At 45.4% G+C, this 144,179-nt stretch overlaps 4 protein-coding genes, 1 long non-coding RNA gene and 1 pseudogene across 5 annotated transcripts; 4 read left to right on the top strand and 2 right to left on the bottom strand.

Annotated features, from left to right (window-relative positions):
- The first annotated feature begins 48,758 nt into the window (after positions 1–48,758).
- On the top strand, positions 48,759–54,662 carry LOC120655553 (annotated as a pseudogene).
- A 33,639-nt stretch (positions 54,663–88,301) lies between these two features.
- Positions 88,302–88,721, top strand: LOC120653434 (protein FAR1-RELATED SEQUENCE 5-like). The gene has a single exon (XM_039931185.1). The coding sequence runs from the start codon at positions 88,302–88,304 to the stop codon at positions 88,719–88,721; it is 420 nt and encodes a 139-aa protein (XP_039787119.1).
- Positions 88,722–94,429: 5,708 nt separating this feature from the next.
- LOC120654027 lies at positions 94,430–99,189 on the bottom strand. The gene is made up of 3 exons (XM_039931640.1): positions 99,053–99,189; positions 94,869–94,957; positions 94,430–94,768 (listed from the first exon to the last, which is right to left on the bottom strand). The coding sequence occupies exons 1-3, from the start codon at positions 99,123–99,125 to the stop codon at positions 94,448–94,450; spliced, it is 483 nt and encodes a 160-aa protein (XP_039787574.1). The 5' UTR covers positions 99,126–99,189; the 3' UTR covers positions 94,430–94,447.
- Positions 95,941–96,941, bottom strand: LOC120654026. Its single transcript, XM_039931639.1, has 2 exons — positions 96,749–96,941; positions 95,941–96,619 (listed from the first exon to the last, which is right to left on the bottom strand). The coding sequence occupies exons 1-2, from the start codon at positions 96,794–96,796 to the stop codon at positions 96,206–96,208; spliced, it is 462 nt and encodes a 153-aa protein (XP_039787573.1). The 5' UTR covers positions 96,797–96,941; the 3' UTR covers positions 95,941–96,205.
- Positions 99,190–101,002: 1,813 nt separating the features above from the next.
- LOC120655552 (structural maintenance of chromosomes flexible hinge domain-containing protein GMI1-like) lies at positions 101,003–137,034 on the top strand. Its single transcript, XM_039933418.1, has 38 exons — positions 101,003–101,199; positions 101,907–102,261; positions 102,374–102,406; positions 102,693–102,779; positions 102,878–102,933; positions 103,855–103,938; positions 104,450–104,522; positions 105,157–105,212; positions 105,294–105,408; positions 105,526–105,594; positions 106,148–106,231; positions 107,074–107,124; positions 109,017–109,131; positions 109,212–109,264; positions 109,335–109,463; positions 121,204–121,294; positions 122,637–122,671; positions 127,038–127,113; positions 127,233–127,421; positions 127,531–127,713; positions 127,818–127,839; positions 127,919–128,036; positions 128,104–128,220; positions 128,349–128,663; positions 128,747–128,871; positions 129,433–129,610; positions 129,710–129,818; positions 129,967–130,064; positions 131,336–131,434; positions 133,168–133,234; positions 133,314–133,396; positions 133,494–133,757; positions 133,834–134,001; positions 134,119–134,233; positions 134,669–134,849; positions 134,986–135,177; positions 135,768–136,085; positions 136,487–137,034. Exons 2-38 carry the CDS (start codon positions 101,920–101,922, stop codon positions 136,776–136,778), a joined length of 4,782 nt encoding a protein of 1,593 aa, XP_039789352.1. The 5' UTR covers positions 101,003–101,199; positions 101,907–101,919; the 3' UTR covers positions 136,779–137,034.
- Positions 137,035–142,022: 4,988 nt separating this feature from the next.
- LOC120654025 lies at positions 142,023–142,766 on the top strand. The gene is made up of 2 exons (XR_005666944.1): positions 142,023–142,162; positions 142,482–142,766. It is a non-coding gene; the product is annotated as an uncharacterized LOC120654025 (long non-coding RNA).
- The last annotated feature ends 1,413 nt before the right edge of the window (positions 142,767–144,179 follow it).

The following is a 144,179-nucleotide window of genomic DNA, read 5'->3' as shown; positions in this document are numbered from 1 at the left end:
CGCTTCCTGTGCACGCTCCACCGCCGTCGACCGACGCCATGGACCCCAAGGGGAAGCGAAAGGCAAGCATCCTGTCGGCAAGCTCCCCTCTTCGCTCCTCATCATCGGTAAGCTTTTGGCAAAAAAAAAACCCTGCTGTTAATCTTGATTGGTGAGATCGATTTGGATTTTGTGTTCTTGATTTCTGTCCATTGCATGTTGCAGTCATGCGGTGGTTCTGACGCGCCGCCAGTGTCGTCTATTCGGCACAGCGGGTATCCCTCACCGCCGGCGAAGCAGCATTGCCCTGGCATCGACCCGGCAGCCTCGGCGGTTCCTCCGCCGCCGCCACCGCCACCGCAGGGTTCGGTGGCGATGGCCCCAGCCGTCGGGCTCCCTCGCCGCTGCCAGCACAGGGACATGCCGAGGAGCCCCTGCGGTTCTCTGAAAGGACCACGGCCCGCGGCAAGGTGTGGTCCCGATGCCCGTTCTGCCCCGACGCCATGGAGACGGACAACATTTGTCGCCTGATCGAGCATGCCCTCAACTTCAACCCGGATGACCTCCTCGCCGAGCAGCATCGTAGGCTTGCTCGCCAACACCTTCATGGTGATGAGGAGGAGGCTGCTGAAGCTGAGTACGATGATTTCTCTGATGATACTAGCGAGGAGGGCGACGGCTGATGTTGTTTGGGGTCGTTTCTTCCTCTTTTGGAAATGTTTGAATCTTTTGCTACTCTTTCCTTTGCCACACCAGGCAACAAGAAAGGGTTTGGTTTATGAACTCCTACTTTGGTTTATGTTGTATTGCAGTGAATGTTTATGTTTCAGAATAGCATCCAATTTCCTATGTATATGTATGAACTACTACTTTGGATAGCATCAAACACGCCGCCAGCGTCGTCCGTCTGGCTGTTCTTTATGTTTTGAGTGGGTTGGGACAGTCCTCCTGAGAATTAAATCCCCTTATGTCCCTGACGTGTGGACCCATCCACGTCTTGGCTCACACATGGCCCACAAATTAGTATACATACGTTGGGCAATGGTCAAGCCTTAACGAAAATTTGACAGCCGGACTAAGGTTTTCATTATTGGAAATAAAAATTGATCAGAGGTCATAGATAAATAGGATAAACAAGATACATTGGAAATATCAGACCAAATTCAAAAAAAATAAAATTATTTCATAAAATTTTGTAGAATTTGATTTGAAACTATTACTAAGCTATTAAACATCACTTATTCATATATAAAAATAAGAATATAATATTATAAGTGCGGATCATTACGCGGCTGAATTTGTGTGGTCACCCTACAACCACATTCATGAACAAAATTTAAAAAATTTGTAGACTCTCTATGAGGACGCCAAACAAATTAAATGGCTCATTGTCTCTTGAGACGCCAAACAAAATCGTGCAAGTATCAAATAAAAAAGTCATTATCTTGGCCTTGTACTGCAGAAGCAACTGGTGCAACAACTCCATCATCAATGTACGTGTCATCTACATCATCTTCATCATCAACATCAAAGACCGCATCGTCTGGTTCATCAACTACTTGGGCCTGCACCTGAGTAATAACTGAGACATCCCCGGTTGTGCCTTCCTTGTCCGATCTTGTCCAATTCGTCAAATCCTGCTGTCCACCGAGTAAATTAATGCCTTCGACACCCACATCAATTGAGTCCTCAAGTTCTAATTCAGACATGGCAAACAAGTCCCTTGGTTTCAACGCAATAACACTGCTCCAACCAGGTTTGTTTACCAGATTCACATAAAACACCAGTTCTGCCTGTGCCGCCGAAATATAGGGTTCATCCTTATACCTGTATCAAGTAGTATCGATATCAATAACCCCAAATTGATCCTTATTGTATCCTCTGCCTTGGTAGTGGCAGCAGGCACATCAAACCAGTCACACTGGAACAAAATAACTTCTTTTTGTCCAGGAAATTCTAGTGAGATCATTCTTTTAATCACCCCATACCAGTTCATGTTGCCACTAGTACCGTCGCCCTTGACAAGCACACCACTGTTTTGTGTTACGAGGCTTTTCTCAATGTCAGCGGTTCGAAACAGCCAATTATTGATATGACATCTATGCAATGTATGAGCTTGACTGTCCGGTCCTTGAGCAAGTGCAAACATCTCTGAACTTACTTCCCCTTTCGCATATAGATCTCTGATCTTGCCTTCGAACCATCTTACAAATTGATCCTCGTGTCGCTTATTAAGATTTCATGATCCATATTTCTTCAGTTCTTCCAAATGCGCACTGCATAGAAATGAATATTACTATTAGTTTAAAATATAAAATTTAAAAGTAATGATGTTGAGTAACGTATCTTACTCGATCCATGGTCTAGCTTCATCACAATTTGAAATTATTTAGTGCCTCATCTTCAGCATCTCATATGCATCCATGATCTCGATAGTCTGTCCTCTCCTCTTGTAATCCATTTCAGCAAATATGCTCAAACTAGATGGTGGCTCATTCACAGCAATTCTTTCATGTCGATCAACACGATTCAGTTTGGTGTCCACGTCCAAGAATTTTGAGCAGAATGTCACTCCTCGAGTATGTATCCCTCGGCTATTGAACCTTTAGGGTACGTCTTGTTCCTCACATATCCTTTCGCAGTATGCAGGTACCACACCACTGGATACATCCATCTATAACACACGGGCCCGCCAAGTTTAGCTTCTTCAGCTAGATGAACAGGCAAATGCATCATAATATCAAAAAATGAAGGTGGGAATAGCATCTCAAGTCGACAAATAGCATCATGCTAAGTCTGTTCAAGTCTGCTTCCACCAGCTCCTTGGAACATAGTGCATCGAAGAAATTACTAAGCTGAATCAATGTGATGACAACAGCTTTTGGCAAAATCCTACGCACCACTAAGGGTAACAGTTTCTGTAGAATTAGATGGTAATCATGAGTTTTCAAGCCAGGCACCTTACATGACTTTACGTCAACACATCTTCTTATATTGGAGGAAACCCCATCAGGCATCTTCACTCCATATAGAAATGCACACAAACTTTCCTTATCCTCCTTATCTAACTTGTACAAGGACGGTGGCAAGGTATACTCATCATTATTAATCACAGGATGCTGATCTGGTCGTATCCGTAGATGCTCCATGTCAAGCCGGGCCTTCTCCCCGTCCTTACATTTACCTTCCAATTCAAGCAGAGTGCCTAATATGCTCTCGCATATATTTTTCTCAATGTGGATGACGTCCAAATTATGCCTACTGAGCAAAGAAGACTAGTAAGGGAGCTCAAAAAAATACTCTTATTCCTCCAGTTGTGCCATCTTTTGTCTTTGTTGCGCTTCCTTTTTTGATGCTGTCGTCTTTCCAAATTTCACTTGTTCAAAACTTTCAAACAGCTCAAGTACCTGTGCACCAGTCAGTGGTACTGGTGCCTCCCTGGTTTCGACCTTGTTGTTGAAGCTGACCTTGTTGTTGCGCCATGGATGGTCCGGGGGCAAGAAACGTCGATGTCCCATGTAGCAGTGCTTCCTCCCATGTTTCAACCACAAATACTCAATATCTTTGTGGCAGTATGGACATGCAAACTTTCCTTTTGTGCTCCAACCAGAAAGCATAGCATAAGTTGGGAAGTCATTAATTGTCCAAAGAAGAAGAGCATGCAATTTAAAATTCTTCCTAGTCCCTGCATCCCATGTTGTAACACCCTTTTCCCAAAGCTCCTTGAGCTCCAATATAAGGGGCCTCAAATATACATCAATATCCATTCCAGGAGATTTTGGACCAGGTATCAACATTGACAACAACCAGTTAGATTGTTTCTGACACAACCATGGAGGCAAATTGTAAGGTAAGAGGATAATAGGCCATATGGAGTATGTAACATTTTGCATCCCAAAGGGATTGAAGCCATCAGAAGCAAGACCCAGCCTAATATTATGACCTTCCTCTGCAAACCAGCTATATTCTTTATCCACGTGCTTCCATGCCAATGAGTCAGCAGGGTGACACATTTTTCCATGTTGACCAATTCTTTCTTGTGCCACTACAATTCCTCTGATGTGTGCTTCGACATATACATTCTCTGCAGCCGAGGAATAAGAGAAAAGTAGCGTAGGATCTTAACGGGTAACCGCTTCTTAACAGTAGTAGCACCACCTGCACTATCATTATCACAGGTTTTCTCTACAACACTCCACCTTGACTCCTTACAAATGGGACATGTCTCCAGACTTGTGTATTCCTCAAAAAATAACACACAATCATTCTTACATGCGTGTATCTTGACATAGTCCAAGCCTAGGTCTCGAACCACCCTTTGCACTTTATCCAACGAGTCTGGAAGACAATGGCCTTCAGGGAGAATCTTTGAAAACGGATTAAGTATGGCCTCCAACACTGCGTTACTAATTCCATACAAGCACTTTATCTGAAAAAGTTCCACGATAAAAGAGACCTTAATTGCATTTTTGCATCTTGGATACAATTCCTTCTTTGCCTGCTCTAATAGTTTCAAAAATATCTCTGCATTCTTATTTGGCTCCTCAGCATCTATGATTTGTCCATGTATAGAGCCACTGATAATGTTTCTAATCAGAGTATTAGTGGCAGCACCGTCATCACATGCGCCTTCTCCAAAATAAGGTGTTGTATCAGCTGTAGATTGTGCATCTTCAAGTTCAGCATTTTTGAGATCAGGACTGACATCATGATTCACACGACCCTCAGCTGATGAACTAGTTTGGCTTTCGATTTCATTATTGATGAAACAATCAGCAAACCCTCTATTCACTAAATGAAGTTGAATCTCAAACACGTTATGATATCTGATCATGCATTGACACGTAGTACATGGGCACGCAACAGATGTAAGACCTCGCGATGATGTGCCAGAGGTTTCAATAAAAGATCGGAAATTCCTCTTCCACACCTCTGAATGTCGAGGCAAGCGCATCCAACTCCTATCTTCGTGTGATGCCATTAATCTGCATGCATGTTTGAAACGAGCTAGAGATCATGATCTAGCAATATGCATATATATATGCAGGGGAGATATATAGATCAAGACAACCATACCGGTGGCACCGCAGATGTTGATTGATGTCCTGGAGATCTAGACGTCATGGAGATCTAGACGTCGTGGAGATCTAGATGGAGATCTAGACGTCGTGGAGGACCTGAGCTGCCCCCGATGGAGATAAAAGACTCGGAATTAGATAGGGTCCCGATCAAGGATGAGTCCCGATCTGATCATTGCTCTCCTGTATAGTAGGAACAAAAAACGTGACGATAGACAAATTTAAGTGCAACCAAGAAAGACCTCGTTGCCAAAAGTCTGATACAGTTGCAACGACTACGACAACTAGTGCAACCACTAAATTTCGTTGCAATACGTACATGCTATTGCATCTTGAGGCAAGAAAGGAAGCAATAGCCCCCCATGTATTGCAACAACGCACCAAGAAATTTGCAACCCAAATCACATGTTACTATATTGCCATTCAGAAGCAACCAACGCTAGTATGGTCGCCATAGCACCTTTCTATTGCAACACACGACATGCTAATGCAACTCAAAAATGATGTAAAAGTATTCCCAACCAATTGCAACACAAAATCTAAAAATGGCTGCATTAGCGTCACCCTGTTGCAACACAAAAAATAAATATCGCAACACAATTTATGTGTAGTAATAGGCACGCATATTGCAACCGAATCACTGTTTTGGTGCCATAGAACCCCCCTGTTGCACCCAAATTAGTGGTGATGCCTAAACGTTTCGTGGCTATAGGGGGAAAACCACGTAGTGCTCATTGGAATATGCAAGGACATGATGTCCAAAATGGATCCAATGAGAGCATGGGAGTGGCAGGATGAGGTAGCAGGGACTTCTCTTGTCACTCGCAAGTTCTCTTCTAGCATCTTTTGTTGGAAAGAACTACATAAACTTCAGGAGGACGAGAGCAAGAACACCAAATGCAATCCATGACTTCTAAACGATGGTGCTTCTGGCAAAGGCCTCTCTCCCTTCTTTTATAGCCACAAGGGATGTTACTGGAGGACAACCCGTGACGCTACAGTGGCAGCATTCACGAACGCATTCAAGGATGCAATAATGCAGATTCTCCATACAATAACATCCCACGTGAGCATACAGTAAAGAGTCGTACATCCCGGGATTTATTTCTGAAGTTATTTCGGGTGCAATTAGTGTGGCGTATCCAATTGTATCATTTTTCTAGGATTTTTTACCTGAAAAAGAGGTCTTTTCGGATACCGGATCTGATGAATCCTGCAAATATTCTGACGAATAAAATATGATGCCACATCTTAAATCCTTAATTCTAAATCTTTGCTCGGGGGCTACCCGCAATTTAAGGGATTTTGATTTAAGGTTGGGGGGCTGCGGGGTATGTGCATCAGAGATTTATTTTTCAATTTTTTTGGAAAATAATAAAGGAAAAAGACTGAAGTGACCCTCTGAAAGGATCTCGGATGTTGCCTAGACGGAGGGTGAATAGGCGTTCTAAAATGTCTGCAAAATTCAACTCTTAAAAGCACTGTCAGCACACAGACCGGTCAGACCAGTCAAGCAGACCGGTAAGACCGGTCCAAGACTTAACCGCAGAAAACAGAAAGCCCACAATCAGACCGGTTGTGTAGAACGGTCAGACCGGTCCTGTGCAGAACCTGCCCATAATCAGAGTTTTGCCCCTCTTTAACTCTAGCACAAATGTAACTTGGTGTAGTGTCTTTGTAGATGATATCAAGTATATTTCTAGTCCCTGCACACACAAAAATAACACCACCAAGTAGATCGAAGCGGAAGCACAAAGTAATAGCTAGAGAAATGAGTAGTGAGGCAAACCACAAGGAGACACAAGGATTTGTTTCCCGAAGTTCAGATTCACCAATGTGAATCCTACGTCTCCGTTGAGGAACTCGTTGGGCTTGAGTCTCTTGCAACTCGATCCCTTGAGTTGGGTCTTTTTCAACCACTCCTCATTTCCACTATCTTGATCCTTTCCACCAAGGGGGCAAGATCACGCCCGCACAAACTTGCCACTGCTCACCGCACCGTCGGGAGCTAGCCGGCGAACATAGCCGTCTAGGAGGCTCACCTCCAAGAGTAACAAATGCAAATCGAATCTTTGATGGAACCAAGAGTGCTCAAGCTATGGATGCTCTCAACTGCTCGAAATGCAGCTCTCACAATGGTCACTTTGCTCACACACACTCAATCTCTCAACCCAATCCAAGGATATGTAATCTAGTTAGCACAACTCACAAAGAGTGTTGGGGAGAGCTAACAGGTCAAGAAAATGCTTTGGGAAGCTCTAGAATGCCAAGGAACCAGCAGCCCTCAAAGGAGAGGGCTAAGGGGTATAAATACCCCACTTCCAAAAACTAGCCGTTGCTCTGTCAGTACAGACCAGTCCCCCAGACCGGTCAGACCGATTTGTTCTCATAAACTAGCCTTTGGACCTTAGACCGGTCAGACCAGCCCCCCAGACCGGTCAGGGCCAGAGAACTCCAAACCCCTGTTTATAAGACTCTACTTGATCCATCAAGTCAAGACTTGATCATTCAAGTATTTCTAAGTTAGCTCTCAGAGGTTTTCTCTCAGGATCCTCTCATGGGTTATCTATGAGGACTTTTGACCGAGTCAAATAATCAATGTTGCATCCCTCTTGATAGTACGGCATACCTATTCTCAAGATTAAATTGAAAACACATTTCATCCACTTGAGTCTTGAATCACTTCATATTTGCCATACTTTGATTTTCTCGAACTTGGGATTCCAACATTGCACAATCTTCTCTTTTGAGCAAATCCATACTTGAGCTAGTGACTTAGAGTGCCAATACCTTTGCAAATCTATCCTTGGATCCTCAAGTCACTTCAATAAGATATTTGATGCATTGCATCGCTTCTCACAACAAGGCTTGGATATGATTCTTCGAACACCCCACGGATACTAGCACTTCACCTTTGCAATTCGCACACATGGTGAGCCGTCGCTCCACCAAAGCTTGCTTAGTCCCTCATACTAGTCATCTCGGTTGGTTTCTTCATCACTTACCCTTGCTATATTGAGTTAAGCTTTGCACACCAACAATGAATTCCATATTCCATTCTCATATCTTCATTTCTTTGTCTTGCGTTGTAATCATGAATGATAACCATTTTTCACGCATTGCAAGCTTCCATAAATAAGACCAATATATCTAGCTCACAAGTGTATGTCTCTTTTTATTTTTATTAAACCATGAAGTCTTCCAATAATGCTTTCAACAATTTGTACTTCAAATGTGACAAGCCATAAATAGAGACCAATTGATAATATTTCATGAATACTTGTCTCTTGCTTTCCTTCACAATAAGCTTGACTTTCAACAACAAGTTTCTCTTTCATTTGATTCTTTTTTTACATGAGTCAATGCATAAATGATATACAAACAAATCTCTGCTCATGATATATCAAATAAAGTGTTAGTCCTTGAATCATGTTTGTCAATCAATTCATCAAAACCCATTAGGGGCCTAGATGCACTTTCAATCTCCCCCTTTTTGGTGATTGATGACAACCTTGATTAAAGCTTACAAATGAATCAAATAAAAGCTTTTAAATTCTTAGATATATCATGAGCTCCCCCTAAATATGTGCTTTGAATTGAATAGAACAATTAAGGCCTCAAATGCCAATTTGCACATATTTAAACAAATAGGAGCTCCCCCTATATCTCAGAATTCATGGGGGTGTAACAGTGTATATGTGTCTACAGAAGATACATGTGATGCATATGACAAGAAAATTCACTTCATTTCAAAAGAAAAGGAATTCTGGTTCTGTCAGGGCTGACCGGTCAGACCGGTCCACCAGACCGGTCAGACTGGTCTGTCCTGGCAGACACCAAAAACAACAATTCATCAATTCAAAATGCATCACACTAGCACAAATTCACTTAGATAATTTTAAAAGGTTCATAGCGCAGAGTAGCACTCATTACAAGCCCCAAGTCCACAAATGAAATTAAAGTATGAATTATTACAGTTCCAGAGTATGGAAATATGATGACTGGTCAGATCGGTCCAACAGACTAACAAACTCTGGAAAGGATATCTGATATCTCTCTTCCTTTGTCATCCATAACATAGTCCTCTCACCATCATGGTGTCCAAAGAGACTGTGGCATAGAACTGAGCAATGATTTCTGTGTTCCAACTGTGCTTGAAACCCAAGAGTGCATTTATCCTCTTGTTTGCACACTCGGCCATCACTTCATTGAATATGGCATTGTTCTTCCTGGCCATATACTCCCAATCTACATATTGTGCCTCATGAGTGATTTTGGACTTCTTTAGAATAACAGTAGTATAGAAGCCCTGCTGAAATGTGCCAGGCCATAAATAGAAACCAATTGATAATATTTCATGAATACATGTCTCTTGCTTTCCTTCACAATAAGCTTGACTTTCAACAACAAGCTTCTCTTTCATTTGATTCTTTTTTTACATGAGTCAATGCGTAAATGATATACAAACAAATCCCTGCTCATGATATCTCAAATAAAGCATTAGTCTTTGAATCATGTTTGTCAATCAATTCTCCAGAACCCATTAGGGGCCTAGATGCACTTTCACCCTCAGCCCGATTCTGCGATTCAACCTAAGGCTCGGGGGCTACTCCATATGGAGCACGAGTACTTTGCGCACCATATATGACCAAGATTTTGGGGCTTGAGCACCTCACAGCCTCGGAGCAACTGGAAGTACTTGGAGGACTACTCGACATATCTGAAGGAAGGCCTAGAAGCAACTAGAAGGATGTTCTGGCTACTTAAAGTACTCAAAGACGCCCAGCCAAGTACTCGACGCCTGTAGGACTCGGCTACGAAGAGCTCGGGGGCTTGTCAGACCCGAGGCAGCAGGACTGCTTATAGGCATAGAATGTTCTAGAGTAAGGGATAGCTCATGGATGTATCTTACCTCTCTTGTAACTACCCGAATAGGTGTAGAACTAGATATAGTGCAAAGGAAACTACCCGATTGTGTTGTAGTAGGGTTCCAACTGTACTCGGCTAGGACTTTCCATGTAACCCTGTCCCCCTGGGTATATAAGGGCGGGTAGGGACCCCCTCAAAACAATCAACACCTAAGGCAATACAAACAACCACACAGGACGTAGGGTGTTACACAACTCGCGGCCCGAACCAATCTAAATCTTTGTGTTCCTTGCACCATCGAGTTCCAGAGCTGTCGATTCCTACCTACAAACCTTACTACTAAGGGTATCCCTGAGCAGGTTTGGCGGTAAACACCGATAGCTGGCGCGCCAGGTAGGGGATTCGGCCAATTTATCGGCGAATTCGATGGCCGGATCAAGCGACGCCAACAATGTGCCCGAGGGCACGACCCTTGTTTTCGGTTCCTGGGCATACATGGCTGACGGATCGGGCGGCTTCTCTAGCCACCTTGTCATGCCCAACTCGCCTAAACCGAAAATCACTCCCCAACCCATCGACATCCGCAAAAATTCAGATCACGACTCGAAAAGAGTTCTTCTCGAACTCGGTTCGGATAACGCAGAGAACGTGTCGACTCCAACTCGAGTTCTCGAGTTAGACGAGTCCAATATAAACTCTGATCCCGAAAAGCCTCACTTTTCTGAAACTCTCGAAAAATACTTGACTTGTCTCAAGATGATCGAACGCCCAAGGATCAATAACTCGGAACTACTCAACGGAGTAAATCGAGTTTCGCGATCAGTTAAGGGCTGCATCAAACTTGCAGAATCCACATTTGGCTCATCTGCATCACGGCAGAACCCAGAAGCGTTGAACCCACCAAAGGAACGGTCGGGTGATATACTCTCAGGGATCGATCGAGTAGATTCCAAGCTCACCAACTGCATTAAGATGGCTGAAGGCACTCTACAAAACTTGAAGCAGAAACCGGGAGAGGAATCTGCGGGGGATCTGGTGAGACAAACCCCCGGCTTGTTCGAATGGGACCATCTATCTCCAGGAAACCTCAGAACCCTTCAACGGAACCTGCTCACACTCAGATTCCTAAAACAACTGGAACCTCCAAGTCCTCTTTCGATCAGGACTTTGATCAGTTCATGAACGGTCTCGACAACTTTGAACCATTCGATGATCTCGAAGACTGGTCCGACAACATCGACTTGTTCATGGATGCCATGGCCAATCTGCCCCAGCATGTTGACGCCCTCTGGGAACTGGCCAAACTCAAAAAGGGAAAAGCCAAAGCTCCAGAACAATCCAGCAAGTCAATTTTCGACAAACCTTGGATCAAGGAGCATAAAGGGTTGACTCCCACACAATCATAGCTGCATTGGATGAATGAGAACGCCCTCCGAGTAGAGATGGGCATCCCGATTCTTGCTCACCCAAAGCACACCTACTCTAAGATCGGTGGACTAACCGATTCCGACTCCGAGTACTCTTCCAACTCGGAGGATGAGCTGGATGACCTAATCCAGTACAGCAAACAAGTTGAGTCCAACTCGTCTAGGAATCCCAAATCCGATCAGGACTCCCTACCAAACTTGGTCATATATGCAACACCGCAAGGACGGACAGTGCGCCTGAAGAAGACACAAGATCCTAACGCCTCTGGCTCTCAGCCAACGGATCTACCCTTCCAACAGAGCACTCCACTAGGCCCGCCCTCAAGCAAACAAGACTGTTGACGGCTCTTAAGTACCAAATCTAGGCCGTCAACTCCTGCATAAATACATAAAATGTAAACATCAACATAGTGGTAGGGGTTTATTACTGATCATTTCCACAAGTGTTGGTAAATATTTGTATGTAGGTGAAATAAGGGTGAAAACACACTTCATGAGCAGGGAAACACACTCCTTGGTTCAAGGCAAAATGCGCAACTACATACAAGGATCAAATGGCCCACTACATAGCCTCACATGAGAAGGAATGCAGTCCACAAGCAAGGTGACACGTCATCAATCCGTGACAACACCCTCTCAATGAATCAGACGCATTCACGAGGATCCACGGGCCCACCAGAGCATCTAAACCACCTTAAGAAGGGCCCACACCCCTAGGTATGACATGGGGGCCCACCTAGTAGCCTCCAGACCAAGTTTGAGGTGGTACGGCCACCTTTTCCGGTCGGCCAACCAACTAGGTTGCCCGACCTAAGGTCGGTTCGCCTCGGCCTCATCTTCCACGTGGAGATCCCTCATTCGATGCCAAAGGTGGTGCAAGGAGGCACCGGCTAAATCCTATAGCCGAGGAGGCCGTGGCTCCCTCCTATATATATGAGGGGAGGGGCTCCATTTCAAGACACACCACCAAGTGGAGTTTGACATCCACCAAGTGCTCAACTTCAAGCCTCCTCTTGTGTTTAGAGTTGTGTAAGCTTAGGCAGAGGGTAGAGGTACTTAGGAGGGGCGCCGGACTTCGGCGATCTTCTCCATTGTTGTACCTCTACGAGAGTGAGGGAGTAGTTCGGGAGAAGTGCCGGGTGTCGGCTCTCTGCTCCCAGCTTGTACCTCTACGGATGCTACTACATTCTTCGGTATTTAGTAAGTATTCGTGGTTCCAATCTATAGCATTTTACTTGGTATAGTAGATGCTAGTAGTGCTTGTAGTTGAGTGAGATCAGTTCTCTTACTCGCGGGTTCGTCGTTCTGTATTTGTGCAGAGTGCTGTAGTTTGCTATGGCTCGAGATACGTAGTTAGACTCCAGTAGTAATCGATAGCGTAGATGTGGTGTCTAGGCTAGGGGTTATCCTTCGTTTGCCTTATATCCCACGGTTTGTTAGAGTTAGGCCGTAGGTGGTGACAGCCCTATTGGTCCTTCGTAATCCTCCACGTTCGGATATAGCGTAGAGCTGTTGGCCGGAGTCGACTGGCAGACCAGTTGTAAGCCGGTGCCCGAAGCGAGTATTGTGCCCGAGAGATCGACCTTTAACTCAGCATTAGCACTATCTTAGGAATCCTCTCTACCCTTCTACCTATCTTTGTGTGTCCTTGGACCGATTAGAATAGAAGAGAGTGCACACACGTTCCCTGTGGATTCGATAACCCTTGGAATACTCTGAGGTGAAAGCTACAATGGTATCCATGCGCTTGCGGATTTATTCTTGACGCTAAAATACCCAACAAGCTTTCTGGTGCCGTTGCTGGGGAAACGGTCGATGTATCTTTCTTCGAACCTAGTCATCCTCGTATCCTTTGCTTTCCTTTTCTTCTACCTTGACCCCCGCTACCCATAGATGAGCTATCCTTTAAAAGCTTCTCTACCCTATGGGATTTATCCCGTATCATCTTTAGTTTTCTTCCTACTATCTTTACCCCCACTACCCATGGAGAAGCCATCCTTTTAGAGCCTCTCTACCCCAAGGGGCGAGTTCAATGATCCACTATCCTCTTCCACATACGGCTATGAACCTTGTCCCGACCTTATCACTATGGTTCGGGAGCTTTCCTTCTCTGGGTTAAGTAGCGAGAACCCAGACCACCATATGCAGGAGTTCGAGCAGCTTTGTTCACGCTTTGCCTCTGCAATCAAGAAACAAGATGACCTCCGGTGGATGTTGTTTCCCTTCTCTCCTAAAGGGAGGGCAGAGCAATGGTACACGTCCTATACATATACTGGAAAGGGCAGCTGGGACTCCCTAAAGAAGACATTCACTATCATATTCTTCCAGCAGAATGAGAAGGAAACTTTAGGCGACATTGGCCAGATTTTTGCTTTTAGTGAAATCCGACCCTACCATGTCGACACTCAATCCTTTAGTCCTTTGGAAATTTAAGAAGAGTCTCGATAAGGATTCCGCCGATTATCTCAACTCCATCACTGGAGGAGTACCCCTCCAAAGGTTTCCAGCTGAGGTTAATAAAATCCTAGATTATATTGCCGAGTACACCTCCTTGTCAGCCGAGTATGATCCTCTCCAAGAGGAGTGTGAGTTGACCCAAGAGGATTTATTAGCAGCTGAACCCAATCCTTCATCTTCAATATCTCTAGATTCAGCCATAGAGTCCTCACCCGAACTAGGAACATCGGAGGGAGAAGAACTTCACCCCCCCGAAGTTCTCTATGAGATTCGAGGATGAATCATTGGGAAACCATAGAAACACTTCGAATCTCATAGATACCCGATTTGGGAAGGAACCTTCTTCTATCCACGCTGACCAATTTGGAGATCCCTTGACAGAACCTTCCCTTAGGCCTACGGTACCCCCTACTCCTCCTAATCCTCATAATGAAGCATCCCTCGGGGAAGCCATAGAGAACGAGTGGTCAGATGGAGAGAAACGCTTTTCCAAAGTAATTTGGATTAGTTCTACCTCCACGATCACTCCCTGCTCTTTAAGGGGAACTACCGTAGAAGCCCATATTAACCCCATCATGGAGGTTAATGTGTTGCCATGGCACTTAGCGTACAATCTTCTGGGCAATGTTACGCTAAGACCATCCGACACACTTTTAAAGAGTTGTCCCTCGGGAAACATCCTTGAATGTCGGGGGGTCGCAAGTGCCGTGCCACTCATAATAGACAAAATTGAGGTCAACTTAGATTTCCATATCTTTGATATCCTCGATTTTGATCTTCTACTAGGATCCCCGTTTGAAAAACTTCTCGTACATCAAGGGAGTCTAGACGAAATGCTTAGGAAAGCCGCTTCTGCCACTACTACGTCTTGCTTAGAAAATCCTATGGCAAAGCATCTTCCCAAGCCAAACCTTCTCAAGGAGATGGTGTATGAATCTCTGTTTATTTTATCCGAACCCGTTCTCTTTGAGATGGTAGGAACTGCCATCTCTAAAGAGTATGACTTGAATGAAACCCTTCACTTTTGTGAAGATGAACGATCATCATCCCCCTTGAGCATGATTGAGCCTCTTCCCTCTGGCCCAGAATACATTGTTCTCGACCATGATCGAGATACAAATATGACCTTACACGATGCATCTCTTGATATGGAGAATCAATGGGCCATGGAATTTTATGAGGCACCGACTCTGGAGTACAAAGAAAAGGATTCCTTAGATGAGCATGGGAGTTTCATCCTTGAAATACCACAAGAACCATGCTCGTTTAATGCTCTCCAGAGTCAGTCACGCTTTGTGCCCCGAGCATACATGAGGAATACAACTGCCTTAAGGTCCTCTCATGCAAAACCTTTAGAAGGCCAGTTGTAGATGCATATGTTTATCGTAAACATTGCAGATTTCGTGGGTGCACGACAACACTAACCTTGCAGTAAAAACTTCTTGATACATCAACAATTGGTGGTGAAAGGGGGAACACATCACCAACTATAGCTGCAAGAGGATGTTCCCATGGTCGCGCTTATGACCATAAAAACAAAACACTGCCGAGAGATAGCCCGGATTATTATTTATTTATTTACTTTTTTTATTTCCCTTCAATAAAAGCAAGAGCATGTTCTAGGATGTAATTTTCCTTCGGGTATTTTTAGTCGCTAACCTTTCCAGGGGGAAATCAAGAAGAATGACGGATAAGCAACACCTACGAATATGAGAGTTACACCAACTACAACCCCTCGATATGCCTTGATGAAGGAACAACTACAGAAAGAGACTTGAACTCCATACACTTGCAGTTTTACAAACTCCAAGTGTGGGGAAGGTATGTGAGTACCCCGAAGTAAGTTCTTTCTCAATCCATATCTTGTCTTCGAATTGGTGTTAGTTCCTGCATCTTGCTCTCTATAAGAAAAAAAAGAAAAAATGAGAGGAATTGCCATGGTGACAACATTGAGTCTTCATCAACAAGACACCATGGTAAGTGCTCTCAATGTCCTGCTTTTGACATTAAACAAAGCCCTGCCGGGAGGTCCCCCGAGGATCACCAGGTACGTGCTCATGCTTATCTCTGTTTGAATAAAGCTCAATCATGCTTCATGTTTTCTTTGTCTGTTCTTGTATGCTCTAGTTTGAATGTGTGTCTGCAACATACATTCATAGGCGTTTTAAATTAAGCATGGTGCTTAGGTTAAAATGTCCTTTCAGTCAAACTAGACTTTGTGTTAAGTTTGATTGACGTTCTAGAGTTAATACTTGTATAGATATTGGTTGCATTTGTGCACTAACCCCTGCAGAAATCCTCAAATACAATCGGGTGAGTCATTGAGCTGAATTCAAATGGAAAGGAAAGACAAGGTTTTGGATTAATGTTGCACAACATACTCATGTTGATGCAATCTTAGTCCAGCCTTGCTTGAGTAAATATCTTGGTGAGATTAAATTTTTGTTCAAATAAATTTTAGGAGCTCCCTGGTTCTTAAAACTAGCAGAGCCATTGGTTTGTTTCCATATTTCTTTGTTTTTGAATGCAGTACCAGGTACAAGTTCAAGTGTGGGGGAGATCTCTCAAGACCATCATTGCCATACATACTCGAGATCTCCCACATATGTATCGCACAACATTGTCTGCACCAACATGACAAGGGACAAGGCAACGACACAAAATTCAGCCAGCCACCCGTGGTTTGGCTGAGTCACCACTGCCTTGATCCCCATCCTCTTCAAGAACGATGGTTTGTGCATCCTATATCTCTCAACTCTATTTGATTCAAGAGTTTGAATGAACCTTAATTCTAAATCATTAAAATCAAACTCAAAATGAATCAATGTGTTCCACTCGCTCTACATGTTTCCTATGGTTGGCTTGCATATGTTCTATTCCATGCTTATCACCTTGTTGCTTGTGAATGAAAATTTTTAGGAAAACATGCTTATCTAAGTAGTTGATTTTTGAGATATGGTTTGAATAATATGATCTTCACTCTTGATGTTTAAGTGCTTGGGAAATTTATTTGAAAATTTGGAAAATCCTTTGCAAAGATCCTCTTTGATATGCCAAAGTCCTACCAAAGCCATATGACGATACTTCTTGAAAACCATATACACTTATGCTACTTGTTTTTGCATTGAGGTTTGCCAAATTGTTGTGACCCTTGAGATAATTCTTTTCATGCTTTCATGATCAAGATTCACGTGCACACCATATACCCCCTTGCTATGCTTCTTCGAGAAGTTAGCATTGTACCATCCACTCATTCCACAAAATAAATGCTCCACTATATGTGTTGGTCTCTCTCTCCAGTTTTTGTAAATAAAAAAAAAAGAAGAGAGGCATGGGCTATCGAGAAAAAAAATATGGACACATGAAGGTCCAAGTATTGAAAAAAAAAGAAAGAAAGAAAATGTGGGCACATGAAGGTCCACGGGAAAAAAAAAGAAAAAAAAAGATAGCCATGCTCTCAAAAGAATTTATAAAGGGAGAGAGATCATACAAAAGGAGTTTCCATTCCATCCATCACAATCCATGCACGTTGTAACACCCCAGTGTTAATCACGATGCTAATCATGTGCTTAACCACTAATCATGGACTTAAGTTCGTCATTAGCGCTAATCAAGTTCGTATAGTAAACATCCACTTAGCCGTTTCGATCTCGTTTTTCTCATTGATCCAAGCCTCAAATCAACTTTCGCCCAAAAGCAAAGTTGTAGATCTTCTCTTCCTCTTCAACTCCTATTTTGGCCAAAATTCGAGTGCCAATATAAAATTTGGAGTTTTATCTGGTCAAAATTTAGTCAATCCATTCAAACCTTGATCTACTGCTCCCTTGCTCGCCACCGTTCCCATGCGTTGTCGCACCGGCGACTATACGCGTCGCGCGCCGGCGAGTCTCGTCACCGCTTAAGCTGTCCGTCGAGGCAAACTTCGTTTTTGCCTCTCTCCTCTCGCCTTCACCCCGAGCCCAACCTCCCCAGCCCTGCTCGTGCGCCAGAGGCGCCGCCGCTCGCCGCATCGGCCACCCTCTCGTTGCCCCGCTCCGTTTTCTCGCGCCAAAGCCTCCCTAGCCTCGCCCCGGACCTCCTCCACCTCTCCACGAGCTCGATTAAGCCGCTCCTCGGCTAAAATCGAGCCGCCATCCCTAGCCACCATTGCTGCCTCACCGGAGCTCCGCCTCCCTCGTCGATCTCTCCTCTCCAACCACCCTCCGCCCAAACCGAGCCCGCGGTGAGCTTCCTCGCGAGCCCCTCATCCTCCCCGACCTCTTTCCCCTTCGTTCCCAGCGCCGCCGCCGCCGGAACATCGCCGCGTCGTCGCTGTCGCCGTGCCGCCGCGGGCCGCCCTTGTGCGGCCTCGCGCAGCGGCGCCGCGCGCCCCGGCCTTGCCGGGATGCCCTAGTGGCAGGCGCGCCCCGCCCCTCCATCGGCCGGCCTCACCACCGGCGGGAGCGCCGCGCCGTCGCGGGCGCCCCTACGCCGCCCCGCGCGAGCCCCTGTGCCACCCCCACGCGCGTGAGCCCCTGGTCCCCGACTGCCCTGGCCGCGGTCCAGCCAGGCCGTGCCACCGGCCGGCTACCACTGGCGGGGGCCAGCGCCGCACCGCCGCGAGCCCGCCTGGCCGCTCGCCGGCCATGGCCACGGCAGGGCAGAGCGGGCAAAACAGGGGAGGGGGGACTGGGAGTTGGGCTCCCACTTACATGTGGGGCCCGGCTGTCAGCCCCCTTTAATGTTTTCTTCATTGTTTTTTGGCTGAAAACTTTAAAAATATGTAGAAAATATCAAAAAATGAGAAAAATGCAAAATAAATTTTGTTGGGTTGCTTAAATCGAGATCTTCAGAGGAAAAATACCTATGCATGTTAAATGTTAGTTTTGCCCCTATTAGATTTTGTTTTGTGCTCAAGCTTAATTAATTTATTCCTTCTGTTTCGTTGTTCTAAAAATCATGAAATTTATGCAGTAGCCTAATCTTTGTATGTGTAATCCACTATAAAAATTTCATGTGCTGGTGCTGCGCACTTTTGTGTAAATCTATTTATGTTTAGTTTAACTTGCTAGAGTTAAAATAAATGTTTTCGGTTAGCAATAAAGGTTGGAAAAATTGTGTGGCATGATTTATTAAAATCATGTTATTATGATAAATTCTTGTGGCTTGATCATATCTGCAAGTTAGGTACTTGCTTTTAATTTGTTCCTAGCTATGCTCTTTTCTTGTATAATTGTTGTAATTAATTCTTTCATGCATGTGTTTTTGCAACAAAACAAGCCCCTGGTTTATTTTGATCCATGTTGTTCTAGGGTTATATTTAATCCTTGGAAGTGAGTTTAGTAACTTTTGCTTGATAGGAAACACTTCAGGCTATAAGACATTAGAACCAAAGCCTGTACATCAGTTCTAAACCATTTCCGTCGTAACCCTAGTTGTGAGGTTGCTCCGTAGATGCTTTTGGAGTTGGTCCATGCCTTTCATTGTGTGTAGTGCATTGCATCATTTCATGAGTCTCATGCATGGCATATTTTATTCGTATAGACGCTGAAATTGAAGTCGCGTACGAGCTGATCAATGTTATTATCCAGGAGCTCATCCAGGAGCCTTCCACAGGAGAACCGCAGCCAGGAGAAGTCGTTGATCAAGCTCCCGGAGAAGTCACTAACCCTGCTGACCTGCAAGGCAAGCCTCAGAGCATAACCCCTACTTTCAGTATTCAATGTTATTATTTAAGTATTGTGCATTAAGTTTTCTAGGAGTTGAATGAAACCCTAGTATGCATGTCTCTCCCTAGGTACCTATGAGTCTCTACTAGTATACAAGTATCGTTAGAAATGCTGTGCTAAGTAGGAACCCGATAGAAGTCGAGTGATTTCTGTCACTTGTGAGATATAGGTCCTTGTTACTTATGAAAGGGTTACTAGAGAATGAATCTTTGGGAAAGAAAGGAAAAATGGAGACTGGGTGGAGATGAATTTGGTTATGGATATGGAAGGTATGGAAAGTGAGTCTCGCCTGTGTCGATTGAGGACCGTACCGTTGTTGGCACTACTGATCGAGGATTGAACAGTACTAACCACATGCCAGAAGTAGGAGGTAGTCGAAACCGGTAAGCTGTGTACCGCTTTACAAAGATACTTTGAATCCCTACCTGCTACGCTGGGCGTGGGAGTTGGCGGGTGTTGGATGGATGCCACCTTCGGGTTCTCTGGGAGTTCACCGTGTGGGGCCCAACACCTGGGTTTTAGCAGGCGCGATTCAGAAGTCGTGGAAACGATGGAAACAGTTGATGTGTGTGGCCCGACGGGGTTTACATGTGTCATGTTGGTTAGGTCTACCTTGCAAGGTTAAATCGAATCGATTCGCCGTGACTCGCGGATATGAGAACCTTGATCTCTCTATCACATCGTAGTAAATGATGGAATTGGGAATGGAAAGTTGAGAATATGAGATATGGCTGTGGTACTCTGAAAGGATAATGTGATCAACCATGCGTGCTCTAGATGTTCAGGCAAATCTAGTCGGTATTTGTGTAATAAACTTGAGCTAAAATACTGAAAGTAAGGATCCACTATTAGTAGCTTTTCAGCAAAATAACTCCAGAGCCAAACAGCTTTGTATGTCTAGGAGTTGGCTAAGTATATACCATAGTTGGGTAAGACTTGCTGAGTATTAGTATACTCAGGGTTATTGTTGTAACCACTTTGAGCAGGTTGTGTCTCTGTTGACTTCGAGGAGGTCTGTGCGTCCTGGATTGGACAAACACTTCCTCCTGGGTGGACTGTCGAGTGGGTCTCGTCTTCTCCGTGAAGGTCGGGCAGATCGGCATCACATCGGCGGGCAGGATGTGGAGTTCACCTTGTATCGTCGTTTGCTTCTACCATATTCTATTTGAAACCCCGTTTTAAACTTCCGCTGTACGTTTAAAAACACCGTATTTGATATATCGAACTTATCTGTAAAACTCAGTGTTGTAAATTAATTTGGTTTTGTTGTATGCTTGTATCACCTGTGCTCGTCTTCGTACGGGTCTACTAGTGCAATTGTGATCCTGGAGTACAGTAGTTTAATCAGGATTTACCCGACAGCCTGTCAGATTACACCATTTTAAGTGCACAGTAACTTGATTAAGTATTAAGATGATGGTTAGTGCACTTAAGCCGGTTTAATTTAGACGGTGCTGCTACACACATGCACATCTTGATCTGATTGTATGACTTATTTTTTTCTTTGGATCCGGTCTTTGACTTTGCAATATATGTAATACAAGTATGCCTTATCCTTCATACCCTACCTTGAGCTCCACATATAGCCATCACTAGAAGCAGGATGAAGAAAAGGCAAGTCAAATGCCTTGGTGAGGACAGATACACATTGAGTGATCTGAGAGAATCAAATGAGGAGCTAAGCAAGGTTTATTTTGGAAACTTATTGAAAAATCCCGAGCTACTTGACATGAGGAGCAGAAGTGATTTGATTCAAGACCATTCCATTCCTCAACTACCCAAGATGGCATGATAGACACTTCAAAGTTCATAAGTGCAAGGTATGGTTTGGAATATCTCTTATGCTCGCTTCACACCTTTGGAATTCATGTTTCACCTTAGTCCTTTCTGCTTTACTCGAGGACGAGCAAAGGCTAAGTGTGGGGGAGTTGTTGACGGCTCTTAAGTACCAAATCTAGGCCATCAACTCCTGCATAAATACATAAAATGTAAACATCAACATAGTGGTAGGGGTTTATTACTGACCATTTCCACAAGTGTTGGTAAATATTTGTATGCAGGTGAAATAAGGGTGAAAACACACTTCATGAGCAAGGAAACACACTCCTCAGTTCAAGGCAAAATGTGCAACTACGTACAAGGATCAAATGGCCCACTACATAGCCTCACATGAGAAACAATGAAGCCCACAAGCAAGGTGACACATCATCAATCCGTGACAACACCCTCTCAACGAATCAGACGCATTCACAAGGATCCACGGGCCCACCAGAGCATCTAAACCACCTTAAGAGGGGCCCACACCCCTGGGTATGACATGGGGGTCCACCTAGCAGCCTCCAGACCAAGTTTGAGGCGGTTCGGCCACCTTTTCTGGTCGGCCGACCAACCAGGTCGCCCGACCTAAGGTCGGTTCGCCTCGGTCTCATCTTCCACGTGGAGATCCCTCATTCGATGCCAAAGGTGGTGCAAGGAGGCACCGGCTAAATCCTGCAACCGAGGAGGCCGTGGCTCCCTCCTATATATATGAGGGGAGGGGCTCCATTTCAAGACACACCACCAAGTGGAGTTTGACATCCACCAAGTGCTCAACTTCAAGCCTCCTCTTGTGTTTAGAGTTGTGTAAGCTTAGGCAGAGGGTAGAGGTACTTAGGAGGGGCGCCGGACTTCGGCGATCTTCTCCATTGTTGTACCTCTACGAGAGTGAGGGAGTAGTTCGGGAGAAGTGCCGGGTGTCGGCTCTCTGCTCCCAGCTTGTACCTCTACGGATGCTGCTACATTCTTCGGTATTTAGTAAGTATTCGTGGTTCCAATCTATAGCATTTTACTTGGTATAGTAGATGCTAGTAGTGCTTGTAGTTGAGTGAGATCAGTTCTCTTACTCGCGGGTTCGTCGCTCTGTATTCGTACAGAGTGCTGTAGTTTGCTACGGCTCGAGATACGTAGTTAGCCTGCAGTAGTAATCGATAGCGTAGACGTGGTGTCTAGGCTAGGGGTTATCCTTCGTTTGCCTTATATCCCAAGGTTTGTTAAAGGTGGGCCGTAGGTGGTGACAGCCCTATTGGTCCTTCATAATCCTCCACGTTCGGATATAGCGTAGAGCTGTTGGCCGGAGTCGACTGGCAGGCCGGTTGTAAGCCGGTGCCCGAAGCGAGTATTGTGCCAGAGAGATCGACCTTTAACTCAGCAGTAGCACTATCTTAGGAATCCTCGCTACCCTTCTACCTATCTTGGTTTGTCCTTGGACCGATTAGAATAGAAGAGAGTGCACACACATTCCCTGTGGATTCGATAACCCTTGGAATACTCTGAGGTGAAAGCTACAATGGTATCCGTGCACTTGCGAATTTATTCGTGACGCTAAAATACCCAACAAAGACCAAGAAGTTCAAGATCTCTGCCGTGAAATCCTCATGGTTCGCATCTCCGAAGTCCAGGATGACTCCACGGAGCGTCTCAACCTCGACGACTGCAATTCTGATGATTTCGACGAGTACCTTTCCGATAACATGGAAACTACTCCCCCCGCAATCACAGAACCCCAAGCTACTACCAAACAAGATCCGCCTGCACCGCCTCCAGCAGTGAAAGTTACTGTGTAACTGGAAGAGCAGCACCCAGTAGAAGATCTTTATGAGCGTCGTCACCTGCTTAACCAGAAGAGGGCGTTCAGGCGCCAACGTCTCGCCAATAGCTAGCAGGAACAACAAGGCGACAATTACGACTACTCCAATTGCGACCTCCGCAATGTGATCAACGTTGGTCGCGATGCGCGCAACGTCATCATCTCAAGGAGAAAGGAGCACGAGAAAATAGAGGCTTACAACCCTTCTTCCAACTACAGCATCCCAGCAAAGGCTGCTGCAGCCTTCAAGAAGCACAAGCCGGCAAGTACCCGTCCCCAGGGTAAACCGCACACCCCACATCATGGAGAAACATCTCAGGGTGGAGACAAGATCAACAAGATGCTCCTATGCAAGTGCTTCATGCACTCTAAGAGCTCTCATATGATCTTCGAGTGCAACTCACTCTGCAAGGCCCTTGGAGCACCACTCCTAAAGGAGACCTTACTGTTGTATCGACTAAGTTTATCCCCTGAACAATTTTATTCAGTTATGTAAACCATTGCTCACATTTACGAGCAAGGGGTAGGTCTTAAGAGTCAAAGTCTGTCATTTTACAATTCCTGTAATCTCGACAAGTTTCCAATAAAGTTGATTCCCTCATAAATCGACTACTTGGCTCTCGCTCACCTAGCCAATACCCCATTATAAACACTACTCTGAAAGCCATGCTCAGCACTGGAGCGGCACTCGAGTAGTTTTTATGGTTTACTTTGACTGTTCTTACGAAATTTTCATCTTGGGTAACCCGACGGGGTTCATCCTAACAGACTTGTCCTAAGAATTACTCGTCCTCGGTTGAGGACACCTTACTCGCCTCGCTCGAGTAAGTTTTAGATACTCTTTTGACATTTTTGTCTTGGATAACCCGATGGGGTTCATACCTAACAGACTTGTCCTAAGAGTTACTCCAGTCCTGGGTAGGACACTCTACTCACTTGCTCGAGTTGGTTTTGGATATCCTTTCGACATTTTCATCTTGGATAACTCGACGGGGTTCATACCTAACAGACTTGTCTTAAGGATTACTCTAGTCCTTGGTTTAAGGACACCCTACTCGCTGGCTCGAGTAGGTTTTGGATACTCTTTCGACATTTTCGTCTTGGATAACCCGACAGGGTTCATACCTAACAGACTTGTCCTAAGAGTTACTCCAGTCCTGGGGTAGGACACCCTACTCGCTCGCTCGAGTAGGTTTTGGATATCCTTTCAACATTTTCGTCTTGGATAACCCGACGGGGTTCATACCTAACAGATTTGTCCTAAGGATTACTCCAGTTCTTGGTTTAAGGGCACCCTACTCGCTGGCTCGAGTAGGTTTTTGATACTCTTTCAACATTTTCATCCTGGATAACTCGACGGGGTTCATACCTAACAGACTTGCCTTAATAATTACTCCAGTCCTGGGTTAGGACACCCTACTCGCTGGCTCGAGTAGGTTTTGGGAATTTTTTTGGCATTTTCGTCTTGGGTAACTTGACGAGGTTCATCCTAACAGACCTGTCGTTAAAATTACTCCAGTCCTTGGGTAGGACACCTTACTCGCCTAGCTCGAGTAAGCTTGGGATATTTCTAAAATATTTACGTCTTGGTTAACTCGATGGAGTTCATCCTAACAGTTCTATTTTAGAAATCAATACAGTCCTGGTATAGGACATGCTATGTGGCAGAACCACCTGAATTATCCGGCTCAAGTGCGCTGGCCATCATTATAAGGCAATACCGGCTCAAACGCACTTCAAACGGAACAATTCTTGGTCTGTCGGGTAACGTCCTGATACAACCACCGGTTCTCGGATCGAACAAGTATACCCCGCACGAAGGCGAGTCCAGAGATGTTACAACCACAAAATTCTACAACACAGGCATAATAATGATTACAAACTAGTTCAAACCATTATTACAAAACCAACTTTGGTAAAACAGTTATACAAACCATAACTATAAGTTCAGAGTTTAGACAGCGGAAGATAAAACACGACGGCTACAACACGTCGCAAAAGGACACCAGGCTAGCCCAAGCACAGTATCACTCATCATAGTCATTGCCGGTCAAAGATGTATCCCACTCTACGGACCAGCCAGGAGGCAAAGAGTAGGGATAGGTCAAGCTAGCGATCTGCTCCTCAAAACTCAAACCTGAAAAGATTTCCAACAGCAAGGCTGAGTATTCTAATACTCAGCAAGACTTAACCGTCAACGGGTATACTAAACCCACTTTAGCTAGACTATGCAGGGTTTGTGAGGCTCTGGTTTTCCTTTTGCTGAAAAGCAATAAAGAGTAGGTCCTTATTTTCAAGTTTTAGCTTTCCATATTCTAGTTGATTAACCATTCTATGTAAGCAACTACTATACAACCATGGTAGATCTTTAAGCAAACATCAAAATTAATCATAATAATGTTGCTCTTGTTACTCTGTGTGGCAAAGAGATCAAGCAGTCCCAAACTGTGAGAAGCAGACGATTCGAATCGAATTTCTTAACCTGGCCAGGCAAACCTAACACACACGTCTGGAACACCGTCGGGTCGTTTCCAAACAACCGTTTGCCTTTCTTTCCGGCTTGTGGATAGGGTCACTCTCCCCGACTATAGGGCACCAACTCGTCCCACAGGGCACTTCTCTCGTCTCATAGGGCACTCTATACCTCGTCCCTCATAGTCGTGGTGTTGCGCAACATAAAATAAAACCTATCCCTAAGAGAGAGTGAAAGGTATATCCACTCCCCGGTCCAATCGGTTACTAGGCTTACCGCGTACCATATTTACGGCATGTGGCTAGTATGTTCAAAAACTTAACCAGCACTACCACGCACCGCGAGCTTAGCAAGTTCATCAATACAGATGGGGTCTCACCAAAGGTCATGATATTGAACACGACCCCGTCCGTCGTCCTTATATTAATAACAGAAAGTAAACAAGCAATTCCTATAAAGCTCGCGAGTGACAGGCAATCACTCGACTTTTACCGGTCCTATAAGCTTAGCAAGTAGTCGAACTCAGGTCTAGTGTTCACTACATAGGTTCATAGGATCATGCATCTAGGGTTTCAATTCAAATCCTAAGAACTGTAAATGCACAAGTAAATAATAACAGTAAATGATAATAATTTGAAATATAGGTTATGTCCGGGGCTTGCCTTCTCGGTAGTTGCTAACTATTTCAGCCCTAGGCTCTTCCGAACTTTGGTCTGGGGCTTCAGTTAGTTCAGCAGTGTTTACTTGAGCTTCGAGATCACCTTCGTCAGACTCCGGGATCAGCTCGTACGTCCCGTCCGACAAAACAGTCGTATCTATATGTAATGCAAGAACAGTATTATAAACACATACACGATGTGGTGAAGCTAAGCAAACAAAATTAATACACACATGGGCAATCGTTTATAGAGTAGTAACTCAACAAATTTGACTACACAAGGCATCAAGATCAACAGCACAAGAAAGCTATACTAATACCATAAAGTGAGTGGTGGTTGATTCCTATAGTAATTAAATCAAGGTTTGCTAATAAATAAACAACGCAAAGCACAAACAGAAATAAATTTAGAAAAAATTACCCTAGACAGAACATGGACATATTAAGCTACCTTGTAAAAGTCATGCCAAAACATGTAGCCAATTATACATAACAAATGAACCATTCAGATCACACCTAGAACAAGCTTGAATTATACAGGTCAAACTATAGCAAAGTAGAAGCTCAAAATTTAACAGAAGACCTAAACAGAGATTAGTTAGCTACTGTGAATTTTCCATGATTTTATCTACAAATAATTAATTCTGAGAAAATAAACAAAACATACATCGGTTTAGCAAGATTTATTTTTAGATCCTGTTATATTCATGAACTGATTCTCAAACTTCATGTACAATCTAAACTATCCAAAAAGGTCACTCAGAAATATTTTCATGATTTATCATCAAAAGAAACTATTTACCATAATTAAAGTATACTAAAAAAACATTAAATCAAAGAAATAGCTACACATGAGAACTGAGCACGAAATTTTTATAGAAACACTATATTCATATGAGTAATTCACCATAAAAATTTAATTGTAAGATAAGGTTTCAAACAGTAGTTATGAAAAAGATAAAAACAACTAATATTTATGCACTAGTAACACAAATCAAATTCTACAGCAAAAACTTGCAACTAATGCCTAACATATTATGATTCTACTGCATAGATCTCTTCAAGAGGATTCCAAAACATCAAGATTTGCTATTTTACGAATTTTTTATGAATTGATATTGAATTTCAAAGTTCACAGCAAATCATAACAAACAAGTCCCTATGGCACTATTCCACTGAGTCTTGGGGTTTGCAGACAGCCCCCTGGGCTTCTTCGAATTCCAACCCGAGGTCCTTGGCTGTGGAAGGAAAACAGAGAAGACACGGCGCTGCAGATCCCGGCGAGGTCTGGCCCTGGGAGCGAGGGGGAGGTTAGGGAAAAGAAAGAGGAGGTCCTTGCGAACCTTTTGGTGGTCTGGGATCGATGGGAGATGGTGGAGAGGGTTGCCGTTGGCGGCGAGGGGCGGAGTTCGAGTTCGGTGACCGCCGGCGAGGTGGTTCTGGTGGCTCAGGGTGGCGATTCTTGGGTCCTTGAGCACTACCAGTCAACAAGGAACACGAGGAAGGGGTCGGGGAAGGCAATTCGGGGAGGTGGAGGCGGCTCCACAGCGAGCAGGCGGCGGCGGTGCTCGGGCTACGGCGGCGGGGTGTTCCATTGAGGATTGGGCGAGGAGGAGAGGTGGGTGAGCTTTGCGGGCCCAAGGCGGAGCTGCTGGTGTGGTCAGCGCGGGCGGAGGTGGTCGGAAAAGGTAGGGCGACGGCGAGCTTGAGGCTCGCCGGCGTTCACGGTGGAGCGGCGGCGGCGTTCCGGGGTGTCTGAGTGGGGAGCAACCGAAAGGGCGAGGGGAAAAGCTTGCGGGGCTTCTTGTAGTGCTCTTGCGCGCGTGAGCTGGGGTCCTGGGGCTCTATCCTAGCCGGGCCACGGTGGCGTCGAGGTGGCGGCCGGCTGGCGCTCACTGGGCGCGTGGCGCGGGAGGGAGAGGGCCAACACGACGCCAAGGAGCGGTGGAGGAGCTTCGGCGTGACGCGTGGGCAGCTCTGCAAGCAGGAGGTGGCGCGGGGGTGGCCCTCCATGGCAGGCGGCGCTGCGCTCTGCTCAGCAGCGGTGAGCAAGCAGGCAGGTAGACAGGGGAAGGGGAAAAGGGGCCAATTTGCAATTTCCAATAATTCCAGGGACTAGAATGTAAAACCAACGATAACTTTTAATATAGGGCTCAAATGAAAAAGTGCCCAACATGAAAGTTGTTCAATTTTTCAAGATCTACAACTTTGATGTTGTGCAAAAATTGATTTGATCAAAGGACAAAGAGCTAATTTTGAAAACATAGAAGGGAATTTGAATTCAAAGGAAACTTGTCTTTTTCAATGAAATTTCACTTCAAACTTGGGCTGATTTGAAAAGTTTCCTGCCAAGCAATAAATGCACTAAATTTTGCAAAAGCACCCTCCACAAAAGCAATAATTGCACACCTTATTCAAATTAAACTGTAGAAAGGACCTTGCATAAAATCATAATTACACATATAACCTTTATATTTACAAAAAGATCCTTTTTCAAGCAAAACAAGCACATGATGCATAAAATGGATACACAACTATTGTGCAGACACCTAGGGTGTCACAGCCTTCCCCCCTAAAAGGAATATCGCCCCGAGATTCTGAAAGATAGACTCTCGAGGGAAAAGGAGCAGACCAATTAGCAAGCCTGCAGGACAAAGTCACACTAGAGAATATTGATGTTGATGATATGATCCTTTGTAGATAAGAATTGAAAACTTAGAGAAAGTTCAAGAAACAAGGTATGATATTATGAGCGAGAGGAATTATTGTGCCATTGTGTGAACTAATCAATTGTTTTTCCACACTAAAGGCTCCAGGACTTCATTCTTTGCAGCAAGAGTCTGTGGATAAAACATGAGATCACAATCACCATCAAAGTCGGCTGGAAAAGACCGGTGGACTATTCTAGTACTAACATATAGTAGGATCTTGCAAAGAAGAGAGGACCAAAGTTCTGGTAGAATCAAGGTCTCAACCTGGTGGTGAATCTAGATAGAAAAGATATCAAAGTGAGTTTTTGCTCAAGGACATTCTTGCTCAAACTGTTGATTAAATTAAACAATATGATGCGAGATGCATATGCTCGATGACCATGAGAATGATGCATCCTCGAGATGTATGATTGCAATGCTGGTGCAATGCAGTAACGAAATATTTTATACACAATTGAAATGGTGCTTATGACACAATGTAATTCCACGATGCTGGACCAATGATGTAGACATCATGATGCAACGATGACAATGTTCTTTGACGTATGCATGTAGGAGAGGCATAAATTATGATGCGCACACACATGAGTTGATGATGCACACAGCGCAATGCACATATCGTACACATATTCTCCCGACTAAAACTCGTTAGCCCTATACACTTGAGGAAGGATCAGAGGTTAGGACACTAGTAAGGTTGCATAGAAGGGAATTGCAGTGAGTTACGTCACACATGCCTAGACACCAGCACGCTCCTAGTAGCTCAATCATGTGGCTGCAGCACACACGAGAGTCTAGGTTTCATCGCGGCATCAAGGTTATATGACTAAACTCCACCACAAGAGAAAACAAGAGTGGCAACCCAATAGCGCCAGCAACGATAAGATAGGAACTGAAGACAACCCACGAAGTGGTACTCAAACGCATACCCATTAGTCAGTCTACAGATTCCCAGTCATGATGCAACACTATGCATTGACGAATGACATGAAATGATGTGATGCATGATTATTGCATCAAGGACAGTATTTCAAAAGTTTACTACAGATTCAAAAGTCAACACTATGCATTGTATTATCATGAAACTTTTTAATTTATCCAAAATTAACTGAACAAGAATGAAAATATAGGATTTAGATATCAGAATAGCCAGCAAGATCCAGCATAACACTAAGAGGAATAGAATGATTATTGAGGGGAGTTTGTTAACAAACATCATGGCTTAGCCAAGGAGCCATGAAGGAAAAGGAATAATGGTTTTGATAGGAATAGATTCAAGGCATTAATCAAGGGTTGGATTGATTAACAAGCTAAGAGCAATGGTAAGGTTCATATAAGATCCAAAGCCACTAACTACAAAAGACTTTCTCAAATAAAGCTTTTTAAGAAGACTGTGGAAAAATGTGATTCTAACTCAAAGGATGATATGGTTCCAAACTCAGAAAATAATAAACCACAATTGGTACTGGTTCATCATTTGAGATTCAAAAGAATGAAAAGATCCTTATAACAACAAGATAGAGCTTAGGATGAAAACAAGGCTCAAAAACCATCTTTTTCTTCCATGAAAGTCTAAGCATTTTAACAAGCATGCTCCTAAAATCAAAATTTAACTCACTCATGAGTTAAGCACACTAACACTTATCTATGAGGATTCATACTAGAAAATCCTTACAAAGCTCATGTAACAACTTCAAACACTAGGAACCAATTCAAACATCAATCAAATATGCATGCACGTCCTGACCGTCCTCACAAGATAAACAATTGCCAACTATGGTTGGGCTTACGTGGTTAGCACGGTGGCATACATAGATACGGCTCTCCCTATATAGCTAGTCGATACATTCTAACCGTTCTTAACTTATCGAATTGCGGTTAGTGTACCTGCTGAAGATTGACAGAACATATATATATATATATATCCAATGAACCTTTCATGCCAGCACTCATGAAAGCGTCCCTAAACATTACCGCTCACTATAGAAGCGGCAGCCATACAATTTCCGTCGTATGGCCAACGTTAACATACGCTACTTGGTGGCGTATTCACAAGTTCCTTTACTCCCAATATAGTCGACCGAGGTCGATATATTGGCAGCAACTCAAGTAGGCCACTGCTTGAGCGCAGCGTTCGGTTCGCATCGCCGACGGGAAGGTCAGACTCCCTCAGCTGACTGAGTACACTTTAATTCCAATATAGTCAACTAATCGTTGGTATATTGGGAGCACCTCAAGTAAGTCACTGCTTGAGGGCAGCGTTCGGCTCGCATCACCGACGGGAAGGTCAGACTCCCTCAGCTGACTGAGGATCCTTACCTTCTTACCTCACATAGGTGCGTCGTTACAAAAATTAAGAGTTGCTTGTGAGTATGGTTTAACAAAATGTAAAGTGCTGGAAGTCAGATAACATAAACCATACATAAATAACCACCTAGTAATTCCCATAAATTCCCTAGGACTTTACGTTCTATGCACAACCCTTAACGATTCCAACGTAGTTTTTCCAAAATTCTCTGTTGGTCCAATTTATACGGAAAACGATTTTTAAGGTTCCAACACCTCTGGTGTACGCTTGTAGCTCTGATACCAGCTATGGCAGAACCAGCTGAATTATCCCGGCTCAAGTGCGCTGGCCATCATTATAAGGCAATACCGGCTCAAACGCACTTCAAACGGAACAGTTCTTGGTCTGTCGGGTAACGTCCCGATACAACCACCGGTTCTCGGATCGAACAAGCATACCCCGCACGAAGGCGAGTCCAGAGATGTTACAACCACAAAATTCTACAACACAGGCATAATAATGATTACAAACTAGTTCAAACCATTATTACAAAACCAACTTTGGTAAAACAGTTATACAAACCATAACTATAAGTTCAGAGTTTAGACAGCGGAAGATAAAACACGACGGCTACAACACGTCACAAAAGGACACCAGGCTAGCCCAAGCACGGTATCACTCATCATAGTCATTGCCGGTCGAAGATGTATCCCACTCTACGGTCCAGCCAGGAGGCAAAGAGCAGGGATAGGTCAAGCTAGCGATCTGCTCCTCAAAACTCAAACCTGAAAAGATTTCCAACAGCAAGACTGAGTATTCTAATACTCAGCAAGACTTAACCGTCAACGGGTATACTAAACCCACTTTAGCTAGACTATGCAGGGTTTGTGAGGCTCTGTGTTGTGGGGGTTCTAGGGGTACCCACAGCCGGGTGGCGGAACGCACACGCCTATTCCCAGTGAGGGAGTACTCGGGGAAGTACTAGGCGATGGGGCTGGATCTATGCTGAGACAAGGACTCAAGAACACACGATTTAGAGTGGTTCGGGCCGCCGGAGCGTAATACCCTACGTCCACTGGGAGATGTATTGTTCTTGGTGGTGTGTATGAACCTATCCTCTGCTGGCCTTGGCTCTTGCTCAGCCTGAGGCTTTCTAGCGGCGCCCCCTCCTTTTATAGATCAAGGGGGAGCGGATACATAGAACGTTGATGCCCCGACAGGTGGGCCCAACGTGACTGTGGCTATAGTGGTAGCGAATCTTTCCTCCGATATGCGTACTGCTACTCCTCTGACTCAGGGGGGGGGGTCTTCTCTTGTCCCGTCAGCGAGGCGCCCGTTGGAGTAGCGTAGCTTGCGGCGTGGTCTGCTGAGGCTATTATGTAGCGTCATAATGGGCGAAGCCGAGCCGTCGTATCCATCTGTCACGGCAGGCTGGCAGATGCGGTATGGGCGGCGCCAGCGGTTTCACTGCCTTGGTAATACGCGATCAATAGTGTCCCCTGGTCAATGAAACACCTCAGCTTCTGCCATATCAATGCAGACGTCCACCTACCGCAATGAATGCAATGGTGGGTGAACGTTAGTAAGGAAACCCATACGGCCATATCTTGCAGACACGTGGCGTCTCCAGACCACCCCGACGCGGGGTGCCGATTTCTTCCCTTAGTGAGGGGTCCGGTTACTATACAGGGGGTCCGGGACCCCATGAGGGGTCCGGGACCCTGCGGGGGTCCGGTCTCCTTGGGAGGTCCGGAGCCCCGGCTGCTTGCGCACGAGTTCCTGCCTCTTCCGGGACACGTGGTGTCCCCGGACCTTTTCCAACTGTGGAACGGTCCGGGCCGCTGCTGGGAGAATAGGACTCCGGACCGCAGGGGTCCGGCTGTTTGGATGTAGTTAAGGATAACTACAAGATCCTTGCCTAGACACAGCAAGAGGGGGTACCCCAGTCCTAGGGTTCCGACAGTGGCCCCCGGGCCCACCTCGGGAGAGGTACGAACCCGCGGGTGGGGCCACTATCAGGATGTGTTTCTACGCAACTTGATCGCGTTGATGTGCTCGTGTAGAGAGCAGGAGTCCCGGACCCCTGAGGCCGGTACACCTGTTGCCAGATTTAGGTACTAGAGTGCTCTCCATAGGGCGACGAAGGTGTAGGCTTAGGGTACGGAACCAAGCTAAGCGGCTACACAGACTTCGGATCGCTCTGGGAGCAACCACCACTTCCCGGACCCGGCTTTTGTCGACCGTGGCGAGCGGTCTCCGCCGGAGCGGGCCACCGGAGTGGACTTGGGCGACCGTGGCGAGCGGTCTCCGCTGGAGCGGGCCACCGGAGTGGACTTGGAGCGACCGTGGCGAGCGGTCTCCGCCGGAGCGGGCCACCGGAGTGGACTTGGAGCGACCGTGGCGAGCGGTCTCCGCCGGAGCGGGCCACCGGAGTGGACTTGGAGCGACCGTGGCGAGCGCTCTCCGCCGGAGCGGGCCACCGGAGTGGACTTGGAGCGACCGTGGCAAGCGGTCTCCGCCGGAGCGGGCCACCGGAGTGGACTTGGCGCGACCGTGGCGAGCGGTCTCCGCCGGAGCGGGCCACCGGAGTGGACTTGGGCGACCGTGGCGAGCGGTCTCCGCCGGAGCGGGCCACCGGAGTGGACTTGGAGTGGCCGTTGCTGACAATCTGATGAAGCATGCTACCAGACCTCATAGTAAGGTGTAAAGAAACCAAGCCTTATACTAGAAGGGAGCCCGGGACCTCTAAGTACAGCAGTCCTGGATACTAGAGTACTTGTAACAGGGTAGTGAAGTACGTAAACTTAGGGTACATTACCAGGCTAAGTTACGCGGAGCTTCTCTACCCCAGGATACAAGCACCACTTCTCCAGAGCAGGTCCTCAGGGGTCCGGACTGCCTTCCAGCTAGAAGGGGTGTCTTCACCTGACCATAGCTAGCAGCTTAACTTGAATTGTTAGCAACAAGGGAAACTCCGTTCAAGAGGAAAGAATAGTTAAACCAAGGCGAATAAATGTAAACCAGGGTGGAGCCTAGGTAAAACTGAGAAAGAAAATCTCCTTTATTATTGTGGTTGTCACGGTATACATCAGAGGTCGGGATTACGAGGTCGGACCTCCACCGCTCCGGACCGTTTTTTGCCTGTTTGTGTGATAGGGCCAGAGGTCGGGTTTACAAGGTCGGACCTTGACCGCTCTGGACACACACGTAGGCGCCACGTTATTACAAAGGAGGAATTCTCTTAGTCTTTTCTTAGGAGTAACCTACGGCTGCATGCTATACAGCGTGTTCTTCTTCGGAGGTGAAGGCGCCCTGGACGTGCCTGAACCGCATCATCCAGCATCACCTCGGGAGCTCGGGGGACCCCTCCTTGCCTAAGAGTTGTCACATGCTTACATGGCATGAGACAAATTCTTTGGCTTTGAATGGAAGAGGCCCCCTCCCCCTGCCGTCGCCGTTGCCGATGGAAACCAGAACCCTTGCGCAGCAGATGGACCGGTGCGACGCGTGGAGAAGTGCGGTCGTTCGCCGGCTTGTCCTTGGTGCTAGCGCCAGGGGCCCCCGCGCGAGGTGGCGGGGTCCTGTCTGTAGCAGCACCGAGCAACGCTGAGGTGGATCTCCGGTGCTGGAGACGGCAGGACGACACGGTCCACTTCCTCCGGGATGGCCGTCGGCTCCAGGCTCCATGTTGAGAGGAAGCCTTGAGCCGACACCATGCCACTGCAGAGGAGGTGTGGCCGTTGCTTGAGAGAAAACCTTGAGTCGACGTAGGGGCAGCAGCGCCCAGCGGCGCCTCCGCTGTGCGCCGCTACGCCGGCTCCGAGGTGTCGCAGTGGCGACGCACAGCAGGCGTCGCTGTCGTGCGCCGCCGCACCGAGGGCGTTGCCGCGCCGGTGCCAAGACAGGTGGAGTGAGTGTGGCCCTGCCTTCCTTCATCTTCAGGTTCGTCGTTGCAGAGGTAGAACACAGCCCAGAGGCCTGAAGATCCAACCTGCGCCTGACGGTCCCCACGGACGGCGCCAAAATGTTGTGGGGGTTCAAGGGGTACCCACAGCCGGGTGGCGGAACGCACCCGCCTATTCCCAGTGAGGGAGTACTCGGGGAAGTACTAGGCGATGGGGCTGGATCTATGCTGAGACAAGGACTCAAGAACACACGATTTAGAGTGGTTCGGGCCGCCAGAGCGTAATACCCTACGTCCACTGGGAGATGTATTGTTCTTGGTGGTGTGTATGAACCTATCCTCTGCTGGCCTTGGCTCTTGCTCAGCCTGAGGCTTTCTAGCGGCGCCCCCTCCTTTTATAGATCAAGGGGGAGCAGATACATAGAACGTTGATGCCCCGACAGGTGGGCCCAACGTGACTGTGGCTACAGTGGTAGCGAATCTTTCCTCCGATATGCGTACTGCTGCTCCTCTGACTCAGGGGGGTCTTCTCTTGTCCCGTCAGCGAGGCACCTGTTGGAGTAGCGTAGCTTGCGGCGTGGTCTGCTGAGGCTATTATGTAGCGTCATAATGGGCGAAGCCGAGCCGTCGTATCCATCTGTCACGGCAGGCTGGCAGATGCGGTATGGGCGGCGCCAGCGGCTTCACTGCCTTGGTAATACGCGATCAATAGTGTTCCCTGGTCAATGAAACGCCTCAGCTTCTGCCATATCAATGCAGACGTCCACCTACCGCAATGAATGCAATGGTGGGTGAACATTAGTAAGGAAACCCATACGGCCATATCTTGCAGACACGTGGCGTCTCCAGACCACCCCGACGCGGGGTGCCAATTTCTTCCCTTAGTGAGGGGTCCAGTTACTATACAGGGGGTCCGGGACCCCATGAGGGGTCCGGGACCCTGCGGGGGTCCGGTCTCCTTGGGAGGTCCGGAGCCCCGGCTGCTTGCGCACGAGTTCTTGCCTCTTCCGGGACACGTGGTGTCCTCGGACCTTTCCCAACTGTGGAACGGTCCGGGCCGCTGCTGGGAGAACAGGACTCCAGACCGCAGGGGTCCGGCTGTTTGGATGTAGTTAAGGATAACTACAAGATCCTTGCCTAGACACAGCAAGAGGGGGTACCCCAGTCCTGGGGTACCGACACTCTGGTTTTCCTTTTGCTGAAAAGCAATAAAGAGTAGGTCCTTATTTTCAAGTTTTAGCTTTCCATATTCTAGTTGATTAACCATTCTATGTAAGCAACTACTATACAACCATGGTAGATCTTTAAGCAAACATCAAAATTAATCATAATAATGTTGCTCTTGTTACTCTGTGTGGCAAAGAGATCAAGCAGTCCCAAACTGTGAGAAGCAGACGATTCGAATCGAATTTCTTAACCTGGCCAGGCAAACCTAACACACACGTCTGGAACACCGTCGGGTCGTTTCCAAACAACCGTTTGCCTTTCTTTCCGGCTTGTGGATAGGGTCACTCTCCCCGACTATAGGGCACCAACTCGTCCCACAGGGCACTTCTCTCGTCTCATAGGGCACTCTATACCTCGTCCCTCATAGTCGTGGTGTTGCGCAACATAAAATAAAACCTATCCCTAAGAGAGAGTGAAAGGTATATCCACTCCCCAGTCCAATCGGTTACTAGGCTTACCGCGTACCATATTTACGGCATGTGGCTAGTACGTTCAAAAACTTAACCAGCACTACCACACACCGCGACCTTAGCAAGTTCATCAATACAGATGGGGTCTCACCAAAGGACATGATATCGAACACGACCCCGTCTGTCGTCCTTATATTAATAACAGAAAGTAAACAAGCAATTCCTATAAAGTTCGCGAGTGACAGGCAATCACTCGACTTTTACCGGTCCTATAAGCTTAGCAAGTAGTCGAACTCAGGTCTAGTGTTCACTACATAGGTTCATAGGATCATGCATCTAGGGTTTCAATTCAAATCCTAAGAACTGTAAATGCACAAGTAAATAATAACAGTAAATGATAATAATTTGAAATATAGGTTATGTCCGGGGCTTGCCTTCTCGGTAGTTGCTAACTATTTCAGCCCTAGGCTCTTCCGAACTTTGGTCTGGGGCTTCAGTTAGTTCAGCAGTGTTTACTTGAGCTTCGAGATCACCTTCGTCAGACTCCGGGATCAGCTCGTACGTCCCGTCCGACAAAACAGTCGTATCTATATGTAATGCAAGAACAGTATTATAAACACATACACGATGTGGTGAAGCTAAGCAAACAAAATTAATACACACATGGGCAATCATTTATAGAGTAGTAACTCAACAAATTTGACTACACAAGGCATCAAGATCAATAGCACAAGAAAGCTATACTGATATCATAAAGTGAGTGGTGGTTGATTCCTATAGTAATTAAATCAAGGTTTGCTAATAAATAAACAACTCAAACCTCAAACAGAAATAAATTTAGCAAAAAATACTCTAAACAGAACATGGACAGATTAAGCTACCCTGTAAAAGTCATGCCAAAACATATAGCCAATTATTCATAACAAATGAACCATTCAGATCACACCTAGAACATGCTTGAATTATACAGGTAAAACTATAGCAAATAAGAAGCTCAAAATTTAACAGAAGACCTACACAGAGATGAGTTAGCTACTGTGAATTTTCCATGATTTGATCTACACATAATTAATTCTGAGAAAATAAACAAAACAGACATCAGTTTAGCAAGATTCATTTTTAGATCCTGTTATATTCATGAACTGATGCTCAAACTTCATGTAAAATCTAAACTATCCAAAAAAGTCACTCATAAATATTTTCATGATTTATCATGAACAGAAACTATTTACCATAATTAAAGTATACTAAACAAACATTAAATCAAAGAAATAGCTACACATGAGAACTATGCACGAAATTTTTGTAACAACACTATATTCATATGAGTAATTCACCATAAAAATGTCATTGTAAGATAAGGCTTCAAACAGTAGTTAAGAAAAAGATAATAACAACTAATATTTATGCACTAGTAACACAAATCAAATTCTACAGAAAAAACTTGCAACTAATGCCTAACAAATTATGATTCTACTACATAGATATCTTCAAGAGGATTCCAAAACATCAAGATTTGCTATTTTACGAATTTTCTACGAATTGATATTGAATTTCAAAGTTCACAGCAAATCATAACAAACAAGTCCCTATAGCACTATTCCACTGAGTCTTGGGGCTTGCAGACAGCCCCCTGGGCTTCTTCGAATTCCAACCCGAGGTCCTTGGCTGAGGAAGGATAACAGAGAAGACATGGTGCTGCAGATCCCGGCGAGGTCTGGCCCTGGGAGCGAGGGGGAGGTTAGGGAAAAGAAAGAGGAGGTCCTTGCGAACCTTTTGGTGGTCTGGGATCGATGGGAGATGGTGGAGAGGGTTGCCGTCGGCGGCGAGGGGCGGAGTTCGAGTTCGTTGACCGCCGGCGAGGGGGTTCTGGTGGCTCAGGGTGGCGATTCTTGGGTCCTTGAGAACTATCAGTCAACAAGGAACACGAGGAAGGGGTCGGGGAAGGCAATTCGGGGAGGTGGAGGCGGCTCCACAGCGAGCAGGCGGCGGCGGTGCTCGGGCTACGGCGGCGGGGTGTTCCATTGAGGATTGGGCGAGGAGGAGAGGTGGGTGAGCTTCGCGGGGCCAAGGCAGAGTTGCTGGTGTGGTCAGCACGGGCGGAGGTGGAAGGAAAAGGTAGGGCGATGGCGAGCTTGAGGCTCGCCGGCGTTCACGGTGGAGCGGCGGCGGCGTTCCGGGGTGTCTGAGTGGGGAGCAACCGAAAGGGCGAGGGGAAAAGCTTGCGGGGCTTCTTGTAGTGCTCTTGCGCGCGTGAGCTGGGTCCTGGGGCTCTATCCTGGCCGGGCCACGACGGCGTCGAGGTGGCGGCCGGCGGGCGCTCACTGGGCGCGTGGCGCGGGAGGGAGAGGGCCAACACGACGCCAAGGAGCGGTGGAGGAGCTTCGGCGTGACGCGTGGGCAGCTCCGCAAGCAGGAGGTGGCGCGGGGGCGGCCCTCCACGGCGGGCGGCGCTGCGCTCTGCTCAGCAGCGGTGAGCAAGCAGGCAGGCAGAAAGGGGAAGGGGGAAAAGGGCCAATTTGCAATTTCCAATAATTCCAGGGACCAGAATGTAAAACCAATGATAACTTTTAATATAGGGCTCAAATGAAAAAGTGCCCAACACGAAAGTTGTTCAATTTTACAAGATCTACAACTTTGATGTTGTGTAAAAATTGATTTGATCAAAAGATAAAGAGCTAATTTTGAAAACATAGAAGGGAATTTGAATTCAAAGGAAACTTGTCTTTTTCAATGAAATTTCACTTCAAACATGGGCTGATTTGAAAAGTTTCCTGCCAAGCAATAAATGCACTAAATTTTGCAAAAGCACCCTCCACAAAAGCAATAATTGCACACCTTATTCAAATTAAACTATAGAAAGGACCTTGCATAAAATCATAATTACACATATAACCTTTATATTTACAAAAAGATCCTTTTTCAAGCAAAACAAGCACATGATGCATAAAATGGATACACAATTATTGTGCAGACACCTAGGGTGTCACATGCTACTAGCTGGATCGAGTAGTTTGGGATACTTTCATAAAAAGTTGTATACTACCTAGGTGACCAATCAGGGTCTATCCTAACTGGTCAACTATGAAAACTCCCTAAGGAGCAGAAATAAGTTCTTGATACTCCAAAAGGTTGACACGAGTCTCCTACTTGCTCAGACTACTAAGGGAGTTCCAACTACGGAGCTTTTTTTGCCTCGAGTACTTGACGGGTGCTACTCGCTTGCTCGAAACGCAAAAACAGTTTTCTTTTCCCTTAGTAATCTGAGTAGTTGTCGAGAGCCTCCTGTTCACCTATCTATCAAAGAACATCTTAAGCTCCTAACTTTCCAAAATACTCAATAAAGAGTTTTTTCCTTGATGGACAATATAGAGCACTGCTCTAACAAAACATTTCTTTCCACAAAGAAATTCGGACTAAGCTATGGCTTACGATACTAGTGTTTTTCCCACTTGGTTAATCCTGCGGGATTCAATCCTAACCGGTCAGCACTAGAGTTCTGATTCAGAACCATACAACTCAATCCTATTCGAGAATACTTTGTCTCCTAAGACACTTACGGATACAACTCTTCGTAATGATTGAGTAGGCACGATGCTGCCAAAACTCACGACTTTCGAGTACAATTGCTCGACACATCAAAGGATAGCATAATCCTACCACACAGAAAGTACTTGACATTACACAAATATTCAACATTTGTTCAAAAGTACTTGTGCCCCTCACGCCGAAACAAATCACAAGCAAAGTTCAAGGGGACTCGGGCTTGTTCAGGGTCTCCACTATCTGATCAGCCACCACAGAGGTTTCTTGCAAATACTGACGGAACTGGTTATCAGTGCAGCTAGCCTTTGCACCCTTCCCAAGTGCATCAAGAGGAGTCTGTGGCCAGTAGGACTTCACCAACCCGAGTACATGTCCTATGTACTGTCGGGTGGTTGTGGAGACGTACCTTTCGAAACTCTCGGGTACTTTATGAAGCCTCCCCGCCAAACTAAGCGGTTCGTCTTCATTCCCTTCCGGGATCTCCACAATCTCTGCCACTTCTTGAGCAGCATCCCTCACTTGCCTCAGCTCTACGAGCTCTTGTTACATCAAGTCCCGAGATTCTGACAAAGTCTTGAGTTGCTGAAGAACTGTCACGGCCTCCCGATCAGAATCCTCCTTGATCCTCTTGAGCTTCTCTATTTCATCTGCATTTCGGTACATAAGAATCTTTAGATCCAGTACCAGGCTTTCCTCAATCTTTAAAGATTTCGAGCAAGCTGCATACTCGATTCAAAGAAAACCTTATAAACAACAGGCAGACCAACTAGTCGATTGCATTATATATGCTAAAGACTAACCTTTTTGGCCTTGGAGAGCTTCTTCAGCTTCTCTTGAAGGGCAGCCTTCTCAGACGAGAGAGTCTTTACTCGCTCTTTCAGAGCATTTAGCTCTGTATCGTCCTGGGCCTGGCTACCCTCCTGCCACAGTACCTCCTGCCAAAAAACACAAAAAGATCAGTATACACTACTCGATCTATATGCAAGTACTCGAAATATTTTACTACTTACCCCCAGCAGCTTGAACGCAAGCTTCAACTTCTCCTGCAGCACGACACTTCCCGATGTGACCTGGGAAGCACTCGCCCGCACCTCAGAACTCGCCCTTTTTGACGCATCTTCAATCACCCACACAGTATTCCCAATATTTTGGGAATCTACAGGGAAAGAGCGCTACTTAATCAAATTAAGAGCAAACAAAAATACTTTTTCAGTACAAGGCTTTATAAGTTTACCTGTAGGGGTGTCCTCATGCAGCTTCGCGTTGCCTCCCTCAGGAAGCTTCTCGCCATCCTTCTCTTCCGGAAGCTTGTCGCTTCCACTGCCCCTCGGGAGCCCTTCTTCGCTCCTCTCAGCATTAGGAAGTGGAGAGTCCAGAAGCATGGCATCTGCCATGTCTTCTGCATCACGAGCACTCATCTCAGGAGTACTCGGGGGCTTCTCCACTCTCGACTTGGGGGCTGAGTTGTCCTCAGAATCCCCTTTTGCTTCCAGGAGCGCGTCTCCGTCAAGACAAAGTAGTTGAAAAATACTCGATACACAGACAAAATCCTACAACTACAAGTTTCAAGTAACTTACGTAGGAGCCCTTTTGAAGGCAAGTGTCTTGACACCAAATTTTCGGGTAGGCCTCGTGATGACGGCTTGCTTACCCACATCTCCGGCATTATCTACATTGGAACTACTCGCCGGTAGAGTAGTCCCAGTCCCCTTTGACGGGTCCACTGTGGTGGAAGGGACGGTTTGTCCCACCACAGTATCATCCTCAGATGCTGAAGGATCATGCTGAAGTCCATGGCACTTTAGCCGCCGGACTTAAAAAGCAAAAACTCAAATTAAAACCAGCAAATCGAAGATGAAAGTACTCGATTGCAACCAACTAGCTATTTCCCTGTCGCTAGTAGTGTGCGAGCTGTAGCGCTTCCTCACCACTGACCGCACACCCTTCGGATGCCCGGTCTGGGTATCTGCGCTTGGCTTAGCTCTCTATCACTCCTTCCCCCAGTCGTTTCCTCATCTGCACAACCAAGGTTCAACATCAATACTGTTTATATAAAAATATGAACATGCTATGACTTGGTTGACAACATAGGAGCGCATGGAAAAGTAAAAAGGTCGAAAAAGTGCCTGGCTGTGGAGGACTACTTTTAAAACGCTCCACGTCCTCCTACAGAAAGCAAATTCTATCAGATTCACACTAAGGTAAAGTACTCGATTACTACATATCGACTACTCTTATCAATTACATGCTTCAGAGGACTCGCAGCTGAAAATATATCAGGAACAATGGGAACTTTCTTTACATCCCTCAGTAGTCGTTGGACATGACTAAACACTTCCTCATCGGAGATCTCTTCCTCCGAGTACCTTGATGAGTCAGTTGTTCCCTGATACTGGAAACCAAGTGTTTCTCGAGCCTGCAATGGCTGGATTCTTCTTTTCATCTAGTCGAACATGACTGCCTCCCCAGTCACATTCTTTTGCCTAAGGTCAGCAATCCGTGCGAGTAACTCTGGAAGTTGACTCTCGTCGACTGGTTTCTTGTTCCACTCAGGCCACTGAATCGGAGGGCCGGGAGTAATCGCTGGAAAGCTCTCCCACTGGTTCTCGACATAGAACCACTTGGGTTTCCAGTTGATTACTTTACTACTAAGACTATAAGGGATATAGACTTTATCTTTTCTCTGTCTAAGTTGAAGACCTGCACCGCCTACTATATCTAAAACGTAGGAATCTGGCTGCGGTTTCAAGTGGAAAAGGAATCAAAAGAGCTCAAAATGGGGCTCGATGCCCAGAAAAGCTTCGCACAAATGCACGAAGATGGAAATGTGAACAAAAGAATTGTGGTCAAGTGATGAAGCTGGATCCTGTAGTAGCGCAGGAGCCCTGAGAAGAAAAATGAACAAGGAAACCCCAATCCCCATTTCGAATAAGGAACAAAAGAAACGATTTCGCCCATATTCTCATACGGACGATCCTCACCCAAGGTAGGACACCATGGGATGACGGATTTGTGTGCCAAAAGACTAGCAGAAACTAAGGTTTCTAGGTCAGATTTAGAGCACTTACTTCCAATCCATCCTTCTTTGTGGGTTGGTTCCGCAACCGCACCCTTGCCCTTGCTCGACTTCTGGGGGGCCATCCGGAAATCAACAGAGAGCTTCACGCGCATACACTGGCTAAACCCTAGGAGGATTGGGGAGCAAGAGGGAGCAGGAAGATTTAGAGCTGGGGGCTCGAAGGCAAGAACAGATCTAAACAGTAACAACAAATGGCGGCCGGTGGGGTAAAACCTAGTTACCGTTTCATTTTATAATGGCGGTGGCAACATGGTAAAAAAGCACCCAATAGGTCAACAGACCATTGCAAATCACTCAAAACATGGGATTTTCTGAGACATTTCCTTTTTCTAAGATTACATTCTGGAAAAAGAAAAACACTTACATCCCTGGACAACTACTCGATTCCTCTTTCCTCGACTGGGATTACATTCCAGAACAAGGAAAAGTACTCGACACAGTACTACTACTCGATATTACAAATCGAGTACTTTTTCTTAACTAGCTTTACAACGACTCGGGTCTGCACGCACACTTCTTGGCTTCCTGGGCAAAGCCTGCTGTAGCTAGATCGGCCCGAGGCCGTGGCAAAGTACAAACTTGGTATTCCCATCAAAGAGAATAATGATACTCGTATTCTGGGAGAAAAGTTTCAAGAGTTTGCAGGCAGATTACAGTAATCGCCTCGCAAGATCTCTTGTAGCATCTTGCGGAGAAATTTCTCCTTCTCCCTGAATACGTTGTGACAAGATTAAGTCTCCTTACCAGAGATGTCAATTCTTGGGCACCCAGAGACAGGCAACCCCAAGGATGTGACACAACAAGACTCAACCAGTCCACAGATAACCTGCCTCCACTACTAGATTTTCCCCCTAATACAACGCATGAAATATGCATGTAAAATATTTAATTTCTCAACAATTTCTAAGAGCATAGTGTAGGTTTAGGCTTTATTTGGGATAAATATGCATGTAAAATATTTAATTTCTCAACATTTTCTCATCAAATTGACGCTTGAAATTGGTCTCTAGCAAGCGTCAACAAGATCCCTCAAGTTGTCCTTTGCTCGTCCTGAGCAAAGTAGGACAAATCATGCTGTTGATCAAAAAATCACTCTAAGTCATACTCACCAAGTAGCTTATCTATGAATTTGAATAAATTAGCTTACATACATCTACCTTCACATACTCATCCATGGGGCTTTTAGCCTTCTCCTCGTCTTGAGCTGTTGAGAGTTAGAACAGTGCATAGAGCTATATTTACTAATTTCTACATCAGCAATCCATCTGGAGATTTTTCTTATAAAGGTTTTCAAAAATCAAGACAAAGTTCCTCAAATGATCCTCTCGAATCACTCAATGTGTATATCCGTGTCAGGGCAATGATGCCTTTTTTCTTTCCTACTAAAGAGCTTTTGTGGAGCTCAAAGGTAGGATAAAAGATTGGAGGTTCATGAATTTCCCAATCTTCCCAGGCTGGTTTTGTTGGAGGTTCATGAATTTCCCAATCTTCCCAGGCTGGTTCTGTTGGAGGCTCATGGACCTCCCAGTCTTTCCAGCAGGGTTCAGCATGCATCCCTTCTCTTTTGTCATCCTCATGAATTAGTAACAGTTCCTACCTTTTGTTTTGCATCCCTTCTCTTTTGTCATCCTCATGAATTAGTAACAGTTCCTACCTTTTGTTTTGGAACCTGAATTTCATGTTCTTTCCCATGATGAGGAGGCTGATCTTTCCAATTCCCACGTCAATGATTGCTCTGACATCTCTTAGAAATGGCCGCCCAAGAATGAGAGATATCCCCAGATCCCATTCCATGTCGAGGACTATGAAATCCGTGACGATGAAAGTGTTATTCACTTGTACCAGTAAATTCTGGACAATACCCTCAGGATATCGTATAGTAGAGTCAGCTAGTTGTATGCACATCATAGTAGAGGAAAGAGCAGGATAACTGAGTTTCACAGATATGGTCTTGGGCATAATGCTGACACTTGCTTCAAGATTGTATAGAGCCTGCTCGAAGTGGCAATCATAGATCGAGCAGCTGGTCATTGGTGTCCCTGAATCTCCTCTGACTGTTGCTGCTGATTCACCCCACGACCCTCTTTTTTGTCATGTGAGCTTCTCAATAAAGCTGGAATAAAGCGCCTTTCGCGGTGGCTTCCCCCATCTCGTAGTTACTACATTGACACATTCTAGGGTGGACTCTTGCTGCCTCGGAATTTTCCCTGTATCAACTGCAGGAGTAGCAGCAACCAGCTGAGCTAGTTGGGTTTCTAGCATCTTGTTGAAACTAAGCTGATTTTTGATAGCAGTGGAGAATCCATCCAATTTGACCTGAATGGTCTCCAGGGACTTGTCATTGTCGGTCAGTTTCTTCTTAATTGTATTATTGATCTTTGCCTGACCATAGACTAAATCCCTCAGGGTAGGTTGATTAGGATTGAAATTTGTATTTTCATTTCCTCCCTGATAAAATGGGCGTGATTGATTCCACCCTGACCTTCTTGTGGATGAAACCCATTATTGTTGATGAACACGGCCTCTTCCTGGGTTTCTGGGCAGTCATTGCCCGAATGTCCAATATTTCCACAGACCTCGAATGTCATGCGAGCATATAAGGCTTGAAGTGTCTGAATTTGAGCCTTGTCTTGTGGATAGCCCTCAAATTTCTTGAGGAGAAGATCAATCTTCGCAGTGAGCATGCATGTTTCCTTACGGAGTGCATGCCCGCTAACGTGATTGGAGTCGATGATCGCTCTAACCTTGGTTGGAAACCATCTTCTTAACTAAAGATGTAGGTCTTTCAAGGGTCAGAGAGAAAAAAGCTCCACCAGTAGCAGCGTCTATATGATCACTGGCTGTCTGAGTCAGCCTGTTGTGGAAACTTTGTAATATGAGCCAATTATCCATCTTGTGGTGTGGACACACTAGGATGTACTACTCGCTCCCAAGCTACATGAATGGTCTCATTGGACATTTGCTAAAAACTCGAAATTCTTCCGCGAAGGACATTGGTTTTGCCCGTCGAGAAGAACTTCGCGAGGAATGCCTTGGTGCAATTATCCCAGGTATTCACTAAACTCTTGTTAGCATATAACCACTGCTTCGCTTCCCCCAGAAGAGAAAACAAAAACAATCGGAGCCTGATAGCATCTTGCGAAACTCCCTTGATAACAAAAGTACTACAAAGCTTCAAGAATTGCTGGAGGTGAGCGCTGGCATCCTCGTTGGCCTTGCCACAGAAAGGGCTGGCCTGCACCATCGTAATTAGGCCCGTCTTGGTCTCGAAATTTTTTCCCCCGGTGCTGACATCTAGTCCAACAGGAACATTGCTGACAGAAGGAGCAGAGAAATTCCGGAGAGTCTTCTGAGCCATGGAGTTAGAAGCGGATGGCACTCTAATGACTGGTTCTGATGCCGAGAGTATACGCTGTGGAGGTACGACACGAGGTCGAACTCTTCTTAAGACCGACTCTGGATTTTGCGTGAAGTTTTGCAACAGATCAAAACCGGTCATACACTATCATGTTTTCATCACAACAAAGAAGAAAACAAGCCAAGTTAGCTTGTTTAGCAAATGAATATTCTATTTCCTTTTGTTTATAATCTTGCCTACACAATTAATCTATGTTTTTCTCGGCAACGGTGTTAAAAGTGCTTGTTGATACTTTGTAACGTCTACTTCAGATACAGGGTCGTTCAGCCTGATTACTGTAACGGCATCAGAAATGCCCGACATTGGCGCCAACAATACCTCAATATTTCATATAGTAATTGCTGCAAACTAAACTATAATGAACCAACGAGGACGAACGGTGGCTCGGCTGGCCTGCAGCTCGTAGTGTGAGCGCGTACACTCGGGGTAGGATCGGAACTAGAACCTCACCAGAGCAGCTTGTGGTGTAAGCGCATCCACTCAGATTAGGATCGGAACCAGGACCTCACTGGGGTCTAAGCCCCCAGAATAAATTTGGATGATGATGCTCGTGCCACAAGGGTAGAGTAACGTCCCAAGGATTTTGATGATCTCTCGAAGGACACGGTGTAAGTTGTTGAGTATAGCTGTAGGATTGTTAGTGTGCGTGAGTGTGGGGCAAGTGTGCGTTGGTGGTCTAAGTGTATGTACGTACGTGAACAAGTACTAAAGTTGTATTGTGCCCACATAACATCCCTTCACCTTATGTGGTATCCATTGGTGGGCCTATTCGACTTAGGCCGGATTGGAACAGCCAGCCAACCAGCTTCAGCCAATATAGTGATTTTAAATTAGGCCTTGTTTAGTCCGTGAAATTTTTTGGATTTTAGTAATATAGCACTTTTGTTGTTATTTGGCAATTAATGTCTAATTATGTACTAATTAGGTTTAAAAAGAATCGTCTCGTCGTTTATAGTTAAACTGTATAATTAGTTATTTTTTAACTGCATCTAATGCTCCATGCATGTGTTCAAAGATTCAATATGATGTGTTCATGGGTATTGTAGGAAAATTTTTGGAACTAAATATGGCCATAGGCCAATCTTAGTGGGAGTATCATAATAGTATCATGAGTATTAAATTTGCTGACATAACAAAGTTTTTATGAAGGGAGATAATAAGAAATGTCATGAAGAGAGGTAATCCGGCTCAATTACCTAGTTTATGGTCTTGGTAACTGTGTCGATGACAGCAACACTGAGGGCGCATTTAGTTACCAATAAATTTAGGCAAAATTTTTGGAAGCGTTTACAACATTAATTAGGAGTATTAAATAAAGCCTAATTTTAAAACTAATTATACGGATGGACAGAAAATTGCGTGGCAAACCTATTAAGCCTAATTAATCCATCATTAGAGATTGTTTACTATAACACGATATTGTCTAATTATTGTATAATTAGGTTCATTCTTGTGATTTTGCTTGGGAGTTATGAATTAGGTTTTGTCAATTATCCAATTTTAATACTTATAATTATAGTGGTTAAATATTCGAAGTTAATGTAGCGTTGGAAAATTTTTGGAACTAAGCCCTCGTTTAGATGCATAAAGTTTTGGTTATAAAACACTATAGCACTTTCGTTTGTATTTGGTAATTATTGTCCCGCCTTGGGTTAACTAGACTCAAAAGATTCGTCTCGCAAATTATAGACAAATTATATAATTAGTTATTTTGTTTAGCTACATTTAATATTTCATACATGTATTTAAAGATTCAATGTGATAGATAATGTTATAAATTTTTGGAATTTTGAAGGCTTCTGAACAAGGGGTAAATAGAATCTGAAACTAGCCATAGGTGAACAGCCTCAGCCAGCTTTTTCGTGGGCTGCCGAACCAACCAGCCCAGCCGAATCCGTTTCCAACCAGGCGAACGCAAGGGGCTGCACCGCCAGGGCTTACAGCCCTCCTGCACGGCCGCACCAAATTCTCGCCCTCCCCTCCCTCCTCTCTCGACCTTCTTCGTTCGGCGACGACAGGGGAGTGGCGCCGCCAGTTCTTCGTCGGGCGCTTCCCGGCGGCCAAGGTATGTCCGCCCTTCCCCTTCCCCTTCCCTTCCTTTCCGGCTGTGCGAAATCGAACACCCAAACCCCCTAACGTGTGCTATTTGTATTCGGATCTGTCCATGGATTTTCCCTGGTTTTTCGCCCCCCAGAGAATCTCGGTGGTTTTAGCTGAACTCGCGCCCCCTGCTATGCACCCAGTTTCAGTCTCATTGCACCCTTTCACTGCAACTCCGGCAAGCGTACTTATCCCAAGGTAATCGGTTTCTCTCTCTTGGACCTGCATTCCGTTTCTCGCCCGCCAATGGAGGAATTATGCTTTCTGCTACAGCTCCTGCCTGCCGCTTGTCATACATCCCTTTTATTTCTTCTTGGCACTAGGAACGCAGCTGTGAGGAATTCCATCAATTTTGCCGAGTTGGGGAGAGCTGGAAGGTCCAGTGGAAACCTTGCTATGAATTCCATACAGAATCCTGCCCGTGGGTCAGAAACGTGCGGAACTGAGGATTTCACTGTGGGGGATAAGGATGCCGTGGTCATTGTCGACCATGGGTCACGGCGCCAAGAATCCAATCTCATGCTAAGTAATAAATCTGATTCTGTTGGCAATATTTATCGTTTGCATTGATGTGCGCCGTTACTGTGTCTTGACTCAGTTATTGAAAAATGCAGATGACTTTGTCGATATGTTCAGGGCACGAACTGGTTATAAGATCGTTGAGCCTGCTCATATGGTATTGTTCATTTCTCCAGCATTTTTATGTATTATTTTTGCCTGAAAAATGGAACCTCCTAATTTACTTATAGCACTTGAAGGCAAGACTTGCTGCAAGTGAGTTGTGTGCCTCTCTACATTTTTCTGAGATACAATAAGTAAATTAACTTGAACTTCGAGTTCCAACTACCAAGTGTTCCACAGCATGTTTGATATGGAAAATTTGGCCTCTCATTGAGCATATTTTGAATGCAGACAGTCATAAGTTTTTGTTTATCTATATTAATTTTTGCACTTCTATGTTTTTCCCAGATCTAGCTGCATTGAACTCATTGCGTTGCACCTTGTAATGGTCACTGCAAGCTCACTTATTAAGAATCTATGCATCCAGCGCAGTTTGTTTTTTATAGCCAATTACTGAAATTTTTACTTTATACTGCATATCCTACACTGTACTCACAGGACAATACGAGGCTAATTTTGTGGGATAAACTGGTTATGGAATATAGAATCTGTCCCCCCTTCACTTATATTGCAATTTTATTGCCTTGGCTAGGTGTATTCATATTTTCTTGTGCCTTTCTGGAACTCCAGGACAAGGATCATATCCAGTATGGTCTATTATTTGTTCCTAATCACCATTTTACTGTTATTGCCAAATTGCCATTTCACTTCTCTAAATGGCCTTGTGTTAGAATGGGAAAATAGAATATTAGTAGGATCTCAATTTTCAATGGGCCAAATATAGCACAAGAAGCAGGGAATTAGTATAGATAATAGATGTTAATATTGCCTACAAAATGAGTTTGTTTTTCCTCTGGATGATCCTTTTACATAGTTTTCACATGTCTATAACAGCCAAACCAACAGGACTAGAAATCATATTGTTTTTTCAGAGCATATCTGTCGTTTTCTTTATCGTTTTGTACTACTATATGTTCTTTCCTTTAGAAGTCTCACTCAGTAAGTTCAGAAGACTGACAAGCATAAAACCCAAGTCTAGTGTTCGATTTTGAGTTAGATTAAGCTGTAACTGTCTAGACCATACATTTTCTGTTCAGAGAAAAAACATGGCTAAAGTGGTGCAAGAATTCTGCGCCTTGTTTAGTTATTCCCTATCATGAATCCTCATGTACAATTGGTTAGCTCGAGAATTTAGGTTTAGTGCCCTTTGGGTGTTTAAAATGCACATTTTTTGTTAATTTGTTCTGGTCCTCTTAATATAAATTTACTGCAGAGTGTGGATACTCAGCTGGCCTTCTCGTTTGAGTAGAGTAAAAGATTACAGGCTCTCATTTTGTTTTGAACTTAATATATACATAGCATATTCTTGAATAATCAGGGAACCAAAATCCAAAATAAAATGTAGTATGTCAAATACAAATGTCCACATAACCTGTCCTGCATCTTGACTTGTGTCTTTGCTCGGCAATGGTGGTGTAACCTGCTGGCTGCTAGGCCCCTTGGCCTAGAGCACATAGTGCCTAGGATGAATTAGAAGAGCTTCCCGGAGTGGTGGAGAAAAGCATCCAACACAGTCTAGAAGGCCCAAAGAAAAGGTTTTAACAGGGCCATGATCCTAGGTGCTTGGACCCTGTGGAATCATAGAATTAGGGGAGTTTTTGATGGAGTAGCCCCTTCTCTGCCTGCAGCACAACAATTCTTTAAAGAGGAATTGCGATTCTGGTGGTTTGCTGGAGATCGAAGGCTTCAGGAGCTTTTCTTTGGTCGAGGAGTGGGACAAGTGTGTGTGTAGGGGTTTAACTGTGGTGTGCCTTTCCTGCGGCCTTCTTGTACCTCCAAGGTGAGGCAAAGAGGCTGCTTTGTATGGGATTTCCCCTTTTTGTCTCTTCAATATAAAGATATGCAGCATTCCTGTGTGTTTGTTAAAAAAAAACACCCTACCGAAATTAATTTATTGAAACTAATAACCGGAAACGGTTAGAGATGTGGCCTGGCTTAATGTCTCCAAGAAGATAACAATTAAGGCTCATGACTTATGAGTTCTTGTTTCTCCAGACAGTACTGGCAGCAGCTGCTCCGCCGTTTTGCCCTACCTGACCTTGCACCCCACTCAACTTTGGGTCTGTTTGAGTGGTGGCAGCAAGCTGGGGCTTCGCTCAGCAAAGAGACACATTGAGGCTTTAACTCTCTGGTCATTCTGTGGGCTTGGATCCTTTGGAAGTCGAACGATGTTGTTTTCAGTGGTGCCTTGCCTAGGATTGATTGCTCTTATCCTGGCACAGAATGACACCAATCTCTGGATGCTTGCAGGCGCCAAGGGCCTTACTGGTCTGGTTGCTGCTCGACCTGGGGGATAGCAGCGTGTGGTGGTGGGTGGTCATTTCAAGTTTAGCACGGACGTTTTTTTTTCTCGAACACGCAGGAGAACTGTGCATTAATATATTAAAAGAACAAAAGGAGGGGGGGGGTAGATTAGCCCCCCCCCCCAAATATTACAGATATGAAGGGGTTTTAACGCCCCCTAAAACATAAAACACTGACTCTCTCTAAAATATAAATTACAGGACCAGGGCCAGACCAATTCTAACTGGTCGTAGGTAACTTAAACCCCAGAGGGGTGTGGGGCGTGTGTGTGTTCTGTACGATTATTTTAGCCTTTCTTAATGCAATGATACGCACTCTCCTGCGTATTTGAGAAAAAAAAGAGTTCATGTACCCCAAAAGCTGTATAAATAATTTATACAGCCTGTGCGTTCGCACACAAGGAATCTGTCTGTTTGGCCTGGCTTGTGCTTCTAGTCTGGAGAAGCTGATACTTATGTAGTTATGTTATAGGTTCTAGGGAGCCCAAAAAAAAACTTGCAGAATGTAGTAATTAACACTGCCATGCTAGTCCCATCTTGGAATTTCAGCTATGAAGTTCAAACTGATACAAGTTAATGTCACTGGAATTCTGTGGCAGCGCCACTATCAATGCCCTCAGCTTGAAACTTCTGATGCTTTGCATGTGACATTTAGGTGCTTTTCAATTCTTCTCAAGAATTATTGTGATTTTAAACCATCTCTGAACATGTTGTTGAATGAGATCACTGCATAGAGCCATTTCATCGAATAATGGTGATAGTATTATACTGCCATTATTTTAAGATTGGTGTCATATTTCCTATGTTCTCTCCAAAACAATTGAACCTTTGCCTATTGATCAAGTTAAATAATTTATCCAGTTGTGTTCATCAGCTCGGTAGAATTACTGCTGCTAAAGAGATGCACTGCTTAATCTCTTTTGCCGCCATATTCTTTGTTTCCCAACTCTGTAACATTAATCGATATTGTCTGAGACTTTTCCATTTATCATATTATTCATTAGTTTTTTATATTGTTGTGCCGCACAGTGCGGGAGCCTACGGCACTGGGTACGTCCTTTTTTGTGATCGTTATATTTTGTTGCTTTAACTTGCAGTTTTCACAAAATGCAGGAGCTGGCTGAGCCTACTATTAAGGATGCTTTTGGAAAATGTGTGCAACAAGGGGCATCCCGTGTTATTGTTAGTCCATATTTCCTTTCCCCTGGACGACACTGGAAACAAGTATGTTTTTTTATTTATGTATGATTGGTAATGTTTATTGTTTTCCTTGGAAGATAATGCTTATTGTTAAGGGTGTTAATTTGTTAAAGGCATGGCATTCCATTGCTTATAGTCTTTTAGTGAAGAGCGTAGATGTGTACCTACCTTGTACATACAGTTGCATAGAATAGTTGTATTAATTATGGATTTTCATACATGCTGGACCCTTTTTCTCAGGATATCCCTGCTTTAGCAGCAGAAGCATCCAAGGAGCTCTCAAATATACCCTACATCATCACTGCCCCTCTTGGATTGCATGAGCTTATGGTGGTATGTGCTCATTGAGTTCTCTCTGGATTATTTCTATTCAGCAATCGTTAATCACGTGAGTCTGATTTGGAGTTATTTACACTTAACAGTTCTTCCAGAATTTAGTGACAAAGGAAATTTGTTGACAACGTAGATCAGTAGAACTGCTATCCTCTTGATGACTTTCTGAATTACAATAATTTGGAAAGGACTGCTAACATTTCTATAAAATAAAATTGTGATTTGTAATTAGTGGTGGCCTTGATGATTTATGCATAGTGATATATTTTTAAGGTCCAGTGGGGATGGAAACACTGAAAGTTGCTGTAGGCTTGTAGCAGTGTGATAAGCGAATTATAGTTGTATGGAATTGTTGCATATTTCTCATGTTTTGTATGTGTTTGGGACAATATACATATGAAAATGCTGTAGTCAGGAAATTCTTGTATCATTGCGAAAAAATAGCTTTTGCATGGCAACCAGATCACATTCTTCAAACGTTTAACCATCAACCAATACAATCCTGGTTGTTCTCTTCTTCACTCCTATTATCTGGAATTCTGGATTGATTTTTTTCTTAATAAATACAAATGGCAACTTTTATTTGTGACCAATTTAGGACAACGATAGTAGATGAGCCAACCACTTCACACAGTAACACATGATGTCTGATGCCGTGTGGAACATGCGCTTGCAGGATATCATGAATGACCGCATCAAGTACTGCCTGCAACACGTTGCAGGTGATGTCGATGAGTGTAATGTGCTGGAACTGGAAAGTGCCGCCTCTACTCCTGATGGTGATTACCTGGGAGGCTGGGAGGCCACAGTTCTCTTTATGAGTATATGACTGTCCATACTGCATCTTGTAATCTGAATAGCTGTGTCAGTGGCATTTCAATGCCAGCTTTTTTTTTCTCTGTTTTACCATTTAGAAGGTCTGGGCCAATATTTTTTTTCTCTTGTAAGAGATCTGACGAGTGTATATCCAGGTCCCTTATGTCCCGTTCAACCAAAATTACCATTGTAAGGGCATGTACAATGGTTAGACGGCTGCCGTCTGCGTGTGTCTAGAATACTGCACGCGACAGAGTAGATAACCTGTACAATGGTGTCTTTGTGGTTGTCTGCTAGTTATTTAATACATGACTAGGCACATGAAACATGATAATCAAACATGTGAAATGGATCTTTGTGTATTGTTGTGTGACATACATGAAACAATAATGTGTATGGAAATAAATCACATGGATAGTATATTTATATGCAAATAAGTCACATCTAACGGGCGAAACAATCCATAATCCGTACGACCAACTAATATGGTCAATTGACTTACGTATCGGTGAATCCGTCAGCCAACCGAGATACTTGATACCGTGAACACTGACCGATTGATACGTGAACTGGAAAAGAAAAGGTCATACACTATGTTGAATAGGTTCAGTTTTACATAGCACAAACTTCACAACTCAATCTCAGATACAACTCATTTGCCGCCATCTCAGCGATTCGCGCGCGGGAAATCCAGCACGGGATCCACCACGCCGTCGCCGAGTCACCGCCGTGCTGTACAATGGGCGACGAGGCGTCGATTTGCGCTCGGTCCACAAGCCCATGCCGTCGTCTCGCGCAACGCGCGGCTCCGCAACTGACCATCCGGGAATCAAATTAGCCACTTGCAGATGACTCATTTACTCCCGTTGTGCATGCCCTAATACTGATATCGGCTTTGTGCATCGTGAAATTCGGGACTGTCCATATTCTGAGCAGATTGTCAAATTAGTCGGACAGGTGGACCATCAAGAAAGATTATAGCTTCATTAGCTGGCCTTAAAAACAATTACTGCTGTGTTATTTGAACAACGAACAAGCTCTAGTCAAGAATTCACCATTCTTTAGAGCATCTTCAAAAGTTTTTCTAAATTTTACTCTCTAAATCATCATTTGGAGAGTCATCTACATAAAAATTGCTTTCTATACATTTTTACTCTCCAACAGCTTTTCTATATCTTGTTTACACTCTAGATAGCCATTTTCGCTATCTATTTTAGGCTAGCGAGAAATCCGGAATAGATGATGGTTATATTTGAATAACCACTTAGAGAAGGTCTTGGATGATATTTTTTCATCAAAATCTCTATTCCTAACAATTAGGATGGATATAGAGTCTCTTGGAGTTGCTCTTAGATCTTGGTCATCTTAACCAGCTGCGGTGAAGGCCCATCATGAGCTTCATTAGTTAGTTGCATGCGGATGTAATGCTGTTTGTGTTACTACCATTTAACTTGTTGTGCTTCTCGATGGTTGGTTAGCCTTGGAAGTGGAAAGTATGAGTACATTATGGAAAAAGTGTTTTAAAGATAGCTTTTGAAAGAGCTCAGCTGCGGTAGGTGGCGAACTGAGTAAATTTTGGATCATCTAGATTTAATTACACGTGCATCTAATTGCCCACAATTTTCCTTTCCGGCAAGGTGCAGGCACATTTAATTGACGTTTTTCTCTTTTCAAGATGTATTTTCGGTTTCCAAGGTGCATGTGCAATTAGTTCTCTTACTTTCCCCCCTTTTCAAGGTTAGGTTTATTAACTACTAGTCCGCCCAAGAAACCCTACACTATCTGTGTGATGAAGTGAGTACATATACTTGACAAAAAAAACAATGGATATTTGGAGGGGCACCGCTAATTTGCCGACATGGCATATTTCCATATCCGGAATGGAGCCCCGCCGCGTGATTCCGAATTTGACATGCAGCAAACCAGCGTCCACCTCCGAACGGGCCATGTATTTGTCTTTAAGTGGGCCGTTTTCGTTCTCTTTCTTGTTTCCAGATTGAATTTTCTGTGGGCTGTTTTCTGTGGGCCGTTTTCATTCTCTTTCTTGCTTCCAGATTTTCTTTTGAGAAGTTAAATATTTCGGGAACATGGGGATGAGGGTGTATTTTGGGGGGGGGGTAAAAGTAAGTTTTGTTTCAATTTTATTAACACATATAAAAGGATCATTAAAAAAACTACGAAAAAATACATGAATAAGATATATGATCCTTTCCAAATATTGTTTAACATACCAAATATTTATACAGCTGACATTTAAAAAAATGAACTAAAAATTTTGCAGCTGACAAAAAAACTTTTTCCTTGACTGCCGTGTAGATGAATGGTTACTTTCTGCTTGTGCTGCTCAGCAAGAAATAAGAACAAGTAAAAAAAAATAAGTAAAAAAATTTGTGAATATAATAGAATTACAAAAACGTTTCTTACCTTTTACCCCTGGCTTTGTAATTCTCAACTTCAATTCCCTATTTTATTTTTATAAAAAAAAGGCTACATCAAAATTTTGGCTATGACAAAAATTCTATTTAAAAAAAGGTAGTCTCCACAAAATTTCTGAGTGATAAAAAGTGGTCTTACATGTTGTCTTGCAATGTCCTTTATTTCTGGCATGATCAATTCGTTCTCCTCATGAGTGCATAGATAATATGTTATAGATTCACGCAATGGCTTCGCATGCTCCTGTTGATGAACGGGAGGTTCAAAAAACTGAGCTAGAGAATGGTGCTGCTTTTTGATTAAAAAATAAGCATGAAGACATTTAACAATAACAACAACAAAAAAAGTAACCTCTTTGTAGTGGAAATGTGTCTTGCCATCGTACGCTAGAAGAAGTTGTAGAACAAAAACCCCACTGTCATTGATGACACGATATATAAAAAGTTACTAATATGTTATGTGGAGAGAAAAATTCATAGCAACTCAAAAAAGGTTTTGCAGAAAAAATAGACTTGCGGTGGAGAATTACTCAACTGGTTGGTCTGGTTGGAGACACTTCCAAAAACAGTGGGCATGTCGTATATGTCAACCCTTGTAGATCTTGAATGAACTGCTTTGAAGACTTTTCTGAATTTGCAAATAACATTGAAGGCATCTGATTGTATTATTGCTATGTCCTTGAAAGGGCATATGACTTCGAATCTACCGTCTCTGAAATTGGCTACAACAATATACCAGTAGCTGTATTTCCTTAGGGGCACAAACGCCTGCAGTAACAAAAATAAAATAAAAAGAAAAGTGAAAAGTTGTTGTTTTATTTTTTAGGTGTATAAAAAAATTGAAAATAAAATAATTAAAAACTGTGTTTATTTTCACCAAATCTGCGTTGTCTAGTCTGAATCCAATTTTCTTCTCTGAAAGACTAACAACTATGTCAGCAGGTATCGATTCAGTATCTTGAAGCATAACCTGTGAAAAAAATACATTGATTCATAATAAAATTTGCAGAAATTAAAAAGAGAAAAAGAAAAAGAGTTGTTACTGCAGTGTGTCAGCTTACTGCTAAGTCAGTATGGATGATGATCTTGCCGCACTCATCATCATGTAAGAGTCCGCGAATATATTTTGTGTACTGCGCTTCCATGATAGCAACACCCATGATGTTCATGACATGATGAGATACAGAACCATATACTTGCATTGAAAGACCAAATGTCCGATGATCAACCCAATTGACAGAAACCATTTTGACAATTCTTGGGCTTTATATGGGTAATGAATAGAGAAAGAGAACAAAAAAATGTATATTAGATGTATGTTAATCATAAAATGAATAAAAAACAGGGACAGCAGGGCACTTGGTGGGGAGGGGGGGATATTATGCATGTCTGCAGCTATATATATACCTTCTTGCAGGGAAGGGAGGCGGTATGTTGCTCACAATATGTTGGTGTACAGCTCTTTGAACAGGCATTGAAACAAAGACATGGCACTACACAAGAGGATTCATAGGTATCATGCTTTTGGGTGGAGTCTGTTGTGAGTTTCTTGTTGGGGGCGCCACCTTTGGCCATCGACCGAAGGCCCGCGCACAACTTAAATGCCACGACAAGGTCTTCTGCCGGCTCGGCAAGCTGAGCGAAGAGAGGCGAAGACCAAAGCGCCAAAGGCGAAGATGAAGCCGGGCGAAGAGAGGCGAAGATCAAGGCGCCAAAGGCGAAGATGAATGCAAGCAAAGCGAAGAGAGGCGAAGACCAAGGCGCCAAAGGTGAAGACGAAGGCAAGCAAAGCGAGGCGAAGGCCAATGCGCCATTTGCAAAGTCGAAGACCAGCAAGGGAAGGCGTAGGAGAGCGAGCACTTCAGAAGCCGCGAAGGGATCATGTTCGCTGAACGATGATGTGCGAACCTAGGCCCGATGGGCTGTAATGGGCCCAATGGGCAGAAAGGGGCCTGGATGTAATCTACTAAGTGATGTAAAAATATGGTTGTGCCCCGAGAATATACCGGGAATATAGTTGTTAGGGGGTATTACAGTGTAATAACGGAGGGTGGTAGGTGAACTGTCACCTATAAATACCCTACCCCTGTACATTGATGGGGGACATTGAATACAGAGAGAGAGTTGCGCTTAACTGTGCGAAGCCTTGTTTCCATTTCGGAGTTGTTCTCTTCGATTGGTGTGCCCTTTTCCTCACTGTTGTAGTGTTCGTCCATTCCGGAGGCACTCTCCACCAACAGTTTGGCGCCCACCAGTCGGTTCGACACACCATGCCACACCACATGGCGGCGAAGAAGAAGGGAGACGCTACTACCACTTCGACAGACACGACAACAATGACAACCCCACAAGACGAAGCCGCCCCCGGACGAGAGCCCGCAACCGGCAACGAAGACATCACCGTTGAAGACATCGCAGAAGGCCAACACGAAGTCGATCTGCTGGACCTTGGCATCTCTGCCGAAGACATCACTGCAATGCGAAGGGTTGATGCTTGCCTCGAAGAGGCGCGAAGAGCCAAGAAACAAGCTCTTCAGGAAGAATCTGCGGAGCCTCAGATCATCACGAGGGCGAAGGGGAAGGAAATAATGTTGACTGAAGCAGAAAGGCAAGAGCAGTACAACAAGCTGCAAGAAGAAGAACTTCGCTGCAAGGCATTACAAGAGAAGATAAGAGCACAACGACTGATGCTCGAAAAAATGCAGGCACCGCAGCCGCCGCAGCCACTGTTGTAACACCCTAACTTTAAATTTCTGTATTTATTAATAAATTAATTGGCTTTAGTTAAATTTTCTAAGGTTTATTGTGTTTAGTTGGCATTTAAATCTAATTTTTGATCAATAAATAATTAAAATCCATCATAGGTTTAAATTTTTGTTGCATTCATGCTGGTGCATAATTTTATTTGAGTGTGGTTTGAATTCAAATTCAAATTTGAATTCAAACTATGTTTGAATTAGATTTAGAAAAGAGAAGGAGAAATCAGAAAACCCAAAACAACCCGGCCCACTTCCCTCTCCCTTCCCGGGCGGCCCAGCCCACGCACCCCTCTGCGCACGGCCCATGGCCAGTCAGCCTGCGCGGCCCAGCAGCACCGCTCAGCCCGGCCCGCCTAGCGCACCGGCCCACCGATCCACCCGCACGGCCCAGTTCGCTCCGCAGCCAGCAGCTCACCCCGCCCGGCCCGATTCAACCGCACGACACGCGCGCCGCTGTCTCTGCCAACCCGGGCCCACGGTTCAGTCTCGTCCCCTTCCTCCGGATCCCCGCTCGCGCAACGTCCTCGCCGCAATCTTCGGCGCAGCAGCAGGGGATCTCCTTCCCCAAACCATACCCCGCGATCCCCGGCACTCGCCCTTTAATTGGCCTCCCCCTCTGACCCTAATCCCTCGCACAGCGCCGCATAACCATAGCCATCGCCTCCCCCATCGTTCCGCCGGCGCAGAAGCTCTGCTCCACCCCGGCCACGCCACACCGCCGCGCCCTTACGCCTGCAAACCACCGCAGCAGTTCCGCCGCGCGCCCAGGGTCCTCGCCAGGCCCTTCTTCCCCGACCTCCGCCCGTGCAGCGCCGGAATTGCCCCGGCGTACCACCGCGGGTGAGCCTCGCTGCCGACGACCCTCTGCGCCACGCCCCCGCCTGATCCTAGTACTCGGTGAGCACTCCCCGACCTCCTCTCTCTCTCTTGCACTAGGATACTTAGCCCGTAGGTCACTCTAGTTTTGGCACGGCGTGCACCGGCGCTCCACCGCCATGTGCGCCATGGCTCCGCCGTGGCGGAGCCTCTTCAGCACGGCAGCACCCCGCGTAAGCCTAGAATAGACATGCCCTGGCATCGCGCACGCGCACGCACCAGCTCGCACCCGGATTCGAGCCTTGACTCGGTCCGAACGCGAACTCCGACGAGGTCAGTGGCCGCCGACCCGCCCTCGCCGGTGAGAACCCCTCTCCCTGTCCCGCACCGCCTCTCCGAGTGTTCCAGTGCATCACGCATGCCGTTCTCGAGCATTTGGGCCAAATCCCGGGGCAAACCATGCACGGGAGCGCCGTTTTGGCTTGCTCCGGCGAACTCGCCGCCGCGGAGCAGCGCTCCGGCGAGTCCCGCCGCCGCCCCACGCGCCCAACTCCCAGGGCCCTCCGATCCGAGACCAGCGGTCACGATTAGATCGTGGCCCGATCCGATCTGATCCGTCAGATCGTAATCCAACGGCCCTTATCTGAAGATACCGGTTCGGCCTGGTAATTTTGTTAAATAAACCCCTGAGCTTCCTAGAATTTAAACCCGCAGTCCAGGCTTGAAGTTTTTGCGCGTCAGCCCTTAGAATTAATGTTTAATTACGTTTCAGCCCCTGGTTTTTGTAGAAAAGCCCCTGAAACTTCAGTTTTCTTACAAATAAGCCCCTGAACCTTGTTTTTAGCCCAGAAAATGCGTTTTAGCTCCGTTTTTAGCGTTCTTTATATCCACGCGATCGTTGTAACGCGTAGAACAGTATTAGACTAGTTTAGTGTGCTGTTTTTATGTATTGATGTACTGTTTCTTAGTTTTTGTTAATGTTTGCTTGTATGCTTATTATTGTGCATTGTTTTGGCCATGTGTTCGTGAGTAGACGTTGATCCATCTGAGGAGCCCCAGTACCAGTACCCGGAGCAGCCGTCTTCCGAGCACTTTGAGCAGCAGCCAGAGCAGTACGAGGAAGGCAAGTATAACATGAACAACCTATCACCTTTAAATACAATTTCATACTGCATTTTAATACTGTATGCCTATAAGGATTTCCTAGCCACTTTATATCCTTTATATACCTTTGGGTTGCATTTTGGTTAGTTGTGCTAGGTTGCTGCGCTATAACACACTCTGGTCCTTTTTAAATTAATTTGATTAATGTTTTACTTGAACTTAATTCTGAGAGTGGCACTCTGTGTGGCTTGAGTGGCTCACTTCTCGTTAAAAGATGTTTTTTTTTAGAAACATGGTTTAGGGGGCCAGCACGGTGCTTACTGCCTGGTTGGCCACTCTCCATAAGGACCGGTTCATAGAGCGACAACCTGGGACAACAGCGCTACCACAAGGCTAGAATGGGATAGACTTGGCGTAATAACTAGACCTTTTTGGTTTGGAGTAACTTACCTGCGGGGCAAGAGTAGTAAGCTTCAATGGTCCCTGCTCCTCCGGCTTGGTCTGTGCTTGGATTGCGCTCCTGTGCTTGTACCCCCGGAGGTGGGCCCCATCGTCGCCGACCTAACTCTCGCGGTTACGCCTTACCAACGAGATTCTTTTTAAAGGCCTCGTAGTGAGTCGCTGGCCATCTCACCTAAGGAAGTGTGATGAACAACTGGCGTAGCTCACGACTTGTGGGTAAAGATGTGCAACCTCTGCAGAGTGTAAAACTGGTATACTAGCCGTGCTCACGGTTATGAGCGGCCCAGATCCTCCTTTTGATTAGTGAAGTTATCTCCTTCCGACGAGGGAGGTGCTTCTCGGGGTTACCTTGGTGGCTTGGTTTTGGTTTGGATCTCAGTAGTAAAATGGTTAATTCTGATTAATTACTATGTAACTGGGTTAATGGTAATTCATCAACTCGTAGTAAATAGCTTTAATAAAATTTTGCCAACACTTAAAAGCTAATGCAGTTGAGTCAGCCAGCCTAGAGCCTCATAGTTTGTGTTATACTTGTTGAGTACAAGTTGTGTACTCACTCTTGCCTCTTCTCTACTTTTTCCTCTTGGCTACGCTACTGCTGCTCAGTTCCTGCCGACACGAGGGAGTTCGTCCAGCGCTACCAGGACTACGAGGACTTCTAGGTGCTTCGTCTCCCAGTCGACGTCCCTGTGGCGCCCTGCTTCAGCTTCGGAGAGCTTTTACCGTATTTTGTACTTCGCTTCCGCTGTATCAGACATTTTTGTCATTATTGTAATAAATAACATTCGTATTCGCTTTATTATGTCTTTTTGCGTGATATGTGCTATGATATACTGTTCATTCTGTTGTATATACGTGTGACTTGATCCTGGCACGTATATGATTGCTCGGTTTATGTTCTTTTATAAACCGGGTGTTACAGAGTGGTATCAAAGCCGTATCGACTGTAGGACGAAGCCTAGATAGAACTGGTCGAGGTTTAGGACTTCTTCTCTCCAATCCTTGACTGCTGAAACTATTTTACTATTATACCCCTTGACTTCTATGACTTTTTACCCGTCTTGCCTTGATTTCTCTCTCTGAAGAATAGTTTTCGTAGATTTTGGCCTGAATCAGTCATCTGACCACCATGAGCATAGCTAGGTGACCTTTTTATAATAAAACGATAGCACGTTCCGCGACGCGTTGTGTTAGTCGAGTCTTTTGCTAAACTCGGCTAAGTCGTGAAAATTGTCTGCTTGTTATTATGCTACATGCTTGATTTGGATTTTTGGAATGATTGCATAGTTTTGTAGTATAAATTTGTTTAAAGAAAATCACTCAGATGTTAAAGTTAACTAATTAATAAAATGAGTTAGATCGTTGGGGGTAAAACAGTCAACTCTATCCTGTCTACTTTATCATGGCTGAGTCTTTTTCCGCAAAGAGTTATCATATCCATCTGAGTTTATTCCTGCAATATCCTTACTCGTGAAAACTTTTGTTCAAATCAGATGGTGAACACCAGGAGCACCGGTTCCGGTTCTGGCCAGCAGCAGGGTCAGAACAACCAGGGTACTGGGATCCCGATGCCTCCGCCTTTGACTCCGGAGCAGTACTTCCAGCTCCAGATGCAGATGATGGCTACCCTGAACAACACTGTTCAGGCTCTTCAGCACGCTCACACTCAGCCTCCGCCTCCTCCACCGCCGCAGCCTCGCGACAGGCGTGCTGAGTTCCTGAGGGGTCACCCGCCGACGTTCTCTCACACGTCCGACCCTCTTCAGGCTGACGACTGGCTCCGTGCAGTGGAGCGTCAGCTGGACATCGCCCAGTGCGATGACCGTGAGCGCGTCTTGTACGCAGCAGGACAGCTGCGAGGGGCAGCTTTGGACTGGTGGGAGTCCCACCCAGTTCACGACCGCGAGGCTCTCACCTGGCTCCAGTTCAGGAAGCGCTTCCGCAGCCACAACGTCCCCGCGGGCGTTATGAAGATGAAGCAGAAGGAGTTCCTTGCACTGAAGCAGGTAATCTTGAGTATAATCATTCAGCGTTTTCTTTTGAGCTAATGCCCCTTGTTCTATCTTTATGAATCTTGAGTTAATCTTCCGATATCTATCTTTCGTTGTGAATTCAGGGGACTATGTCGGTCACGGAGTATCGTGATCGTTTTCTGCAGCTTGCTCGCTACGCCCCTGCCGAGGTTGCGGATGACCGCAAGAAGCAGGAGCACTTCATGGAGGGTCTTGAGGACTACCTCCAGTACGCGCTGCTCAACCTCCGCTTCGACGACTTCAACCATCTGGTTGACAGTGCGCTCAACACTGAGCGTAAGCACTTGGAGATGGAGGACAAGAAGAGGAAGGTTGTCCCCGTTGCTTCCGGCAGCAACACTCGTCCTCGACTCCAGCAGCCCCAGCAGTACCAGCCTCAGTACCGGCCTCCTCAGCAGTACCAGCAGAGGCCACCGCAGCAGTACCCGCCTCGACAGCAGCAGGCAGGTCAGGGCCCGAGGTTACCGGCACCTCCGGCTCGTTCTGCTCCACCGGCACCGCAGGCTCCACGTCCGGCAGCTCCTACCGGACAGCAGGCTCAGGGACCTCCACGCACCTGCTTTCACTGCGGCCAGCCGGGGCACTACGCCAACGCTTGCCCCCGGAAGGCGCAGGCGGGGCAGCAGGGACGCCCAGCTCAGCCCAGGGCGCCAGCACAGGGCAGGGTGAACCACGTGACGGCCGAGTCAGCGGCCGAGGCTCCCAACGTGGTTATTGGTACGTTCATGGTTAATTCATATCCAGCTACAGTGCTTTTTGATACTGGTGCTACGCATTCCTTCATTACTCAGTCTTTTGTCGAGCATCATGGTATTCATACTAGCACATTAAAGAGGTGCCTGTTAGTATCTTCACCGGGAGGACAGTTGAGGTCTCACACTTACTGCCCGAGAGTCAGTGTTTCTTTGAGGGGAGTAGAGTTCTGTACTGATCTGATGGTGCTAGACACCAAGGGCATTGATGTCATTCTGGGAATGGAGACTCTGGCCAAATGGGGAGTTCGGATAGATTGTGCTCAGAGGACAGTCCTGTTATCAGCTTCCAGCGGCCAAGAGGTTGTTATCAGTGCAGTAGAGCCTTCTGGATTTCTTCATCAGATGGAGGCTAGACCCACGGACGGTATTCGCGTGGTGTCTGAATTCCCGGATGTCTTTCCGGATGATCTGCCAGGTATGCCGCCTGAACGCGCCATTGAGTTTTGCATTGATCTCTTGCCTGGCACAGCTCCTATTGCAAAGCGGCCCTACCGTATGGCGCCTATAGAGCATGAAGAAGTTAAGAAGACTATTGATGAGTTGCTAGCCAAGGGCTATATCCGTCGCAGCTTCTCTCCTTGGGCTTTTCCATTGTTGCTGGTAGATAAGAAGGATGGCTCGAAGAGGATGTGTGTCGATTATCGTGAGCTGAATGCAGTCACTATCAAGAACAAGCATCCACTGCCCCGTATTGAAGATCTCTTCGATTTGCTTCGAGGTGCTCGTATATTCTCGAAGATTGATCTTCGTTCGGGTTATTTTCAGCTGAGGATCCGTCCTGGGGATATTCCGAAGACGGCATTCACCTGCAAGTACGGGCTATATGAGTATACAGTCATGTCCTTCGGCTTGACTAATGCCCCGGCTTTCTTCATGCATCTGATGAACATGGTCTTCATGGATTATCTGGATGTCTTCGTGGTGATTTTCATTGATGATATTCTGATCTTCTCCAAGACAGAAGAAGAGCATGAGGAGCATTTGAGGCTCGTGTTGCAGAGATTGAGAGAGCATCAGCTGTATGCCAAGTTCAGCAAGTGCGAGTTCTGGATTGACGAGGTTCCATTCCTCGGTCATGTTATCTCTCAGGGGGGCATTGCTGTTGATCCGAGCAAGGTGAAGGATGTGCTAGAGTGGGAGACACCGCAGACAGTGAAGGAAGTCAGATCTTTCTTGGGCTTAGCAGGATATTATCGGAGGTTCATTGAGAATTTCTCCAAGATCGCGAAGCCTTTGACTTCTTTGCTAGAGAAGAATGTGGCTTTTGTATGGACTGACGAGCGTCAGATGGCCTTTGATGAGCTGAAGAAGAGGTTGACTACGGCGCCAGTCCTGACTCTGCCAGACCAGACGAAGAGGTTCACGGTATATTGTGATGCTTCGAAGGATGGTCTTGGGTGTGTTCTGATGCAGGAGGGCAGAGTGATAGCTTATGCTTCACGGCAGTTACGCCGGCATGAGCTGAATTATCCTACTCATGATCTTGAGTTAGCCGCAGTTGTGCATGCTCTGAAAATTTGGAGGCATTACTTGTATGGGCAGCGGTGTGATATCTACACTGATCACAAGAGCCTCAAGTATATTTTCACGCAGAATGAGCTGAACATGCGGCAGAGAAGATGGCTAGAGTTGGTCAAGGACTATGATCTGGAGATTCACTATCATCCGGGCAAGGCCAATGTTGTAGCAGATGCTCTGAGCAGAAGAAGTTATGTCAACATGGCCGTGGCTTTCCAGATGCCTCCAGAGTTATGCGAGGAGTTCGAGCAGCTGAGTCTGGGTTTCTTGCATCATACCTCCAGTGCAGCATTTGAGGCGGTACCGACTCTAGAGTCAGAGATCAGGCAGCATCAGAAAGATGATGAGAAGCTGCAGGAGATCCGTGAGTTGCTCAGAAAGGGCAAGGCTCCTCATTTCAGAGAGGATGATCAGGGTACCTTGTGGTACAAGAACCGGATCTGTGTTCCAGATGTGAAGGATCTCCGGAAGTTGATTCTGAGTGAGGCCCATGATACAGCTTACTCTATTCATCCGGGCAGCACGAAGATGTATTATGATCTGAAGGAACGTTTCTGGTGGTATGGGATGAAGCGTTCAGTGGCAGAGTACGTGGCTATTTGTGACACCTGTCAGCGTGTCAAGGCTGAGCACCAGAGGCCAGCAGGTCTGTTACAGCCGCTGAAGATTCCAGAGTGGAAATGGGAGGAGATCACTATGGACTTCATTGTTGGATTGCCTCGTACTCAGAAAGGGTACAACTCTATTTGGGTAGTAGTGGATCGTCTGACGAAGGTTGCTCACTTCATTCCAGTGAACACTACTTACTCCGGAGCTAGACTTGCAGAGTTGTACATCTCTCGGATTGTCTGTTTGCATGGTGTGCCGAAGAAGATCATATCTGACAGAGGGTCTCAGTTCACTTCTCGGTTCTGGGAGCAGCTCCATGATTCGTTGGATACGAAGCTGCGTTTCAGTACAGCTTATCACCCTCAGACAGATGGGCAGACAGAGAGAACCAACCAAGTGTTGGAGGATATGCTGAGAGCTTGTGCTATTCAGTACGGTACTAGTTGGGATAAGTGCCTGTCTTATGCTGAGTTTTCATATAACAACAGCTACCAGGCCAGTCTGAAGAAGTCACCCTTTGAGGCATTGTATGGCAGAAAATGCAGAACTCCTCTCTATTGGGATCAGATTGGTGAAAAGCAGCTCTTTGGCCCTGAGATCATAGATGATGCAGAGCAGATGGTTCAGGCTGTGCGAGAAAATCTGAGGATTGCACAGAGCAGGCAGAAGAGCTATGCTGATGGCAAACGGAGAGACCTGACTTTCAGTGTCGGTGATTATGTGTATCTGAAGGTGTCTCCGATGAGAGGAATCCGTAGATTCAATGTCAAAGGGAAGTTAGCACCTCGGTATGTGGGGCCATTCAAGGTGCTAGAGCGGAAAGGCGAAGTTGCTTATCGCCTGGAGTTACCTCTCAGTCTCTCAGGAGTTCATGATGTCTTCCATATATCACAGTTGAAGAGGTGTTTGCGAGTACCCGAGGAGCAGGCACCCCTGGATGGAGTCGATGTCCAGGAGGATCTGACTTATACTGAGCATCCGGTGAAGATTCTGGAGACGTCAGAAAGGGTTACTCGGAACAAGCGCATCAAGATGTGCAGAGTTCAGTGGAGTCACCACAGTGAAGCTGAGGCTACATGGGAGCGAGAAGATGAGTTGAAGAAGACATATCCAGATCTCTTTGCTAGCCAGCCCAGCTAAATCTCGGGGACGAGATTTCTTTAAGGGGGTAGGGTATGTAACACCCTAACTTTAAATTTCTGTATTTATTAATAAATTAATTGGCTTTAGTTAAATTTTCTAAGGTTTATTGTGTTTAGTTGGCATTTAAATCTAATTTTTGATCAATAAATAATTAAAATCCATCATAGGTTTAAATTTTTGTTGCATTCATGCTGGTGCATAATTTTATTTGAGTGTGGTTTGAATTCAAATTCAAATTTGAATTCAAACTATGTTTGAATTAGATTTAGAAAAGAGAAGGAGAAATCAGAAAACCCAAAACAACCCGGCCCACTTCCCTCTCCCTTCCCGGGCGGCCCAGCCCACGCACCCCTCTGCGCACGGCCCATGGCCAGTCAGCCTGCGCGGCCCAGCAGCACCGCTCAGCCCGGCCCGCCTAGCGCACCGGCCCACCGATCCACCCGCACGGCCCAGTTCGCTCCGCAGCCAGCAGCTCACCCCGCCCGGCCCGATTCAACCGCACGACACGCGCGCCGCTGTCTCTGCCAACCCGGGCCGACGGTTCAGTCTCGTCCCCTTCCTCCGGATCCCCGCTCGCGCAACGTCCTCGCCGCAATCTTCGGCGCAGCAGCAGGGGATCTCCTTCCCCAAACCATACCCCGCGATCCCCGGCACTCGCCCTTTAATTGGCCTCCCCCTCTGACCCTAATCCCTCGCACAGCGCCGCATAACCATAGCCATCGCCTCCCCCATCGTTCCGCCGGCGCAGAAGCTCTGCTCCACCCCGGCCACGCCACACCGCCGCGCCCTTACGCCTGCAAACCACCGCAGCAGTTCCGCCGCGCGCCCAGGGTCCTCGCCAGGCCCTTCTTCCCCGACCTCCGCCCGTGCAGCGCCGGAATTGCCCCGGCGTACCACCGCGGGTGAGCCTCGCTGCCGACGACCCTCTGCGCCACGCCCCCGCCTGATCCTAGTACTCGGTGAGCACTCCCCGACCTCCTCTCTCTCTCTTGCACTAGGATACTTAGCCCGTAGGTCACTCTAGTTTTGGCACGGCGTGCACCGGCGCTCCACCGCCATGTGCGCCATGGCTCCGCCGTGGCGGAGCCTCTTCAGCACGGCAGCACCCCGCGTAAGCCTAGAATAGACATGCCCTGGCATCGCGCACGCGCACGCACCAGCTCGCACCCGGATTCGAGCCTTGACTCGGTCCGAACGCGAACTCCGACGAGGTCAGTGGCCGCCGACCCGCCCTCGCCGGTGAGAACCCCTCTCCCTGTCCCGCACCGCCTCTCCGAGTGTTCCAGTGCATCACGCATGCCGTTCTCGAGCATTTGGGCCAAATCCCGGGGCAAACCATGCACGGGAGCGCCGTTTTGGCTTGCTCCGGCGAACTCGCCGCCGCGGAGCAGCGCTCCGGCGAGTCCCGCCGCCGCCCCACGCGCTCAACTCCCAGGGCCCTCCGATCCGAGACCAGCGGTCACGATTAGATCGTGGCCCGATCCGATCTGATCCGTCAGATCGTAATCCAACGGCCCTTATCTGAAGATACCGGTTCGGCCTGGTAATTTTGTTAAATAAACCCCTGAGCTTCCTAGAATTTAAACCCGCAGTCCAGGCTTGAAGTTTTTGCACGTCAGCCCTTAGAATTAATGTTTAATTACGTTTCAGCCCCTGGTTTTTGTAGAAAAGCCCCTGAAACTTCAGTTTTCTTACAAATAAGCCCCTGAACCTTGTTTTTAGCCCAGAAAATGCGTTTTAGCTCCGTTTTTAGCGTTCTTTATATCCACGCGATCGTTGTAACGCGTAGAACAGTATTAGACTAGTTTAGTGTGCTGTTTTTATGTATTGATGTACTGTTTCTTAGTTTTTGTTAATGTTTGCTTGTATGCTTATTATTGTGCATTGTTTTGGCCATGTGTTCGTGAGTAGACGTTGATCCATCTGAGGAGCCCCAGTACCAGTACCCGGAGCAGCCGTCTTCCGAGCACTTTGAGCAGCAGCCAGAGCAGTACGAGGAAGGCAAGTATAACATGAACAACCTATCACCTTTAAATACAATTTCATACTGCATTTTAATACTGTATGCCTATAAGGATTTCCTAGCCACTTTATATCCTTTATATACCTTTGGGTTGCATTTTGGTTAGTTGTGCTAGGTTGCTGCGCTATAACACACTCTGGTCCTTTTTAAATTAATTTGATTAATGTTTTACTTGAACTTAATTCTGAGAGTGGCACTCTGTGTGGCTTGAGTGGCTCACTTCTCGTTAAAAGATGTTTTTTTTTAGAAACATGGTTTAGGGGGCCAGCACGGTGCTTACTGCCTGGTTGGCCACTCTCCATAAGGACCGGTTCATAGAGCGACAACCTGGGACAACAGCGCTACCACAAGGCTAGAATGGGATAGACTTGGCGTAATAACTAGACCTTTTTGGTTTGGAGTAACTTACCTGCGGGGCAAGAGTAGTAAGCTTCAATGGTCCCTGCTCCTCCGGCTTGGTCTGTGCTTGGATTGCGCTCCTGTGCTTGTACCCCCGGAGGTGGGCCCCATCGTCGCCGACCTAACTCTCGCGGTTACGCCTTACCAACGAGATTCTTTTTAAAGGCCTCGTAGTGAGTCGCTGGCCATCTCACCTAAGGAAGTGTGATGAACAACTGGCGTAGCTCACGACTTGTGGGTAAAGATGTGCAACCTCTGCAGAGTGTAAAACTGGTATACTAGCCGTGCTCACGGTTATGAGCGGCCCAGATCCTCCTTTTGATTAGTGAAGTTATCTCCTTCCGACGAGGGAGGTGCTTCTCGGGGTTACCTTGGTGGCTTGGTTTTGGTTTGGATCTCAGTAGTAAAATGGTTAATTCTGATTAATTACTATGTAACTGGGTTAATGGTAATTCATCAACTCGTAGTAAATAGCTTTAATAAAATTTTGCCAACACTTAAAAGCTAATGCAGTTGAGTCAGCCAGCCTAGAGCCTCATAGTTTGTGTTATACTTGTTGAGTACAAGTTGTGTACTCACTCTTGCCTCTTCTCTACTTTTTCCTCTTGGCTACGCTACTGCTGCTCAGTTCCTGCCGACACGAGGGAGTTCGTCCAGCGCTACCAGGACTACGAGGACTTCTAGGTGCTTCGTCTCCCAGTCGACGTCCCTGTGGCGCCCTGCTTCAGCTTCGGAGAGCTTTTACCGTATTTTGTACTTCGCTTCCGCTGTATCAGACATTTTTGTCATTATTGTAATAAATAACATTCGTATTCGCTTTATTATGTCTTTTTACGTGATATGTGCTATGATATACTGTTCATTCTGTTGTATATACGTGTGACTTGATCCTGGCACGTATATGATTGCTCGGTTTATGTTCTTTTATAAACCGGGTGTTACAGAGTGGTATCAAAGCCGTATCGACTGTAGGACGAAGCCTACGTCCACTGAGAGTTCTATTGTTCTAGAGTTCGTGGATGAGTCTATCCTCTGCCTCTAGAGCCCCCTTCTCGGCCTTGAGTCATTCTCTAGCGGGCGTCCCCCTTTTATAGCGCAAGGAGGATGCGTACACAGGCGTGGGACCCCGACAGGTGGGCCCAACAAGGATGTATATTTTACTATAAAAAAACACTAATGGTGCTACAGTGGTTGAGAATCTCTTCCTGGATACGCTTCATTGCACTGTAGACTCTCTGACTGAAGGGAGTCTTCACTTGTCCCATCGGCGAGGCGCCCGTTGAGGCAGTGTAGGTTGCGGCGTAGACTGTTGGGTCTACCGCGTAGGTGTTGTGATACTCCGTTGCCGAGCTGTCGTGTCTAACTGGCGTAGCAGACTGACGCGCGTGGCGTGGGTGGCGCCAGCGACTGTACTGCGCGCCTTGGTAACGCGGGATCAGCAGTACAGCCTGGCAAAAGTCTCCTCGGGCTCTGCTGTGGTAGAGCACACTTAACGTCTCCCGCATTGAATGCGGTAGGTGGGCGAGTCTTCCCGAGGAAGCTAGGTGGCCACGCGCGTGCCTGCGCCTGCGGACATGTGACGGCTCCGGACCCCCTTAGGCGGGGTGTCTGCTCCCTCCCCGCTGAGGGGTCCGGATAGTATATGGGTGTCTAGCACCCCGTGGGAGGTCCGGGCCCCCCGGCTGTTTTGGCTCAGCGCTCCCCTCTTCGGGACACGTGGTGACACCGGACCCGTCCCCGAGCGGGGAGCGGGTCCGGGACTGTTGGTCCGGTGTGGTGGAGGCGGACCCCAGGGTCCGGTTGTTCAGCTCCTTAGGGCGTAGTTATAGATAACTACGCGATTCTTGACATAGCAAGAGGGGGTACCCTAGTCCAGAGGTACTGACAGTGGCCCCCGGGGCCCACCTTAGGGGAGGTACGAACCCGCAGGTGGGGCCATTATCGTGACGCAATCCTAATTGCGTTGTCGTGCTTATGTTGAGAGCGGGTGCTCCGGACCCCTTCAAGGCCATACCACTTGTTGCCAGGTTCAGGTACTAGAGCGTTCTCCGCAGGGCGGCGAAGGTGCAGGCTTAGGGTATGGAACCAAGCTAAGCGGCTGCACGGACCTCGATCCACCCAGGGAGCGAGCACCACTTCCCCGGACCCGGCTCCTGGCGACCGTGGCGAGCGGTTTCTGCCGGAGCGGGCCACCGGAGTGGACTTGGGCGACTGTGGCGAGCGGTCTCCGCCGGAGCGGGCCACCGGAGTGGACTTGGGCGACCGTGGCTAGCGGTCTCCGCCGGAGTGGACTTGGGCGACCGTGGCGAGCGGTCTCCGCCGGAGCGGGCCACCGGACTGGACTTCGAGCGACCGTGGCGAGCGGTCTCCGCTGGAGCGGGCCACCGGAGTGGACTTGGGCGACCATGGCGAGCGATCTCCGAAGGAGCGGGCCACCGGAGTGGACTTGGGCGACCGTAGCGAGCGGTCTCCGCCGGAGCGGGCCACCGGAGTGGACTTCGAGCGACCGTGGCGAGCGGTCTCCGCCGGAGCGGGCCACCGGAGTGAACTTGGGCGACCGTGGCGAGCGGTCTCCGCCGGAGCGGGCCACCGGAGTGGACTTGGATTGTCGCCAACAATCAACGAGATACGTCACCGGTCCTCGTGGCAAGGCATAGGAAACCATGCCTTATACTAGAAAGGAGTCCGGACCCCTATGTACAGCAGCCTCGGATACTAGGGCACTCGTAACAGGGTAGTGAAGTGCGTAGGCTTAGGGTACATTACCAATCTAAGCGGCTACGCAGAACTTCTCCACCCCAGGGTACAAGCACTACTTCTCCGGTGCAGGTCCCTAGGAGTTTGGACCGCCTCCCAGCTAGAAGGGGTGTCCCAACCTGTCCACAAGCCAGCAACTCAACTTGGATTGTTAGCGACAAAAAAAAGACTCTGTACGGAAGAAGGAAACGTGCAAGCTGAATGGACAAGTGTCATTTAAGTTAATATAAAGATAGGACTGAGAAAGCAAATCTCCTTCATTACTTGATTCGTGGTGTACATCAGAGGTCGGGATTATGAGGGTGGACCTCTACCGCTCTGGACCACTTGCTGGTGTCGCCTGTTTGTGCGATGAAGCCAGAGGTCGGGTTTACAAGGGCGGACCTTTACCGCACTGGACCACACGTAGGCACCATATCATTACAAAAGGAGAAACACACTCAATCCTATTTAGTGGTAACCTACAGCTGTCATTCGTAAGGCATGCACTTTCCAGCCGGAGTGGAACTGCCATCTTGGAGATTCCTCAGTTGTTGAGGGCAGGGGCGCCCTGGACGTGCTTATACAGCATCATCCAGCATCACCTCGGGAGCTTGCAGGGCCCTCCTTTGCTCAAGCGTTGTTTCATGCTTAGTTTGCATGAGAACAACTTCTTTGGCTTTGAATGGGAGTGGCCTTGCCGTTGCCACTGCCGTCGGAAGCTAGCCCGATAGCCGCTCATAGTGAGCTGAAGCCAGCTTGACACCTTGGCGCAGCGGATGGACGGGTGCTCGTTTGGACGAGCACGGAGTGTGGAGAAGGGTGGTCGTTCGCCGGCCCCACCTTGGTGCTGGCACAGGGCCCCCGCGCCTTGCGGTGGAGGTCGATCCCTGTCTGCAGCAGCTCCAAGGAAGGCTTGAGCCAGGCGAGGGAGAAGGCGACATACATCCTTCCCGAACCACAGCCATCGGCTCCAGCTCCATCTTGAGAGGAAACCTTGAGCCGACGTCGTGCCGACGGAGGGGACTCCCGGTGGTTGCTTGAGAGAAAATCTTGAGCCGACGCTGGGGTGTCGCAGGGTGACATGCAGCAGGTGTCACCCCTGCGCGCCATCGTGCTGAGGTGTCGTAGTAGCGACGCACAGCAGGCGCCGCTGCCGTGTGCCACTGCTCCGAGGACACTGCTGCCTCGGTGTCAGGGCATGCGGTGTAGGCGACGTCGTGCCATTCTTCATCTTCTCGTCGTCGTTGCAGAGGATGAGCTCAACCTCAGAAACCAGGAGGTGAGCGAAGATCTGGCCAAAGCTTGTGCGATCCCCACGGACGGTGCCAAATGTCATGGCTCAAGGAGGAGGGCCACAGCCGGGTGGCGTAGTGCACCCGCCTAATCCTGGAGGGTGGTTACTCGGGAAAGTGCAAGTTATTCCTCAGATCTACTTATGAAGCAAGAACACAAGAACACACGAGGATTTAGAGTGGTTCGGGCCGCCGGAGCGTAATACCCTACGTCCACTGAGAGTTCTATTGTTCTAGAGTTCGTGGATAACTCTATCCTCTGCCTCTAGAGCCCCCTTCTCGGCCTTGAGTCATTCCCTAGCGGGCGTCCCCTTTTTATAGCGCAAGGAGGACGCGTACAAAGGTGTTGGACCCCGACAGGTGGGCCCAACAAGGATGTATATTTTACTATAAAAAAGACACTAATGGTGCTACAGTGGTTGAGAATCTCTTCCCGGATACGCTTCATTGCACTGTAGATTCTCTGACTGAAGGAAGTCTTCACTTGTCCCATCGGCGAGGCGCCCGTTGAGGCAGTGGAGGTTGCGGCGTAGACTATTGGGTCTACCGCGTAGGTGTTATGATACTCCGTTGTCGAGCTGTCGTGTCTAACTGGCGTAGCAGACTGATGTGCGTGGCGTGGGTGGCGCCAGCGGCTGTACTGCGCGCCTTGGTAACGCGCGATCAGCAGTACAACCTTTCAAAAGTCTCCTCAGGCTCTGCTGTGGTAGAGCGCACTTAACGTCTCCCGCATTGAATGCGGTAGGTGGGCGAGTCTTCCCGAGGGAGCTAGGTGGCCGCGCGCGTGCCTGCACCTGCGGACATGTGGCGGCTCCGGACCTCCTTAGGCGGGGTGTCTGCCCCCTCCCTGCTGAGGGGTTCGGATAGTATATGGGGGTCCGGGACCCCGTGGGAGGTCCGGGGCCCCCGGCTGTTTTGGCTCAGCGCTCCCCTCTTCGGGACACGTGGTGACACCGGACCCGTCCCCGAGCGGGGAGCGGGTCCGGGACTGTTGGTCCGGTGTGGTGGAGGCGGACCCTAGGGGTCCGGTTGTTCAGCTCCTTAGGGCGTAGTTACAGATAACTATGCAAGTCTTGACATAGCAAGAGGGGGTATCCTAGTCCAGAGGTACCGACACAACCCATCATACACACCTCCAATGTCATTGCCTTCGCAACAATCCATGCCACCACCTTCGCACCAGTCGATGCCGATGCTACCCGCTCCGCAGTACGCCAACACATGGTCAAGGAGCTCCACGCCTCTACCCCCACCACCGAAGATCGAGCCAGGACAGATACCGGAAAGAGTAGGCGACAGACCATCCGGCAGCATGGTTAACATCATCAACGCCATCTCCGGAGGATCCAATGAACCGGTTCATGAGACGAAGAGGCGACGCAAAGAATACTTCAGAATTGTCTCTCATGTGAGCGAAGGCAAATGCTTCCGAACTCCGTGGTCGCATGTCCCCATAACTTTCACACAGGCTGATCTTCGGCTGCAACACTACCCTCACAATGATCCCCTTGTCATCAGAGCCAACATTGGCAAGAATTCAGTACACTTCGCAGGGAATGATGTCGGAAGGATCTTGGTCAACAATGGTAGCTCCGCAGACATTCTGGTATGGCAATGCTTCGTCAAGATGGGGTTCACAGAGCAAGCCCTGAAGAAATCGCAGTACCCTCTCATTGGCTTCGGAGGCAAGAGAATTGAGGCCCTCGGCAAGATAGAGCTCAATGTCACGTTCAGCGAAGGGGTCACGCAAAGAACAGAAGCAATAACCTTCGATGTGGTGGACATCAACTATCCCTACAATGCCATCTTCGCCCGCAACACGCTGGTGAAGTTTGCAGCTGTAATCCATCAGCCGTATCTATGCATGAAAATACCTTCTACAGGGGGAGTCGTGACCGTCTACGGCAATCAAGAAGAAGCGCGCAGGTGCGAAGATAATGCGTACAACACCAACAAGACCGTGCATGCCATTGAGGCGTCCAAAGAGGACACAAAAACATTTGTTGCCGAAGACATGCGAAGAGATAATAAAAACGAAGGGGTCTCACCAGCAGAACATACAAAGAAGGTATCGTTATGCGAAGATGTGCCTGATCATATGGTGATCATCGGCAAAGAGCTCGAGGAGCACGAAGAGGCAAGACTCATATACTTCCTGAGGAACAATCAAGACGTCTTCGCATGGTCTTCGTCCGACCTGCGAGGAGTCAGTCGAGAAGTCATTGAGCATACGCTTACAGTCAACCCGAAGGCAAAACCAATAAAGCAGGGGCAGAGGTCAATGTCCGAAGAGAGGAAGAAAGCAGCGCAGGGTGAGGTGCAGAAGTTGCTAGACGCAGGTGTCATTCGCGAGGTGCAATACCCAGAGTGGCTGGCAAATGTGGTCATGGTATTGAAGAAGAATGGGAAATGGAGAATGTGCATCGACTTCACCAACCTCAATAAGGCTTGTCCGAAGGATGAATACCCTTTGCCTCGCATCGACACATTGGTCGATGCGGCGGCCGGCTCAGAAATGCTGAGCATGTTGGATTGTTTCTCCGGCTATCACCAGATTTTGATGAATAAGGAGGACGAAGAGAAAACTAGTTTCACCACTCCCTTCGGGACATACTGTTACATCAGGATGCCAGAAGGCCTCCACAACGCAGGCTGTACATTTAACAGAATGATCAAGAAGGTGCTCGGGGACCAGCTAGACTGAAACATCTCTGCATATGTGGATGACGTGGTCGTTCGAAGCAAGAAAAAAGAAGATCACATACAAGATCTTCGTGAAACATTTGCAAACCTTCACCGGCACGGGCTAAAGCTAAACCCTGAAAAATGTGTCTTCGGTGTTCGAAGAGGCAAGCTATTGGGTTGTATGATCACAGAAAGGGGTATAGAGGCGAACCCTGAGAAGATCGAGGCAATCAGGCGGGTGAAGCCGCCAACCACAAAGAAAGGAGTTCAGAAATTGACAGGTCGATTGGCTTCGCTGAACAGATTCATCTCCAGATCGGCAGAAAAGTCTCTCCCGTTCTTCAAAGCACTGAAGGGAATTGGCAACATGCAATGGGGCGAAGAGCAAGCGAAGGCGTTTGAAGCCTTGAAAACATTTATAGAAAACTTGGCAGTCATGACCAGCCCTTCTGAGAAGGCAGAGCTCTTGCTATACATCGCCTCTTCGGGTGCCGCAGTCAGTGCAGCTCTCGTCGAAGAGAGATTAATCGAAGGCAAACTTAAGCAAGTCCCCAGTTTACTCCGAAATGGAAAAAATGGCTTACACAGTAGTCATGGCTTCGCGAAAACTTCGCTACTACTTCCAGAGTCACAAGATAAAAGTTCCAACTTCGTTCCCTCTTCGGGATATGTTTGAAAACAAGGAGGCCTCCGGCAGAATAGGCAAATGGGCTACAAAACTAGCAGAGCATACAATTGACTTCGTCCCCAGAACAGCAATCAAGTCACAGGTCTTGGCAGAGTTCATTGCAGACTGGACTCCAGCTTCGCCTTCGCAAGAGACATTGAAGTTAGAATCAATATGGCAGCTTGAATGTGATGGGGCATACCAGAGAGATGGGGCAGGGGCTTCGGCAATCCTCACTGCCCCATCGGGCACACAATTGAAATATGTAGCGAGGCTAGACTTCAAAGGGTGCACAAACAATGTTGCAGAATACGAAGGCCTGCTCCTAGGTCTTCGCAAGGCAAGAGCATTGGGAGCGCGAAGGCTATCTATCAGATCCGACTCGGAGCTAATCACCGGACACATCAATAAAACCAATAGAGCACTAAAGCCGGAGCTGTCAAAGTATATGGCAGCCGTCCGAGGCATGGAGAAGTTTTTCCTCGGATTCAGCATACGGAGCTTCCCAAGATCGCAAAACAAGCAAGTCAATATACTGGCGAAGGCCGCAGCTCAACATGATCCTCTGCCACCAGATGTGTTCTTTGAAACATTGAAGCAGAGCTATGTCAACTGCGCCGAAGAGCCTGTAAAATTCATCAACGCCATAACCAGCGAAGACTGGAGGGCAACAATAATGGCCTATCTGCGAGGGCATTTCGTCCCTGAAGATGACAAGGAAGAAAAGAGAATGGCTCTCCGTGCTCGCAACTACAAAATCATCAAAGGAAACCTATATCGAGGAGGTGTCTGCGCGCCCCTCCTGAAGTGCATCTCTTGTGAAGAAGGCCGACAGTTGCTCGAAGACATTCACGCAGGCATGTGCTCTTCGCACATTGTAACAAGGGCATTGGTAGGCAAAGCTTTTCGCGAAGGTTTCTATTGGCCTTCGGCAGTTGCAGACGCGCACGAAGTGGTCCGAAAATGTTCAAATTGCCAAAGGCATGCACCGTACAGCAAATTTTCACCAGACAAAGTGCAGTTATTGCCTCCGGTGTGGCCCCTCGCTCGATGGGGCATCGACATAGTAGGGCCTTTGCCCACAGTGCCAGGAAACTACAAGTATGTTGTAGTTGCATTAGAATATTTCTCGAAGTGGGGTCGAAGCCAAGGCTCTCAGAGATATCACAGCCGGAGCCTTGCAGAAGTTCTTCTGGCAAAACATTGTCTGCCGCTTTGGCGTACCAAAAGAAGTCATCGTAGACAACGGCAAGCAATTTAATTGCACCACATTCAGAGACTTCACCATGCAGCTTGGGACGAAGCTAGTCACCGTAGACAACGGCAAGCAATTTAATTGCACCACATTCAGAGGCTTCACCACGCAGCTTGGGATGAAGCTATGTTTCGCTTCGGTCTATCACCCGCAATCGAACGGCCCGGTGGAAAGGGCCAACAGCATTATCTTCGTAGGCTTAAAGAAGAATATCACCAAGTTGCCGAAGGGGAAGTGGATAGATGAGTTAACAAGGGTAATTTGGTCACACAATACGACAGAGTCAAGGACGACGAAGTTTACTCTGTTCAAGCTCTTGTACGGCGAAGAAGCTGTCACGCCCAAAGAAATCAAGCTCAAATCTTGGAGGACGTCCGAAGGGACGAACAATATAGAAGAAGACATGAAGCCTTCAATCAACACAATCGAGGCAGCAAAGATGCAAGCAGCAATCAACCTCAGCAAATACCAAGAAGAGACTCGAAGATGGAAGAACAAGAAGGTGAAGCCTAGGGAGATTCAAGAAGGGGTTCTTGTACTTCGCAGAATCCTAAAGGCCAAACAGAAAGGAAAGATGCATAGCAAGTGGGATGGACCATTCATTGTCGCCTCCATGGTGAGACCAGAAGCCTGCAGACTTCGCACACTGGAAGGTATCGAAGACCCATACTCATGGAATAAAGATATGCTGCAAAAGTACTATGTGTAGGAACAATGTAAGAGCCCACGGAGAAAATAACCGAAGGGGCTCAACAGTTTAGTATTTATTTCCGCAATTTTTTATTTTTTGTTTGTGAGAAATTCGCACAATGTATCGAAGGGACCGTACTCTTTTCCTCACGGGGGAAGCCTTCGCACATTCACTCTGAACGTCGGAGGTGTGAGGTTTTTAACGAGGCGGAACCCTGTGTAACCCCTTGTGAAATATAAGCAAGGTCCCCGAAAAGAAAAACCTCAGGAACAGGAATATGGTGAAAGCCCCGAAGCGTCTATCCCTCTTCGCCAAGCGAAGAGGGGAGTCATCGGCGCATAAAACAAGCGATGAAACTTGAAAGAAGTAAGCACGGAATGCAATCCCGGATAGGGGCTTCACACCCCTTAGCTTTACTTCCAACTAAATAGCAAAGTCCTTATGAGCGAAAAGCCTAAGGCAAAGAAGTCCTTGCGAGCCAAGAGACCAAGGCAGAAATTTGAAGACATAAAAGTCCTTATGAGCGAAAAGCCTAAGGCAGAGAAGTCCTTGCGAGCGAAGAGCCCAAGGCAGAAATTTGAAGACATAAAAGTCCTTATGAGTGAAGAGCCTAAGGCAGAAAAGTCCTTGCGAACGAAGAGCCCAAGGCAAAAATTCAAAGACATAAAAGTCCTTATGAGCGAAAAGCCTAAGGCAGAGAAGTCCTTGCGAGCGAAGAGCCCAAGGCAGAAATTCGAAGACATAAAAGTCCTTATGAGCGAAAAGCCTAAGGCAGAAAAGTCCTTGCGAGCGAAGAGCCCAAGGCAGAAAGTCGAAGACACAAAATCTTCATGAGCGAAGATCCCAGGGCAGGAAAGTCGATGAGCAAAGAACCAAAGTTGAAATCTCGCGTAAAAATTCATCTACCCCCCGCAAGTCGAGCAAAGGGGGGGTGGCACTTCGCAAAACGTACACACGCTCGACTGCGGCGTCGATGACTTTCATCCTCCCGCCCGTGCAAAAGGGGGGGTGGCGCTTCGCAAAATACAAGTTTGCACAATCGAAGGATAAAACCAGGGAGTACAAATATACTCATTTGTATTTAAAAAAAGAATAGTTCATGTTACAGGAAAAATTACACTTCGCAATAATAAGCGAAGAAAATGCACGTGTACACTTCGCACAAAAGCGAAGAAAGATACAAATTTCTTCCCTAAGCGCTAAGTCAAAGACTCCACGAAAACTAAATCATGAAGTTACATCTGAAATTTCTTCGTCGAAGATAAGGCGGTCCAAGTCAGATATGACTTCGCGGACCGCAACATCTATTATTTCTTCGACTGTCCGACGAAGAAAGGCTTCAAATTCAACCCCTGCAAGTGAGGGCACCCCATCGTTAAGAAGATCCTTTGTCAAAAATCCCTTGGCGAAGATACATGAATTCATGCGGAGCAAACATGTCTTCGACAGGCTCCGGCTTCGGCTCTAGAAGGCCCATGGGCGATTTATAAGGCCTATCGGTGTCCAAAAGACGTTTTATTTCAAGGCGAAGACGGCGCTCAGACAGAACTTTTGCGTGTTCTTCGGAATTGCGCTGGAATTCTGCGAAGAAATGTTTTGTATCGGCGTTCTGATAGTCATATGCGCATTCTTGGTCAGACTAAAACTCATCAAATGAAAGCCAAGGGCGACGGGCACGGAACTTCTCCCAAGTTAAACTAGAAACATAAAAATTCCCGCGGTTCAAGCGCCAAGGAATTATACCTTCGATGATCCACGTAGGGGCCAACGCAGGGTCCTGCTCAGACATCGAAGGCGTTAGATACAATGATACTTCTGTTTTCAATACTACACTACTACAAAAATCACTAAGCCTATAGTCATCACACCTCGCCGATCTTCGGCGCATCATCTGCTTGCCCCCCGCCATCTTCACCCTCGCCATGGCCAGGGGCTCCGTCTTCGCCGCCACCGGGAGCGTCGCGGCGCAAGTTGCCGGCTTCAACCTCACCAAAGAACCCTCGGGCGAAGATTTCTGCCTTCTCTTGAATCTAAGACAAATCAAGCATGTCGATAAACGAAGACGGTAACAAAAAGTGAACCTTTTAGAAACGCGAAGTGGTACCGGATCTTTCATGCGCTCCAGCGAAGTTTTTCATGGAAGTACTTCGCGAAGTTTTTGGCGATATTCTTCGGTAGGGCAGGAAGGGCTTCGGGGCGCAAGGAGTCCAGCGAAGGCCATTCAAAACACGAGTCCCGAAGAAGTCGCAGCTGAGCCTTCCCGATGCCCGTCGAAGAGGCATTGCTCTCCGCTGGAAGCAAACAACAGACAGCAGCACTAAGAGTACGTGCCGCAACCGTAGCGGACAGCTCGCATTTGAAGTCCGCGCCAGATCTGGCCATCGCCAAGGAGGCACGGATCCAGCGGAAGAGCTCCGCCACTTCGACGTTCTCCTCTTGCGATATCTCCGGAGGATCAATAACGAACTTCGCAAGCAATCCGTGAATGTCAGTTTGCACCAAATCTGCGAAGGAGCTGAAAGCGGTGCGCCATCGCTGAATAACATCTTTCCCACGGGCACGTTGAGCTTCGGCAACCCTCCGGGCCTCTTCGGCTTCAGCTTTAGTTTTTTCAGCATTTTCCTTGGCCTTCTTCTCCGCAGCAAGTGCGTCCCGACGAGCAGCCTCGGCTACCTCGGCATGGTTCTTCGCCTCAGCACGTGCAGCAACGAGTGCCTCCTCGAGAGCAGTTTTTTCCTTTTCCAAGGCTATCATACGCTCCTCCATTCTCGCCAACTGCGAAGTTCATTTGTTTTCAATCCTGAGTTGACGGGAGGCGCAGCGCGAAGCGACGAAGGCTTTTAGGGAGAGGTCTCCGACATCTTGAAGAATCTGGCTAACTCCGGTGGACATCAGGCGCTTCTCCATTAGGGGAAAGCCGAAGGAGGAGCCGGCTTCGGCAAGGAATCCCCTCTCTCCTGGTCGCTACTCGAAAACCGAAGACTGCCGACGATGTTGCCCCCGATCAGCTTTGCCTCCGGCATCCTGAGAGCGGCAGCCACCTCAACAGGGTCGGAGGTGCTTACATGGTAGCCGCTGCTCTTTGTCGAGGTGAATGTCACGGGCCTTCGGCTGGAAGACCCGGCGGCAGGAACCCGGCCGCCCTCGCCAACAGCGACGGTCGGGGCCGTCTCGGGGGCAGTGGCATGTCCCTGGGGACCAGGACCGGACCTCTCCACGTCCTTGCTGCTTGACGACGACGACGAATCCGAAGACGTCGATGATGAACTCGGAGACGATGGGGCTGCGGCTGAGTTTTTAGCATGGGGCTCCATGGTCGCCAGGACAGATTGGATCTCTTGGACGAGTTCGTCATCGCTGTCTGGCTCCATGGCACTATACTCTAAAGCTAGTGAGGACTTCGGCGGTGGAGCGATGGCCGCGATAGGACGAGCGGCAATGGGAGACGAAGAAGCGGTGACAGAATTTCCGTCTCCCCCATTGTCTTCGGACTCCCCAGCGCTGCGAAGGGGCGAGGAAGTCAGGAAATCTAGAAGCTTCGAGCGTTTCCCTCCGCCAGGGCCAGAGCCCCCCTTTTTCCGTTTTTTCTTCTCAAGTGTGGCAGCGAAGCCACCGGTGCCTCCAGCTTTTCCCCCTGCTTTCTGAACAGCGAGAAGAGCTTCGGCAACATGCTGAGGGGCTTCGATGCCGAAGAAGGAAAACACCCAATTGCCTCGCGCGCCAGCAAGTTTGGACAGAAGCAAGTCATATTCATTGCCGGACACTGGTCCAAGCATCTCGTCAGTGCGGGTCTCCACCTCCGCTACATCTATTTCTGAAAACGAAGACAAAAGTTCTTATTATTCTCGAAAAAAAAACTTACATTCTTTTCGAAGTCCGAAGGCTTCGCTAAAGTTGGGCATCGGAAGCTCATAAACTTCCCTCTCCGAAGGAGCCCAGGAGGAAATGGTCCAGCCCTCTCTGAGGGGGAAGTACCCACATGCGACGAACTCTTCTATTATGTCACGCATGCTGAGCACTTTCGACACCTCACGAAGGACGGTCATGAAGGCTTCGTTCGCAGGGATGCGAGCCACGTCAACCTTCGGGGTGTCGCCCAAATTTCCCAGCTTCTGAACAACCAAAGAGTGGCGCTTCGTCTCCGGGTCGAGGGGCACCTTGTGGTAAAACCAGAATGAAGACCAGTCCCCCGGCCACTTATTCTTCGACGCCCCAACGGTGCTGGGAGCAGTATGTTGAAAGGCGAAGGTGTAGCACCCGTACTGGGGCTCCATCTCCGATGAGACACAGTCAGAGCCACGAACGGAGATGCTCTTCGGCTGGTAGTGCACCCGCATCACCCGAGTGAAGTTCTCCGGGGTCAGGGCGAGGCGGCAGGTCTTCGACAACCACATGAAAAGGTTGGCGCGGGCGAAAGAGTTCGGGGTCATGTGGTGTAGGAAGACGCCGTACCGGACGAAGATGTCGACGACAGCGGGGTCGAGGGGGAAGCGAAGCCCAGCAGGAAAGAAGTCCTTGAAGATGACCACTTCGCCTTCTCTTGGCTTCGCATAGGTGTCCGTCTCCGGGGGAATCCGTCCGAGGCCAGGGGTCAGTATCCCTTGGTTCTCCATTTCTCGCAACATGGCTAGGATCATCTTCGTCTGGCCGAAGAAGGTAGTAGGCGGGAATTTGCTCTTCTTCAGAGCCATTGCAGGATCAGGTGAATTCGCCGTGGCGCTAGTGAAAGGAAATAAGCTAAAACAGTGCCAGTCGAAGACAAAGAGACTCAAACGCTGGAGGAAGCGAGAGAGTTCGCGGCAGGGAGGCAACGGAAGCGTACCGCCCCCTGCCCGGGCAACCTCGCTTATATAGGAGGGGGGACGTGAAGAGTCCATTTTGCCCCTCTAGAGTTTTCACGGAATGAGCGCGCATGGAAGGGCAGCGATGGAATTTCGCACCGGACACCTCATTCAGCGTGTCGAAGGAAAAAGTCAAATTTATTTCAAGTAATTCATCAATGCATTAATCAATACGCCTCGATGTCTGGTCTGTTGCTTAACAGGTAAATTGAGAAGACTCAGGCCTCGACGGACCGCGAAACGATCGGTCGAAGCCCGAAGGGTGGCGCTTCGGGAGAAAAAGTCGAAGTCATCGCCCCTCCAAGGATGGGCAACGACTCCGAGGGGCTACTGTTGGGGGCGCCACCTTTGGCCATCGACCGAAGGCCCGCGCACAACTTGAATGCCACGACAAGGTCTTCTGTCGGCTCGGCAAGCGGAGCGAAGAGAGGCGAAGACCAAAGCGCCAAAGGCGAAGATGAAGCCGGGCGAAGTGAGGCGAAGATCAAGGCGTCAAAGGCGAAGATGAAGACAAGTGAAGCGAAGAGAAGCGAAGACCAAGGCGCCAAAGGCGAAGACGAAGGCAAGCGAAGTGAGGCGAAGGCCAATGCGCCGTTTGCAAAGTCGAAGACTAGCAAGGGAAGGCGTAGGAGAGCGAGCACTTCAGAAGCCGCGAAGGGATCATGTTCGCCGAACGATGATCTGCGAACCTAGGCCCGATGGGCTGTAATGGTCCCAATGGGCAGAAAGGGGCCTGGATGTAATCTACTAAGTGATGTAAAAATATGGTTGTGCCCCGAGAATATACCAGGAATATAGTTGTTAGGGGGTATTACACTGTAATAACGGAGGGTGGTAGGTGAACCGTCACCTATAAATACCCGACCCCTGTACATTGATGGGGGACATTGAATACAGAGAGAGAGTTGCGCTTAACTGTGCGAAGCCTTGTTTCTGTTTCGGAGTTGTTCTCTTCGATTGGTGCGCACTTTTCCTCACTGTTGTAGTGTTCGTCCATTCCGGAGGCACTCTCCACCAACATTTCTAAATGTTGCAATTGAGTCATCAACTTGTCTTATAGTTTCCTCATTCCAGATCGTGTCATCAAGATCAGAACACATACCATCAGTGTCTATATTTAAATCAGCAACATGTGCTGAGAAGCTTGTGTCCGTAGTGCTGTGTTTCAGGTTGTTCAATTGGATATCTTCATTTGTGGGATGCTTGTGAACAAAATCTGTAGAGATGAGAATATCTGATTCTGATAGGTGGTGGTCATCTGATTTTTTGTTATCCATAGAATCAACCAAGACTTGGGTGTGCTGAGGTGTCGCAAATTGAAGTTTCTTCTTGCGAGCTGCAAGCAATTTGCTGATCTTTTCTAGCTGCAAATTATTTAATGATGGAAATCTAGTTTTTTCACACTTGTTTCATCTTCCTTGATACTACCACTACCAGACATGATACTACCACTACCAGACATTCTGAGCAATGATGCTGGTAATGGTCTTTTCTTCAATGGTGCGTTGTTTATTGAAGATGACCGACATGAAACATTGTCACCTTGAAGCTACACTTTCTGTTCTGCAGGAGGTAAATGTCCATCAACTGAACCATACTCCATGCCTAATTTTACTAATGAAAAGGTAAAATTGCTGAGGTTGGCTGACTCCTATTGTGGTGCAAGATCCAACTGCTGAGTGCCAAAAATTAGTTTATGCAGATCTGCCATAAAAGAGGTCTGACTAGAGCAAATATCAACAGCATCCTCTGAATGTATTGGCTCCAATTCATCAATGAAATTGTCAAAAATTTCTGCAGCTTCAATTTGAGCATCAATGATTTCAGGGACTTGAAACTCTAGTGGGGGGGAGCATGTATTTTGAAGGCAAATGCTCATTGTGACATACCATTTCATAATTGACTGCAGCATCAAGAGGTTCAGCGGGTGTAACTAACTTGGTTTTTCCATTGTCATGTGGATCATTACTCTGCAAAGCTGTTGCAGATGTTGAATTTGACTGATCAAATGCCACTGCAAGTGCACTAATTGCTCTAGTTTCAATTGCTGATAAAGAAATAGGAACCTGGGTGGAACACTTGTCATTTGAAATGTTTGTCAATTTGCACATGGAGCTGTTGTTTGTGTCGTGGATAATTCTTGCAGCTTGGCTTATCTGTGAGAGCAACAATGGTTTCATTGAGTTGATGTAATGTTTCCATGATTCATTGTACATTAGGTGTAACTGTTTCCTTGCCTGTGAAAAATAACAAAAGCATAAATAAACAGCTAAAAAAAAGAATAGCATTATTGTACATTAGAGCACAATGAACATTAAAGAAGGTGGTGTGTAAGGAACCGGGGAGGGGGGTTGTGAAGTACTGACCTTAGTGTAATAGTCCTCTGGAAGAATTGTTGACAACTTGTGTTCCATGTCACTGTTTGTATCGATGAAAATGCCATCTGAGATGGGATAGTGAGTGCAAAAACATGACCTCCTGATATCTCTCAGCTGCCAAAAAAAAATTGAGGAAAACATATGCTGAAATTTCTTTGAAATTAGTTGATACAAAGATGAAACATGCACTGAAGACATCTGTGTAAGAAAATCATATAGGGATTCTTCCAAAATTTGTGCCATCATCATTCATTTTGTCAAGCTCAACATATGCCATAATTATTCATGTTGACCAAATACTTAGACGAGGCATATAATTTGGAAGGCTTATCTCTGAGGTATCAAGAAGCTCAAGATATATTATCTGTGGAAGGCGACAAAAAAATCAGGGGGATTGTGAAGGAAACAATGAAAAACAAAAGAAATGGAAACGCATATATAAGTTTTTGCAACATACCAGTATTGCGATTGTGCAGCCCCCTAATGAAGCAGTAGTGCACTGTTTGCGAGCTTGCTGGAATTTGGAAATAGATGACACAAGCTTGTCTGTGATGATAGTTGACCAATCATATGAAATGATCTTTTTTGGCTCATATATAGCTTCATAAAACTAAGGGCTTGCATAATCACTACTAGTTGGGCACAGAAGAGATGTTAGTTGTTCAAGAAGTGCAACGTGCAGTTGACCGTGGATTTGATCTGAACTCAAAACATTTTGATTTGAATGAGGTTTGGAAATGAAGTTATGTGCAAATTAAATCACTGTCAAATAAAAAAAAAGTGTTTCAGTGCATTTTTTCCTGCAGGTAATACAAGTAGTGGAGGCTGAGGGCTTTGAGCAAGGAGAAGGTGAACGACAAGGCCACGTGATGAATGTGCAAGTAGTTGATGATTTGCCAGATGATGGTGGAATACATGCAGTCATCACAGAATCGTGGTGCAATGACATTGCTGAAGATGTACTTATAGAAGAAGATGATGATGTAGCAGAAGAAACAGATATGGACAATATGTTTGATGAAACCAACTACCCAACACTGACTGAAATAGAAAACGCAAAAGAACCAGAAATTGGCATGTGTTTTGCTAGTAAAGATGAGGCATATCATTTCTTTAAAGTGTATGCTAGGAAGATTGGTTTTGCAATCAGGAAAGACAGCACATACAAGTCAAGAGTGACTGGATTGTTACAGAGATAGGTGTTTGTGTGCAACAGACAGGGCTGAGGTGTGCTGAATGATGACCCAGGAAGAAAGCGAAGGAGCAACGTTGTCATGCGCACAGAATGCAAAGTCTCAATGCATGTGAAACTAGATTCAAACCAGTGGAAGATTATTGGTGTCAACTTGGAGCAAACCATGAACTAGCCCCATCAAAATGGCTTGTTCGTTTCATGAAATGCCACAAAAGCATGACACCAGCTGAGAAGAAGTTTATCGAAATATTGCAGAACAGCAGGGTGCCTCCAAGAAAAGTAATGTCCATATTCAGAATGCTGAGGACCCATATTCGAGCTGTGGGTTTCGATGCAAGAGATGTCACAAATTTGAAAAGCCAAGAAAATAAGAAGCATAGGAACAAGGATGTTGATGAGTTGCTGACATTGTTCAAAGATAGGCAGAAGAGAATACCAGGATTTTACTACAGCTTGCAGACAGATGAAGATGGAACAGTACGTAGTGTGTTTTGGACAGATGCAGTTGGCAGGTCAAACTACAAGGTTTATGGAGAGTACATATCATTTGACACCACGTTCAGCACTAACGTCTATGACATGCCATTTGCACCAATAGTGGGAGTGGACAACCATGGCAAGACAATTCTATTTTGATGTGGTCTTCTGAAAGATCAGACAGCTAAGAGTTTTGAGTGGTTGTTTGACACATTCTTGGCTGCTAATGATGGCAAAATACCAAAGACAATAATAACAGACCAGGACTAGGCAATTGCAATTGCACTGAATTCTAAATTTCCATATTCAGTACAAAGGTTCTGCTACTGGCATATCATTAAGGTAATGAAGCAGAAACAGTATGCATACTTTAAGGCTCGTAAAGGTTTGTATAGAGAAATCAAACGAGCTGTGAAGCACTCATTCACACCAAGTGAGTTTGAGCAAAGGTGGCATGAAGTTCTAACAAAATACAATGCTACAGATAATAACAGATTAAATTACTTGTATAACATAAGGAGGTACTGAGTGCCAGCATACTTTATGGACTGTTTTTACCCTTTTTCAAGTACTACTGGACGAAGTGAGAGCACAAATGCAATGTTCAAAGGATATGTTGCCCATAAGGACACAATTGTAAATTTTTTTTGCTACTTATGAAAACATACAGGAGAAGAGTTTGTCATCGTTGGACAGGTGCAGATTTGATTCTGAGTTGAAAAAACCCAACCAATGGTCATACAATTGTTTGGAGGAGGATGCTTCGAAGATATATACAAACATAATTTTCAGGAAAATTCAGGAACAACACAGCGTATGGGGTTGCAGAAATAATTAATGGAAGGTTATATGAGGTGAAAAGGAAAACTGAGTACAAGGATCCTGAATTTCATAAAGATTTGTTCACTGTGGAGGTCGCAGATAACAAGAAAGAGTTCAGTTTCACTTGCAGAAAACTAGATAGGGATGGCATTCATTGTTGTCATGTTATTAAGATTGCTGAAATGTTAGACCTTTTGGTATTACCAGAAAGCTTTGTTAAGTATAGGTGGACAAAAAGAGCAGACCAGGATGTTTCGTTAGCTACAGGTCAAGACCTAGTAGTTGGCGGAAGCAAAGCAAGTGAATCTATTCAATACTGCATAATGATGGCGGACATTGCAAACTATTGTTCAAGCATTGCTGGTGACAAGAAGGCAGTTACTTTATTTGCTGCAGAGTTTGAAAAATTAAAGGCAAAAATTACAGAAGAAATGAAAAAGAATGCTGAAGGCAATGCTCAAACCAACCCAGAGAACACGATAGGAGGCCAAGGGAGCCCTGCTGGAAGCAACCAAGAGAACGAACCAGCACGTGAAACCCCAATCTACAAAGACCCCCCACGTGTGATTAAGAAGAAGTCGAACACAAAGAGAAAAATTCCAATTGGAGAGAAGGTGGAAAACCAGATGAGGGCACAGGAAGCAAAGAAAAATAAAGTGAAAAAGGCACCTACAGTGAAGAGATGCAGTTAGTGTAAAAGCACAACGCATGATAAAAAGTCATGCCCAGAAATTGGAAAGATGCTACAGCTACCACAGGTGATTTTATTGTGCAAAAAATTGATTATACAATTATATGTTTTGGTTGACCATATATTATTTTGGTCAGTCGAGGCAAAATATATATTAATATGCTTTTTTGAAAATATGTAGACTCAAATGAAAGGAGGTGTCCAGCAGGGTAATGCAGAGACTACAATGATGATGAAGTTCCTTTGATCACAAGAAATACAGTAGATGAAAACGAATGTGCAGGCTGAAGAAAGTAAGATACTACAAACAATGCTGAAGTTCCTTTTATTGTTGTCTATCTTTACTAATGTCCTAATAGATAAGTATAGAAAGTAACTGTTTTTTCAAAACAAATTTTGAATATACAGGCTGAACTGAAAGGGAAGGTGAACTTGGCTGCTACACATGCTACAACAATGCTGACGTTTCTTTGATAATACATACATGAAGACATTGTCTATAACTACAGATTTTTAGGATATTGTTGTGTTTAAAGAAAAATGCAATATCTAAGTATGATGATGCTATGTACTGCTCAATTTTTAAGTAAAAAAAACACGACAGGATACTTACCTTTGTTTTTTTTAGAATCTTCTTGATACTTGGAAGGATGGCAAGATTGCCCTCGTGACAAAGCAGGTAAACAGCTGCTTGTGCTCTGAGATTATACATTTGTTCCTGCAGTGTGGGAATAAACATTTGACCATAAATATAAAAACATTAAAATTCATTACATTGAATGTTTTTAGAATATATGGGTGCAAAAAACAAAGAAATCAGACATTACATTATCAAGTGGAGCCGCCCTCCTCCCATCCCATGACCTCATGAAATTCATAACAAAAAATCCACAGTCAAAACTGCCAAAAAAAGAAATGAAAAAAAGGATTAGGCTTGAACATGGGGATGTGTGTTAGCTCCACACAAACAAAAGAAGGAGATGTATAAATGAAGATATATATTATGCGTACTTTGAATTCTGCATTGGTGCATCTTGGTAGGGTGTTCTGAAATCAGCTATGTTTATGTGCCCGTCTGAATCGTACATTGCTTGAAAGGCCCTTACAAAATTTGTTTTCTATAAATTTGAACACAGATAGAAAATAAAAAAGGGGGTTATGAGAACCAAAAAATCATGCTAAAACAAAATTTGTTCACTAATAAAAAATACATACTTGCAATAAAAAAAGAAAACAAACTAAATATGAGACATCTAAATCAGATTACTCTAGTACAAAAAACAACATCAACAGAAATACAGTTTGACAGAATATATGGAAGCATACCACAACGCTAGTAACTTCTTTCATCTCATCAGTTAATTCGGTGGAGCTTAACACATCAAAACGAGTGTCTCTCATGTTTACCACTAGAAGCCACCAATGGCCACCATGTAGAACAGGAACATAACCTGGGAAAAAAAAGGAGACAACAAAAATATTCAGAATAGAAAAAATGAGTGAAAAAAACATGACCTCACAAAGAATATGAAAATATCCGGAATAAAGACACAAGCCATATCAACTTTATTCAAACTGAATTTGATGGTGGAATGATGGAGCTTCTTCTTAAGAAGTTCAATGTCAAGACCATTTATTTTCATATGATCCTAGTAAAAAATTGTCAAATTTTAAAAGTCAATCATACATTGCAAAAAGAAAAAAAGAGAGAAAAAAAAGGAAAAAATAAAAGTGAATAATTAACTTACAACTTCAGCAGACGTCAAGAAGCCCTTGGTTATTTTTGGTTTTGAAACTTTGCTTTGATCATGCATAAGTGCTTCAGTGAATACGTTCATCACAAATGTGCCGAGCCATTTCTTTGGCCTCATGGTATCACCAAACTCTTTGACAGTGATAGACATTCGTCCAATTTGCACACATTCTGGACTGTTTTCAAAATTGAAGAAAACAAGTAGCACAAAAATGTTAGGGCCTTTATCTCTGCAGCACGAAAAAAAATGATGATAACAATTATTCTATGCCATTGGGGAACCGAAAAAGAAACTTGCTTGGGATCTGTATCCCTAATCCGTTTTGTGGCAATGTGGTAGACTTCTTTTTCAAACTCTGAGAGCACAACTTTTGGAGCCTTTGCCTTCTCACCTTTTAGGAATGATTCCGGAATCCTCAAAGCTCGTTTCTTATGGCCCAATCCAGAAAGATCCTTCATGGTTGTCTTTGTACTTGTCTCCGGTAAAACAATCTCCCGGGGTGTTGTCTCTGTCAATGTCGCTGGAACATCTGTATTTGGTTCAGATCTATGCACACTGGTTACTGAATCTTTTGACGTTCCATCATCTGAGGACTTAGTTGCAGCAACTTTTAGTTTCTTGACTGGTGATCCACACTGCTCTGTACCAGAAATATCAGTAGCCAGGGGGCTGTTCCTTTTTGATTTCCCAGCTGAAATGCTGATTGAATGAGCATCAACTTGACTCTCAGATGTGGTGTGGTTTGCTGGAGACATTGTTGAAGACCCTTTCTTTTCCATCTCAGACCCGTCAGATGTTTGCCTGACAACAACATCAAAAATGGCCTTTTTGTCTCCAAGTAGACCAGTATCAACTTGTTCAGGATGTGCTGAAGAAGGAGTTGACCTGAGAACAGAACCATCAATATTTGTGCGTGCAGCATCAGAATCATCATCGTGTGTGCATGATAAATCACCAACAACATCTTTGATGATCTGGGAGGTTGGTGAGATAACTGGTGACATTTCCTTACTGATGACAATAGGACTGGGTGCCTGCTGCTCATCACTGTGGCCATTTTCGGTTTTGGAAGCAAAGGACTTGGCTTGCTGCAAGTTGTTTGTGGTGTTAATGGCTGCTTCATTTACAGTAGCTGAATCTTTGGGGGCGGGAGAATTACTGCACGGATGCGTGTCAGTCTGAGCTGGGACTTCATTTGCACTATTTGGATCAGCTGTTGGTGTGTGAAATAAAGCTGCTCTGGAGGCTTCCTTAGAAACATTCTGAGTAGCAGTTTTTGATTGCTCCAAGCCAGTACAAAAAGATTTCACCATATCACAACACTGGCTCACAAGCAAAGGTTCGATAGATTTGACATATTGCTGAACAGAATCCTTTAAAAAACTCAAGCACAAGATCCTCAAATGCTGGTGCACCTGTGAGAAAAAAATGTATAAATAAAAAACTAGAGCCACAATTTTAGGCAGAATTGAATGAAGTGGAAAGGTGGGGAGAGAAAAGGATGTGCACCTCTGCAGGAGCTTCAGAGCCTAATGTGGATTTTATAAATGCATCAACATCTAGGTGCATGGATTCCCTGCATAAAACTTGCAGTGACAACTGACTTGCACCAGGCAACACTTTATGTGCAGACTCAAGATCAATAGTGTAACTCTGGCCACGAACTGAGCTGGTTGGCCTTAAAAGTGGTGACATTGGGGAATTTGCCTATTTTTTGGTTTGTATATAGATTAGTTATTATATCAGAATGAAAAATGATGTATATGAAAAAAAGGATAGCTGAATGAAATACAAGTCACTAGTGTTTTTATATACCTCGTGTTGCTCATTGGTATTGTGTGTACCATATTGGACATTTGTAGCAAAATTACCACCGTGCGTTCCAGGTTCATGAGGAGCGTTGGTGACATCTGGCCCATTAAATCCACGCAGTGTAGAAGGGTCCATTTGGTGTTCATTGAACAGCGTGTCCTCAACTCTCTTGAACTATTATAGAAAACATTAATTCATAATTTTTTTTTAGAAAAACAACAAATGAAAAACAAATAGAAGATAAATTTTGACATGATGAAAAAAATACACAGGGGTTACCGGAATGTCTTTGGTTGCTGGCTGAGCACCACTATAATTAAGTATAGCATTGTCATCCCACACAAGAATCCTGGGCAGAGTTGGCTGAATAATGGTACGATCCACAACCAAGTAATCAAAATATGCAGCCTGCATGGGAAAAAATAGAAAGGAGAAAAAAAGTTCAGTCAAAAATTGAGCTGGAGTGTCTGGTAGTTGTTAAATAGAAAAAGGTTCGTACTTACCACAAGAACGAAAAGACACCCGCCGAGTGTTGCCTTCCCAGTACTGTTTCCTTTCCTTGCATTATTCTAGAAATTCATTACACCAAGGTGCAAGCAATCTGCTACAGAACTACACCAATCATAATCTTTGATTCCTTTAACAAAATATATGCTCTCATAGAACTAATGACTAACTGTGACGCTACTTTTTGGACACAAAAAGATGCCAATAGTTACGAGCAAGAAAATCCTAACAAACTTGTCACCATTCAACTGAGGGGTGATCATAGCTATCAGGTCATCAATTTTGGCAGCTTGGTTTTGCTAATTTGTATCTTTCAGAATGGCAGACTTTGCACAACTAGATGATTTGTTTGGGACTTTCTTTCCTCCAAATGGAATACCAAGGATCTGATGGACAGTAACTGCATCAATCTTAAAAGATGAGCTGCCAAAACTCTTGAACTGTCTACTCTTTGGATCATAATGCTTGGCAATCCATAAGACCAGTGCATTTGGGATTGATGTACATTTGAGGGAGAGGATTGAACCAAACCCACAGCTTGTAATTGTATCTTTTTGAGGACCTGTCAATCTTCCGATCAATTTGACCATCTTTGCAATATTGAATTGAGAACTAAATTTCTGTGGAAGCAGAAAAAACAAATCAACACAGAATATAAAAAAAACGACACACAGAGAGGTGTGTATGAGGGGAGTAGAATACCACAGGTGAAATACATACGGAGCATTTCTTTAGCTTGCTTGGCGGAGACAGATGACTGTCACCGCTATCACTGTGGCTTGCATCAGTGTTTCCATTTGAGGTGCCCCCTTGAAAAAAAAGAAAAATAAAGAACATGCATATAACACAAAAAAAGCTACTGCATGTGATGTACCAGACAAAAATATAAGCCCAGCCATATCATGGTTTTGCATGTGTTAAAAAACTGCCCCAAGTTGACCTTGTTAAAAAATTAGCCTAATCATAACTGAGACAGTAAAAAAAGCAGTAGCAGCTGCTGTTACTGCAGTTCTCTGAAAAAAAGAAAAATTCTGTGTAATTGCTTGGCACATGCCACCTAGTAGAATGTCACCACACCACAACTACATCTATGGTAAAAGAACACATAGGTAGTAGCAGCGTAATTAAATGGTTGATTAAAAAAACAGAGTTGACACATTCAGAAGCTGGCATCGCAAGAATTAAACTGTAGAAGCTTTCTTCTGCAATCCAATTAATTAATAAATTAAGTGTGACCAGTTGGTGAAATAGAGATCAGATGGTTCATAAGCTGGGCAAAAGGTATAAGCACAAAAACAAAAATTCCACACATGATAATCTAGCTGATAATCTGATAATCTGTCAATCTTGTGCTTTCCGAGGCAAAGAACCATGAGTATAGGCATATAGGACTTAGAAATGCCACCACTATGAGAATACTGAAATATTTGTAATGTTATAGGCATTTAGAAGATAAATAAAACGTAAGAAAAAGTTCTGTGTAAGTACTAATTATCCTACATGAGGAACAATTTAAAACAGAAGCAAGCGCTTTAAAAAATACTCATTATAAGATACTTAGAATCTAAACCTAACAAGAACAAAATAACAGTATATCAGCAGAAAAAAAATGTGGTGCAAATTAATATATCAAAAATTGAGCACGAACAAAATATGTAGTGAAAAAAAGTGACACAAAAAAATAGTATGAAAATGAGAAATAGTATGATGCTGGTAATGGTCTTTTCTTCAATGGTGCGTTGTTTATTGAAGATGACCGACATGAAACATTGTCACCTTGAAGCTGCACTTTCTATTCTGCAGGAGGTAAATGTCCATCAACTGAACCATACTCCATGCCTAATTTTACTAATGAAAAGGTAAAATTGCTGAGGTTGGCTGACTCCTGTTGTGGTGCAAGATCCAACTGCTGAGTGCCAAAAATTAGTTTATGCAGATCTGCCATAAAAGAGGTCTGACTAGAGCAAATATCAACAGCATCCTCTGAATGTATTGGCTCCAATTCATCAATGAAATTGTCAAAAATTTCTGCAGCTTCAGTTTGAGCATCAATGATTTCAGGGACTTGAAACTCTAGTGGGGGGGAGCATGTATTTTGAAGGCAAATGCTCATTGTGACATGCCATTTCATAATTGACTGCAGCATCAAGAGGTTCAGCGGGTGTAACTAACTTGGTTTTTCCATTGTCATGTGGATCATTACTCTGCAAAGCTGTTGCAGATGTTGAATTTGACTGATCAAATGCCACTGCAAGTGCACTAATTGCTCTAGTTTCAATTGCTGATAAAGAAACAGGAACCTGGGTGGAACACTTGTCATTTGAAATGTTTGTCAATTTGTACATGGAGCTGTTGTTTGTGTCGTGGATAATTCTTGCAGCTTGGCTTATCTGTGAGAGCAACAATGGTTTCATTGAGTTGATGTAATGTTTCCATGATTCATTGTACATTAGGTGTAACTGTTTCCTTGCCTGTGAAAAATAACAAAAGCATAAATAAACAGCTAAAAAAAAGAATAGCATTATTGTACATTAGAGCACAATGAACATTAAAGAAGGTGGTGTGTAAGGAACCGGGGAGGGGGGTTGTGAAGTACTGACCTTAGTGTAATAGTCCTCTGGAAGAATTGTTGACAACTTATGTTCCATGTCACTGTTTGTATCAATGAAAATGCCATCTGAGATGGGATAGTGAGTGCAAAAACATGACCTCCTGATATCTCTCAGCTGCCAAAAAAAATTGAGGAAAACACATGCTGAAATTTCTTTGAAAAATAGTTGATACAAAGATGAAACATGCGCTGAAGACATCTGTGTAAGAAAATCATATAGGGATTCTTCCAAAATTTGTGCCATCATCATTCATTTTGTCAAGCTCAACATATGCCATAATGATTTATGTTGACCAAATACTTAGACGAGGCATATAATTTGGAAGGCTTATCTCTGAGGTATCAAGAAGCTCAAGATATATTATCTGTGGAAGGCGACAAAAAAATCAGGGGGATTGTGAAGGAAACAATGAAAAACAAAAGAAATGGAAACGCATATATAAGTTTTTGCAACATACCAGTATTGTGATTGTGCAGCCCCCTAATGAAGCAGTAGTGCACTGTTTGCGAGCTTGCTGGAATTTGGAAATAGATGACACAAGCTTGTCTGTGATGATAGTTGACCAATCATATGAAATGATCTTTTCTGGCTCATATATAGCTTCATAAAACTAAGGGCTTGCACAATCACTACTGGTTGGGCACAGAAGAGATGTTAGTTGTTCAAGAAGTGCAACGTGCAGTTGACCGTGGATTTGATCTGAACTCAAAACATTTTGATTTGAATGAGGTTTGGAAATGAAGTTATGTGCAAATTAAATCACTATCAAATAAAAAAAGTGTTTCAGTGCATTTTTTCCTGCAGGTAATACAAGCAGTGGAGGCTGAGGGCTTTGAGCAAGGAGAAGGTGAACGACAAGGCCACGTGATGAATGTGCAAGTAGTTGATGATTTGCCAGATGATGGTGGAATACATGCGGTCAGCACAGAATCGTGGTGCAATGACATTGCTGAAGATGTACTTATAGAAGAAGAAGATGATGTAGCAGAAGAAACAGATATGGACAATATGTTTGATGAAACCAACTACCCAACACTGACTGAAATAGAAAACGCAAAAGAACCAGAAATTGGCATGTGTTTTGCTAGTAAAGATGAGGCATATCATTTCTTCAAAGTGTATGCTAGGAAGATTGGTTTTGCAATCAGGAAAGATAGCACATACAAGTCAAGAGTGACTGGATTGTTACAGAGATAGGTGTTTGTGTGCAACAGACAGGGCTGAGGTGTGCTGAATGATGACCCAGGAAGAAAGCGAAGGAGCAACGTTGTCATGCGCACAGAATGCAAAGTCTCAATGCGTGTGAAACTAGATTCAAACCAGTGGAAGATTATTGGTGTCAACTTGGAGCAAACCATGAACTAGCCCCATCAAAATGGCTTGTTCGTTTCATGAAATGCCACAAAAGCATGACACCAGCTGAGAAGAAGTTTATCGAAATATTGCAGAACAGCAGGGTGCCTCTAAGAAAAGTAATGTCCATATTCAGAATGCTGAGGACCCATGTTCGAGCTGTGGGTTTCGATGCAAGAGATGTCACAAATTTGAAAAGCCAAGAAAATAAGAAGCATAGGAACAAGGATGTTGATGAGTTGCTGACATTGTTCAAAGATAGGCAGAAGAGAATACCAGGATTTTACTACAGCTTGCAGACAGATGAAGATGGAACAGTACGTAGTGTGTTTTGGACAGATGCAGTTGGCAGGTCAAACTACAAGGTTTATGGAGAGTACATGTCATTTGACACCACGTTCAGCACTAACGTCTATGACATGCCATTTGCACCAATAGTGGGAGTGGACAACCATGACAAGACAATTCTATTTGGATGTGGTCTTCTGAAAGATCAGACAGCTAAGAGTTTTGAGTGGTTGTTTGACACATTCTTGGCTGCTAATTATGGCAAAATATCAAAGACAATAATAACAGACCAGGACTAGGCAATTGCAATTGCAATTGCACTGAATTCTAAATTTCCATATTCAGTACGAAGATTCTGCTACTGGCATATCATTACTGGCATAAGCATTTAGAAGATAAATAAAACGTAAGAAAAAGTTCTGTGTAAGTACTAATTATCCTACATGAGGAACAATTTAAAACAGAAGCAAGCGCTTTAAAAAATACTCATTATAAGATACTTAGAATCTAAACCTAACAAGAACAAAATAACAGTATATCAGCAAAAAAAATGTGGTGCAAATTAATATATCAAAAATTGAGCACGAACAAAATATGTAGTGAAAAAAAGTGACACAAAAAAATAGTATGAAAAGGAGAAATAATCAACAACCTTAGAGTTAGTATTAGAAGCTTTGTCTTCACTGCTTGATCCGTTAGGATCGCTTTCGCTGATAACATCCATGCCGTCTGCTTTTTCCTGTTAAAAAAGTGCAATAAATTTGATTAGAAAAATAAAAGGATTCAACAAAAAAATACAACTGAAAAAAAAATACACTAGGATTGGAAACAGGTGTAATGGGGTTGAAGCAGAAGACAGCGGGGCGAACAAAACCTGTATGTAATCGAAAAGAGGCACCAAAAAAATCGAATCGAAACCGAACAAACGAAGCGGAACTGTACAAACCCTAAATCGAGCGCCTAGCGAACAAAAAACTAAACGAGATCGCGCGGAAATACTAGGGCTGCGAGTTCCACAAAACCTGAATACGACCAACTCCCTAAATCGACTAGGTCTCAGATTGAGGCTCATATTCGGAAAAAATAGGGGTCAAACCGGGAGCACTAGGACGATAACTAGGACCAAACAAAGCAGATGACGGGTGCGACACGAACATCTTACTAATTGCGCAAATCAACTACTCCCTTTGTTATTAGTTGCACAAATTCGAAATCAAATAAAAAGGAAACGAGAATCGGCACGAACCTCTTACTAATGTTGATTCCAAATCGAAGACTGCTCCAACCCTGTTATATGCTTCAAATACAAACACGAGAGAGGATGAGGGCTCGCGCTGGGGAGCAAGGAAGAATGAGAGAGAGAGCGAGCAAGCGGTGGGGAAAAAACTGCGCGGGGAAGGAGAAAGACCTGAAGAACAGGCGCAATGGAATACGAACGGGCGGAAAAGGGGGGAATGGAATGAGCGCCGGCTAGTGAAAAAAAGGGCGCGATGCAAAGAAAAAAGATAGCAATGGCAATAAAAGTGGGACCCAGAAGAAAAATAGTATGGGCCGCTGAGCCAGGTGCGCGACGGGCCGGGAAAGAGAAATGCGAAACAGCGCGCCGCGCGCGTCGACCGTTAGTTTCCAAACTCACGGTCAACCGCATATTCAGCATCGGGTATTTGGAGCACTGTTCCACAACTTAAATATATTTGAAGAGGACCAACCATCACTGTACATACTGTATTTATGCATTGCACTGGTTGTATTTCTTTTCACCTACCAACATACAGGAACCTAGTTTTCTAAAAACTTAGCATTAGAACTTAGAACATCTCCAACAGATTAGCTAAATGCACTTGATTAGGTAAACAAATAAAAAAACTGAAAACACCCTCCAACAAACTCGCTCAGCGCCCCTCGCCATCCTGTCGTGATAACGCGCCCCTCGCTCCGCAGTTTTGCCTAGCGGACGCCGCTCGCCATCCCTCTCCTCCTCACGACCTCCCGTGGCCTCCCCCTCCTATGGTCTCTCCCTCCATGGCGCCTCCTCTTCCACCTCCTCCCTCCCTCTGTCACCCTCTCTAGGCGCGGTCGGGAGACTGGCGCCGCATAGGGCCGAGCGTGTGGCGCCGATGACTCGGTTTGGGGCAAATCCGAGCGGGGCCAATGTCGGGCGGGGCGGATCTGGGAGACTGACGAAGCATAGGGTTGAGGAAGAAGGTGATTTAAACAATAGATATGCAAGAACTTGACTAGTCTGTTGGTTTACTCAATCATTTAACTAGTTTTTTTATTTTCTATCTAGTTTTTTACATAGTCATTTAGTTAGAATTTTTAGCTAATGTTTTGGAGATGGCTTAGAGCTGCTCGTAGCGATAGCATCCGTGTAGGTGAGGGTCTGAGTTTCTGTTTTGCAAATAATTAAGCCTAAGATGATTCTGCCGAGCAAACACGCCAGCCTACTCACTGATAAGTGGGGCAACGCAGGCAGCTCAATGGCCGCACCCTAGTGAGGGGGCAGGGCAATGCCGCTGGCAGAGTGTGAACAATTGGCCACAGCGGCACGGTGGAGTGGAGACGCGCTTGCACATAAAAGGGCAAGCTTCGTGCTGGGATGCTCCGACCCTTGGTCTTCTGCGCTTTCTCCCCTTCTCAGCGCTCTCACTCTTGCGTTTCCTCCTCACATCAACTCCACCCCCGCTTTCCTTCTCCATATTGCAGAATCAAAGTGGCCCTTTTGTTCTTCCTGAGCGCGGAGGGCTCGCAGGGGCATAGCGGCGCCGGCGGCGGAAGGGGCCTCTCGTCGCCCGCCGGTTATTAACTTCTCCCAGCCTGTGTTTTTTCGTTTTCTTTTTCTTGTGCCGGGCGATTTTGGGTTGATTGAAGCGGAAATGATTTACTCTTCTGGTCCTGCGCGGTGGGGTTTCTCACCTTCGATTCTTTTTGATCCGGTGCTTGTGGAATTCTTTTTCTTGCTGCGCTTCTTGGGGTTTTTGTTGGGGTTTTTTTCGCCCCTCGCCAATTGATCGTACAATGGATATCTCTCATGTGGAACTAGCCTGCTACTTTGCCATGCCTATTCTTTTCTTTGATGGAAAAAATGTACGATCTTTAGCCAATTTTCGGGTAACAGAAATCGATGTGTAAAATTGCTGCAAGGCACCGAGCAAATTTTCGGGTAACAGAAATCGATCTTTAGCCCTCGCATGGGATGCGATCGCGCTTCATGCTCTGGTACTGGAGTTTTTACCTCAGTTCATAATCGATTGTAATTTGTGCAGCGGTGCTTACATTTCCTTCAGATCGGGAAAACTGCATCGTTGAGCTCATATATATTCGAATAATTAAACCTGTATTTTTTCTTTCTTAAAGCATTTATCATGCTTCATGTTTGCACGCTCGAATTTGTATCGTTTTCTTTTACCTGTTTCATTTCCTTTGTGCTGTTATTTCTTCAGTATCGAATTGTGCAAATCTCATCTGAAAATAGTTTCTGCAATTTGTTCTGCATGGTGAGCAGGTCTTGGCCTAGGATGGCAGAGGCAAGCAGAGGAGCTAAGGGAAAGGCTTTAGTACAATATTCAAATGGGTTCGAGGAAGAAAATGCTTCAAGAATGTACCAGTTTCAGGTACTGTTGCCAAGTGGTGTGAGCATCAGCCTCACGCTGAACAACCCTGGCGAAGAGATGTTGGTTCGTGATCTCTTGCATAGTGTCAAGAGGGAGTTGAACAGTGCCCCTGTGGGAGGTGGAAAGGTGCGGGAGATACACTGGGATGGCAATATTTTTCTAACGGACCTCCTTGACAAGAAGATTACAGACAAAATTAAGTTTAGCAACTTTGATACCAAGAGTACAAACATATTAAGACTCCACGTGAGTCCCTAACCATTTCTATTTTCTATCATAACAGCGGGTTAAGTTTTCATTCATGAGATGGCTATGTATACTATTAGATGCTGTATCTGATATCTGTTTATTTTGTCAGGATGAAAAAGGAGGATTTGTCAGTACATTTGAGGTGAGTGTGTGATGTAATGCTATTCAGATTCTCTACTCTGACAATTTAGCACTTCATTGCCTATTCTTGATACAAAGTGCTGAGAACTATAGAATTCTTTAAGAGCTAAGGCTCGCATCCTATCTTGCTAAGATACAATTTATGCGTTAGTATCTTGTTGCAAGCCTAAGATCCTTGTGCTTGTGTTTTGAATTCATAACTTTCAGAAATCAATTGAGTTCTGCCGATATCAACCTGTTGGACTAATCCCTATCTTAGTTCTTACTCGAACAATTGTTATCTGCAGAATATGTGGGACCTTACCCCTCAGACTGATCTGGTTCAAGAGCTTCCGGCAGAATATAGCATTGAGAGTGCTCTTGTTGACCTTATTGTTAGTTTTCTTGTTAGAATCATATATTTTAATATCTGGTTGGCATTTTCTGATGGCCCCTCCCTTGGCCTTTTTTTGTTCTATTTTCCTTTTCTCAGGATAATGCACTGCAAGCTGTGTGGTCCAATGGTAATGGAGAAAGGAAGTTGATCAGGTTAGTACCCCATGCATTTATATTATTCCCATCAAAGTCCTAGGGTCTAAAAGAACCAGTTTTTTTCCGAATTAAAAGAATCAGTCTTTTGATATTGTTTCCTTTATCCATTCAACTACAACCTGTATCATCAGTCTTTAATATTGTTTTCTTCATCTGTTTTTTAGTCAATTTTCTTTATCTGTTCTACTTTAACCTGTATCTATATATTTGTTAGCTAGTAATCTATGTTTGGCATGTAATGCTAAAAAAAAGAAAATTAATAGCTGTTAGCAAAAGAAGCTACTACTGTTAGCAGATGAAGTGTGCGAAGTCGTTTTCCTCATTTGCTAGGTCAACAGGTTAAGAAATATTGCAATGCTGCACTTTATTAGCTTGATTTTTTTCAATGACTATTCGTATGAAGCCAGAGAGTAGGGTGTTGGGTTTAAAGTTACCAGACAAGTAATATTTCATTGAGGAAAGGCAATGGAAGAAAAGAATTAACAACAGCTGAGCTAAAAGCTAAAACTCGGATGAAATCTATGAGGAGAGATACTGTTAGTTGTGCATTCCAAAGAAAAGGCTTTAAATGAAAAAAATGTGAGGGTACTAAAGTGAATGAACAAAAAGGTATAAAAAATAATAATGTAGATGTATGGGGCTTGATTTTTTTTTTGATCTGAAGAGGTGTCATTATTCATTAGTATTAGTATGACAATAAGCAGTTAGCTACATTGAGTTGCTATATTTCCATGATATTCATACATAATGATGCTTTCTGCTGTTGGTGTTATCAGACTATATTTATGATCTTACATTATTTAGAGTTTTGTCTTCAAGTATGCTTCCATAGCGTTACAGTATTTAATTTTTGGGTCATACATGTCTTCCAGACTGCACAAACTTGGTATGGTTACTGAAACTTGAATCTTCTTACAGGATAACAGCTAACAAAGATAAGATTGTGATTTTTGATACTGGTAGGGGAATGGACGGTTCCGATGCGAATTCTATCTCTAAATGGTAATGTGGGAAGCTCAAACATGATATATTTTTATGGGTCATTTTTCATGCTGTGAACCATGCTGGGAGACTGGGAGTACTGGGGATGGTGTAGTGAGTGCTTTGTTTAATAATATTGGGATCCATGCCTTGTAGTATTCAGGCTTCTTCAACCTTAAATACTTGATGACCAAAGTGACAGCAAAGGCTCCAATGTTGGAGTGGCTGTGTAGTTCTGCTTCTGCACAATTGTTGAATCTAAAACTAAGATATCTAGATCACACAATTCTATAAATTGTTCTGCACACTCTTTTTTTTATTTGATTCTCTCGACAATTGATACTTGCATCTATATTTTTGGAAGTGTACGTGAGAAAAAAGTGGTTTTTATTAATTTATGAATAATCTTGTAAAATTCTTTCAAGTTTCAATTTACGAAGTATATAGACCACACTACTACTTGTTTATTAATGTTTTTTCATACCATTTTCTCCATATAATATGTTAATAATTAATCTGACATACTGTACAGGGGTACAATGGGTTCTTCTAACCATAGAGCATTTCGGCAGAAAGGTATTGGTGGGAAAGCACCATATCTATTGGTGAGAATACTTGACTGACTCGAGACTTCAATTTATTTCAGTTGAATTGCATTGTATTTGAAAAAGGCTATTATTGTTTAGCAGATATTTATTTGAGAAAATGTGCAGATATTTGAAGTTGACCAAATTGGGCAGAGTAAATTTACATCCACATTTGGGTTGTTTGGATTATGGTTCAGGAAATGAGATAGATATAAAAACCAGAACCTGGCATCTGCACCCCCAAATTGAGCACTTTTTCTTTCTTACTTTTTGAAGAGACTGGTCGCACCGACCGTATTTGCCTGTTACTCTGCTAGCGTGTGAACTCAATTGAAAAGCCTTCATTGGCCTTGCAGCCAAGAACTCGTGGAGCGTCCTTACTTGGCTGTGGGAGTCGATTTGGTGGTGCAGGCCCATGTGGGCCACCTGCCCAACGACCCAATCAGCCATCCACATGCCTGAACCAACAAGACTTATATTCCCTAATAATAATAATACTTTGTTGACGCCTTTTAAATTTTCATAATTTTTTTTATTTTTTCCTTCTTGTTGGTTGATCATGTTGGGTTTCATCTCTAGTGTACCCAACTTGCTTGGGACTAAAATGCTTCTTTATTGTTGTACTTATGTATGTTTTTGTTAAATATTGCAGCCCTTCTTTGGGATGTTTGGTTATGGTGGAACTATTGCTTCAATGCATCTTGGAAGGTATGCCTTTATCACATAATTTAGGTAGAAAGTTGTGGTTGTTGTGCTTGATGCACTTGTTCTGTTTCTTCTGTGCAACAGAATTGCTATTGTTTCCTCTAAAACTAAGGAATCTAGAAAAGTGTTTATCTTACACCTATCAAGGGAGGCCTTGCTGGAAAAACCAGTATCTAAGAATTCCAAACACACTTGGAAGGTTCTCTCTCTCTCTCTCCTTCTCTCTCTCTCTCTCTCTCTCTCCAATTTTTGCTTGCTTGCTACTTTATTTGCTGTACTTTCCAAAGTAAATCAGATCAGTACCTCTGGATTTCAGACTGCTGGAGGAGTTAGGGATCCATCTAAAGAGGAGATGCTGTTGTCACCACACCAGAGTTTTACCCAGGTGGTTACATTGCATTTTTTAATCAATTTCTGAATGTTCTGGTCTCCTGAAAGTGTGTCCTGTGTTGAATACAGTTCCCATAAAAAAAACTGATGTTATAAGTAACATAAGTTTCCTATAGCAGTTTGCTAGGATATATTTGATCACTTAATATTTCATGGGAAAATTGTCCTTTCCACATACGCACTCATCTTTTAGTGAAAACTCTCCAATCGATATATTGTGAATAACACTGTGCTGTGTGTCAAAGGTAGTATCTGTTCCCACGCATTCCACACACACCCCTTCCCAGCAGAAACGAGGAGTTGAGATTCCATAAGAGCTTGATTTAAAAAAAGAATTGAACACTGCTGTGACTGGTTGGAAGAATATTTTACTTATTAGTTAGTCATATATACTTCTTTCAGTGTCCATTTTGCAATCTACTTTCACCTTTGTATTCTTTACAACCAGTTTTAGCAAATGAATCCAAATTGTAACTTTGTGTGGTTTGATAATGTTTTGTCAAGTTGTTCACCTTTTGCTGTGCGCGTGTTTTTATTCACATTCACAGGTGGAGATCTGTCGGTTGAAAAAACATCTAGAAGTAGACAGACTTCTTGGTTTTTTGAAGGACATCTATTTCCCATATATCCAGGTTCTTATGTGAATTTATTCCATACTAGAAACTAGTGAGACAAATTTCCATTTTGCCTTAGCAGGATTAAGTTTCTTTTCTTCAGGTACTTAATTTTGTAGTTTCCATTTTTGAACTGTATTTGGTTAAGTCTACTGTTAACATGAATAGGTGCGCTTGTTCTATGAATCCATTATGAACTGAAAGATTTTCCTGCTGAATTTTTCTGATACCAGCAAGAGCGACATTGTTCAACAGTTTAGTTGTTTGTAGAATATTAAGACAATAGCCAGAAGCCCAAAGCCATTGAACCTTTTGACTAGGTTCTGGAAACCAATCTGTGCAATGCAGACATTATTTTTTTTCTCGAACGTGCAGGAGAGCAATGCAGACATTATAATTGAATTGATATAATAATACTCATTTGTATCTGTACTCACATAATTGGAAATGCGCAATGCACCCATACAGTGTGGCCATTTGGTAAATTGTTTTATTTAACCAATATTAACTAGTTTCTTTCTCAAGATCTAATTAAAGAGGTACAAGCTTGAAACTAAGCTTGAGATGAGGCATCCAGATAATCACCTGCTACTGGCCAGGCCTTACCGGTCTTCTTGGCAGGCACAAACTTTTCAAAATGATAACATTAACACTGGTCTCAAGCTGTGGCTGGGCTGCAAGTTGAATTTCTGAATTCAAGAGGATCGTTAATAGTCATCCGAGTCAAGCTATTTTGACTGCTGTATTGATGCAGTTCATTTTACATGTTTTATTTGTAAACACTTTCTTGTGGAGAATGTATTTGCAAAGTAGGCCTACTTGGTGCTATTATACTAATGCAATTTATTCAAATTGTTCAGTATGATGAGGATAATGAATCAACGAATACAAGAAACCCAGTTGAATTCGAGGTTTGTCTTTTATTCCCTGTCAGTATTTCAGGCCTCAATATCACACTGCTATTCATTAGTTAAATTTGTGAGTGCCTCGTGTAGGAAAGTAGGATGCGTATAATGTGGTCGATTTATTGCATTGAGCCCATTGGGCATCATATAGAGTACGGAGACTTGGGTGGTATGGCACCTCCCCGATACATATGGCAGTTCGGGATTACTTATCCTAATCTACCATATATACTCTAACATCCCCCCGCAGTCGTAGCGGTAGTAACACGAACGGACAGACTGGAGAACAATGATGATATCCCCCGTACTCGGAACGCCGGTGCGAGTGCTTCGACTGGAGTAGCTCATGCAGATGATAGCCCTTTAATGCCGAAGTAGTCGAGGTCGAGGCGGACGTGGTTGAAGCAGTGGAGGAGGGTGTGGCAGCCCGGGTGGTGCTGAGTAGTCGAACGAAGACGCCGAGTGGTTGACCGGAGAGCCGAGTGACCGCGAGTGGTGCTGAGTCGCCGAGTGGCTAGTCGGAGGCGTCGGGTAGCTGCAGGTGGCGCTGAGTCACTGAGCAGCAGCGCCGGGGGGTGCCGAGTGGCCGAAGAGAGGCATCGAGTACTGCAGGTGGTGCTGAGTCACCGAGCGGCGGTGCCAGGGGGCGCCGAGGGGCCGAACGGAAGCTCCGAGTGGTCAGTCGGGGGCGTCGGGTGGTCGACTGGTGGCGCCGAGGGGCCGCGAGTCGGTGCTGGAGCTGCCGCCGCTGGTAATGGCTTGATCACGTGCATCGTCGCTGCAGCCTGGAAGGGCGCAGCAACAACCTCGTCCTTCGAGGGTGTCGACGAAGATCGGCGACGAACTGCAGGGCGACGCAAACCGATCTTTGATCGAAAAAAAAGCAGCAGAGGACCGCGGGGACAATCTCGGGTGCACATACTAGTTTCCTCCCCTCCCTTATCTCTTCCCGATCCTGGTCAGCCACGTGCACGGAAAAAAGAAAAGGAAAGGGCGAAGAGAGTAGAAGGAGCCTGCAGGAGACCCAATCCGATGCAGCACGGAGGTAGATGCAATCTAAGGGGCGTCGAGCCGACGAGCACAGGGACGCCGAGGGAGGGCGGAGGCCCCCACGGCGTTGCAACCCGCCGGTTGACAGCGCAAGGGCGTGGCGAGGAATCCCCGAGATCCGTCCAGCGGTAGATCTCGGCGGACGTATGAAGACGACGCGGCGACACGGCTCGACCTCATGGCCCCCGGTGGCGTGGTAGCACAGCGCCGCCACATGCTTCCTCCGTTGCTAGCAACCGCGCCCGAGGCAGCTGTGGTGGTGGCGCAGGAGGAGAGGGGCAGCGCTGGGCCATATGCGCGGGAGGGGTCGACGGGGACGGTGGAGCCAGCCCGACGAGATCCAGGCAACCATGGGAGGTGAGTCCCTCTACTGCTTGACGACGACAGGCACGGCAAATCAGAGGGATCTGCCGGGCATCCTACGAGGGCGCTGCCCCCAGCGGAGATCAATCTCCCCGGAGGCGGCGCGACGGCAGCGAAAGTGGGAGCCTAGGTTAAAACCCTAACTCGTGATACCATGTAGGAAAGTAGGATGCGTATAATGTGGTCGATGTATTGTATTGATCCCCTTGGGCGGTATATATAGAGTACAGAGACTTGGGGGTTATGGCACCTCCCCGATACATATGGCAGTCCGGGATTACATATCCTAACCTACCATATATACTCTTAACACCTCGTAAATATTTTCTTTTACTTTTATGAGTTTGGCCTTTCCAATCCTTACTAAATAGTCCACATGGAAAGTTTGCATGGCTGCAATCAAATGCTCAATATGCCATGGAAATTTTGCACCTCTATCTATCATTCTTTGTTTTTCTGAGTGCCTTGTTGATGATATCTTTCAGGTGAATGGTGTAAATTTAGCAGAGGTACAAGAAGGTGAAGTCACAGTAACTAATATGCACTCTTCAAATGGTCCTGATTTTATTTTGCACCTAAAGTTTACAGAAATAACAGCAGGTAATATATCTCTTGCATTGAAATTAGGATAAGATGATTTTATTTCTTTGCCTTAGTTTGTTTCCATGTTGTATTCTTAGCTTCATGTCAAGCCCATGCGCGGTTGAAGTGTGTCTACTTTCCAATTACAAAGGTATTAAAGAATTTGTAATGAGCTATGAATACATTGAAGTGTGCCCATACTAACTTTGTGTTCTTTTTAGGGAAAAGAATCTATAGACGCTATCTTGGAAAAGTTAAGGATCGATGGCTATGAAATGAAAGAGAACTTTGACAAGTTCTCTCGTGTATCAATTCGTCGACTTGGGCGTTTACTTCCCGATGCTAGATGGGTAACACTATTAAAGGCACACCCTAATTTAGTCCGCAATTATGATGTGTTCTTTGTGAAACATTTGTCTGATTTAACATAAATAAATAATAAGTCCACTTCTTGGGGAAAGCATTCTGTTGCCTTGCATCCGTACTAATGTTTTTCCTTTACTGGTCTTGCTTTTAATCTACTCTTGTAGCATCCAAGCATTTCCTTACCTTTCACGGTTCATGCTAACGAAATCTTACAATTTTTCACAAGCTGCCAGTAGTGAATATCTTAGCACCTATCATTTTCTGTGTATTTTTGTTAGACAGGAGTATTAGCCTTGTAGGGCCGGCCCATGTGGGGCCCATGTAGGCTGTGCGCCCGGCCTGATGCCGTGGCCAGGTTTTGTGGAGATGTTGATAGGATAGGCAAAGATCCCTGATTGGTGCTGATTCTATAAACCATCCCTAGGGTTTCCTTGCTTATATATTGTACCCCTTGTACTCTCTATCAATCATCCAGTTTTGCCTCTCCAATCTTGCTTTCATGGTATCACGAGTCCATCTCGGTCCGTGACCTAATCCGCTTCCGCCCTCCTGCGCGCCTCTGGCCGCGCCCTGCGCGCCTCCCGGCCGCGCATCCCCCTCCTCCCCGGCGCGCCTCCCTGGCAGCGCCGCCGATCTCGCGCCGGCCCCTCGCCAGGCCGCGATGACCGGCTCCCCCCCTTCCTCCCCTTCTGCGGTCGCCGCTGCCAAGGCTGCCACCGCGGCCGCCGCCTTCCCGCCGCCCGACCCGACTGCTGCAGCAGCCGACGCCGATGCCGCCGCGCGTCTGCGCGCGGCCAGGAAGGAGACGCGCCGCGCGGCCCTAGCGCGCGCCTCTGCCGCCGCCACGGAGGCCCAGGCTGCCGCTCAGGAGCGTGCAGCCGCCACGATCCGCGAGCGCGATGCCCTCGCTCGCGCCGAGCAGGAGCGCGCGGCCGCTGGCGACCCCGACTCCGACGATGACGACCCCGAAGTGGATGGCCCCCCCTCTGATCAGGACGCGGAGGTTGCCAACCGCCGCGAACTTCGTCAGGCGCTCCTCCATGAAGCTGCTGCGCTCGCCAACCTTCATGCCCAGGCGGTGGCGGTTCAGAACATCCGAACCCTCATCCCGATTGTTCTCGACCTCACCGCCGGCAACTACAACCGGTGGCGCGACCAGTTTCTCCTCACCGTCGGCAAGTATTCTCTGCAGGATCATGTCTTGCAGTACGACCCGGCGCCCTCCTTCCCTGACTGGCAGCGCATGGACTGCGTCGTCAAGTCATGGATCTTCGGCACCATCACCGACGACCTGGCTGCCTCCATCTCCGCGCGCAACTCCACCGCCTGCGTCACCTGGCTTGCTGTTGAGTCCCAGTTCCTCAACAACAAAGAGACGCGCGCCCTACTTCTCGAGGCGAAGTTCCGCAACTTCGTCCAGGGCGATCTGTCGGTCGCCGAGTACTGCAAGGAGATGAAGCGCATGGCGGACATGCTTGAGGACTTGCGAGACCGTCACCGACCGCACCCTCGTCCTCAACGTCATCCGCGGTCTGAACGAGCGATTCAAGACCGTCGGGATGCATCTTCGCCGGGGGCGTCCCTTCCCCACCTTCGTCGACGCGAAGGCTGATCTCCTCCTCGAGGAGATGACGATGGAGCACCACTCGACGCAGGCGACGGCTCTGGCAGCCTCCACCGTCCCCCCTCGGGCCCCCACCTCGGTGACCAGCGGCTCGGGCTCCGGGGGCGCCGCCACCTCCCAGGGCGGCTACTCTGCTCCGCCAGTCAAGAGCCGCCGCAGCCGCCGTGGCGGCAAGGGCTCTGGCGGCCAGGGATCCTCTGGGCAGGCTTCCGGGGGCCAGGGCTCCCATTCGGGCACCTCCAGCTCCGCCCAGAACCGCACCACGCCGTCCTGGCCGTCCTTCTACAACCCGTGGACTGGCACCATCCAGATGTGGCCCGGTCCGCGGCCTCCACTGGCGCCCCTGCCTGCGCGCCCTCCCCAGCAGGCTCTCCTGGCGCAGCAGCACCCCCAGCAGCCGGCGACGCCCCGCGCGCCCTTGGAGCATGCTGGCCAGTGGTCTCCACTGCCCCCCGGCTTCTTCCCCTCGTCGGTTGGTCCCTCGTCCTGGGATCAGCAATCTCTGGCATTGACATTCAGCACCATGGCGCTAAATCAGCCCCAGCAGACCAACGAGTGGTACTTCGACTCAGGTGCTACCTCTCACATGTCTCCTTCTTCCCGTTCTCTTTCACAAGTTTTTCCCATGCGGTATCCTACCCCTTGTTCAATTGTTGTCGGTAACGGCTCCTTGCTTCCTGTCACATCCACCGGTAATACTGATCTTACTCCCCAGCTTCACCTTAATAATGTTTTGGTTTCCCCTCAACTTATTAAGAACCTTATTTCTGTTCGACAGTTTACCATCGATAACAATTGCTCAGTGGAATTTGATCCGTCTGGTTGTTCTGTGAAGGATCTTCTGTCCCGGAGACTGATCGCCAGGTGCAATAGCTCCGGGCCGCTGTACCCCCTCCGCCTGCCGGTCGCCCACTCCCTTGCCGCCGCCACTGAGTCTACCCTTTGGCATCGCCGCCTTGGCCATCCTGGACAAGAGGCGCTCTCCCAGCTTGCTTCGTCGGGTCTCCCTGCCTGCCGTCACGACACTAGTTCTTCGCTATGTCATGCTTGTCAGTTAGGACGTCATTTGCGTCTTCCTTTTCCTGTGTCAACATCAAGAGCTACACATAATTTTGATCTTATACATTGTGATTTGTGGACGTCCCCTATTCTCAGTGTTTCGGGCTTTAAATATTATTTGGTCATTCTTGATGATTGTTCACATTACTTATGGACGTTTCCTCTGAAACTTAAATCTGACGCTTTCCCGACGATTGCTCACTTTTTTGCCTACGTGTCTACCCAGTTTGGCCGCACCGTGAAGGCCGTCCAGTGCGACAATGGAAAAGAGTTTGACAACTCTAGCTCCCGCACGTTCTTCCTCACTCACGGTGTTCACCTCCGCATGTCATGCCCCTACACCTCCTCTCAGAACGGTAAGGCCGAGCGCATCATTCGTTCCACTAATAACATTGTGCGCTCCCTTCTGTTCCAGGCCTCCCTACCTCCTCGCTTCTGGGTTGAAGCACTTCAGACAGCTACCCACCTTCTTAACATCTTACCCACCAAAACGCTCGCGTCTGGCACGCCGCATGCCGCCCTCCTTGGCACTGCGCCTACCTATGACCATCTCCACGTTTTCGGGTGTAAGTGTTATCCCAACTTGTCTGCTACTGCTCCCCACAAGCTGTCCCCCCGGTCGGCCCTCTGTGTCTTCTTGGGTTACTCTGCTCATCATAAAGGATACCGCTGTCTTGACCTTTCCACCAACCGAGTCATCATCTCCCGACACGTCGTTTTCGATGAGTCCTCGTTCCCTTATGCCGAGCAGGGCCCCTCTCCCTCACCGGCTGACCTTGATTTTTTGGATACTACTGACTGTGTGCCAGCACCTATCGGTCCTGTGCATAAGTTTCTCCCTGCAGGTTTTGGTGTTGCTCACCCCGCACAGCCACGTACGGCTGCGTCCGGCGCTCCTCCGGCTGGTTCAGCAGCGCTAGATGCGCTCCCAGCTGGTCCTCCCTCGCCCGGCGCGCCCGTGGTCGGTTCGGCGGCTGCACCATCATCCGCACAGCCACGTGCAGCTCCTGCTCCTTCCGCGCAGCCACACGCGGCTCCTGGACCCCCTCCGGGTTTTCCAGCCATGCCTGGAATGGCCCCGGAGGCCTCACCGACGCCCGGCGCAGCACCGGCCCCCTCCTCGACGACACCGCCGCACCAGGCGGTCGCGGCGCCCTCTGCGCGCCCTGATCACCTCTTCCAGCAGGTGTACACCCGCCGGGAGCGCCCAGCCCCGGCACCCACCGCGGCGCCATCCCCTGGCACGTCTCCCCTGACGTCCTCCAGTACGACTACGTCCCTGCCGGCGGGTGCTGTTGCTGTGCCACCAGTGAGCAACCAGCACACCATGACCACGCGCGCGAAGAGCGGCTTCAGAGTACCGTCTCTCTTCACCGCCGCAGAGCTGTCTCCAGTGCCCAAGACCTTCCGTAGCGTGCTTGCCGACCCTAACTGGCGCGCTGCTATGGAAGAGGAACATGCTGCCCTTTTGAAGAACCACACTTGGGATCTTGTGCCGCGCCCTCCGCGCGCTAATGTGGTCACCGGCAAGTGGGTCTTCAAGCACAAGTTCAACGCCGACAGGTCCCTTGAGCGGTATAAGGCCCGCTGGGTTCTTCGTGGGTTCACTCAGCGGCCTGGCGTGGATTATTCAGAAACGTTCAGTCCGGTCGTGAAGCCTGCTACTGTTCGAACTGTGCTCTCCCTGGCTCTCTCCAATCGCTGGCCCATCCACCAGCTCGATGTGAAGAATGCTTTTCTGCACGGCACTTTGACCGAGACAGTCTACTCTATGCAGTCTGCTGGTTTCGAGGACTCCGCTCATCCGGATTTTGTTTGTCAGCTCAACAAGTCCCTCTATGGATTGAAGCAAGCCCCCCGTGCCTGGTACAGCCGGTTTGCCACTTATCTTTTGTCTGTGGGGTTCACTGAAGCCAAGTCAGACACGTCGCTGTTCGTCTACAAGCGTGGTTCTGATGTTGCCTACTTGCTGCTCTATGTCGACGATATCATCCTCACCGCCTCCTCCACTGAGCTCCTTGGTCGGATCATCTCTGCTCTCCAGCACGAGTTCTCCATGAAGGATCTTGGTGACCTGCACTACTTCCTCGGTATGCAGGTTCAGCGCCGTGATGATGGCCTATTTCTTTCTCAGCAGCAGTACATGGTTGACATCCTAGCTCGTGCTCATATGGCGGATTGCAAGCCTTGTTTGACTCCAGTGGATACGAACCCCAAGGTCTCTGCTACAGATGGCGCCCCAGTTGCTGATGCTTCTGAGTTTCGGAGTCTTGCTGGTGCTCTCCAGTACTTGACCTTCACTCGGCCTGACATCGCCTACGCCGTCCAGCAGGTTTGCCTTCATATGCATGATTCTCGGGAACCTCATCTGACTGCTCTGAAGCGCATTCTCCGCTACGTCAAAGGCACTCTTCACTTGGGCCTTCTGCTGCGACCGTCTTCTGCTACTGATCTTGTGGTCTACACTGATACTGATTGGGCTGGCTGTCCTGATACGCGCAAGTCCACCTCGGGCTATGCTGTGTTTCTTGGTGACTGTCTCATCTCCTGGTCCTCCAAGCATCAGACCACTGTGTCCAGATCCAGTGCTAAGGCCGAGTATCGCGCTGTGGCAAATGGTGTTGCCGAAGCGTCATGGTTGCGCCAGCTTCTACAAGAGCTCCATGCTCCTCTGCGCCGTGCAACGTTGGTCTATTGTGACAACATCAGCGCAGTCTACATGTCGTCAAACCCAGTACAACATCAGCGCACCAAACACATTGAGATTGACCTTCACTTTGTCAGGGAACGAGTTGCTGTTGGAGATGTTCGTGTTTTGCACGTGCCGACTTCCTCTCAGTACGCCGACGTCTTCACCAAGGGACTTCCTTCTTCGGTCTTTGCGGAGTTTCGGTCCAGTCTGAACGTGTGCAGTGGCTGACGCTCAGACTGCGGGGGCGTGTTAGACAGGAGTATTAGCCTTGTAGGGCCGGCCCATGTGGGGCCCATGTAGGCTGTGCGCCCGGCCTGATGCCGTGGCCAGGTTTTGTGGAGATATTGATAGGATAGGCAAAGATCCCTGATTGGTGCTGATTCTATAAACCATCCCTAGGGTTTCCTTGCCTATATATTGTACCCCTTGTACTCTCTATCAATCATCCACTTTTGCCTCTCCAATCTTGCTTTCAATTTTAGTACTGTAATCATGGGACACATTTATTTGAAACTGATTTGGATTATCCGATATACCTTTCGCACAACTTTGCATGTAACCAAATTAGGTTATCATGATATTTGTAGAGAGTTGGGCAAACACCACACACCCTAATGAGGGGGGGTGACATTTCATTATATAGGCCGTATAGGCTTGGAGTACAAGTTAGGGTACAAATACAATACAAGACCATATACAACTCTATATATCTAACACCCGCCCGCAGTCGCAGGGGAAGCATCACGAACACCAAGACTGGACCTAAAATCAGTAAACAACTGTACAGGAAGACCCTTAGTCATGATATCAGCATACTGATGTGATGAAGGAACATGGAGGACCCGGACTTCCCCCAAAGCGACCTTCTCACGGACAAAGTGGATGTCAATCTCAATGTGCTTCGTTCGTCGATGGTGAACTGGGTTAGCTGTCATATAGACAACACTAACATTGTCACAAAAGACAACCGTAGCCTTCTTGAGAGGAAGATGAAGTTCCTGAAGAAGCTGACGCAGCCAACAACACTCAGCCACAACGTGAGCAACTGCTCTGTACTCGGCCTCGGCACTCGAACGAGAAACTGTGTGCTGCCGCTTGGACTTCCAAGATACCAGAGTATCACCAAGATAAACACAATAACCCGAAGTAGAACGCCTCGAATCAGGACAACCAGCCCAGTCGGCATCAGAATAGGCTGTGAGGGTATCAACAGAACCTGTACCAATGTGTAGGACAAAAGACAGTGTGCCCTTCACATAGCGCAGGATGCGCTTGACAAGCGCAAGATGTGGCTCCCGAGGATCATGCATGAACAAACAGACCTGCTGAACAGCATATGCAAGATCAGGACGGGTCAAGGTGAGGTACTGCAAAGCTCCAGCAAGACTCCTGTACTCAGAGGCATTGACCACAGGTGCACCATCTGTGGCAGACAACTTGGACTTAGAATCCACTGGCGTCGATACAGGATGGCAATCACTCATACCAGCACGCTGAAGAAGGTCCAAGGCATATTGTCGCTGAGACAGAGATAACCCATCTGAAGAGCGAGTAACAGAAACTCCCAGAAAGTGATGAAGTGCTCCAAGATCTGTCATAGCAAACTCGGCATGAAGTCGATCAGTAATGCGTTGAAGCAGGACAGAGGACGAGGCAGTGAGAACGATGTCATCCACATATAACAGAAGGTAGGCAGTGTCAGCACTAGTCTTGTAGACAAACAATGAGTGGTCAGACTCTGAAGGAACAAAACCCAACTGTCGTAAGTATGTGGCAAACCGCTGATGCCAAGCACGAGGAGCCTGCTTCAGACCATAAAGAGACTTCTGGAGAAGGCAGACATAATCAGGATATGCAGGATCAACAAAACCAGGAGGCTGTTGACAGTAAACTGTCTCATCAAGACGACCGTGAAGAAAAGCATTCTTCACATCAAGCTGGTGAATCGGCCACTGTCGAGAAGCTGCAATGCTCAGAACCGTCCGAATGGTCTCTGGCTTAACAACCGGACTGAATGTCTCATCAAAGTCAAGACCAGGCTGTTGAGTGAATCTGCGGGCGACCCAACGAGCCTTGTGACGAGACAGAGAGCCATCTGAATTATACTTAAGCTTGTAAATCCACTTCCCTGTCACAACATTAGCACCAGGAGGCCGAGGAACAAGACGCCAAGTATCATTGTCAGTCACAACATTAGCACCAGGAGGCCGAGGAACAAGACGCCAAGTATCATTGTCAATCAGGGCCTGAAACTCATCTGCCATAGCTGTGCGCCAATTGGGATCAGCAAGCGCACTACGATAATTGCTCGGAACAGGAGAAGCAACCTTATGATCAGTAGATAAATTCCGGTAATCGACAGGGTTTATGGTACCAGTCTGAAGACGAGTCAACCGCCGTAGAGTAGGCGGCGGTGAGGGGCCGCGCATCGGCCGTAAAGGAGGCTCAGGCGGCCGAAGATCACGCGCTGTAGCACCATACCGTCGAACAGGAAGAGGACCATTGACGGGGCGACGACAGTAGACGTTACCGAAACGCCCAGCCGGAGCAGCAGGTCCGGCAGGCGCTGGTGGAGCAGCGGGGACGACAGGAACAGCGGGCGCTGGTGGAGCAGCGGCTGGAGAAGGCGCAGGAACAGTCTCCACGGAGTCTGTCCCGCCAAGAGGAAGACACCCGCCCGTAGTCGAAACAGATCCTGACGAGGGCACGAGACCACACCCGCCCGGACTGCTAGTAGCTGCAGCGTCGTCGAGAGGCCCTGACGGGGGCACGAGACCACACCCGCCCGGACTGCCAGAAACCGAAGTGCCAGATGGGGGTACGGAACCACACCCACCAGACGTGGAGACACCCAGAGCGCCGGGTAGGGGCACTAGACCACACCCACCAGACTGGGAAATGTCAGGGCTTGGTGGGGGTACGAAACCACGCCCACCAAGCAATCCGCCACCAGCTGCATGATTAGTAAAACAAGGTGCAATATCCAAGTCGCGACCGAGAAGAAAATCAAAGGAGCTGGTGGGAGTGCTAGAGTCACGCGCAAACGGAAAAGCTCATCAAATACAACATGACGAGAGATGATGATCCGGCGCGTGGAGAGATCCAAACAACGATATCCCTTGTGAGCAGAGGGGTACCCCAAAAACACACAGGCAGTGGAACGTGGCGCAAGCTTATGCGGGGATGTGGCCTGTAGATTGGGGTAACAAAGGCATCCAAAGACACGTAAATGCTCATAGGAGGGAGGAGATTGGTACAAACGAGTGTACGGGACTTCGTTGCGAATGGAAGAGGAGGGGCGCCGGTTAAGCAAGTATGTAGCGGCTGCAAGGGCCTCAGCCCAGTATTTGGGGGGCATGGACGCATGGATGAGCATGGTGTGCATAGAGTTATTGAGGGTACAAAGCACACGTTCAGCTTTGCCATTTTGTGGGGAAGTGTAGGGACAGGAGAGATGGAAGGCGATGCCGTGGGCAGCAAGCAAGTCGTGCATGGCATGGTTAACAAACTCCGTCCCATTATCAGCTTGGAAGCATCTAACGGTAGAACCGAACTGTGTGCGAACGTATGGGATAAAATCAGCAAGGTGCTGACGGACCTCAGACTTGTGCTTAAGTGGAAACGTCCAGCAAAAATGAGTGAAATCATCCAGCAAAACCAAATAATAAGAATAGCCAGAAATACTAGGAATTGGTGATGTCCAAACATCACAATGAACTATCTCGAAAGGGGAAACAGTCTGTGAACGAGATGAACTAAAAGGGAGACGCGCATGTTTGCCAAGTTGACAGGCGTGGCAAAGGGTGCGGCCTATTTTATTACATGAAAGTAGATTGTGTTTCCTGAGACTAGCTATGGCGGCTGGAGCAGGATGACCGAGGCGACGGTGCCACACCGAGGAAGATGCTGCAAGGAGGGCGGTAGCAGTGGGCTGGGCAGCAGGCGAGATGGTGTAGAGATCGCCTGAGCTATTGCAGCGAAGAATCACGCGTCCTGTCTTGGGTTCCTTGACAGAGAAACCAAAAGCGTCAAATTCTATAGAACCACCATTATCGTGGGTAAACTGGCGAACAGAAAGTAAATTGCGAACAATGGAGGGAGCGATAAGGATGTTGTTCAGGAGGGAATTTAGCGGAATTGGTGTCTAGAATCGAGGAGCCGCGGGTCGTGACAGGGATACGTGCACCATTGCCTACTAGAATTGAAGAATCAGCAGCTGGAAGACGAGAGTGGAGTATACCTTCAGATGAATGCATGTGAGTGGAAGCGCCGGTGTCCATCACCCAGGTGTCGCCTTGCAGCGACATCTGCTGCAGAGCAGCCACAAGGCCAGCCATGTCCCACTGCGCCTGGCCGCCGGATTGCTGCGCAGCAACCGCAGTGTGGGCCTGGGGAGCAGACCCAAGAAGTCTAGGGCCACCGCGCTGTTGTCCACCGCCACGCGAGCCCTGGCCGCCGCCGCCGAAGCCGCCCGCCTGACCCTGCTGACCCCATGGATTGATGCAAATCCAGGGTCCATTAGGGTTGGGCGCGCGTGGCTGTTGCGGCTGTTGGCCGCCGCCGCCGCCGCCCTTGCGGTTGTTGTTCCTCTTCCGCCTCTGCTGGCCACCGCCGCCGCCGCCGCCTTGCTGTTGCTGCTGCGCCAGGAGTTGCTGAGGAGGAGGTGGCATGGAGGAGTGGCAGGAGGACCCGCAGCCGGAGGAGCCGCAGCCGGAGGGCGTGGAGGCGTTGAGAGCGGTGGAGGTGACCAGCTTGGCCTCCTCGGCCAGGCGCAACTCCTTGAGGGCAAGGCGATCAAGGGCGCTGGAGAAGGTGATGTCGGGGTCATCAGCGATGATGTCGCAGGTGGAGCTGAAGCGAGGATTGGCGCCTCGAAGCAGGTTGAGCACCATCATCGTGTCATCGACGGGTCTGCCGACGTCACGAAGGCGATCAGCAACCTTCTTCATCTCCTGGCCGTAGGCTTCGACGGACAGATCCCCCTGAGTCAGGGTCATGAAGGCCTGACTCAGGAAGATAGCACGGGGTGCCCGATTCGCCCGGAAGCGGGCAGCGATGCCGGCCCAAAGCTTGTGTGCCGTCGGGTCCGCCTCCATGATGAAGTCGTGAACGGCGTCGGAGATGGTGCTGTAGATCCAGGAACGGACGCAGCAGTCCTCCTGAATCCACAGAGGGGTGAGGGGATTGGGAGGTGCTGTCCCGTCGATGTGCGACATCAGGGCGAAAGTGCCGCACATAGCCTCGAAGCACGCCTTCCACTTGGAGAAGTTGTCGGCGCGGAAGTCAAGCTTCATCGGGACGTAGGAGTGCACGTTGATCGCGGCGTAAGGGAGCGCCATGGGAGAATCAATCTGTGCAGCAGAGTCATCGCCGAAGAGAAGAGAAAACCCGATGGAGCAATCGGAATCGCTGTCACCGGAGTCCACGTGGGTGATGGTGGACATTAACAGATGGGATCTGGTGTGGTGGAGAGGTCGCGCGCAGCCAGGGAGGCGGCGGCGCGAAGGGCAGCGGAAGAGAGGAGGCACGCGTAGCTAGGGAGGGGGCAGCGCGCTAGGGCAGGGAGGGAGGGAGGGAGAGAGGCAGGCCTAGGGTTTAGGCTCTATACCATGTAGAGAGTTGGGCAAACACCACACACCCTAATGAGGGGGGTGACCTTTCATTATATAGGCCGTATAGGCTTGGAGTACAAGTTAGGGTACAAATACAATACAAGACCATATACAACTCTATATATCTAACAATATTGAGCCTGCCTGCTTGCACTTAAATCATCACAACCCATTTGATAACGGATTGGGCTGATAACATCATCTGGTACTATGCCAAGATAGAGTTACTTGCAGAACCCTATGTTGCCTCAATTGTTTGATACCTTTTGCTAATGCCAATTGCTGACCAGTCCAAAACATTCATTTGGTACAATAGTTTATGCACTCAGTATCCTTCAGAGTCTGCCCAATTGACCAAGTTGTCTTTTGGTTTGACTTTGGAGATATTTCTCATTCTCAACTGTAATGATATGTTTCTATTCCCCCTTGTTACGGATCCTAAGGAGGAATGGAGGATTCATGCTTGGGAAAATCATAATTGAGAGGAAATTGTTAACTTGATCACACTGAACTCATACAATGAATATGATTTGCCTCTAATTTTCAGCACAATAGATACCAATTTCGTTACATGATTCCTCTTTCATATTTGGATTGAAATTATCTAGTGTGGATATTGGCAGACTTAATGCATATGAAACTCATAGAGAGCATCCAAACAGAGTACTTTTGCATTAACTGCTTGATTTGCCCTTTTCCATTAATCTTTTTACCACATAATGTTTTATTCACTGTAGGGTCCTCTTCCATTCATGGAATCTAAATACAGAAAAGGCCGCAAGGCTGAATTCTTTAGAAGAAGATGCAAGAGGGTAAAATGCTTTGTAGGTGAGCTTAACATACTACTACCTATTACCAGACAACCAACTTTATGGATGTATTAACTTGGATAGTTTTTTTATGAAAAACCAAGAAAGCTAAATTTTGGATATTCACTAACTTGTGAACTTAAAATTATTTTTCCCATCAACCTTGCATTTGTTGTTTTAACTTGGATAGTTTTGAATTTGACACTCTGTATTTTTGCAACGAACAAGTTTACACAATCAAACTGGAAATGCTATGTTGTTGGTACATGTTTAGTAGACCAAAGTCCAAACATGGCAGTTGTTTTAGCAGTGCGAAGAGGATTGCTTCAAGATCATATATAACCTCACATCCATAGCAGTGATAATTGACCTGCTAGTTATGCCACATCAAACTACACCCAGTCACACACCTTCCTTGTCATTTGCCTGAAAGTACACCTCCTACTTCTCCTTCAGGGCCTGCAACTCGGTAACAAAGTTTTCTATGAAAACTTGAAGGGTCCACTGAGTAAAAACCTGTGTCCTGGTATTAGAAGCTATGTTTGCCTTGATTGTGATTGTTAGTTTGCAATGGCCAATGGGACAACTAATCTGCAGAAAAAATGGCTTAGACAACATGGCACAGGGGGATCATATCAAAATAGTCGAAGTTTCTAGTGTGTGTGGTGCACCTGTAATCGGGTGTGTTAGGGAGTAGGCCTGCTGGCCCTCTCTTTGTATTTTTTTTACTCTCTTCTTAATGAAATGACATGCAGCTTTCTTCAGTTCAAGAAAAAAGGGGGTGGTATCAAAATAGGAGATATACTGAACAGAATCTGCGAAGGTCTAAATAGTAAAAGAAATTTATATATTGGTTAAGTCACGAGTACAATCCGTCTTTTAAGGACGAGCAAGGTTTCCAGCAGTCAGTTAGCTGCCCTCCTAGCATTCACAAGGAAGTAATCTGCCTCAAGGGCAGAGGTTGGAGGCGCCATGTGCTAGGTGGCGGCCAACCTTAGCAGTTGCAGGCTCGGGACTTGCCTCCCCCTTCACCTCTGACTTTCAAGTCCGCGCTCAGCACTCGGCGTTGTATGAGGCTAGATGGAAGAAAAGTAGACTGGATTGAATCGTCTTTAATTAGTTCGGCTGACCATAGGGTGTTGCCATGGCACACCTAGCGGGTCCCTAGCACCTTTGCACTAGAGCAACAAAATATTATCTAAACCCATTAAACAATGTAATAACAACTTAAAACTCTTTTTTTTTATCTAAAACCCTACTTTGTTTCCTGAAAACTATTATTAACCTGTCTGGTCCAAACAACTATAAGATTTTATTATTTCATTGCTTAAATATTTTTTTTGTTACATATATTTTTGCAGAAACAGATGCAGGGTTCTCTCCAACACTTTCAAAGGTAAATTGCCACATTTTAGTCCTTATCTGTTCCTACTTGTTTTTCTTTTTCCATTTCGTGTGCTACCTGGATGTATGAATTAACTTGATGTTCAAATTTTCATAGAATTGTTGGCCTTTCTAGGGTATATTCCTTTGCAACAAGAGAGTTATTGTTATATCATCTATGAAAGGATACCTTGTTAGATCGAAGCTAAAAACATCTAAAATAATTCTCCTTGGGTACCCTAAATTGAAGGTGTTCGGACCAGTAATACGACTAAAATCAGTTATTGCGTCATGTAGTAGACAATCTCATATATGTTTTTATCACCAATCTAAATTAGAACATATTTGTAAAACATTATAGAGTTACGAAATCTTCAAGTCAAGTATTCTCATTTCTTTTTTCTATATCAATCCAAATATTCAATACATTTTTATTTCATTGGTTGACATAAAGTTTTTATTGGACGACGACGACAACAACAACAACATAGACTTTTTTCCCAAACAAGTTGGGGTAGGCTAGAGATGAAACCCGAAAGAAATAAGTTCAAGGTTCAGGCACATTGATAGCTAGTCTCCTACCACTCCTATCCAAAGCTATCTCTTTAGAGATATTCCAATCCTTAAGGTCTCTCTTAACCGACTCATCCCACGTCAGTTTAGGTCTACCTCTACGCCTCTTTACATTATCGACCCGCTCAAGAACCCCACTACGCACCGGCGCATCAGGAGGCCTTCGTTGGACATGTCCAAACCATCTCAGCCGATGCTGGGTAAGTTTCTCCTCAATTGGTGCCACCCCGACCCTATCCCGAATAACTTCGTTCCGGACTCTATCCCTCCTTGTGTGCCCGCAAAACCACCGCAACATCCGCATCTCTGCTACACTCAGTTGCTGGACATGTCGCCTTTTTGTAGGCCAACATTCAGCACCGTATAACATCGCCGGACGAATTGCTGTCCTATAGAACATGCCTTTTAGGTTTTGTGGCACCCTCTTGTTACAAAGGATGCCAGAAGCTTGCCGCCATTTCAACCAGCCAGTTGAAATTCTATACCTAACATCTTCATCAATGTTGTCATCGTTTTGTAGCACCGATCCTAAATACCGAAAAGTATCCTTCTGGACCACCACTTGCCCATCTAGACTAACATCTATCTCATGCCTAGTCGCGCTGAAATCGCACATCATATATTCGGTCTTGGTCCTACTAAGTCTGAACCCTTTCGACTCTAACGTGCGTCTCCACAGCTCTAACTTCCTATTAACCCCTGCCCTACTTCGTCAACTAGCACCACATCATCAGCAAAGAGCATACACCAAGGGATCTCACCTTGTATATCCCTTGTGACCTCATCCATCACTAAAGCAAATAAATAAGGGCTCAATGCTGACCCCTAGTGTAGGCCTATGTTAATAGAAAAGTCAGTGGTGTTGCCATCACATGTCCGGGCAAACGTCGTCGCATTCTTGTACATATCCTTAATGAGAGTAATGTACTTAGTTGGGACTTTGTGCTTCTCCAAGGGCCACCACATGACATTTCTCGGTACTTTGTCATATGCATTCTCAAGGTCAATAAAGACCATGTGTAAGTCCTTCTTCTGCTCCCTATATCTCTCCATCAATTGCCCTATTAAGAAAATTGCCTCCATGATTGACCTTCCAAGCATGAACCCAAATTGGTTTTGGGTCACACTTGTCACTCTTCTTAGGCAACGCTCGATAACCCTCTCCCAAAACTTCATCGTATGACTCATCAGCTTAATCCCACGGTAGTTAGTACAACTTTGAACATCGTCCTTGTTTTTGAAGATAGGTACTAATATACATCTCCTCCATTCTTCCGGCATCTTGTTTGACCGAAAAATGAGATTAAAAAGCTTAGTTAACCATACTATTACTCTATCTCCTAGGCATCTCTACACCTCAATGGGGACACCATCAGGGCCCATCGCTTTACCTCCCTTCATCCTCTTCAAAGCCTCCCCGATCTCTACCTCCTGAATTCTCCTCACAAAACGTCTGTTGGTATCGTCAAAAGAGTCATCTAACTCAAGGGTAAGGCCCTCACTCTCTCCATTAAACAACTTGTCGAAATACTCTTTCCATCTATCCATGATCTCCTCATCCTTCACTAGCAGTCGATCTGTCCCATCCTTAATGCATTTGATTTGGTTGATGTCCCTTGTCTTCCGCTCGCGGATCCTAGTCATCCTATAAATGTCCTTCTCCCCTTCTTTCATGCCTAGCCGCTGATACAGGTCATCATACGCCTTACCCTTTGCTACACTCATAGCTCGCTTTGCAACCCTCTTCGTTAATTTATAGCCCTCGATGTTGGCTGCACTCTTGTCAAGGTGGAGGCGATTGAAACACTTTTTCTTCTCCTTAATAGCCCTTTGCACCTCGTCGTTCCACCATCAGGTGTCTTTCCCCTCCTGTTTGCCTCCCCTACTCACGCCAAACACCTCTGAGACCACCTTCCGAACACATATTGCCATCTTTAGCCACATGTCATCTGCGTCTTCTCCTTCTTCCCAAGGCCTCTCACCTAGCATCCTTTCCTTAAACGCTTGTGCCGCTTCCCCTCTAAGCTTCCACCACTTTGTTCTCGCAATCTTGGCACGTTTGTCCCGGTGGACACGTACCCGAAGACGAATGTCCGCCACCACAAGCTTGTGTTGAGGGACAACACACTCCCCAGGTATCACCTTACAATCTAAGCAATCACGTCTATCCTCCCTCCTAGCAAGGGTAAAGTCGATCTGGCTCGAGTGTTGTCCACTACGAAACGTCACAAGATGGGATTCCCTCTTCTTAAACATGGTATTCGCTATCAACAAGTCGTAGGCTAACGCGAAGTTCAACACATCCTCCTCTTGACTCCTGCTACCATACCCAAAACCCCTGTGCACTCGCTCGAACCCTACATTAGTTGCACCCATATGGCCGTTGAGATCTCCTATGAAGAGTTTCTCGCTGGTAGGCACGGTACTAACCATGCTATCTAGATCTTCCCAGAACTGCATCTTGGTGCTCTCACTAAGGCCTACCTGAGGGGCATAGGCACTGTTCACATTCAAAACCGAATCTCCAACTACCAACCGGATTAGGATAATCCGGTCGCCTTGCCTTCTAACCTCTACGACTCCATCCTTAAGGCTCCTATCAATCAAGATGCATACACCATTCCTACCCGGAGTTGCCCCCTGTACCAAAGCTTGAAGCCAGTATTCTCAACCTCCTTCGTCTTCTGGCCCTTCCATTTAGTCTCCTGAACGCATAGAATATTTACACGCCTCCTAATTGCTGTATCAACTAGCTTTCGCAACTTACTCGTTAGGGACCCTACGTTCCAACTACCTATACGAATCCTAGTTGGCTCGACTAGCTTCCTTACCCTTCGCACCCGTCGAGGGAAGTGCGAAGACCCTTGCTCATTTGTCACTACACCCGGGCGTAGATGTAGCGCGCCATTCAGGTGACGACCCGACCGTTGCTCACTTATCATCGTACCCAGGTCACGATACGACGCGCCCTTGGGGGGATGGCGACCCGGCCCTTGCCCATTTATCACCACACCCGGGTTCCGATGTAGCGCGTCGCTAAGAGGGTTACGCCCCCAATGAGTTTCTTGTGGGTTTCAAATCCATTAGAGTGGCTATTTTTTAACGCAACCCTCCTCCTTTACCCGGACTTGGGACCGGCTATGCTGAGACGACTCAGGAGAGAGAGAGTCTTCCAGTCAGCATAGGCGGAGTTCATATTTTATGGACAAAGTAAAAAAATTGTTTTACTTCATATAATCTAGGAGTATGGCATCACTTGTTCTATATGTGGCAGCATTGCATATTTTATGGAAGCAGTTTGAACCGCATATGCCTTGGTTGAGCTAGTCAGTATTCGTTTTTTCTTTTAAAAATTGTGCAAAGGCGCTACTTTTTGTTATGTCTTATAAGCGTGTCCATGTGAGTTTTTGCAGGTTGGTTTTGTTTCTGTTGGGGCTCTTTTACCCCTTTTCTTCGTAATATAAAGATATTCAGCTCTCATGCGTGTTCGAGAAGAAAGTTTGAACCAAACAATATAACATATAGTGTTCCAAGTGCCTTTATTATGTCTCACAGAGAAAATTGATAGGATTCTTTCATCCAAGTGTTACAAATTCCTAGAATGGAATATTTCCATTAAACTGTCATTTCAGAAAGTAGAATTCTACAGATAGTGTATAACATTGATATTCATATGAAATGCACTCGACATTATTGTCTTGCACCGTTGATATTATTAGACACCCCCATATTCTATGAGTCAGTCACTTGTTCCTTTGATACGCACTCAACAATGTAGAGTTACAAACTGGGGTTAAATTTTGCAGACTGATTTAGCACAACATAATCATTTTACGAAGGCACTTCGTAATTGGGGCAGCAATTTTTTGAACAATACCTCAGGTTTTGTTGTGCACCCATCTGATTTAGTGCTCTAGTAGTCTTTTAGCACTTACTAGCTAAATTTTAATTTTATAATTCTAATATCTGTGGTTGGTCTAACTCTTTCTTTTGTTAAATAGCTGAGGTTGATGTTGAAGCTCATGACAAGGACGGAAAATTACTAAGTTATAATCAGCTGGAGAAACAATACTATGATTGGATCAAGGAAATGCATGATAAGTATGATGTGGAAATGGATGGTGGGGATGATGAACCCACCCTTATTATCAATCCAAAGTGCAAGGAACGACTTGCAATATCCAATGATGGTGAGGGATTACAGATGCATAACCGTTGTGCTTATCGTATGCTTATTCAATCAACAAATCATGAAATTCTGTGAACATTTTTTATTATATTCTGATTACAATCCTGCAGTTGAAGTCATTAGACTTCATAGATCAATTAGCAGAAAAGGGAAAACTTGGAGGAGAGGAGATCATCTGAAAATTCATAAGGGAGCAACTGGACGTATGAAAACTGCATTCTATTCGTTGAAAACTTCTTTGTGTACCACTTTGGAGTACATTGTTGTTGAAGGTCTTCAAGGAGATATTTGCGGTGAGTTCACTCATGTTCTAATGTATTCGTCTTTTATGACATATCTGCATTCTGAAAGAGGTTGGATATCTTTCATTTCTGATGTTGGGCTGCCTTATTCACAGGTGAAGCCCGCCTTATATGCAGGTCCTTTTTTAATCCCCATTTATCCATAAAAATTGCTTTCCTCTTTTTTCAGAAATGTGAAACTTCGTAAATTTTCTAGGCCTATCGATTGCTCTGACGAGCAAGGATGCTGGCTCGATGAAACCGAGTGCACGAGTCCAAACATATCTATACAAGAATCAGTCTCGTTTCCTGTCAGCATAATAGATGATAGACTGGTAAATTCTTGTGTAATTGCATGCAAATTTCTGGCGTTTGGTGTGTTCTTAATTGCTATACTTGTAGTGCGAAATTATGGATGATAATTCTTGGAATCAAGTGCTGAAAAAGAGAAAGGAGAAGGCTCCTGCATGGATTGAACTCATCAGGAATTCTGAAGTCGACACTCTTGGACTAGGAGGGGTCAGTAATTTAATAGGCTCAATTTTTAATGTGAAATATTTGTAAACAGCCTTTGGAGTATGCATCTTATGTCTTTAAATTGTGTGTGTGCGCCTTTTTTTTTTTGCATGTATGTGCTACTTTGACAGGATCTACCATATGAAGGTGATGTAATGGCTGGTTATCAACCTCCACACGAAATTGTAGCTGTTTTACGGCCAGGAAATTATACGCCTAGCTCCACTGGTCATCTTGAGCAGAAGTATATTGTGAAGGATGAGCTGGAGATGGTAATGGAGGTTAAACATTTGGCCAGAAGTAAAAACTGTCCTGCAAAACTTGTTGATAGAAAGGTGAAGAAAACCTCATTGCATAATGACATACATGGACTGTACGTATTTCCATTGAGAGAAGCTTCATGGATATTTAAAAAATCTGGAGTTTACCAGTTTAATTTCTCTGTGGTAAGTATAGTAACATTATCATACGGAATCAGTTGCAAGAATTTTTCTTTTAATCTTATGCTGTATATTGAAATGCTTTGTAGAGTTGCAGATATACAAGTATCATTCAGAAACAGACAACTATAACAGTCTGTCCCGACTTGAACTCTAGGCGTTGTCTTTTCAGTATCGCTGGCTCTTCTACTGATAGTGCTCCTGTGAATATAAGGTTCGTGCTGGGATGCGTACGTAGTTGGACTAGTAATATTTGTGTAATTACTAGCTTTCTGGCTTGTTGAACATGGCCTATAAATCAGGTGGTCTGCCCTTTCTCATTCAAATTCCTCATTATCTGAAAGTAGGGACTGAGTTAACTATGCTCATTTGATTGGTTTTATGATGTTCAGTTGATTAAATTACTTTCTCACATTCCAATATGTTCTCCTGTTAGGCTGTGAGGTTACTGTTACTAGCATTTTCTGTGCCTCTTCATTCTATATAAGCGAAATGCTTTCAGGTGCCCTTGGCATTCTAAGTTGCCTCATGTTTTTATAGTGTCCGAAGTCCGAACAGTCTGCTCAATCTTCATTGATAGTACAAGTATTGCAATTAGGCCCCAACATGGGCTCACACTAAACTTCACTCCAACACGTCCCTAAAAAATGCCCAAAAAAGTCCATGATTGCCTGTCATATGAAGTTCTGCATAGAACCTTGTTTGCTTCATTTGTTATATTTGTTCCTGCTACATTTACTCTTGCCTTTTCAGTTGATAAGAATTGTTATTGCAGGCTTGGATGTCCAGTTAGATGTCTTGTTGTTAAAAGTGTTGATCAATATGGAAATGAAATTCCTTTCCTTGATACATCTGGCATTACTATAACTATATTTGATGGTGATGATGTCCTTGCGCATGTTGATGACGTTGAAGTGGAACTCTCATCAGATTCATTAGCAATGAACGTCAAAGTATGCCATAAGAACATCCATTATCACAATACTGACCATAACTTGGTAATATCTGATGTTTCAATGCTAACCATATTTGACGTTGTTCTGTGCATGAAGGATTTTGTGTTTAAAACCAGCAAGTTAGACATACTACGGCCAAAGTATGAGGCGAAGTTGAAGCTATCTTCATTGGATAATAAGTTGTCTGGTATATGGCCATGTAAAGGTTAGATAGAAAGCTTGTTTACTTATCTGTTACATTCATGTATTGCAATTTTATAGTTTCGTTAATCTTTATTCCATGAGGAATTTTTTATCATTTTGTAAGTACTTAGTCTTATTCACACCATAAGAGTTGACATGTTTCCCTGCAGTTAAACCAGGCCTTCCATCAACCATTATTATGGACATGTCCGTCTTCTTGGAAGAGAATTTAACTCCTGGAAGAGTGATTGATAATTTCCTTCTTGAGGTACTTAAATTATGATCCTAACTTGTACACCATACTTACCTAAATAAGCATGGTTAATCGGTTACTGCACATGACCAGTAAGGGCCCAACATAGCTATTAGAAGTCCTTATGAATCATCGGAACCCTACGTATCACGGATACATTGGTTCTGAGTATCACCGATACGCGATAGGGTACAGTGATATGCTGATATGGCAATAGCTCAAAAATAAGGATACACCAATATGGTGAATAATATATATTTAAATTAAGTAATAACCATTACAGCTAAAAACAACCACATTTCTTTCCACACACGTCACTCCTGGAAGAGAATCGATTGGTACAAGCCTACATGGTATGGCATGAGAAGGGAAACTAACTGTTACAGCAAGAGAATCGATTGGTACATGGTACCTCTTCTCGTCTTGACCCTACAAGTGACCAAGAAGCTCTGGAGTGCGATGTCTTGACCGACGATTTCTTCATGACGCTCCTGCAGGCTGCAGTTTTCACTCGAGGTACCGGAGCATGCGCCACAGTCCTGATGATGCACGCCTTATGCCCGTGGATTCAGATCCCACAGTTTCGGATCCCAGTGGCTATGCTCGCTCCTGGCAGCATGCATGATCCCAATGGCAGGCCTACCAAGGGACGACGCTAGTGCTAAAAGATGAGGAGTAGAGGACACATGCGCTGACTACCAACGGGTCAAATGTTGGTGGGCTCTGAGAAGAGGTTTAGCTGTGCCAACGTATCAGGAGAAGCATATCACGAAGTATCCGCTGCATACTGAGAATTATGTTTTTATTTTTAAATCTTATGTTCTCGATACTTTTGATACGCATATCGGGCCTGTATCGCCGTATCCTGCTGTATTGGATACGGGCAATGCACCCTTCCTGGCGTGTCAGTGATTCATAGATCGGAACATATTGTCCATTGATAGCATATTTAATAGGAATGTAGGACCTGACATTATTGGGAAGATTTGTTTAGTTCTAAATCATATATCGATCTCCTTTTCATTCGAATAAAAAACAGAAGCGAGTTCTTGTGATCTAGGGCAAGAAAATGTTTCAAAATAGCAAATTACACTAAATACTTACCATTGGTACTCACTTTCTTGATAAAAAGCTGGCAACTAACCAATGTAATAACAAAATTCTTACTTTTGAGTGAAAATCTAGAATCATGAAGAATGATATTTCTTCAGTTTAAAATAGATATGCCTTACATCCTGACTTGGTGTTTATTTGTGACCCTGAATACCAACCACTTCATGTGGCAGGTGTTTGATCAATTTAGCAATCATGTTGAAGAAGGAACCGAACTTAATATCCATGTTGATGGACTCTGCTTTCTAGATAAAAAAAGCTCCGTTCAGAAGGTAAGTCTTTCACATAATGTATGATTATTCGAATGTATCCAGTGCATTGCAATAGGCCTGAACAGATGTTAGTCAAATTTGTGTGTGGTTCTAACACATGTATCAATCTACTTTAAGTATGACGGTGAATTTGACTGGTCAGTATATTGCCAAGACTTTTGATTGTACAAAATAAAATATATTTGAATGCATTATGACATTACATTTATCTTTTTCGGAATACCCACATTTTTTATAGTATTGTTCGTGGTTAGCTTGAGCATAACTGTCCAATTTCTTTGGAAAAAAGTTCAATTTACTCCCTTCAAGTATAGCCAAAGTCTGAATAACCCCCTAATACAATGTCTTTTTTGTTTCTCCATACACAAGTTGAATTTTAATCTCAAATTTTGCAGGGTAGTAGTGGACATCACAATGCATATTTTAAAAAATTGTTATAATTGTTTCATCATTATTTTTCATATAATTTCGAACTCCAATGATTAATATATTATTAAATATTCTAACTGAAAGCAATGGGGATTGCGTGGAATATTGGATTGAATTGATTGAGAGATAGATGTACATATATATAGGGCGAGGAGATCGGGGTTTATAGAAACAGAACCCAACACGATCTCCTCCTATCTCAAACCAAATACAGAGACCGGCCGGCTATGGAAAGCTAGGGCGCAGGCCCACGCAATACACGCATACATGCTATACAATGCTTGCTAACACTAACCTATCAAAATAATGATAAAAATTATGATATATTTTTTTCTAACATGTGTTATGATGTGTACTATCATCTTGTAAAATTTCAACTTAAAACTCCACCTATGCATGAAGAAATGAAAATGACAAATTGTATTAGGGGGTAATTTGAACCAAAGAGCATAGTTTGGGGGGTAAAATGAACCAAACGATAGTTTAGGGGGTTATCCGGACTTTGGCTATAGTTGAGGGGGGTAATTTAGACTTTTTCCAATTTTTCGTTCCAAGCCCAAGCTTATCACCCACTGTACCCTGCAGAATCCGGCAAAGATAAATTGCAGCCAGATGCCAGACTCTCATTGTTTGAATATTACATGATGAGTAACTTGCAATTGTAACTATAGTGAACGGGCAATGTGGCACATTAATTGATCTACCTTTGTCCTTTTCTTTCTAATTCATGCCGCCGCATTCATACAGAAGGAACATTTTGTTCATTGCACAAAAGAAAAAATATAGTAGTGTGTTGTACTTAGTCTTGAAGTGCTCAGGTATAGTAGAAGAAAAGTTCCACGCCACCTGCTTTTTCTTTTAAGAAAGTCCAATTTCGGACCCTCTAGGCCTCTTCTTTGAAACGTGATATTTTACTGTCATCCCCTAATCAAATTAAATTAGAATGAGAGAGGCTTGGGTGAAGGAGGATGTTTCGACTAGTAGTCATAGATGCCATGTCAGGATTTTGTCCACGGTGGCAACTAATGTGGACTCGAGTTTTCTTATTTACAAACTAGCACAATTTGTTGTGCCTGTTCAAAATAAAGATAGTGATGGCACTATAATGGTGTTTTTTTATTGAATGGCAAATGAGCTTTACTCTGTGATTTAAGGAATGTGGTATGTTGTTAGAGAACAGTTACATTACTGTTCCCTTATTCATACCTCATGTTTTGACCATCATATATAGCAGCCATTTTGTGGATCAATAGTTTTGCAGTTGTCAATCTGCAAGCATTTATGCTGAAGAGCGAACTTTGCAGGTAAATGGTGAGGGGTTTATTGACCTTCGCGGAGCACTAAGAGTCTTGTGTGGCTTTGGTTCAGAAGGTTTGATTATTTTAGATTATGCTTATGCCAACATTTTATACCAAATTTTCATTATATTTTTTGTGCCTATCATGTGCAGCTTGTATAGCAATTTTTCATCATGAGAAGAAGATTTTCTCCAAAATATTTCAAATGGCCGTAAGAGAGTTAAAGGCAGTAAATGTAAGATATTTTTTCTTGAATGGATGCTTATTTTTGTGATTTGGCCCTTAATTTTGAGATAGTGTTTGAGGTTTCTACGTGTGTTGCTATTTGACAGGTTCCTGAAAGTTGTCTGGCTGGATCCATTCTGGACATCATATTTGAAGTTTCTGATAGTAACGGTCTGATTGATGAATCCATAGATGGACCCCTTCATACACTCAACATCACATCGAATGAGTTACTACTAGCGGAAGGAGCACGATATGCCATTAAACATGGAAGGTGTGTAGTTTCTCATGTGCAGCTTCCTCATGAACAAGGAAATGTCACTATTGTGGCATGTCACACACATTATCCTGATCTGCAAATAACGATTCAGGTGCCAATTGCATATAACATTTCTGGTATTTTTTATATATTGTTTCCAATGCACTACTAAATTTTAACCATTGCAGTTTCAAGTTCAACCTTTTGATTTGGCATTGACCTGCTTTGAGGATGGACCTGAACCTATATTGAGCGATCCAATTTTATCCCTTGACAGTTCAAATCTTTTAATGCCCTTTCAAGTTGCTCCTGCTCAACCTAGTCATCTTGTCACATATGTAAAAGATGATATTAAGGTAAGAATTTGACATTCTTAAAGTACAGGGTACTACACTGTTTTCTAGCTAGAACTTTTCTTAAAACTATGGCAAACTCACTAATATCTCTGTTATTCCGTATTGTGACGTATGCAGAAAGCTAAAAGTAAAGTTGGAGATACCTTTTCAGAGATAGAGTCTTCGAAAAATAGACTTGTAACTCTTTATTCTCGCAAGGAATCACTGGAGGAGGAAATTGACACCCTAAAAGGTGATTTTTCTATGCGCAGTCATTCTTGTAACTTTTATTGATTGTGTGTTCATTTTTTTATATTCCGAAATATTCCTGCTTTCATATAGTCATAGTGTTATAATCATAGCTTGAGATTCTGCTCCACTTGCAATGTTCCATGTGTTTTATGGAGTCTTTTGCCATCACTATGGTTACAGCATATAGCTTTTGTGTTAGCGTGGTAATTATATTAGGCCCGTGGGCCATGGGTGGCTGGCCGCACAGGCCATAGGCCATGATTGTGTTAGGCAAAGACTTCCAGTTGGTTCTGTTTGCATAAGCCATACCCTAGGGTTCCTTGTCTATATATGTGTATGTGCTTTGCACCTCATAATCAATCTACTAATTTTGCCAAGCCATATTGCTTTCATTTTTGGTTTGCTGCTTTATGTAACTTCTTTTTTTTTTAACCAGGTGAGATCGGGTCTATGGTTGGTTATTTCATTGATACAAAGGAGTTAGTACGTCATAAAATTAGAGAAAAACTTGGTACTGCTGCTTTTGTTCTATTGTCTAGTCGTCGTGAATGTTTCATCGATGATTTTGTTGGTATTGTTGCCCTACTTGGAACTGTTCCAGACATCAAAATTGGCAGGTAAGTGTTTTGTAAGAACAAATAAAATAGTGGCTAAATTTATCTCTAACACTGGACTGTATGTAGTTTGTTTTTGGTCATTTCTAAGACGATGTATCATTTTCTTGCTCTGGATTTTTGGGTATTTATTTTGTAGGATGCTTGCTGTATATCTTGGCAAAGATGACATGCTTTCCGTAGTTTGCAAGACAATGGATGCTGCTAATTGCATCGAGAAATACAACACAGATGGAGATGTAGATGTTGGTTTTGGCATTCATCAAGAAGCAGCTACTCTAGGAGTACCCATAAAGAGTAGATTTTCTACCATCTGCCTAGATGATATAGAGTAAGATCAACATTTTGTAGTTTCCATTATAAAGTTGTTTCCATGGTTGTCCCATTTGAGTATTAAGTAAGTTTGACATTATTAAACAAGCTAATATAAAATTAAATTCCCCAAATTGGCTGTGTGGGTTAGAATACTAGTCGTATGAGAATAATTTGTTGTTTGTATCATAGGTACTAAACTGGGCTATGGATCTATCTTACATAGCTTGTCTGTGCCAACATTCTTATGTATTGTCAAATCTCTCTGAAGTATTCCCTCTGTCCCGAAAAACAAGTCACTCTAGGATTCAAAATTTGTCCCAAAAAACAAGTCATCCTACCCTATTTAGAAAGTGCATGTGCATGCAAGAATCAATTAATGTCAAATGTGGATAATAAATAAGGGCAAACATGGTCATTTTACCTTCTTGTTAGTTTGTCCTAGAATTACTAGGATGACTTGTTTTTTGGTGCCGAGTGAGTAGAGAATAGCTTGCCTGGGCCAACTGTCTTACGTGTTGTCAAATCTCTCTGAAGTAGAGAAAGTAATCTAGTCATGCAATTTATCCCATGGAAAGCTTTTATGTTGACAGCACCTCTTTTCTGCAGGCCCTATAAAGGAGGTCTTATGCAGAACAGTCCACAAAAGGAATTAAACCTGACGTGGCCGTTTCCATTTGTTAAAAGACCTAAGGGATTCAAAGGATTTGCTGTCAATATGATAAATCTTTCTGACGAGAACTTGAACATAACAACTAAAGGTGGACATGGACTCCGTGAAACTTTATTTTATAGTCTCTTTGGAGAGCTTCAAGTTTATGAAACCCGAGATAATATGTTCCGAGCCAAGGACTATTTGAACGGTGGAGCAATATCATTGGATGGTGGCGTTATTAAAGGAAAAGGAAAACTTCTTCTTGGTTACAGGTCAGTACTATGTTTCACAAGCTCCTTTTACACCATGACTGTCGATTTGTTAGATGGTTTTGGGAGAACAAGAATGACTCTTAATGAAGTATTGCCAACTAACTGGCCAATGACCACTGCATTTGGATTTATTTTTAATTTTCGGTTCATTTTTTATTTGTCAGAGAGCCTTACTAGGAAATTCTAAAGGATTTAAAATTTTGCCATTACACAAAATGAAAAACCTTTTTAATCACCAGGTTGATGTTCCTTATGACTTGCTCCCTCAAAAAAGATCATTCATTTAAGTAATGTATTTAGCATTAGTTATGATACATTTGCATCACAAAATCATTATTTATTTTGGTAGCATATTTATTCCATGACTATATTGTATTAAATTAATCTGGTCCCTTCTCCAGTGATCCAAAGATAACATTTCCTGTTGCCTCCGGCTCGATGAAGATGCCAGATGAGTTAAAAGGTCATCAGGATGTCATCACGAAGACAGAAAACCTGGATGAAAAAGTGAAGCTTTTGGAAGCAATCAAAACCGAAATAAGCAAACAAGAAATGGTTGCTAAGGAACTGTTGGAGAAGTTCAACAAGAGGAAGCGCAAGTTTGACGAGATATCAGAGAAAATAACCCAGGCTTATGGCAGGGAGCATGTTCTTTGGTGCACCCCGGTGAAAGCGGAAATGCATGATCTGTAAGCAGGAACTGTGCCGTAGACACATTTTGTAGTTTTGTAGGCAGACCTATAATGCAATTCATATGGACAACTCTTATGTTGGTAGTTTGAACTCAGCGCAATATGGTCAGTCTCCTGCCAAGGTACATGGACATTATGCCGTGATGTCAACTGGGTAAATTGTAGGATGTAGCCTTGGTAGCGCCTCCTAATTGTTATGTTTGGTTGCCTGCATCTAACCTTATTCATTCGTATGAATGCTTTAACCAGTTCAATTCCTTCGTGGGCTCTCGTGTGCATGACATGACTATTTGATCTCGCCTCAGTTGTTTACTTGATCTCTGACTGCTATGAATGAAAACGGATCGGATATGTCAAATATATATACAAATAGGAATACAAATATTTATTTTTACTCGGATTTGGATTTGGTGACGAATAGAGCTAAATGTGCTGGATATTGATATTCACTGTATTTGTATATCATATATCCCACTTGAATATTTAGATACGGATACAGAACAGATATTGAAAACTGGTTATCAATATGATATGTTTCATTTAGTCTTTGAACTCCTTCAGTTGGATAGATGGATGGAAAATATCATCTAAACAATGACGCTTCATGATGTATTCCTGTGGTCACAGTGGTTGGGATAAGCTCCCCTAGAGCGCTGGACGAGCTTGCAAGATCTACATGGTGACCATATCGCAGACCATGGCGCAGTGCCGCTGGACGGTGGAGCAGGTGTACCAGAGGGCACCAGGTGGAGTCCATCCGTTCATGGTCTGGCACCTGACTTCCCCGCGCCTAATGCAGAACATGTTTGGAAAAAAGAGCTCAAGCGATGGTTATTTTCGATCTGTAACAGCTGCCATTCAGGTACATCCTTTGGTTAACGAGAGTTGGCAACAATAAGACAAGTCACTAAGTCACCTGAGTGCGTGGAGGATGACAACTCCGCCTCCAATGGTGATATTTTCGGGGTTCCCTAGTTTACGGGCAACCGTAAGTTTTGGTTTGTGGTCAATTTTCCGACCATTTTTTTCTTTTTTTGTAACTTTTTTGTCGTTTTGTGATAAAAAAATGTTCTGAAAAATTTTCAAGAAAAAAATTCAAGAGGCGAGAAAATTTGAGGGAGAAAAATTTTGGAAGAAAAAATTTTAAGAAACAAACTTAAAAAATAATGAGAAAACTTTTGCATTCAGAAAAAAAACTCGGATAAAATTTTTCCCATCCAAAACAAAAGAAAAAAGGCTCCGTTAAAATTTTTTTCATCCCAAACCCAAAAAAATCAGATGAAAAAAATTTTCAAAAAAAAATCACTTACCTCGTCGGCAAGCCGCCGCACCGCCTCCCGGCCACTCCGCCGTCGCGGTCCTGCCCGGGCGCGCCGCTCCGCCGCAGATCCGGCGCCGCGGAGCCGCCGCACCCCCTCCCCGCCGGCCCGCTCCGCTGCCGCAGCCCCGCCCGGGCACGCCGCACCGCCGCGGATCCGGCACGGATCTGCCGGCCGTCGGCCGCCGGAGGGAGGCAGGAGGTGCGGCGCTCGGAGGGGGAGGGAGGCCGCGGCGGGGGAGGCGGTGGACGCCGGGGAAGAAATGAAGAGGAGAAGGAGCAGGGAGTGGTTGGGGAAAAAAGAGAAAGGGAAAGGAGCACTCGGGTCCACATATGGCGCTGGGAGTCGGTCGAATCGACCGTGCGCTTGTAGATTCAGCATTGGAGATATTTTCCCACCTCCATAGCTCACCTATTTTGTTTGGGCCGTACTCACCAACAACATTCAATGATACACCTGTGTACTCCAACCTACATAAGTTTGTTTCCTTTTTCACCTCTAAACCCAAACTTTGAGCCCCATGTTTGTGTCCACTTTTCACATCTAAACTTGAAACTAGTGTGTGTTCGACTTGTTTCGTCTATACACCAAAATTGCGGCACGTTATCGCTGCAGCCGCTTGTCCATGGCGCATTATTAACTCTTGAGAAAATTCCTTATTTGGCATAATGAATATTAGCGGGCGTATGGAAGGAGATCCCGAAATCTTAGGATGTTCAAAAGTACTCCACAGCCGGCGTAAAGGATACGGAGTATATGGAGGTGGCCATAGATGCAAACCAGACGGCCTACAATCGCTTGCCGTCGTCTGGACGAAAGATCGCACCAGAGGATATATATAGTTGCTGGTTCGTTAATTTAGGATAGTTGTCCGTTACAGACGGCCTACAATCGCTTGCCGTCGTCTGGACGAAAGATCGCACCAGAGGATATATATAGTTGCTGGTTCGTTAATTTAGGATAGTTGTCCGTTAATTTGTGTCAGTTATGGATGGAGGGGTAGTCCGACTTACATACATGATGAATTAAGATCCACTTATCAACAAAACAAGACGGACCAAACTAAAAGTTTTGACAGACCGAACCAAAAATTTTGGTGGAAACCTTACTAGCTTTAGAAATAGATAATAGAAATAGTGGCCTAGTTATGATCCGGTTATCAGACCATCGGCAGCTTGAAGGACACATGATAAATTGATAATATCTTGGCCACTCAAATTTTTCTGGTTTAATTTGTTCTCCGCTCACGTTACCTCGATGCGGAAAATAACGTACAACGTGAGAAGCCATAAGAGCAACTCCAAGAGACTCTATATCCATTCCAATTATTAGAAATAGAGATTTTGATGGAAAACTACCATCCAAGAGGTTCTCTAAGCGTTTATCCAATATAGCTATCTTCTATTCCGGATTTTTTGCTAGCCAAAGATAGCAAAAATGGCTCTCTAGAGTGTAAATTAAATAAGATATAGAAAAGCTGTTGAGAGTAAAATTGTATAGAAAATGACCTTTACGTAGATGACTCTTCAAATGATGATTTAGAGAATGAAATTTAGAAAGACTCTTGGAGATACTCAAGCGAAGTTATTAGTTCAAAGAGAAACCGTCTACGGAAGTCAAAGTGACATCATTCCTGTTGATCATGTTCTTCCTTCAACGCTGGGAAGATTGGAGGCCAAACCATCATAAAGGGAAACACATTGCCACGCACAGGAAGCTGCCTCGGCATGTCCTCGTATACTTCCTCCATCCTGCTCTTCACATGCACACACACAAGTCGCGCTCGCGCACTTGTCTTCATCAGCTCCAAGAGCACAAACTCTGCATTGTCATCAACCGCAAGCACCGAAACATCCTCCCCACGGTTGCACGCCTCGCGCACATGGATCGTATCACCCACCTGCACCCAGTCGCCTACGCCATTGCTGCCAATCCTGTGGTGCCAGACGCCGAGCAGGGAACCCTTGGCATGGACGAGGAAGAGCCCCAAATCTTGGCTGCGTGAGACCTTGAAGTTCCCCGTCGCTACAACGCTGCCCGGAAGCCGGATGGCAGAGATGCTCGCGGCCACCGTGTCCAGCTCTGATTGTGCTTATGATGTTTGCAAAAAATTGCTTATGGGTTTACATAATGTTGCTTTGCATGTCTGAGTTCAATTAAGTGGATATTGGTGTTTCATGTAGTGAAGATTTATTGCTTGTTGTCATTAGTGGATAAAGGTAGATAACTTTGTTAGATAGGTGAATGTTTATTGCATGGTAATAATATAACTTTAGCCGATCGGTTGAGCAAGTTAACTAATTTATTTTGGTATTTTTTCATTATACATAAAGCAATTTATGTGTCTGTTGAAAATATTGTCAAAACATATACAAGTGAGGTCTTGTTTCGAAGGTCTCTTCCAAAGAAATATAATTGTGCAACCAAAATTTGAATTTGATGAAAAATTTAAGACTACAACTTTTTAATTTTTGAAATTGCTTGCATGCGTTATTCCCCGTGGAGGTGGAGATAAATTTAGGTTGTCGTGCAATAGTGCAAACGCACGTAATAACTAAACTCTCTTTAAAGACAAATTAGCTACACCATCTTTTTTATAAAAAAAGTTTATTTGAAATATTAAAAAATGTATCAAAATGCAAACTCTAAATATGCAAACTGCAAGTCTGCAAGTAACATTGAACTATAGTTATTTGTGACTCAAAGCTGCATTTGAACCTAAAGCTGGTGTATGATCATGTCAGCCTTCGGAGTACTGCTCCCCATGGTGACCATTCTTCCTTCATCTATTGTCATTGCCTTTGTGCAGAGGAAGCATGCAAAAATTTAACCTTTTCCTTCTCCACACAGGAAATGAACAAAGACTTGGAACCAAAACAATACAATACACATATACACATAAAAACCAATCCACTTTTCTCAACTCATCTACAACCACTACACCAAACTGGGTTTGCCTTGGCGGCTGAATTGGAACCGCCAAGAAATATGATTTTTCCTTGGCGGTACTAATAAAGAGCCAAGAAATGTATATTACTTAGCGGTTCGACAAAAACCGCCAAGAAAACATGCAATTTTCTTGGCATCTCGGCTATGCTGCCAAGTAAACGGTCAATTTTCTCGGCAGCTCGGCTAAGCCGCTAAGTAAAGTTGCAATTTTCTTGGCCATTTTGTTAAGCCGCCAAGTAAATGTGCAATTTCCTTGGTAGTTAGGCTAAGCCGCCAAGTATTATGTTTTCCTTGGCATATTTCCTTGGCGGTTTGGTGGCCAAGAAAGTACTTGTTGGTACTTATTTTCGCTTATTAAGCTATATGATACATGCTTGCTATATATTTTTTCACTTGTTTAGTACCTATATTGACTTAACAGATATGATATGTTTATTTTAACTTAAATATATGGCAATCTTGATTCTCGTTGAGTTCACAAACACACATATGGCACTCTTGTTCACTAACTCATGTGGCACAAACTTGAGTAGTGAATAGAAATTCATTTGTTGGCATAACAATTATTAATGTAACTTCGTATTTTATAGTACTAGAGTAAATATAAGGTTGTGTTCAAATTTGAAGTGTGTATGAGTGCAAAATATCATGAGGTATTCAAATCTCTAAGTTTGACTTAAGTTAAAAGGAACTATGTGAGAGATCTATCTATTTTATGAACAATCTATACTTCAATTTTCATAAAATCTTTTGAAATTTTTATGTAAAGTTTACACATTCATAAAATTATTCTATGACAATTTATAAATTTTTTGCAGAAATTTTATGTATTATTATCATTATTTGTAACAAGGTTGCAAGTAGAAGCTTGAATTTTCCCTAGCAAACAATTCAATTTTCATTTATTTTTAGAATTTGAGCTACAATAGAATATATTATAAAAAGTTTCCTATGATTTAATGAGTTAGTTTATATGTTCAACCTTTAATTAATTTATATGTTTTCTTTGCTTCATGCAGAGATGGAGATAGTCGACAAGGTGGGAGGGAGGACAGCACACCCCAGCAAGCAACATCTAGGAGGTCAAATATCTGTAGATCTCATCCAATCCTCAAAGGTTAATAACTTATCATCCCAATTCAGACCCAAAACCAGCTAATCAATCATTTAATTGAAACATCTAAAATTTGAAGGAAAAAATAGGTAAAAGTCTCACAAATGTTGAACAAGTGGAACTACAGGTGGAAACTTTGGGTAATTTGAAAAACATAAAGCTTAATCAGTTGAATATTGGTTTCATTCATCCAATAGCTGAACCATATTTTCTAAAGAACATGGAAGTCTAGAAAGCTTGGTGTCTTATGTGGCCACTTTGATATGTCTTTGGAAGTGATGTGTTTATGTTGAAACTGAGTGATGAAGCTATCTTTTTGCAGGAATCATTTTGATGACCTGGGCAAGGAAGTTCGCTGTGGTTTGTAGTGAGATGAGGGTAATTTTGAGTCTAGATAATTTTGGTAATTGATAGTGACTTGTGTATTTAGATGCATGGGTTTACTCGAGGATTATATTGTAGGTAATGAATTTGCTTATCTCGGAGATAAGCCATTTTATTTCTTATGAAAATGAGATGTTGCTTTTGATGTATGTGCTAAGATGAGTTGGCAAAATATATGGTTAATTAACTGTATGTGTGCATAATTTAAAATTGATTGATATAATTTTTTTTATTGGTGGTATGCATTTTCTTGGCGGTAGGCAGCCAAGAAAAGAAAAGGATTGCCAAGGAATCAACTATTTATCTTGGCGGTAGAGGGCTGCCGAGATATCCCCTTTACTTGGCGGTAGAGGGCTGCCAAGATATTCCCTTTACTTGGAAGTAGAGGGCTGCTAAGATAACCCCTTTACTTGGCGGTTGCTGACTGCTAGGAAAAGCTATTGGCTTGGCGGTGGAGGGCTGCTAGGAAAATCTATTAGCTTGGCAGTGCATCAGAACCGCCAAGAAAGTGATCCTTGGCAGCCAAGGAAATCGAATTTCCTTGGCTCTCTATTCTTGGCGGATTTTTCTTGGCGGTAGGCTGCCAAGGACAATTACCTTGGCGGTTTTCCTATATTCCTTGGCGGTTTTTGGCCGCCAAGGCAATTCCATTTTCTGGTAACGAACACACTTGCACTACAGATCAAGTTTATGTGTAGTGTATAGTGTAATAAAAAGAAGAGGCAATTCTATACATGCCATCAAATAATAACAAAATTTCCTATGCACCATTAGCAAATCATATGCCCCACATGCCATTAAAATTAATATTTTGACCCCCACCATGTGCGATTGCAAGCGGGGCAGGTTGCAGCTGCCCGCCCCGTGGGAGCCTCATGCATTGATGCGGGTCCTTGCAGTTGCCCTCGTGCCGCCGCAACATGCGGCGGTGTCAGTAAAGTGGCTAGAAAACTAATCAACTTAGAAAATGTCAAAAAGGTAAAAACTGACTTTTTAAAGAAAAATAAGGCAAATGTAATTAATAATCACAAATTTGTATTTACTTATTACAATAAATTATAATCCGTACAAAGAGAGACTGCTGAAGAACTAGGTAACCTTGCCAAACACAATTTTGCACTATTAAATAAAATATGCTCCTAAAGTGCCGTATGAAATCATATAGGCAACAGTCAATCAAAGCCACGGTATGAAGGTAAGATGATAAGCTCCTAAATCCCTCTTAAGTGACATCAAACATCAACCTGCATTCTCAAAAAAATTAAGGGGGGGGGGGATATCATTCCAGGCACCGATGAATGCTGCATAGCCCATCGAAAGTCCAAGTTCAGTGTCGCAGAACTTCACCATCTGGTCAGAAACCATCCTTCCTGTGAAATGTACGTAACTCAAACTGTACCTGAGGTGCAGAAAGCAGATAATGCTAGAGCAGTGAGTTGACTTGTTCAGAAATCTTTGCTCTACTATGTAAGAAAGTCACAAAAAGACACATTATTACAGATGTGGAACTAATATGGGTCTGAAATTCTTGATTAGAGATGTGCGCCAACTGTAAGTGTCTCTGATGTGGTGGCACGTAACACATCTCTGATGACGAAGTAATAGAGACGTAGATGAACAAAATGCATCTCTAATG

The sequence above is a fragment of the Panicum virgatum genome, chromosome 1N, assembly GCF_016808335.1.
Source record: "Panicum virgatum strain AP13 chromosome 1N, P.virgatum_v5, whole genome shotgun sequence".
Classification (NCBI taxonomy): domain Eukaryota; kingdom Viridiplantae; phylum Streptophyta; class Magnoliopsida; order Poales; family Poaceae; genus Panicum; species Panicum virgatum.
Note: the sequence above shows the minus strand (reverse complement) of the source record. Positions and strands in the feature narration are given on the sequence as shown.

Coding starts and splice junctions, on each gene's coding strand:
- LOC120653434 (XM_039931185.1), top strand. CDS start 88,302: ATGACACCAGCTGAGAAGAAGTTTATCGAAATATTGCAGAACAGCAGG.
- LOC120654026 (XM_039931639.1), bottom strand. CDS start 96,796: ATGGAACATAAGTTGTCAACAATTCTTCCAGAGGACTATTACACTAAG. Junction 96,620..96,748: donor CAGAGGACTATTACACTAAG/GTCAGTACTTCA, acceptor TATTTTTCACAG/GCAAGGAAACAGTTACACCT.
- LOC120654027 (XM_039931640.1), bottom strand. CDS start 99,125: ATGGATGTTATCAGCGAAAGCGATCCTAACGGATCAAGCAGTGAAGAC. Junction 94,958..99,052: donor TTCTAATACTAACTCTAAGG/TTGTTGATTATT, acceptor TTTTTTTTCAAG/GGGGCACCTCAAATGGAAAC. Junction 94,769..94,868: donor GCAAGCTAAAGAAATGCTCC/GTATGTATTTCA, acceptor CTGCTTCCACAG/AAATTTAGTTCTCAATTCAA.
- LOC120655552 (XM_039933418.1), top strand. CDS start 101,920: ATGGCAGAGGCAAGCAGAGGAGCTAAGGGAAAGGCTTTAGTACAATAT. Junction 133,397..133,493: donor GAGAGTTAAAGGCAGTAAAT/GTAAGATATTTT, acceptor GCTATTTGACAG/GTTCCTGAAAGTTGTCTGGC. Junction 133,758..133,833: donor ATCTGCAAATAACGATTCAG/GTGCCAATTGCA, acceptor TAACCATTGCAG/TTTCAAGTTCAACCTTTTGA.